Source organism: Ostrinia nubilalis, chromosome 3 (genome assembly GCF_963855985.1).
Source record: "Ostrinia nubilalis chromosome 3, ilOstNubi1.1, whole genome shotgun sequence".
In the NCBI taxonomy this organism is placed as follows: domain Eukaryota; kingdom Metazoa; phylum Arthropoda; class Insecta; order Lepidoptera; family Crambidae; genus Ostrinia; species Ostrinia nubilalis.
This window is the reverse complement of record NC_087090.1, coordinates 10240598-10362493: the sequence shown is the minus strand read 5'-3', so window position 1 is coordinate 10362493 and position 121896 is coordinate 10240598. Positions and strand designations below refer to the sequence as shown.

General features: G+C 36.4%; 5 protein-coding genes across 9 annotated transcripts; 2 read left to right on the top strand and 3 right to left on the bottom strand.

The window, feature by feature from the left end:
* Positions 1-373: 373 nt before the first annotated feature.
* On the bottom strand, positions 374-7911 carry LOC135087889 (uncharacterized). 2 transcript variants are annotated; one of them, XM_063982731.1, is made up of 5 exons: positions 7145-7911; positions 6910-7025; positions 6319-6831; positions 3242-3501; positions 3075-3165 (listed from the first exon to the last, which is right to left on the bottom strand). In XM_063982731.1, exons 1-4 carry the CDS (start codon positions 7470-7472, stop codon positions 3262-3264), a joined length of 1197 nt encoding a protein of 398 aa, XP_063838801.1. In that variant the 5' UTR covers positions 7473-7911; the 3' UTR covers positions 3075-3165; positions 3242-3261. The 2 variants fall into 2 exon arrangements, with proteins under 2 accessions (XP_063838802.1, XP_063838801.1); XM_063982732.1 differs by lacking the exon at positions 3242-3501 and having other exon boundaries at positions 374-3165; positions 7145-7909.
* Positions 7912-21711: 13800 nt separating this feature from the next.
* Positions 21712-26810, top strand: LOC135087888 (suppressor APC domain-containing protein 2). 2 transcript variants are annotated; one of them, XR_010260927.1, is made up of 4 exons: positions 21712-23066; positions 24744-24959; positions 25718-26537; positions 26622-26648. XR_010260927.1 is itself a non-coding variant. In XM_063982730.1 (3 exons), exons 1-3 carry the CDS (start codon positions 22089-22091, stop codon positions 25829-25831), a joined length of 1308 nt encoding a protein of 435 aa, XP_063838800.1. In that variant the 5' UTR covers positions 21712-22088; the 3' UTR covers positions 25832-26810. The 2 variants fall into 2 exon arrangements, 1 of the variants encoding a protein (XP_063838800.1); XM_063982730.1 differs by having other exon boundaries at positions 25718-26810.
* A 2548-nt stretch (positions 26811-29358) lies between these two features.
* On the top strand, positions 29359-93079 carry LOC135087887 (centrosomin). 3 transcript variants are annotated; one of them, XM_063982728.1, is made up of 13 exons: positions 67811-68039; positions 76851-76952; positions 80940-80992; positions 81085-81224; positions 81340-81459; positions 81546-81626; positions 81883-81941; positions 90447-90483; positions 90571-90678; positions 90854-91008; positions 91231-91302; positions 91387-92462; positions 92645-93079. In XM_063982728.1, exons 1-13 carry the CDS (start codon positions 68014-68016, stop codon positions 92854-92856), a joined length of 2241 nt encoding a protein of 746 aa, XP_063838798.1. In that variant the 5' UTR covers positions 67811-68013; the 3' UTR covers positions 92857-93079. The 3 variants fall into 3 exon arrangements, with proteins under 3 accessions (XP_063838796.1, XP_063838798.1, XP_063838799.1); XM_063982726.1 differs by lacking the exons at positions 67811-68039; positions 76851-76952 and adding an exon at positions 29359-29596; XM_063982729.1 differs by lacking the exon at positions 76851-76952 and having other exon boundaries at positions 67812-68039.
* Positions 49292-50354, bottom strand: LOC135087886 (small ribosomal subunit protein mS40). The gene is made up of 2 exons (XM_063982725.1): positions 49752-50354; positions 49292-49524 (listed from the first exon to the last, which is right to left on the bottom strand). Exons 1-2 carry the CDS (start codon positions 50172-50174, stop codon positions 49369-49371), a joined length of 579 nt encoding a protein of 192 aa, XP_063838795.1. The 5' UTR covers positions 50175-50354; the 3' UTR covers positions 49292-49368.
* Positions 93080-118337: 25258 nt separating the features above from the next.
* Positions 118338-120970, bottom strand: LOC135087876 (uncharacterized). Its single transcript, XM_063982713.1, has 4 exons — positions 120744-120970; positions 120235-120432; positions 120000-120121; positions 118338-119917 (listed from the first exon to the last, which is right to left on the bottom strand). Exons 1-4 carry the CDS (start codon positions 120931-120933, stop codon positions 119750-119752), a joined length of 678 nt encoding a protein of 225 aa, XP_063838783.1. The 5' UTR covers positions 120934-120970; the 3' UTR covers positions 118338-119749.
* Positions 120971-121896: the final 926 nt, after the last annotated feature.

Here is a 121896-nt window from a genome sequence, read left to right as displayed (position 1 = left end):
AATTAATTAATATTGTGCTTTGGTTTAAAATTTTAATAACAACATTAAATATGGACAATTTAATTTGACTAGTTACATAACACTGATTTATTTTGTTATAGTCATAGGTTGTACCCGTCAAAAAAAAACCAAAAAAATTAATGAGTTAATAAAACATCTTAAGGAAAGTTATTTTACAGACATGAGTTCAGTATAGAGCGTAAAAAATACTAAAACCACAAAAAGTGTAAATGATGCGACTGTTCTTAATTAAATGCCTTAATTAAAATATGTACCATCGGCAACAGTGTTAACTATCCATTGCCTGTCATGTCGTCTCGTTCTATCGCAAAGAATCACCATTTGATGAGAGCGAGAGCAAAAACGGAAATGGATAGTTAATAGTGTGTCCGTGTGTACACAATACACATACAATTTAATGTTTCATGATAATAAAATGAGTGCGTTTTCTGCCTATGAATGTTAAAAAAAGCAATTTCAAGTAGATACTATATGGAAATTATTTCCTTGCATAATGATACCAACTATAAATACTGGATTACTTTCAATAATATTAAAGTAAGTGTGAAAGTGTAATATCTCTAGAAGATCTAAAATTCACAAGGCACATTTTTTCGAGCTAATTCATTTCATTGCATGTTTTGTATTGTACAGACATTAATATTCGGATTCCCTTTATTAGTATGGCCGTCTTAAGGCCATATACAGATACAACTGCATATAAACTAACGTAGATACAGGGTGTAAAAACAGCCAGATTATATTTCTCTAAAATATTTAAAAATCTGTAAAATGCACTTCACCAATTTTCCTCATATACTTTCTGATATAATTGCGAACGTACATAGCATGTAGAACATATAAAGTTTGCTTGAAACAAGTTGAGGTATCTACCTTTTCCCAGAGTTGTAAAAACATATAAAGAGTTTCATTATTAGTACTCAAATAATAGCTGTATACATAATTGAGAATAAGATGAACGTAAAAGGATTTCATAAAATGATTCATTAATGATGTCTTATCCTAATTATACATTTCCTTACAAAGTATTGTGTATCTATCAAGAGATCGAATAGGTTTAATTTCACTTTGCCAATAAAAAAAATTTGGTGATATAATAATAATATGATAGCATCTATTTAATAGCATATTAAAAGTGTTGAATTCATAAAATATACAGACTTAAATATTAGTAGAAATAAAACATTGTAAATGCCAAGTGAAAATAAACCTACTTCAATTGTTTGACAGAATTTCGTTATATTATTATGTACCAACCATAAAATATGTTCTTAAATCAAATAATAATATGTATGCTTGTACAGAAAATAAATTAATATAAAACATTTCAATAAACATTAATTAAGTCTAGTCATACCATAAATATGGCCACTTTCATCATATAAATATGAAACTACTTATAAGTTTTAATCTATTATATCTACTATTGCAATAATTAATAACTCTCAAAACATGCAATAAATAAAATCTTTGTTTTTTTAAAAGTCTTTTAAGTACTAAGTACACGGTTAATTTTACTACACCCATGTAAAATTATGAGCAAATATTTCACACATGACATGTAGGTAAGCACGTTAGCTATATTGTGTACATCGAAGTCAGCCAGTGCTTCCAAAGGATAATTAATTAGGTAGAGTTTATGTTTCCAATTAATTTCCTAATAGGTAGTCTAGTTACATACAATTATTAAGGAAATATTGTGTGATTCTCTAATAATGGCGTCATGCCTTCTGTCTTCTCTTACAAATCAATTCAGTAAAAAAACAATTTTATTAGTAAGGAATATCAGTCAGTACATAATAGTAATTGCCATAATTGATAAATAATTGAATGAGAACTTCGCACTTTGCTAGCACTGGCGTTTCGACGGGATATAATTTATTTTTATTTTCAACACAATTTAAGTATTAGTCCGCGCCAATAGATTTTAGTAATTTTGCAACTAAACTATACACGATGTCCCAAAAGTAGCAGAGGGCCTAAAAAGCATTGAACAAATCTTTAAGTCCATTTTAAAAAATCGCTAAAATTTCAAAATATCAAAGTTTTCACAGCACAGCACAGATTACCTAATAGTTACTACGTAAATATTAGGCTTGATTTCCATTTAGGCTGACGTCGTGAGTGACCGACGTTGGCGGCGCGTTGAATATTAATTAGTTCAATGAAGCAACGCTGTCGTTAGTTACATAGTAGTTACTGGTGTATGTTCGTACGCGCCGCAGACATGTCGGTCACCGACGTCAGCTTACGAGAAAATCAAGACTTTAGTCTTGTGTACGATGCGTCTTAGGCCCAGCTACCTCCGGTGTCAGTGTAATCAATGACACCGGAGGTAGCTGGGCCTAAGACGCTAACTTAAGGACCACCTGTATACATTGTATAAAATGTATAAAACTGAGACTGATCTGTCACAGTGATGACACGATTGTACCTCAACAAAAATAGATTATATTGCAATACTAAGGCTAAGCAGGTTTCGTGTCAACGTCGTTAATCGTACGTCCGTATTTAATGCAATATTACTAAAATCTATAGGGTAGACTAATTGCGACATTTTTAACAGCAGTTTCATAATAAATATGTTAAAATAAATATATGTTAAATCAATACTTACATTCATAGTTGAATTCTTATAATGGAAATTTTATAGTCTTATTCTAAATTCATTCATAATGTAAGTTTTTATGGACGGAATTATACAATTCATTTTATACATACTATGTACAAATGTAACTGGTAAATATTCTTAACAGCTAACAACTACTGAATACTTTGACTGGCTGAAAATAGTTTAATTTCAGCTAGTTACTTCAGTTTGATAATTTAAAATATTTTTTAAAAAATCTCTAAAATACTAAATATTGGACGGATATACAAAATTGTTTTATTATAATACATAATATGTATATGTAAAATATCTTCACAACTTTAATACAACTGAATACTTTGATTGGGGAGAGAAAAGAATTTTGCAATACCGGCTGGTGGTTTAGTTTGCAGATGTTCTTCTATAAATTGGCACGGACATACGTACTTTTCGCCGTGACGCCCTGGAACAGTGCTGCTGAGATTCAACCTGTTTTTGACGGCGTACGCACCCCATCGACCGATGTACCGAAAATATAGAAGCTCACCCCGTTCCTGCGGAAAGAAAGATTAGGTTACGAAAGTAGTTATGATACGTTTAGTTTATGTAAGAAAAAAGATTGAGACTTGCCAAACTTTGGGTCGGTTTGGTCAGTCGAGACCGCGCCGCCTGAGCCAGTCGTTGCAGAGCGGGCAACAGGCGCGGGTGTCTTTCGGCTCTTTGTTCCGTAATATCTCCTCAATGTACTGACAAGGGCAGAGCGCCTGTGTTAGGTGGCGCGGCGCCGCGGGGTTGCCGCCCTCCTCGTCTAGCGTCCAGTCGAGGCGGCGCCGCAAGTAGTCTTTGCCCCACCGCTGCAGGTACCGGAGGTACACTTGCTCTGCCATACCCTGCACATTCATATGCCTCGCTTACCCACTAAAACTACTCACACCGTTATTTCCTTAAATAAGGGTTAGTTAAGATTAAAGATTTATCATGCAATGCAAGCAATAAAATATATTATTATTTTTCTAGAAAAAAAAGAGGCTGACGAGATTCTTGCGCTGTGCTTCTTCTTAGCACTGGCCCATTTATTGTCCTGAAGCAGTGGTAGGGTTAATACTGGGACGTGTAAAAGTGCTTCTTAAAAGCCTACTTGCATAAATAAATGAGTTTTTCAGTTTCTTTTTGTAAAGTTAGAGATAGAAGTAGAGAGCAGATATAATAAGCAAATACATATTTGTTGTGACGTGCGTCTGCCTCCACTCCTCTCTCTCTACATAATTTGCCATATCCATATTTTTTACTAAAACCTATAAATTACTTGGTGCATTAATAGTAAAAATAAAATTGTTGCTCCAAAATGATTCAAAAGAAACAGAATTTACACAGAACTCGCGTAATTACACAGGGTGACTTGAACCGCCATCGCGCCATGCGCCATAGCAAATTCTCATGCCATGAAAAAAATACATTACTTATGTATCTCCTAAACTACAACTGTTTAGCTAGGTAAGGTCTAATAGTTTGCAAACAACTACCTCCTCTTGCATGGGAATTTGCTATGGCGGTTTGCAGTCACCCTATATTATGAGTATAAAATAAAATACCCTATATCTGATACCTTATGGAATCATAGGGTATTAATGAAATTAATCAAATTAATGAACTTAGTTTCAAATCTTCTAATTTCCTTTAAACCGCCTCTGTGGTCTAGTGGTTAGACCACCTGCTTCAGACGCAGAGGTCCCGGGTTCGATTCCCAGTGGGAGCAGATTTTTCTGTTCGGTTTGGTTGGTGGTAGGGCTTGTTCTAAGTCCGCCTGGCTAGCTACCACCATCTTACCTAAGTCTGTCGCCATAACAACAATGTTAACAGCATTGTTGTGTTCCGGCAGTTAGAGGTAAGATAGCCAGTTCCTCCGTGGTTGAGGATTCCGGGTGAAGCTCGCTTCCACCTTCGGCCTGATCGTCACTTACCATCAGGTGAGATACAGGCCAAGAGCTTCCTCGTTGTGGATAAAAAAAAAAAAAAAAAAAAAAACATACATGAAATTAATTAAACGGCCGTCCGTTTGGTGTTGTGGTTCGTAACGGACTACAATAATAGCGAGGTCGCGGGTTCGATCCCCGCACAGTACAAATATCTATCTAAATAATATGTACGTATTTAAAAAAATATTTAAGTATGTTTGGGACTAAAGGCGCAGTTTAAAATGTCCAAAGATATTTATTTATTCATTATTTTATTTACCCAAAATAACTAGATTTTTTATAATATACTTACAGGGTGTTTGGCGGAAGGTTAGACAAACTTCGTAGGTGTTTAGGTAAGGTCATTTTAAGAATAAAAGTTCGCCCATTTCACCCTGAGTGAGCTACTTTTTTTATTGATATTTTTGTTTTAATTTATTTTTTTCCGAAATTTGACCTAAAAACTGCTTCAATTTTTTTTCTCGCGTGTTTTCAACCGCTTTTTTTATTTGTATTAATATCGAATATGTCTTAAATCAAATGAAATAAATTTCAGACCCAGATAATGATTGGATAGCTAGTTACGAGCCGCCAAAGTTTAACAAAAGTAAAAACCACGATAAAAAATTCAACATAGAATTTGATTAAAAAAAAAAAAAAGTTGATAATGGATTGCCAAAGATCTTAAAAACATCTCTAGCTTCTCTTCTTTCTAATGATACATCACATGTAGTAATTAGATACTGAAATTTGACAAAAATTCAAAGTTTAGGGAAGAAAATGGAATAATAATACAAAAATAATCCAATCATCATCTGGACCTTAAATTTATTTTATTTGATTAAAGATATATTCGATATTAATATCAAATAAAAAAAGCGGTTGAAAACACGCGAGAAAAAAAATTGAAACAGTTTTCAAGTCAACAGAAAAATTTAATAAAAACAAAAATATCAATTAAAAAAAAGTAGCTTACTTAGGGTCAAATGGGCGAACTCGTATTCTTAAAATAACCTTACCTATACACCCACGAAGTTTGTCTAACCTTCTGCCAAACACCCTGTATTTATTTACTTAAACACTTAAAGGTGAATTTTATTTTTGCCAAAGTACCTAACGTTTTTGTGTTAATTTTTTTATTCCCAGTCACAGAAGTGGAATTACACATAAAATCATGCATACAAACAAATCCAGTCACCTAGTTTAACACTTCTGGCACACAACTGGCAAAATTACAGCTATTCCATACTATTTGAACGTCAGCACATTGCGTCTGACAATATCAAAACATTATGACACTCTCATGACTCCCTGACTCATGCCAGTTGTGTGTCAAGCATCGGTTTAAGGTAAGTATAATGTGGTATTATGATAATAATGATTGTGATGAATTTAATTCCCAAGAAAACCATGACATATTTATATTGTGTCAATAGATTAGTGTTCCAATGGTTAGGTTTTATGAAAATGTACATTATTTGTGTCAGTAGATATTAGCATGAGAATGTAAAGGATATGGCAAACATATTATTTTCTATCATTTTTACTGAGTTAAGCGGCAGTTCTATTTCAATGGAGTCCTAGTATACCGACAGATTTAATTCAATAATGCCTACTTAAGACTAAATTATTAAAATAAAATAATGAATGAGAAAACTTTTGTGTATCATCAATAACTTAATAAGTAAGTTTTGGTGAAACTTAACAAAGAAACCTATAAAAAGGTAAATTAAATTTTGTGTGAATACATACCTGTCTTCTTGATAGCCTTGTGGATTGACTTCCTTGTATAACTATATCATTAGCAGAAACATCAAGCCTTTGCTCCCAGCCTTGCATTATAGTCTTACCCTCTTCACTCTCAATAAATTGCTGTATATGAGCAATACAAGGCCCAGAATCAAAATATATAAAGCAAAGATTAACTTTGTGACATGATATTTTACCTCTATCATCCAAAGTAAGAATAAGTTTGTGTTTGTTGAGCAACTTATTAACACTTGATAAACATTGTTCTAGGCCCTTTGAAAGTCGTAACTTGATCCACATACATAAAAATATGGCAGCTGCATTAAGTATTAACCATAATACTCCAAGGGAAAATAAAGTTAAACCTGTTAGACCTGAGAACAATAGAGCTAAGAGTACAAGAAATGCAAGGCTGATCCAACACATAAGGACTCGCTTGTAGCATATATTGTATAGGGTAAAACGGGCATCATTCACTAGTAACTCCATAGCATGGACATATTCTTCTACGGTTAGCTGAAATAAAAGATATGCTTATAATACTTACATCAACCAAACACAGGATTATATTAGGTAAAGAAAAATAAAACTTACAGTGAGCCCTTGAGCCATCAATTCTTCAGGTACCAACTCAGGACGGAAATGGGCAGCAGTTATCCAGGGCCATTTTGAGTTAACAGGTAAAAGTGTTACTATTATGTCACCATTGGCTATAATGATATGAAAACCATCAATCAACAAAAGACAATGTAATAGTATTTGTCTTAGAGTATTTTTTGTAAATTTGTGATAAGTAGGTATATCACGATGAAAATAATTTAATACTTACTAAAACCATGACGTATGTTAACGAACTCTACGTTTTTCGACAAAGTACCCTGCGTTGCAGTTTCCGTGTTTCTGTCTCCACGTTCTAAGTTTACGTGCACAGTCTCTGTGGTCAAGACTGCTGGAGGTTGGGTAGCACATTTAGTGGAAGTGGTAGCTGCGACATCGGTTTCTTCTACATCAACTTGTGTTTCACCTCCTAGGGGATTGCTTGTTTGCCCCGTTTCCTCGTCAAATTTCACCCAACCATGTCGTGTCTTGTCACGATTTACATTACCATTGGCTTCATTTGCTTCTGGCAATTTACTATGTGCATCTATTTCACTCATTTTCAAATAACAACTAATTAATATTTAATTTCTCGCTCAACTTTCCAATCAGAATTTTTCGTCCGTGTGAGTGATTAATCACAGACAATTTTTTTAATTTATGTCACATTGTGTCACATGTCAACAGTGTCAGTTGGAACCAAAGATACTTCTTCTTCTTCTTTTTTGATGTTGGCAATACATGTGGAGGCCAACTTGATTTGTGCCATTTTCAAATTTCAAGTCAAGTGAGACGAGTTACAAAATGGGACAAGTGGGATGGGACTTCATACATATGGACTACTTGAGAGAATCCGAAGAATCATACTGCCCAGGGCCTCGATTGCGCTAATTTTTAACGTCTCCAATTCATTGGTGCTTCTTCTCCAGTTGCGCTCCGTTTTTCATTCCAGCTGAGGTGCAAATTCGGTATCGCGGTCGGTAAAGTTCACGCGCAAATGCGCAAACAAAGACGAAACAACGGATTTAATACTTTCCAATAAAAGTCCGAACACCTTGTTTTTTCACTAAAACACAGCAAATGTTAGTGAAGGCGTTTGACTCGAGTTTGAGGAAAAGTAACTTTCTTCTTTCTTTCAGCTTTTACACAAAGATGCAGTTACGTTTTGTTTTCGTTTTATCTAGCTGTCAAAGCGACACCGCGATACGAATTTGTGATTTTCGTTCGTCGTCTCAAGCAGCGGTTCCCGAATGGTGGTCCGCGGAACCCTGGGGTTCCGTGGAAAGGCCCCAAGGGTTCCGTAAAAAATATTATCCCACGTTTCGTGACCGACGTTGTTCGCTCGCACCGACTTGTTTACGCACAAGGGAGGGGCAGGGCGTGCGGGCGGAGTAGTACGGGGGTTCCGCTAGGAAAAGTATAATCAATTAGGGTTCCTTGGCAAAATAAAATTGGGAAACCCTGGTCTAAAGCCTGGTCCGTGAGCACGTAGAATCCCGTCCAATGACCCCAAGCTACCCATCCCTATCGCTCGCGCGTAATTATGTTGCTGTCGCGACTGTGCGACGGGCGCCAGCAGTGAGTGTGCGAGCGATAGGGATGGGTAGCTTGGGGTCATTGGACGGGATTCTACGTGCTCACGGACCAGGCTTTAGTCACGTTGTAGTTGAAAATATTTAGCGCAATCGGGGCACTGTTTCATTTGCCCACACTCATTCATGTTTACGAACACTTGTTAATAATCCTCCATTATTACACATTAATAGTCGTCAAACGTGTAGGGTGGGTAGTCGAACAGTGAACCAACCAGATACGCTGAACCACCGCCATATTTCAAAAAGTATGACGTTGCCAGTTCCACCGAACGAGTCACTACGTGTCTCGTGGATGCCCTTCCCCTCTCCCGTAGGGCGCCGGCGACTGTGGCTAAGGTGTGACGTGTGGCTGCGAATTCTTTGTTTCTCGACGACAAAAGATAGTTTTTTTAGTTATGCTTTACGATTTTTGTATATTTTGCTATTTATATTAAGTACGAAATCTATTTGGTATCAAAATTATTGTAGTTTTATCTGTATAATGAGCACATTCCGTGATGACCATTCCGCGTACTTCTTATTGTTTGTGAACTCATAAGTTGAATAGTGTATGTTTTGAACAGTGAACCAGGTTTTCAAAGTACACAGTGAACCGGTTGACTGTTTTTTTATTTAACCACCAAACGGTTGATTAATTACCTAAAGCCTTTCAGAGGCAATTTTCAGTTATTTTTGTTTAAAGAAGGATTTTTCTTTTCAATTGTGTCTTGTGTTATTTTTGTTTTCTGTGATTTTTTAAATGAAGACTGTTTGTTTACCACCAAAAAGGTTGATTATTGATTACTTGAAGGCTTTATTAGACAATGTTTAGTTATTTTTGTTAAAAGAAGCATTTTTCTTTTCATTTGGGTTTTTTGTGAGTTTCGTTGTTATTTTTGGATTCTGTGATTTTTTATGAAGACTGTTTGTTGAAATAATCATTTTTATTTCCATTTGATTTTTGTGTTGTAAAAATAAAAGCTGATTATCTAAAATTATGTTGTTTATTTTCCAAAATCATAATTTTTACTCGTAATTAACTTTATGGTTCACTGTTGAAATATGGGTGGTTCAGTGAAAACTACCCGTAGTACACAGTGAGCCAAATTTCATTTTTTTTTAAAACCTAATTTAAGTTACCTTTTTATTGCTGAGGCTAATTTTAAGCCTAAAAATTAGAAACCTTATTAAATTACCTGACTGATAAGACCATAATGACATTTCTAGCTTCATTTTCCAGCTAATTAGAGCATTTAGAAAAAAGGCCGGTTCACTGTTCAACGATGCACCCTACCTATTATTTTTTCCTTTAGATTCTTACGTAATAAATATTAAACAAGGGGGAGGGGGCAATGACATATACTATAAAAACATCTTAGGGAGGGGCAGTGGCGGCGTAGCATGGGTTGGCACATGGTTGGCACCCGGGGCGATCTGATTTCATTGAACATGCAATAAAATGTATATCGTTAAAAATAGAAATAAAATAACAATTCATACCTACATACTCGTATGATGAAAACTGCCTAGGTTGGTGGGCACTTACAGCTCTCGTTCATAGTCAAGCTTGTAGTAATAGTAGTAGGTACTTGATCTAAAACAAAACCAGTGGATAAATAAGATAAGTGGGAAAAAAAACAGTGGATAGATCTTGAACAAGGGACGACTAGAAAAGAGGACCATCCCAACAGAACAGCCTAATCATTTACCAACTGTCAAACCACACATGTAATGCAATAAATGATTTGATTTGATTTAATCTGAGGTGGAATTGTGTAAAGCAATCGTTATAATTTGACAGTTCATAACGTACGATTATTCTGTCAAACGCTTTGTATAACTGACTTTATCGTACGTTATGAACTGTCAAATGATTACGATTGCTTTACACAATTCCACCTCTGGTTTACTGACAGCTCCAAGATGGCCTTGGGAACGGGAGCGGGCGTCTACTGTAAACACTTCGAACACAGTGAACGCTTAAGGAGGTTTGCTACAGTGTTTCAAGCTGAATTCTATGCTATTATTATGTGTGCATTAAAGAACGGGTGTAAAAAACGCAATATTTACATCCTGAGCCACAGCCAGGCAGCACTCAAACAAAGCGAACGAATGGACGAACAAACTCGGAAGGCATGTCAAAGTTTCCCTGATGTGGGATACCTGGGCATGCAGGGATCGAATGCAATGAAAGAGCCGACAGTCTAGCGAGACAAGGGTCAGAGACGATACCTATTGGGTCAGAACTGATAGGTACCTTTATCTAAAAGCATAATATGGCCATATATTATGCAAGAAGCACAGGGCTGAATGGGAAAGCTTCAACGATATGAGCCTCACCAAATCATTCCTAAAGGGAAATAGAGGGTCATGGAGAAAACTCATTAAGCGGAAATAAAAGGTAAGCCCAAGCAATTACGGGTACGCAAACTGGGCATTATGGAACGAACCACATGTCCCACAAAATGGGCCTGACAACAGAAGACAGCTCTCGAGCATGTGGAATACATGTGGGGTCCATGAAACACTTATACCTACTGTAAGGATGGGTCTAGTCTACTTGGTTCAGCATATCCGGCATCAGAAGACTATTAGGTGGTTTTCACTCAGACGCTTAATTCACTTAACTAGGATAGGATTTTGAGGATAGGATAGGATTTTTTTGGATGATAGGGAATAAAAAAGGGAGCATAAAAATCCTAATGGGTCGCTGTGAACTACGCTTAGGTATGGTCCAGTGGGTAGACACTTCTCATACAAAGACTAGTCTCTATATGTAGCAATTGATATACAACCTTATCCCTTAGCAATAAAGTGCATTTTGGATTGATTTCACTATAGCAGGGGAACCCGCGGATCAATACCACCATACTAAAAATAATTGTTTAGTGTCCTTATGTTGGTAGTATTGTTAGTTTGACAAATGAAAAAAAATGTCTGTCAATTGAGTTTGAGTTTTTAAAACCGGCGAATTGATTCGTGTGAAGTTATTTTCTCAGATTTGGTGCAATATTACTGTAAATAAACTTTTCTGTCGTTTACGTTGAGTTGATTAAGTTCCTCCGTATCGGGCGTGATAAAGTTTGCTGTTCAGTGTTATGTTTTTTGTGAGATAGAGACTCTTTTAAATAAGCTGTGTTTCAACTTCTACAGAAGTTTAAACTCTTATTTACTTTTCTGTTTAATGGGTATGTTATCTACTTACTTGACATATTAGATCTATTACAAATCTATTTTTCATTAAAAACAACCCTATGTGATGAAAATGTAAATGTACTTTCAAAACTGGTAAATGCATGAACCAGGGCATTGACACTGGTTGGAGAGAAATTATAGGCTTTGTTTAATTAATACCTATTTCATTTTAGGCTTCTACTGATAATGGAGAGTAGAAACAACAAGAAGTGCGTTATTTGTAATAAGAGGCGAAGTCGTGGTGGATCACCCTTACTTTTGAGTAGGTTTCCTCTGGATTCTGACCGGTAAGTTTCTAATAACACTCATTTATTACAAGATAATTTTACTGATTGTGTAAACTTAAAGGCTGGGATTAATATTTTTAATCATACAGTAAATAACCATAACCAATTTTTAATTTCAGTATTTTGTTTCGTACTCTGTAAATGAATTGCATAACAATACTAAAAGAAATTAGTTGATGAATAAATTTCAGTTTGTTATTCTTTTTCTTTTCTAATAGGTATTTCTTATTTCAGTTGTCGAAGGTGGGTTAAAAATGCTGGCATAGAAGACTTAGCATATGTACCTATTGAAAAGTTACACCAACTTAAGTTTGTTTGTGGTGGGCACTTCACTCCTGAATCCTTCAATGCCAAAGGAACTCGGCTGAAGAACTCAGCTATTCCAACACTGGAATTGAGCAATCCCATCTTGCCAGATGAAGTTTTGACAGAGTTTCCTCTTCATGTAAAAGACTCCAATAAAGAAAACCTCAAGACAGGTATGATGATGACTTCAATTATTTTTTTTAAATTTAATTTACTATCTATCAATTTTTCTGAATTATTTAGATGTCTTAATTAATTTTCTTTGGTTTCCAAAACAAACCAACCGAATGCAATTTAACAAGGTTCTTTCTTTGTAACCACAAACATGTGTTGTATGCTAACACTGTGTAGGTTTGTTGTCGACACGAAAAGAAGAAGAAAAATAATATATAATTTCAATTATTAATTATATCTATACTTTGTTACAGTTCTTTATGATCATTCATATTGCATTCCAAAGAAGTCAAATCCAGTTGAACGAGGTATGTTTATCTAAAATTATACTAATAATATAAAAAGGAAATATTTAATTGTTTGTTTGTATTTGATCGGCTCCGTAACTCGAAGCCAAGATAGCCTAAAGTGCGGGTTAGAACCCCACAGCTTGAATATTGTAGTAAACCCACTCGTAACACAATTTAGCTTAGAATGAGGTGTTGAGTTAGAGGGACTTTAGTAATTTGTGTAATACAAATTCTTCAAAAAAAGTACCGGACCAATTTGAAAAATTTTAGGCAATCTACATTAATTAGCCAGGTCAGCTAGTTTAATAATATTTATAAGCTAGTAATTTTTAATGTGAGCAAGACATGTACCTAGACTGATTGTACCCTAAAGTTGGGTAAGAACATGACATTTTATTACCCAATTCACATTTCATTATCTGCTTTCAGTTCCCCTTACAACTACAACCAAACAACTAAATTCAACATGTTTGGGAGCTGTGGATATACCAGATTCTGGTATTTCTGCGAAAACAACTTTTGAACCTCTTCCTTCTACTTCCAATGCACCAGAACATAATATGACCTATAAACCCATTGCTCATGGTAAGTGTACAAACTAATTATTTACCTTCTAAAATATGCCTTCCCTCAAACTAAAGAATGCCACCCTGGATGCGTTCTGCAGTCTGCAGTCAGGTCAAAATGAACTTATATGTACAACATTCTAGGTTTCTGTACATTTTATATTAATGCGATTTGACCGTGCGGATACGAACAAAGAACGCAAAGCACACGTGACTGATTGCCTTATCACGACCACTTACAGATTGTCTTGACATACCCGCAGAACGCATCCAGAATGCAGAACATTAAAACCTCTAAATGCCTTTAATTTAATATTATGTCATTGTTATTGAAGGTGGGCCCACGCTTCATATTTTATGAGAAGAGCTATCATTATCCTGTCTTTGCATTTTTTTAAAACTTGATAATGATTGATTGATTTGGAAATAATATGTTTCATAAAACAACTAATTTGCATATTTATAATATTTCAGATGATAAAAACATTTGCCATCAAGATGCACAGGCAGAAATATTAGTCCACAGTTATAAAAGACCTAAGAAAAACATTGAAATGAAAGGTAAGATAAAACATACCTAATTTAAAAAACTAAGTAAAATTGCTGATTAATTAACCAATATTCAATTCAATTTGCTTTAATGTTGTTTTTTTACTAATGGAAATGTTTTTATTATTATTACAGACACTTCATCAACATTTACAATTAAAGAGAAGAGGCTTTGGCGACAGTTACAAAATGCAAAAAAAACAATAAGGAATATAGCGAAGTCAAGAGTGAATTTAGACAAGTTAGATTCGGAAGTGCTGACATCGTTAGTAAAGGATGTAGTGCAGAATAACAAAAAAAAGTCACAAGGAAAAAGGTGGACTTTAGCCAACAAAATATATGCTTTGGCTATATTTAAACGGTCCCCTAAAGCATACCGCTATATGCAAAAGCTGTTTACGCTACCAAGCACTAAAACGCTCCAAAGGATTTTAAAAAATATACCAATGGAGCCTGGTATAAATAAAAATATAATTGATATGTTAGAGGCAAAAGCATCAAGTATGCCAAAGGAAAATAAATATTGCTCGTTAATATTTGACGAGATGGCGTTAAAGAAACGGATAATTTATAACGAAATTGCTGATAAAGTGGATGGCTACGTGGATTATGGAGAGGGCGAGAACATGGGACGAGAAAAGAAAATTGCAGACCATGCGTTAGTGTTTATGATACAGGGTGCTAAACATAAATACAAACAATATATTGCGCACTATTTTGTGGAAGGCACAATATCAACAGCAAAACTGGCAAAAATTATATCGGACATCATCAAAAAATTAAAAGAAATCGGATTTGTGGTTCTAACAACAGTTTGTGATCAGGGATCTACAAATATAGGAGCTCTTAACATGTTAAAAAGAAACTGTGGACAAGGCATAGATAGCAACTTTTTCTCTGTAAATAATGACAAAATTTTTATAATCTATGACATCCCTCACTTGTTCAAATCATTACGAAACAATTTCTTTAAAAGTGGAAATATGTCTTTCGATGGAAAAATTGCACAATGGAGGCATTTGGTAGTTGCAGAAGAACACAACAGAAATTTTTTAAATTTTAAAAAACTGAATAGTACCATTGTAAATCCAACATTCAAAACTAAGATGAGGGTGAAGTATGCTGCGCATGCTCTGAGTAATACCGTGGCAGCTATTTTAAAAATGATGGCATGGAAAGAAGTTTCTGATTGCAATGATACAGCATTTGTGATTGAACAGTTAGATAAACTATTTGATTGTACAAATGGTCCATCATCTTTAAATGACGTAAAGAAAGGGATCCGGGAAAATGTTTCCACATCAAGTAATCACATTGAGTCTTGGACCTTTTATACTGATAAGTTAAAAACCATAAAATTTATAACAGCAGAAAACACGATACTAAAAAATGTTAAATGCGTAAAGGGATATCAAATATCTATCAAATCCTTAAACGATATTTGGGAAAAGTTAAAGAATGAAGGGTTTAAATATATGAACCTTAGACAGTTTAACCAAGACTCTCTGGAAAACTTATTTGGAATCATTAGGCAACACAGTGTAACCAATAGAAATCCCACTATCACGCACTTTACTGCAGCGCTTAAAACAAGCATGGTTACTGGGCTGAAAGTGCCTCATAGCAGAAGTGCTAATTGTGAAGCAGACAACAATAAACATATGCTGGAATATAAAGACATTTTAAAAACTAATTTAAAAACAACAGAAATAAAAATTAATGTTCAAGATTCCACAGACACTGAATTTTATCCTGTGTTGTCTATCCCGGACCCTGAAAACTTAGAACAGCCCATTGAAAATTTGTGTAGCCTTGAAAACCAACCAGTAGTATATGTAAGCGGGTATTTAGCTGCCAAACTATTACAGAACAGTTCTTGTTTAATTTGTGAAGAGTGTTTGAGCGTGAAAACTCCTGTTGACAATGATTTGTATGCATATATATCTCTTCGCGAATGGTGGCATGATAAAAAAAGTCTCGTTTATCCAACAATTCAATTATGTACCACCGTAAATGAAGCTAAACAATTTTATCATGACCATATTGCCGACCAGATATATATGGAAAATGTTGGAAAATTCATTTTCTTAATGTTGAGTACAAATTGTAATTTTAGTTGGTTTAAATGTCAACAACATAATAAAGAAATTTATGATAAGATGTTTAAAATATTAAGTTACCTTTTTCTAAGAAAAAGTTGTAAAATCATTAATGACAGCTTCATAAAAAGTGAAAACAATTTTGCTGACAAAAGTAAAAAAGCACAGCAACAAAGCATTGAAAAGTAATCTTGAGGCTGAGGTTCGATCAGCTGATAAGAAAATTAAAGATGTTTATAAATAAAAATCCTATTTTTTCTTAGAAAAAGTTGTGAAAATAAAAGTTTACAAAATTATCATTTCTGTACTTTGTTATAATATTCAATAATTCCTCATGCCTACAACTGCTATGTCATGTTCAATACTTATTGTAATATACCTATTTTATTTCGAAATAAATAATTTACGTTACAAAACTTCGTTTTACTTACACATAGTATAAAATAAAAATAGTAATCATTAAAATATTGAAGGTTCCTATACTAGATATCGATATGCAATTACAACCCTAGCAAAGTATCGATAATCGATAAGTTATTACGAACGTCACTAATACTGTCAGAAAATAAGGCATTATGTTGGTAGCTCCGCCTGCAGTTTGTGCGGTTGGTAAAGATTTGCGGGTCGTTCTCTAAAATGCATATGTGTGCGTGAGCTCAAAAAATATCTATGGAGTGCCGTCTCTTACTCTTTTATGCTCTTTGGTATGGTCCTACATAAGAAACCCAGACAGCTTTGTATCAGCATTGGCTACTAGCAGTATATCAAGGGGTTCGCGTATGTATAGGATGCAAGCAACAGACTCAGTCTTCTCTTTACCCGACTGGTTGGGGGTGGACCAGAGTCGATAACAACATGGAGCCTAGATGGACCGATTTGCACGTAGCTGCCGAATGTTGACTGGAAATGGTGAGATGCTTAGGTTTTATTAATCTAAGGTGAGATGTAAGTGCAAGAAGTAGTGCAGAAGCTGGTGCTGTCTGAAAAAACAACTAAAAATTGCTAAAATGGTCACAGGCCACAGCCGTAGCCATTGTGCTAAAAATATCTCCCGTATTATGATTATCAATCCTCACTTTCATCACACTTACCTTTCCGTTAAATCAATCACTAGTAATAGTATGTAGAAATAAGTGTTAGTTAAAAAAAAAAAAAAAAAAAAAAACATACGGGTCGAATTGAGAACCTCCTCCTTTTTTGAAGTCGGTTGAAAAATAATAATAATCATTAGACGTTTAGACAAATTCAAGTTCTTTATTTAGTGCTTTCCACTTATGATATTTTCAATATTAAAATGTATTTAAGCTATTTTCAACCTTAAATGTCACACATAGAGTTCAAAATTAATTGAAGAAAAAATACAAATCATGGTATATTGATGAGCCAGCAACTCTCTTAGGCTCGTTGCTTAAATTTTGAGGTTGAGAGCCATCTGCGCTCACCTATTGTCCGGTGAAGCTGAAAAAGCCGCTCACGGCTATCAGCATAGTCCGTCCGGAAAAAAAAAATCTAAATAAATTCTAAAATAATGATCCGTACTTGCTTATGAACCAAATACATAGTATGAATTCATGGATAAATTTTTTTCCCGATACGCAGTAAAATTCGCGCGCTGCGTCCTGAAGAAAAATTTTTTTTTCACCTACTTTTTGCGAAAAAAAAAACCATACTACGGGATATATTTATAATTCTGATAAATGTAGCTTTCAGGACATATTTTTTTTATTAGAATATATCCAGTGGTTTAATAGTAAACGACGTTTATTTAAAAAAATACATTTTGGATTTTGTGAATTTTGCTCAATATTTCTATTTTTTTGTATGAAAAGGCAAAAAGTTTATTCTAGAAATAAATTTGCCATCCTTTAATTATCCAAAAATGATACCACACTTGCCCTAATACCCATAGTTTTGAAGATATGGGCTTTAAAGTGAACCAAGGCAGAAGGAAACTTGCCCCCCTCCCCCTGCTACCACCGGGGGGGCTCCCGATGTCTACCGACGCGACGGAAATCTACTCAGGAGCACCCAAAGAACCACTGTTGCAAAAATGAGCCTTCTATACCAAAGTGGAGGGGTTCTTGCACTAAATTCCCTACTATACATTGTCATTGCTGCTGTCTACATTCTCATCACCATTCTCATTGCTTTCACTATTTTGAAATATTGCCTATAGACATGCAAGTCCAGTTTGGAAAAATAATAACTATTTGGATGTGATAGATTCGACCCTTAGATCTTCCCTTGAAAAAATTCTAAATTTGCAATTCCTGGTTACAAGCCACACTCCCTATTCGGCTTGGTCTCAGATCATAGAACAATAAAATTCCTTTTTATGATCTGAGGGCTTGGTGGTATCGGCATACGCAAAATTTCTAGTGTTGCTCTTGCCTTTCTTTCGTCCGCTTGCAGTACTCTTCCCCTCGTAAAAACATTTTTTAACAGTACTTTTTTAGATGAAATCTGTACCTAAGGCGGAAGAATCTTGGAAAAGTCTCTGTCCTAGTGAGGACGTCACAATGGAATGTCATCATCAAAAACTCTGGGACGCTCCACTAGCGAAAGAGACTTTTAAGCATGTTTTTCAAAATTCTATCAGTAACACTAACAAAGCTAGGATCCTAGCAGTTTCTTGTCTCCGGTCACTGGCTGAATGCACTTTCCTCCAAAAATCTCGGCACCTTTTTCGACAACGATTCTTTCCGGGTGTGTGTGGGTGGGCTTACGCCTCGGAGCACCAATCTGTGTACCCCATACGTGCCCCTGTGGCAAAGAGGTGGACCAATTCGGTCACCACGGTCTCTGTTGCCAGCAAAGTGCTGGTCGTCTTGCCCGACATGCTGCTCTCAACGACGCCACCAGGAGAGCCCTTGCCAGCATCAACGTTCCTTCCACGTTAGAACCACGTGGATTGGTCCATGATGATGGCAAGAGACCTGACGGTCTCACTCTGGTTCCCTGGGAACGGGGACGGGCTTTAGTTTGGGACGTAACATCGATACATTAGCCCCTTCCCACCTTAGGGAATCAGTTGCTTAAGCTGAGGCTGCAGCGGAGTCGGCTGAATTAGCCAAACAGCGCAAATATGAGTCACTTTCTAATGATTACATATTTGCGCCTTTTGGTGTCGAGACCTTCAGACCCTGGGGACCGCCGAATGCTAAATTACTGTTTCGGACCATTTCCCCTAAATTAAAATTTCGGAAAATTTAAATGCTGGCTCTTTCCTTGCACAAAGGCTTAGTATTGCTATCCAGCAAGGAAATGCAGCCACCATCCTCGCCTCTTTGCCTCACGGACACACTTTTTATTTTTGAGTAGTAAATAAGTTTATTTTTTTTTGTTAAGAGTTAATTTTCCGTTAGTTTTAAAAATTTCTGTTTATTGTGAACTAACTTTTGCCCGCGGCTTCACCTGCGTGAAATTTAGATTGCCATAGATCGTTTATTATAGCCTAATTATGTTATTCTGGGTTATTACAGCTGTTGGGCTTGGGTCTGCCTCGGTATTGCAGTGCGTCGAAGATGTTTGCACAAGCCCGTACCACAGAATGTATCACGGTAAAACCATAAAGTTAATATTCCTTCGGAATATTAACTTTATGGGTAAAACGCGCTAACAAAGTCAAAGACGAAACAAGATATTATACAGGGTGTTTGGCGCATCGTGTGCCAAAATGATTTGGCGGATAGAATGGGTCATTTCCTATATTTTCAGCCCCCATAACACGTTCCATGCCAGGCGGCTACTTTTAAATTAATTTTTTTAGTAATTTCACCAAAATACCCAAATCGCATCATTTAATTTCGATTAAAAAAAAACTACTAGGCGCAGCCCTAAAGTAAATATTTTGTTTTGACGTGCATTAATGTAGGGTTGCATCAAATCTAAATTTACTGGCAAATATCATCTAGTTTTTTTAAAATTCAGCTTTGAAGTTTTCAGAAAAGTTAAAAACGGACTGAACATTTAAGTTTACATGGGTATAATTTTCTTTTTTAAAAGAGATAGCGATCTTCGGATTTTATCAAAACTTCTTTAGTCTATCCTCATTCAAACGGTATACTAATCTTGTTTAAATAATAACAACAACTTCACAAATTACTTAAATTAGTGCATTGACTCTACTCGGACTGATTTGCGAAATTTGTGTTTATAGCCCCTTTATGTGTGAATAGCACGTTTAACACCTACAGGTAAAAATTATTTATCTTATGCAATGTAAAAACCTTTTCCCAATCGTTTTTCAATGTGGATTTCTTGAATTTAAAGACGAAAATAATTATTTTGATCGTTTATTAATTACTACAAATTTTGTTCAAAATGGCCTCGGCAACGTATACACTCACGACATCCACATTGAAAAACGATAGTGAAAAGGTTTTTACATTGCATAAGATAAATAATTTTTACCTGTTAGGTGGTCTACGTGCTATTCACACAAAAAGGAGCTATAAACACAAATTTCGCAAATCAGTCCGAGTAGAGTCAATGCACTAATTTAAGGAATTTGTGAAGTTGTTGTTATTATTTAAACAAGATTAGTATACCGTTGGAATGAGGATAGACTAGAGAAGTTTTGATAAAATCCGAAGATCGCTATCTCTTTTAAAAAAAAAATTATGCCCTTGTAAACTTAAATGTTCAGTCCATTTTTAACTTTTCGGAAAACTTCAAAGCTGAATTTTAAAAAAACTAGATGATATTTGCCAATAAATTTAGATTTGATGCAACCCTACATTAATGCACGTCAAAACAAAATATTTACTTTAGGGCTGCGCCTAGTAGTTTTTTTTGAAATCGAAATTAAATGATGCGATTTGGGTATTTTGGTGAAATTACTAAAAAAATTAATTTAAAAGTAGCCGCCTGGTATGGAACGTGTTATGGGGGCTGAAAATACAGGAAATGACCCATTCTATCCGCCAAATCATTTTGGCACACGATGCGCCAAACACCCTGTATAATATGCATTTTTTATTTGTAAATATTTAGTCTATTTGGTTCATTATTTGTATTATTCACACTTAAAAAAATATGCATAAGTCCAAACACCTTGTTTTTGAAACTAAAATGACTAAAACACAGTAAATGTTCGTGAAGCGGTCTTACTGTTAATAATTTATTGTTTCGTCTTTATCAGCATTTAAGCAACCAATTCAGCTTGCTAAATCAGTCGGTCTTGTAGGTAAGAGTGCGTGAATCGAACCCGCGACCTCGGCATAGTAGTCCGTACCAACCACTAGGTACACTAAAGGGCCGACTTATTGTATCTACTATCTACATAAACAACTATTTCTTTTTCTTATAATATTAAGTAAAATAAACACTTAATAATCAGTAAACACATTTTTTTTCGGAAGGACATAGCGTAGGTAGGTTTAGTATTACAGGACAATAATTAAAATAATAGATTACTGGCCACAGTACTTGTGAAGCATATTACATAATTGCCGCCGTTTCCAGTAGGTATTGTTTTTGTAGGTCTCGTTCACTACTGTAACTTGGATTACTCCGTGATAATAACGTTCGAGGATCCTTAGCAAGCGTCTAAGTTAAAATTAGGAAATTAATATACAAATCGTGTAAAATTATAATTTCGCACTGCCAGTCTACGTGATATGCGGCCTCGGCAAGCGCGACGAGGGCTTTGCCAAGCTACCTGCCGCACGCCGAAATGCGGTTTGACCGGTTCTCCCGCTCACACTTATGGGTCATTTTATTTATCGCAGATTCCCTCCCACTAGCCGGTTAGCTCGCCCACCAACACGTACCGTTTACCAAACAGTCAGATTTTTGTCCTCATGTGGAAGTTGTCACACACAACACAACAAACACTGTTAAAGTTTATTGTATGCGCAAGCACAATCCTTGCGCGCTCAATTAAATTTATTTGATGTCAATTGCATGTTGTGTGTGTTTTAAATTTATATAAAAAAAGTTTGATAATAGTGATAATAGTGTTTTTATGAGAGTACTTATTTAGTGGTTAGTGATAAAGTGAACAACATCTCTCAGCTGTAGGCTGTAGCAGCATCTTGCAAAGTAAATGTTCGGGTTTAAGTGTTATAGGTGCTGATATCTTAAGCAATATCATGGACAACTGCTGCTTTTTGTGGAAAAGTGACGAGAAAATATGACAACACAGGCGTCATCAATAAACATGGAATCTTTGCCCCAGCAATTTGTAGCCGCGATGCGAACATTGTTTGATATTATGGACGATAAACACACCGGCTATGTAAAATTGACAGATATTGAGAACCGATGGCGCGATGATCGTACAAAAGGTTTACCGAGAGGTGTTATAGAGAGCTTGCAAAAAGTTGCGTCCCATGATGGGTTGTTAAGTTTCGAAAGATTTTGCACAGGGCTCAAGATTTGTCTTCTCCGCAACCAAGTGGAATGTGCTTCTAGCAAAGTCGAACGACTTAATAGCGATGTGGAAAACGCGGTATTACACTCACAAATGAGTGCGCAAACACATCGCCCACCATCCGCTCCATTATTGGATGCTAATGAACCACAGAACGTTGAAATTCATTGGAATTTATTGAAAAAATCGGAAAATATTACACAACATAGGACTCTAAGTATGCCTCAGTTAATATCGCGAAAGGAACAACCCATTCAAGAACTGCGGCATAGCGCAACGAGTGCACTATCCAAGCATGATCAGCAAAGAGCTTATGGCCCACCAAAACCACCAAGATTGGAAAAGAATGTTAGCGATAGAAAAGAATCTTCGAGACCAAGCTACAAATCAGAAGAAGAATTGCATTTTGATAGTGAAGAAGTGAATGATAATAAATTAGATTTCGAAGCAATATCTAGATCTGTTGAAGAACAAAGTAGGGGCCTTGGTGATGGTCGTTCGGCAAACGAGACACAGACACATGTTAGGAAAACACCTCGCCGACGAGAACCTCGTAGACATACACTGCATAACGGTGTGGATTATAACTTATTAAAACGTATGAAACAAATCGAACAAGAAAAAGATGTCCTGTTACAAGGCTTAACAGCAGTAGAGGAAGCACGAGAATGGTATTTAAAGCAACTTACTGAAGTACAAGAGAAGATGCGCTATGCTGGGCGAATGGGCGCGTATGTGGTAATCTTTCAATTTTTTTTATTACTAACGCCTGCTTACGGATTATATGTATTTTTTATGATAGGTAAGTAGGTACTTAGTTGGTACCAAAACCAAAGAAACAACCGGCAAATCCCGCAGAATTGCTAAACTCAAGCACAGAATAAGTAATAGTACAGGTCTCAAGGCAGGGCGGGGCATAGCTCGTCGAGAAAAGTTTTCGAATGGCGGCCATCACTCACGGGCTGGAAGAGTAATGTGCAAAATAATGGGCATGCCTCCCACTAGGTGGACTGACGATCTAATCGGTGAAGGTCGTAGGAAGTTGGTACCTGGATGCGGGAAGCGCAGGACCAGGTGTTGTGGAAATCCTTGAGTGGCCTTTGTCCAGCAGTGGACGCATTTGGCTGAAACGAACGGACGAACTCGTCTAATTAGCTACTCGTAGATTTCTTGTCAAATGGCGAAACTTTATACGCCATTTTGAAAACAAACGTTATACCGTGGTTATATAGTAACGTAGTTATAATTTACTCTAAATACGATATTGTTCCCTTAACACTTAGGTAAGTACTTAGAATGTCACAATAATTTATAACGATCATGATCTTTTAGTCGCAGTAAAATACACAAAATATTTGTTTGTTTATTGTTACAGTATGGTTACAGTCAAAACTCATAATTTCTGTCAAGACTGAAAAAATCAGTCAAAAGTGTTTTTTTGACTGATGTCCTTGATCAATTAAATCACTCTTGACTGATTTATCCAGTCAAAAGTGGTTTTGACTAGAGATGAAACGGATAGTTGTTTGGCCGGATACCGGATATCCGGCGAGCTGCTAGGCCGGATAGCCGGATACCCGGCGGCCGGATAGTTGGCCCATTGTCTCGTTGCATGTCGTGACGAGTTTAACGCCGCACAGCAGACTGATGCTTCGAACGCGATCAGTGGGTCTAGTAGACTAGACCAGTCGAAAATCGAATCCGTCCGAATAGAATGTTAGATTTTGCCACTTGTCTAGGGGGCAGATCAATTCGGGCGATTTCGGTTGCCATCGTGAGTGTGTGATTGAATAGCGAAAATTAAATTATTTTACTTGCTGCGTAATCTGAATCTGACTGAACTGCATCATGTTATCAGACCATCAGTGAAAAAAAGATCGCCTATTTGGCAATATTTCGACATTAAGAGATATTTTCTATTTATGTATTCGTCATTATAGTAGTCATTATGTAATAGCCCAGAAAAAGAAATGAAAGGCCTTAATATGGCTTTTTTTGTAACTTTTTGGACTATAAATGAAAGCCGTCATTATTATAAGCCATTTTATTGATATTTACCTCAAAGATTAATGTTTTTCATTTTATTATAGGAAATTGTCATAGTTTTTTAATATCCGGTATCCGGCCGGATAGTGAGTTACTATCCGGTATCCGGCCGGATATCCGGCCTACCGGATAGTTACCGGATATCCGTTTCATCTCTAGTTTTGACCAAGGGCGTTAGTCAAAACCACTTTTGAGTGCAAAAAAAATATTTAACCGAACCGAACAAATTATTAAATCTATTTAATTTTATCTTTTACCTGACCTACCTAAGTACTTACCTTAAATACAAGAAGAATCAAAAAAAGTTTATTTAAATGATTTAATTAAGTAGTTATTGTACTATTTATAAACTTTTCTGTTTATTTAAAGGAGCCGTGGAGTGAAGCACATCAAGAGAGGTTGGAGTTATTGCGAGCTCGTGTGCTAGAGTTGAATCGACAGCTCGGAGCCCTAGCCGCTGGCTGGCGACACGGTCAACTTTCCCTCCACATGAACCTCGCTCTGCCCACTATGACACTTACAACGACCACAGCAACGCCTAATAACGCTGCAGTTCTAAGGTCTCAAAATCGAATGCTAGCCGAGGTTTGTTTTAATTTAATTTAAATTAAGCCTATTTTAGTAACTTTTTATTCTTTGTTTTATAATAATCTAACAAAGGTGCAAACTATTATTTTTTAGTACATGTTTTTTAGCAATTTGTACTAATGATCCCGTTAACTACCTAACTAATCAAACCAAACCACGGGTTTCGTCAACCCGTCATTTTTTATTTATTTTTTTATTAGTAAGTAAGTAATTATTCCGTCCGATCGGACGACTGACTCCGCGAGCCGTTTATTCTGCAGAAGAATGAAACATCAAGTCATAAGAAGTATTAGGTAATAATAAGTAACTCTGTCTATTTTAATTAAAATGGAAAGCGAAAGTTTAAAATCTTCTACGAAAGCCAAAATGCTTGTGTTTCGAATGGGTTCACCGCAATAGTCTAGGGGCGGCTGGGATCGAACCCGCGTTCCTCGGATCACGCACGAGTCGGCCAGTCCCAACCTTTACCGTTCGGCTATTGGCGCAATTTAAAACATTATCGGACTAGAGTTACAGCATTTTCGTGATAGTGAGTGGTTACTTTTACCTATAATAGCAATATACTCATTTTCTTACTAGGGCTATAGCACCGATAAATACATTATAGTATTATTAATACTAGTCTATAGTAACTCCTCGTGTTTCAAACTAATCGTGCATGCATTCTTGAATAGCAATCTGTAGGAAACTACTAACTTAATCAAGTTCAATTTGACCGTACTTAGGTACATTTAATATCTGTTTTTTCATTACAGGAAGTCAATAGAAAAAATGAGAGAATTTCTGTGCTGGAACGAGAAAAATCTGCTCTTATAAGGGAATTACTACTGCAAAGAAATAGATCAAAAATTGCTGATAATTTTGCTTAATCATAGGTAATTGAATTGTAAGTAAGCAGAGATAATATTATTAAAATAGGTCCTTAAAATATGTAGGTACCTGCTTAGTGATTTTTTTCTTTTCTTACATTTAAAAAGAGAAGTAAGTAAACAATGTTATGTACCTATACCTACCTAAGTAGGTACTCGTTCAAAATTGTCATAGCACACATCCTTATCTGCATATTATAATACTTAATTATTATCTACCTAGTTTACCTAGCAAAATTAACATTAACTGTTTGATCTGGTTTGCACGAATAACTTGCGTAAAGGTAATAGTATCGTTAACGTAAATAATTTGTATGAGAATCTGAGAGCGCCTCTATCGGACGTAAAACAAACTAAATTTGGCAGCACAAATGCCTATTGCATAGTAACGTAATCGTACGGTAAATGTATCGTATGATGTTTATACTAACTTTGCGATCACGAACCTTTTTTTGACGTATAGAATAGTAAGGGGCGATAGCTGGCTAACGTAATCTTACGAATGTTTTGTCACTGTAAATTTTTCAGTGTTAAAACTTGCGTCGGAAGTAAAAAGTGTTTTATAAATACATTTCAGTGGGTTTTAATACATAAATTTACGTAAAATGCAAGGAGCGCGTAGAGTTGAACGTAGTGCATTGTATTATTATCTTGCAACAAGATTACTTGAGATTGAGGGAGGTAACAATGAACAAAGAGAAACTAGGTAAGTACGTGATAAGTTTTTCTATTAAAAAAAGCTTATTTTTCAGATAAATGATTTCATTTTTATTTTAATGCCCTGTTACAGAGAAATAAGTCGTAGATGTAAGCAGAGAAAAAAAAAAAATTTATTAGATCTAAACGAAACCGAATTTAAGAATAGGTTTCGTCTTAGTAAAGAAGCTTTTATATTCTTATGCGATAAATTACGTCGACATACTTCTTTGAAGTCAACCAAACGAATTAGCTTGGAACTTAAGGTGAGATAAGCAAACATTCTCAAAATATAGATTAATGAGTTACTGATGAATTTACTATTTCTAATTTCGTTTACACAGGTTCTTTGTGCATTGTCTTTTTACGCCACTGGATCGTACCAAAGACTAGTTGGAATGGCAAAACATTTAGGGCAAACTACAGTCAGCAAGTACGTACGAGAAGTGACCGATGCACTTGTTAGTCCGCCAATATTGAATTTTTATATTAAATTTCCGACAACAAGATAGCAAAGAGATGCGATAAAAAATCAGTAAGATGTTTGTTTATTAAATTATAGCATTTACAATTTACATTACCTTCATAAACATACATACATTAATATTATACTTTGAAAGATTTGGTCAAAACATGTAAAAAATGGAAAAAAACGACTTTTGGTCCAAAATTTGGATGACGCCTCCTGCAAATAGGTCAAACTAATGACATTTGACTATTTTTATCTCGATTACCTGGCAACACTGGCAGTTACGGGGCCACAACATTTTGGGACTTGGGTGGTTTTAAGGAATTGTTTCACGGGGTTGGTTTAAGTTAGAAAAAAAGTAAAAATGGGTTTCGGCGCGGAAAATGGTCTAGATTAAGCGAAAAATGCAATAAGTATGGCAACACTGGAAAATGTTGTTTTTCCAAACGATACTCCTCAGCAAACTACGTAATCGCTCTATACAACTCGACTTTCCCAAATGTTGCCAACTGCCCAAAAAATGCATTTGAAAAATCAGAAATCTGAAACTTTTTACAAAATGGCCGCTCACTCGGTCGCCATCTTGATTTTCTGAATTTTCGGATTTTTCCCATAATTTGGGTCGTTTATCCGACCAAACCCCATTTTTGGATTTTTTCTGCCATATCTCCTTCTGTCCGTCCTTAACTTTAAAGACACCCATGTCGAAAAAAATGCTTTTCCCCGTAGCTGCCAGTGTTGCCAGGTGATCGAGATGAAAATGGTCAAATGTCATTTGTACGACCCTTTTGCAGGAGGCGTCATCCAAATTTTTGACCGGAAGTCGTTATTTCCACTTTCGACATTTTTTAACCAAATCTCCCAAAGCATGGCAACACTGGAGAAATTTCTTCACCCAAGCGACACCTCTTGACAAGACACACAAACGCCTCATACAACTCGTCTTTCCCAAATGTTGCCAACTAGTCGAAAAATGTCACCTTTCAGTTTTAATTTCACTTTACAAAATTCGACAACCGTCATTCAGGACTGATTTTTCGCAGGCAACCCTATACCACCGTGTTCATAATGAAATAATCTTTATTTTCATTTAAATTTGATTAAATTATCAGACCGGTGTGCAAAATGCTCTATCAATTTACCTGTTTATACCTGGCAACCCGAGAGGTCATTAGAGCAACAAAGAATGAGCAAGCGAGATGTCACTATCTGCAACCCATAAAGTTAATATTCCTTCGGAATAGAGCAACAATCACGAGCTGTCAAACGAAACCAAAAATGAGATGTCATTTGTGTGTGTAAAAATAAATATGTGTGCATATCAGTGATGTATGTCGTTACTTTTCACATGAATATCGATATCGATTAAATATTAATTAACACCTAACAAGTAATAATATTAATAGAACTAAAATAAGATGGAATGGGATTGTATATGGGAATTGGGAGAGTGGCCTAAGAAAAAAAAAACTCAGAAGATTAAAATTATTCAACTTATTTATTTGAAAGAGTGAAAGAGTTACAAACATCAAGACATCCATACAAACTTTCGCATTTACAATATTAGTAGGAGTAAAACAATAATTAAAAAATGATAATTCTGACGATAACGTAAAAAAATAGGATTCTAACGATGTAATAATCGTTGTTGGCCGTGTAGTGTAGTGGTTCGAAACGGACTATTATTCCGGAGGTAGCGGGTTCGATTCCCGCACAGTACAAACATCTGTGTGCATGAACATATTTATTATTATGTTTAGTATGTAATATTTAGTTTAGTTTATTAACTAACAGGTAATTACAAAATAATACTTTTCTATATTCATATACAAACGCCATTTATGTACCTACATAATCAGCAGTGACTGTGATAAACAGCGCAGAAAATATATTTATCGATTGTGGTACAACCCTAGTGTAAAACGAAAATTATTTCTTTACACAAAATATTCATAAATTCTGGATTATGAGCATGAAATCTTTGCTTACAACTTAAATTAATGTTTAAAGAACATAATTATCACACTTAGTGCTTAAAATTCTAAGCGCATTCACAAAAATAAAGCTAAAGTTTGGAGGTGTCGATTTCAATAAATTTACCTGTGAAATGAATATTTTGCAGGATTATTCCTTTGGTGTACATCACAATCAAGGACGGAACAGGTCACCATTATATTAGAAAACAAATTTTCCAAAAATAAACAGGATTTTACGATATTTTTATAAAAAACTATGAATTGAAATTTTCTTTGTGCCTCTTAGTGGCACTGTCTGTCAAATCTTTTGCAAAAATGGTTCTATTGACGTGACGATGACAGCATCACACATCTCTTTTTATCACACAGGGTTGCAGATAGTGACATCTCGCTCGCTCATTCTTTGTTGCTCTATTCCGAAGGAATATATTAACTTTATGCTGCAACCCTGTGTGATAAAAAGAGATGTGATCAGATGTGTGATGCTGTCATAGTTTTTTATAAAAATATCGTAGTATCCTGTTTATTTTTGGAAAATTTGTTTTCTAATATAATGGTGACCTGTTCCGTCCTTGATTGTGATGTACACCAAAGGAATAATCCTGCAAAATATTCATTTCACAGGTAAATTTATTGAAATCGACACCTCCAAACTTTAGCTTTATTTTTGTGAATGCGCTTAGAATTTTAAGCACTAAGTGTGATAATTATGTTCTTTAAACATTAATTTAAGTTGTAAGCAAAGATTTCATGCTCATAATCCAGAATGAATATTTTGTGTATAAAGAAATAATTTTCGTTTTACACTAGGGTTGTACCACAATCGATAATAATATATTTTCTGTGCTGTTTATCACAGTCACTGCTGATTATGTAGGTTAATAAACTAAACTAAATATTACATACTAAACATAATAATAAATAATTCATGCACACAGACGTTTGTACTGTGCGGGAATCGAACCCGCTACCTCCGGAATAGTAGCACAGAATACATAATAGTAGCAACAGAAATTGCACTCCTTTGTGTAGGATCAGATGCCGACATTTTAACGGTAATAATAATAATGCAAAATATCCAACGCACATGGTGCATTCGAAATCGCACCTTACTACTACGCTCACAAGAGCGAAATTTTTTTGTGTTCAGAATTGATCTACCTCACAGCTCAAGCGTCAGGGTTGTATAAGCAAAATAAAAACTTAATTTTAAGAAGCATTTATTGTATTTACGATTGGTAAACTTTTATCTAGTGGTGTTTGTATAATCGTACCATCTCTAAAGTACCTATTAATAAACTTCAGTGTTACGATAATTCGAAATTGGACAAACAGTTTTAAAAAGTGAAGTGTCGGAAAATAGACAGGGAAGTAAAGTTAATGTTTATATTAGCTAAAATATTTTTTTTGCTACAGTTTTTTGTCATAAGTATTTCAAAATTATTTAAAAAGTGTAGTTTTTTTAATTATTTAAATTACTACAGTTAATTATTATTCCTAAATATTACGATTTTCCATTAAAGAAGGATAACAGTGCTGTTGGAACAATAAACCTTGATTGTGACGATGATCGACCGAGCGTGTATAGAAATACGCGTGTGCTGACAGGCGCGTGGCGGCCCCGACTGATTTGCAACTTGAAGTTGTCGCGCAACTTGAACTGTGTGCGCTGTAGGTAATTATCTCGGCCGGCATAGGCGAGTGACGGAGGCCTGATAGTAGTCCGTTTTGAACCACTACACTATACGGCCAACAAAGATTATTACATCGTTAGAATCCTATTTTTTACGTTATCGTCAGAATTATCATTTTTTAATTATTGTTTTACTCCTACTAATATTATAAATGCGAAAGTTTGTATGGATGTCTTGATGTTTGTAACTCTTTCACTCTTTCAAATAAATAAGTTGAATAATTTTAATCTTCTGAGTTTTTTTTTTCTTAGGCCACTCTCAATTTCCATATACAATCCCATTCCATCCTATTTTAGTTCTATTAATATTATAATATAGATTACTGTTAGGTGTTAATTAATATTTAATCGATATCGATATTCATGTGAAAAGTAACGACATACATCACTGACATGCACACATATTTATTTTTACACACACAAATCGACGGTCCCTACGTACAATTCAGTATCTACCAGTTCCGTGATTTGCCGTTTTTGTTTGCAAAACCTTCAGAGCACCCAAAAGTTACGGCTCAGTTCAAAAAACATACAGTTTTTATTCAAATTGAACCTTAAAACGTCAAAAAACAAATCCCGCAACTACAAAATTAGAACGATTTCCGCAGTAAAATTGCATTAGTGGGAGTTACGAAATTTTACGTTGGACCGCACGCTTAACCCCGCGCGCCCAACCCCGCAACTGCCACTTTCATTCGCGCAGGTCGAGTGAATTGATACGTATTTTATGAAGGAAATAGGTATTATTATGGTTTCTGACCTAATTTATTTCACTCAACATTATACCAACGGCAAATTAATCATTTAACTGTAGGAATCTGGTAGTTGCGTTGTTTCACTAGGGAAAATTAAAGTTACTATTGTAAGTAGGTGGCACTTACCTATTTTTACGTCGGAAAATTAAAGTATCTTCTAGCCGTAACTGCCGCTATAAATGTTTTACTTTGGAAAAGTTTGTTTTATGTCTATAAGTTAGTGCCAGTAACGGTGTTTTACGCTGAGAAATTGTATTTTAGGAATATCTGGTGGAGATAAAAGTGAAGACAAAACAATATAAAATATGATATACAACACGATTGAAGTATCTAGGGTCATTTATTAGACTTAACGCAACCAAGTTCTTCTCCTATGCTACTTTTTATAAGATACAAGTTTGTAAAAATATCGTAAAAAAATATTTTATTTATTTATCAAGCATATTATTATTATGGAATTCAGAAATAAATATAAGCAGGCAACACTTACAAACAAAAGTTTCAATTAACTCAGAAGCTACTATTACATGCTTACATGATATTGCATACATACCCGTCATAAGGATGAGGTATACCCACTAAAATACCCTGATGCACCCGTCACTCGCTATAAGTGCTAACTGTGAGATTCCGAACAAAGACCTCCCGCCTACACGGCGACAGTTGGGACGAGAGCAGCTGGAAGTACACAGCTTTCCCGCACACACACTCACCGTCAGCAGACGGTGGTGGTGGCTTATGCAATGCCTCCCGTACTGCCTCACGACCCCGTTACGCTGGCCATTACTGAGGAAGGAAGATAGGAGGCAATCATACTGTCACCTTCCCTGGAGTGAAATCAAATGCACCCTCACTTGGTTCGTAGTCGCGCTATCGTACCGCAGCTTCTTTCGGCACCTTGTCTTCTCAGATAGAGGTGATTCATTACCACCCAGGTTTTGTTACCGTCCTCATAGCTTTGACTATGCTATCCCGCAAGAATATGGTGTGCCGTATGCTCCTAGCCACCGCAATACAGGCAGGGCTCGAAGGATCCGTGCCCAGTCATGGTGAAATCGCTCGAGCAACCTTAAACTTCTGCACGATTGTGAATAAGGTTCGGTGACCCAACTTAGCTACGGCTAGGTAGTTTATCAACTACTAGACTACAGCACAGGCTAGCGAGTCTCACGTCAAACGGCCTCTCTGTCCTCCTAAGGCGGAGCTTTCACCTCGTTCTTCACGCTGCGTTAAAGCCTACGATGTAGCCCTGTAGACTTTCTGGGCCTGTTAAGGTCTTAGAAGATGGGTAGCGTTACCCTTCCCTACGAGGGTGATGCCTTAGATGGGAGTCCTGTACAGAATTATGCTTTTGAGGGTGCCAGTATAGAGCTCCTGGCTTTTCTCCATAGCCTTCCGACATAGAGTTTTCGGACTTCCAAATTAGGGAAGCAGCTACGACGAAGCAAGCTGTCTTCCATACGCAGGGCGACGAATTGGAAAAAGTGCAAGCTGCCACTGATTATATACAATTAAGGTCACCGTAGTCCCTAAGTCGCCTCTTACGACACCCGCGGGAAGAGTAGGGGTTGGTGACAAATGTATTCTACTCGTCGTAAGAGGCGACTTAGGGACTACATATCAAACAGAGAACGGGCAGCAGCGCTCTCTGATAAACATCAATCTTTCAAATTGCGATCTCCAACCCGCCTGCCAAGCGTGGAGATTATGGCAAAACCCTCCACTATAGTGGAGGAGGCTCATAGTCTAGCAGTGGACTGTAAAGGGCTGTTGATGGAGGTCACCGTATTTGCGCTCACTACTTGGCGCCACTGGTGATTAACAGGAACTTACTCTTAGATATTTGATCTGTGCCTTAGCTTTGACAGTGATGTGGGCGTCAGGTGAAGGTATCAGGGATGCTTTTAAATATATGTGGTCCCTGGCCTAGGGCGAGCATAATGCCATCTGTGGCGCCCAGGCAAGCCGCCTCGCTGTTGGAGGGGAGGCTCTGAAAGTTATCAGGATATTCTTGTAATGATGAAACTATCTGCATGGCAGATGATACCTTGACATTTCAAGGTATCATGCCCTTGAAAAGGGTTCCATTTAGTACCCAGTCGTATCCAATGTTCCACAAGATCGAACTCAAAAAAGACCCATGTGGATCTTCGGGCTCGATGCCATGGTGTCAAACCTGGCCGGCACTATTGAAAAAGAAAATTTACCGGTTCTACAGGAATTCTTCAGTCAAAAGACCGTGAACGTCAGAATGGCGGGTGTATGGTCACAGAAATGAATAATATAAATATGAATTTTTAATACCTGAGGTGTACCTTTATGTACCTTTAGTTATTAATTTTGTACTTCCCTAAAACGGGAACAATTTAAATTACAAAATGAGCCGCCAACCTGATATCAGGTTGGCGGGTGTATGCTGAAATTGGACGAAACAGGTAAGTTATGGTTTTCTTATATTTACCATTATTTAGTACCTCAAATGTACCTCACAAATATATTATTATAAACCAAATGCGACGAATAATTAACGAGAAAATCGATACGAAAAATTTGATGTCCACTATTTTTTTGATGACCACCATTTCTTTTAACAAGTTAAAAAGTTGATACTGACACAGATAATACATACCGTAGTATTTTTAAGTGTGTTTTTTATGGCACGCACAATAATTGCGCATTTTCCAATGCCATTAATTTGCTAAAATCAAAAAGTATTGATTGATAGTAGTGCCAAGAGTGCTCTGCTGTACCTATAGGTCTACCAGAATCTCATGGCAAACAAAAATATTGGAAATGTGTGGCTTTCATAAGGAAATTGTCTAGGGCTTTATTGTCACCTGTCAAAACAAATTATAGATGACCCACGTTGAACTGTCCCACCAAACTCAATGACAGGGGGGCGCTAAAATCGATCAATTAAATAAATAAATAAATATCCTTGGACATTTTACACTGCGCCGCTAGCCCCAAACTAAGCAAAGCTTGTACTATGGGTACTAGACAACGGATATAAACATACTTGAATACTTTTTTTTTTTGTAAATACATAAATATTATACATATTAACACCCAGACCCGTCACAGAAATTAAAATTCATCATTTCAATTTCTGCTCGGCCGGGAATCGAACCCGGGACCTCTCGGCATAGTAGTCCGTTCTGAACCACTACACCAAACGACCGACATGGTTGACCGAAATGGTTTCCAACATGGCAAAAATCGGAACCAGCGATCCAGTATTGACGGTGGCGCCTCATTGTCAATGTCATGGATAGGACAGTTCAGAATTTTGGAACTATACGAGATTTGTCAACCACTGCAAAAGTTTTGTGAATCTTCATGATTATTTGTTATTTTTGTGAAAATATCGAAAAAAACTCAAGCGAGTTATTAATAATAATAATAAATCGTTGGACAATTTCACACAGCGCCAGCTAGCCCCAAAGTAAGCAACTTAATGCTTGTGTTATGGGTGCTAGCTTAACGGATATACTACTTATATACTTTTTTTTTAGATACATACATATTATACATAGTAACACCCTGACCCGTCACAGAAATTAAAATTCATCATTTAAATTTCTGTCCGGCCGGGAATCGAACCCGGGACCTCTCGGCATAGTAGTCCGTTCTGAACCACTACACCAAACGGCCGACTAAATTATTATGAGTTATGTTTTCAATGTGTATTGTAAAATATGGCGTAATTTAAACTCAATCTTTGATTTTAAAGCACATTTAGTTTATTACCCGACTGCGTCAGAAATAGGGTTATGTTTATTTTTAAGTATTTTTCTTACTTAGTAGCTGCTTTATTGGGGTTTACAGGTGAATTTCACAAATTGGTGCAGAGGAATGGTGAAAATGTGAGAATGTAAAGAAAGTTGAAAAGATTTCATCAAGCAAAATCATTATTATTCATCAAGCAAGATTGAATAATAAAATTGAAATGCTGGAAGAGCGATTTATAATAAATACCTTATCTTGATCAGCTGTTGAAGAATTCAGGACAATAAATGGGTCAGCACTGGCCCATTTATTGTCCTGAAGCAGTGGTAGGGTTAATACTGGGACGTGTAAAAGTGCTTTTTTAAAGCCTACTTACAGAAATAAATGAGTTTTACTGAGTTTTTACAGAGTTTTTTTAATAAGAAATAATAAATAAATAATAATCCTTGGACATTCTACACTGCGCTTCTAGTCCCAAACTAAGCAAAGCTTGTACTATAGGTACTAGACAACGGATATAAACATACTTAAATACTTTTCTTTGTCATCATCATCATCATCATCATTTCAGCCATAGGACGCCCACTGCTGAACATAGGCCTCCCCCAATGCTTTCCATGTTGATCGGTTGGTAGCGGCCTGCGTCCCTGCGCTTCTCTGCTACCTTTACGATGTCGTCGGTCCACCTTGTAGGTGGACGTCCCACGCTGCGTTTTCCGGTACGCGGCCTCCATTCCAGAACCTTTCTGCCCCATCGGCCGTCAGTTCTGCGTACTATGTGCCCTGCCCATTGCCACTTCAGCTTGCTAATCCGTCGGGCCTTGTCCTTTTCTTTGTAAATCATACATATTATACATAGAAATCACCCAGTCCAATACAAAGAAATATGTTTAGGCATACAAATGTTTGTACTGTGCGATAATCGAAACCGCAACCTCCGGAATAGTAGTCCGTTTCGAAACACTACACCAAACGGCCGACTAAAATGCAAGTGGAGTTCTTAGAATCGTTTTCTAGTTTTTTTTATCCACAACGAGGAAGCTCTGAATGAAGTGATAAGTTATAAGTATGATACATAATAAAATTAGATTTTCTGTTTTTGCTTTTTTTTTCGTCTTATTTCTTCTTGTTATTTTTTTTCTTTCATCTTCTCATGTTTTATTTCTTTTTATCCTTTTTTTGTCTTATTCTTCATTCATTTATTCTTTCTTCGTATTTCATCTTCTTTTTATTATTTTTATTCTTCTTATCTTTCTTCTTATCATCCCAACTAATATTATAAATGCGAAAGTAACTCTGTCTGTCTGTCTGTCTGTCTGTCTGTCTGTCTGTTACGCTTTCCCGCTTAAACCTCGCAACCGATTTTGATGAAATTTGGCATAGAGATAGTTTGAGTCCCGGGAAAGAACATAGGATAGTTTTTATCCCGGTTTTTGAAACAGGGACGCGCGCGATAAAGTTTTTCTGTGACAGACAAAATTCCACGCGGGCGAAGCCGCGGGCGGAAAGCTAGTAAAGATATATATCAAGAAGAAGAAACAAGAAATAAATAAAAAAACGAAAAAAAAAGAAAATAATAATATACAGAAGATAAAAAAAAGAAATAAGACAAAAAAAACAAGAAATGAAGACAGAAGAAGATAATAATAATAATGAGAAGAACCATGGGAAAAATAATAAGAATAGAAGACGAGGGAGAAGAGACAATAAAATTAGAAGAAGAAGACGAAGACGTCACGAATAATAGTTCCAATAGGCTAAATGACGAAAGGACATCATCCACGTTTCATATATTTTTGGTCCAAAATCAAAAGTGCCGGCCAACAAAAAAAAGTGCTGTATTCTGACAGAATACGTCTGCCTTAGCATTTGTTACTATGGCACCAAAGCCGTAGCTCCACTGTGCGTCGAGTATTTGAGATCTAAAAGTCATCGACTATTCATACATTTTTTGTTCAAAATCAAAAGTGTCGGCCAATAAAAAAAAAAGTGCTGTATTCTGACAGAATACGTCCGCCTTAGTATTTGTTACTATGGCACCAAAGCTGTAGCACCACTGTGCGTCGAGAATTTGAGATCTAAAATTCATCGATGATTCATACATTTTTTGTTCAAAATCAAAAATGTCGGCCAATAAAAAAAACAGTGCTGTATTCTGACAGAATACAGCACTTTTATTTTTTGGCCGGCACTTTTGATTTTGGACCAAAATGGATGATGTCCTTTCAATTATTTGTCCGTCAGACAGATATCGATACCTCTGGGCTCAAAGGTCGTAAAGGACAAAGTACGACTTTTCAGGAGAAGCAAAAAACGATTTTTTATTTTTTATTTCGACAATAACTTTTTTGTTTTTTGAGCTATTAAAATATGACTTAAGAAGAAAGTGCTTAGAATTCACAGCATTTTCCGAGGAAGTATTGAAAAACTGGACTAGGGCAGTATTTACTGAGATAGATTTCCTTTACGCCCTCAAAATTACAATAAAAAGACCTTTACGCCCCTCAAATATTCGTCCTAGGCAAGTTACTCAGGGCGTAAGTCTATTTTTATTTTACAAAACTACAAAATTAAGGTAATAAAGGACAATTTACAGAGTTTTATAGGTTTTCATAGGTCGTAACGGAACACCCAGGTAAGGTATTATGCAAGGGCAAATTGATAATTTAGCTTAAATATTTAATGTTTTATGGTATTTGATATGTAATATACCATTTCTTCACATATTTTTAATGAATTATAGTATTTTAAATGAAATAAAATGATTTTGCGTGGCTTCAAAATTTAATGCACACAATTTACGTAACTATTATTTAAGCAAGCAGAAGTTTTGATATCTTCGAACTAGAAGATACCATTTCCGATATCAGAGCGATTTTAGAAAATAAATATTATGACGTTTTTAAATAAAACTTCATGATCATGCCTACTTTACACAAAAAGCCAAAACCAATTTAATTTAATTTATTTATTTAATCATTATTATTGTTTCGAAAAACTACAAATGGCGGACTTAATTCTATAGGGCAGTCTGTCAACCAGTTTACCTTATGATACTGCAGATAGGATAGAATTATTAAGGACAAACGAAAACCAAACTATGATTATTCTAAATTATAAATAGATTAAAACATTGTTATTCATAAAAGCTTGAAATTATGTCATTGTACTTGGTACAAAAGTAGAAATATTAGGTAAGTAAGATTACAAGTAGGAAGTTTTTCATTCCAGTTAAGTACATCCACTTACTTAATAACTCTTACATAATACAGTTTTTAAAAGCCAATTATTTTTAATATAAAAATATAACTTCGAAAAAAGTGCATTCACGCTTTTTAGTACATTAAGTCTCAACTGACACTTAGTACATATTTTCTCATGTTAAGCGTAAATAAATATTTTTCTGCTGGCATCCGCAGAATACCAGTGGTCGTGATGCGCTCTCTGCCGTCACGGCGTATACTGAGCTGATGCCATTTTGGTGCTTGTAGACGTTCTGTTGTCTAGTTTTAGTTATTATCTTGCTGTGTACCTACTTGCATCGAATAAATATTTTTCTTTCTTTCTTTCTTTCTTTCCTACTAGTTATACTTTATTAGCTGATCCAAATAACTTTGAAAACTATACTTATTTATTTATAATGTATAATTGTTACAGTCAAAACTCAAAAGAACGTTAGTCAAAATTACTAGGAAATCATTAAAAACAATTGTAAAGCGAAGCATTTGTGTGATTTATGCATACAAAACATACATACACTCGAAAAAACATAACCCTCCTTCTGCAGTCGTGTAATAATGACATCTTATGGTACTACAGTAAGGTGACTTCTTTTTCTCATCTAGCTTTTTCATTTTTCAAATTTGTATGATGACTATCCTAACTTAATTAGGTAATACGTTATTTTATAGCATGTTTTCATTGTGTTAAATCATCTTTTAATTATCTTTTACCTGACAAATACCTAATTTCGTCAAATATGAGAAATAATAAAAAGCATCATTACTTTACCCGATGTGGATAGATGTCATAATTTTTTAATGTACAAATCACATAATCGTTACACTCCAAAATAGTTTTATTACATATTTTTAATGATTTTTTTGTTCTTTCGTTTGTTCTAAACGCACATACTTAAATACAACAAGAAACGTCTATAAAATTTACCTGCTCAGTTGTTTTAATATCCTCTCTTTGTAGATTTTTAAAATATTTGTTTAGATAATCTAAGGGCGTAAAGGACAAATTATTTAGACTTTGGTATGAAAATTTGGGTTGTATAGGACAATAGATTATACTACATGTACATTATACGCCCAAAAATTTGTGTTTACTTGTTCTTTACTACCATGCTAACTGTACTAAAAAATCAAATGGTATTTACATCCCAATTTTCACGATGAATTCTGTTTAGCTTATCAAATATGATGGGTCGTAAAGGCACTTTTTTTGAGAATTTCGACAAACTAAATATACAGATCGATAGAGAATTAAATTCTGAGTACAACTGTATAAAAAACTCATATTCGGTATTTTGTCCTTTACGACCTTTGAGCCCAGAGGTATCGATATTAGAAAATATTAGACTCATATTTTTTATTTTCTTTCATAATTAAATAATAACAGTCCTACATCAAGTTGAAAAGGCGCGTTATGTCACGCTTGAGTAGATTTTTTTACTCAAAAGTGACGTCACGCGACATTTCAACTCAATATAATACTGTAATTATTAGATTATGAAAAATAAATGTTTCTAAAATATTTTTATTATCTGTCTGACGGACTAATTTAATTTCGATTTCATTACCCAGTCAACATCCCTATTGTTGCCACGTTGGACAACCTTATGACATTTACAGCAGGGCGCTACCACAGAAAAAAAAAGTACTACGGCGCTACTATCAATACTTTTTGATTTTAGCAAATTAATGGCATTGGAAAATGCACAATTATTGTGCGTGCCATAAAAACACACTTAAAAATACTACGGTATGTATTATATTATCTGTCAGTATCAACTTTTTAACTTGTTAAAAGAAATGGTGGTCATCAAAAAAATAGTGGACATCAAATTTTTCGTATCGATTTTCTCGATAATTATTCGTCGCATTTGGTTTATAATAAATATTTGTGAGGTACATTTGAGGTACTAAATAATGGTAAATATAAGAAAACCATAACTTACCTGTTTCGTCCAATTTCAGCATACACCCGCCAACCTGATATCAGGTTGGCGGCTCATTTTGTAATTTAAATTGTTCCCGTTTTAGGGAAGTACAAAATTAATAACTAAAGGTACATAAAGGTACACCTCAGGTATTAAAAATTCATATTTATATTATTCATTTCTGTGACCATACACCCGCCATTCTGACGTTCACAAAAGACCCCTTAGATAAGGAAGAATCTTAAGGTATTTAAGTGCCTCCAATATGCAACTATCTGGGAAACGAGGCGGGACGCTGTTAAGCCTCGTCGAGGAGGACTATGGGCCTAGAATGAGAGTTACGGTCAGTAGTAGCTGAACTTTGTTCCCATGTACAATTACTTATGTGGCAGTTAATGATTTAAACAAATCTATTAATCCAACGTAAAAGTCAGTAAGTACCACTTACGTCATTTGTAATTAGAAACTTTCCGTTGTATAAGTGAGTAAATGACAAATAATACACTAATTGTGATTATTTTTTGATAATTCTTCATGATTTATAAAATATACCTCATATAAAACTATTATACCAAATTTCATCAATGTATGATAAATAGAACGCGAGCTACACATGTTTAAACCTTCAAACCGCTCTCCTGTAAAATTGGCCGTTTTCAGATACGTTATTATACGTAGGGACCGTCGAAATGACATCTCATTTTTGGTTTCGTTTGACAGCTCGTGATTGTTGCTCTATTCCGAATTATGACTGGAAAAGAATAGGCAACCTAACGTTTGCATATTTATTCTATGGGCTTCATACTTTCGATTGGTATGGAGTTTGTTTAATAGTCAAACCGATGAAATATTTAAAAAAAAAATCTTTTTTTAATGATTAATTAATCATATCCTGGACTGAAATTTATTAGGCAACCCTTAAGCAATATAATTATTGACATGTTAAATTAAATATAAAATATGTTTCATCAAATTAATAAGCATCTCGGTGAAGGTCGTTGTATAGCGGGATCTTAGACTAATGACGACTTGGGTGTTTTCTGATGCGTAAAATAGGTATCTTTTTTTTCATTTAATAATTAATCATACATTATACATATGGGTCATTCCGTACAAATCTGTATATTTTCGACGTCATTTTGTCCTAAACTTTTTTAAGATGCTTTTGAATACTTTATTAGTGTAAATTATAGTTTATTTATTAATTATGTTATGTCTAAAAGGGCCAGTCACTTTATGCTTTATTTTAGGAGAAATTAAAATTTTAAATTTTTTCATACTACATTACTCCTATATAAGCAAAATATACGTACCTACTGCTATTATTGTAAAAAGTTAATATAATAGTACAAGTTTTACAAAACAATAAAACTTGTATTATTGAGCAGAGACGATGCACAGCATCTGGTGAGAGATATGCGTCTACTTCCGGTGTAGTTTTTTACCATTATTTTTATACCTTAAATGACGTCATTTCCGCAATTATTTAATAGGAATTGATTTGACTTACTTCCGTTTGCCGCCATTTTAGTCACCTGGGGGCGAGCTTGCTCGGAGTTCTTCATAGAGAGCTCACCAGGAGGCCTTCTTGGGATGCTGTGCATCGTCTCTGCTCAATAATACAAGTTTTATTGTTTTGTAAAACTTGTACTATTATTCGGCATGTGACGATGCACAGCATCTGGTGAGAGACTTGTTTATTAGCTCCTGGTGACTACTTACCAATGGCGCTATGTGATGAAAGTTTTCGAGTTTCTGTAACAGAACTAGATTAGAACATGATTAATTTCAGGGTATTAACATGTTTTGTTCTAAATGCCCAGTGAGAGCAGCACTAATATCACAAAGTAGGAAGGTTTGTACTTTTGTATGTTTGAAATGAATAAACTGGAAAGCTACTGAACTGAATTCAGAAATTCTTTCCTCATTAAAATGCAGATTGAGTGTATATTGATATAATTTGCCCGCATGGCAGCAAGATTCATGCGAGTCATCAACATAAGTTTATAATACAGGCGTACGATGTTATTGAAGAGTATCCAACATGCTTTAGATCTGTTGATTGAAAGTTATTAATTAAATAATAATATGTTATTTGGTGTATCGGTCGTAGATCAGTTAATAAAAGTGTCTGCCTTATAATATTGTTATTTTTGTTCTGCCTACGCCAATATCTCGTCAATAATTATTCATCTATGGCTAAATATCAGCCCAAATTAAAGATGCCACAACGAAGTCAACAATACCAGGAGAGGTTTTAAATCCAACAACCTTTATACTGTTTTTATCCATGTATATTCCTAGTATTACTTGGTGTTGAAAAAATAAATAAATAATGTGTTATTATATTCCGCTGTTCGCCTCTGCTCGCCTGATTCTAGTAACTTACGCAACCGTAGCAAGGGCATACATATGTTGTTTTTTGGGATTTGCTGTCATTTTCCCAGTTGTTTGTATGATGTCGTAACAGTGCCGAACTTACTCGTAGGTCAAGGTTTATTAACTTAATCTTGAAATTATTCAGGTGAGACTATGTTTTGTCATGTCAGCAGCTGATGTAGATGGTAGGAGAAAAATATACATAAGCTAGTCTACAAGAAGCCTCGTAAAGGTCACATTTTAGATACCTACTGTTGGGTTTAAGGCCTTTATCAGGAAGTGAAATTGGTTAAGCTTTTATGCTTAGTAAGAAAATTAAAGTTATCTTTAATATAGTTTTAGATTAGTAATACCAGCCCCCATAGACAAGTAGCACTTTTTGATCGAATCGAAAATTGGATACGTTATAACTTCATATAGAAAAAAGAAGGCTAATCGACCATCCTTCGACTGGTTTGTGATTTTAAAGTGAATTTTGTCTAGACCCACAGGGCATAAAGGTAGTAGAAGAGTAGATAAACGATTTAGTCTAGCAAATTTATAAATCTTGTTGTCGAGCTTCAAGAGGTAAGTATATAGCTACGACTGTTTTCCTTAGGCCATTAGTTTAACCACCAAGGCCAGGTTATTTTATAAGTTTTTAAAGTGGATTTTTGCCAGGTATGTTTCAGGAACGATACCTTTTCCCCCCCAACTCAACATACTAAAAAATTACATGTTACCTGATCCTGACGTGGAGGTCACCATGTGGTAAGAACATGGTGGAGATTCTGTATTTTGAGGGTCGGCCTCGAGCCCTGCTAAGAAAAGCCAGAAAGGTCACTTCGAGGTGCTAAGCAGGTACCTTTTGCTGTGGTGAGAAACGGGACAGCAAAGATTTAGCCTAGTTTACCACCATAGCCACCCTGGTTGAAGTCGTTGCAAAGGCTGCTGGTGAATCTCTGTGGGGTCTCTGGATATCCAGTTTCCCGAACTTTTGGAATATATACCTTTGGATTTGAACCCAGGAGATGCCACTAAGTAGGTTGTTTTCCCCGTAAATCGACCTAGATCGTCAGATAAATTTGATTGAATCGACCTGGGAGATAATATTTTGCGCTGTCAGAGCTATTTTTACCCGACTGAACCGAAAGGAGGTGATGTTTTTCAAGTTGAAAAGTTAGAGAGACAGTTCCAATAGAGGCTCTGAACTCTGGGCTCTGGACTCTGGGCTCTGTGCCCCTTCCTCCCTTAGTTTCGAGTATAGGCTATGCTTTGATTGTCCGCAGTGCCGTAACTAGGGCGGTGCCAGCGGTGCCCAGGCACAGGGCGCAGACCCTGGAGGGGCGCAGAAATGACCCGACCAGTATCTAGTTTTGTTTCATGCATGGTAGTTAGTAGGTACATTTTGTTTTATTGTGAATATGGTGTAGACGCGCCCTCTGTACTATCTATATCTATATGGCATTTTTCAAGCGATCTTGAAACAACAACACTTGTAAAGGTGGTTTTATATTTGTTTGATGTGTCGTGACGTGACGACGCGTCAGAACGGTATCGGTTTCATACATTTAGTACTAGCTGGTGCCCGCGACTTCGTCTGCGCAGGATTAGTATTTCGAACAATATGTTTATAAATTGTAGCCTATGTGTTATTCTGATGTATACCTAATAAAACGCAGAGAGTAGCTTTCCACAGACTGACAGATATCAGATTCGTAGTCAAACTTGGAACGCAAAGTATGTCCTTTATCACGATCTCATGTTCGCAATCGTCGGTTTTTGTCGTAATTCTTGCATCGCCCGAACACAAAACTGGCACCTTTTCATTGTTTGCAACAATAATTTCCTTCTGTTGTTCGTATTTAGCATTCATAACACAATTTTCATTTGGTGTCAAATGGACGCTTGCGCCGGAATCAATATACCACTCGTTTTTATTGAAATTTATTATTGTAAAGTTTCATTAAAATCCATTCAGTAATTTTTGCGTGAAAGAGTAACAAACATCCATCCATCATCCATACAAACTTTCGCGTTTATAATATTAGTAGGATGGTAACGTTCACACTAGTTCGTAACGTGTTGTGTTGTGATGGCTTATGTATGGAACCGATACAGTTCTGACGCGTCACGTCACGACACATCAGACAAATATAAATCCACCTTGTCTTGCTCGCAATATTACATACACAAACAAAAGTACCTATACCGTAACTATGAGACAATTTCTGTCTATATTCATTTGGAGGGCGCCACTTCTATAGATGACCCAAGCTGAACTGTCCCACCAAACTCAATGACAGGGGGGCGCTACCATCTTTCAACTATATGGTTTCCAACATGGCAAAAATCAGAACCAGCGATCCGGTATTGAAGGTGGCGCACCACTGTCAATGTCATCGATAGGACAGTTCACTATTTTGGAACTATAACTTAGAAGTTCTAAGCAAATCTGTCAATCTAGCAGTAGGAGATGTACATATAGTTCACGTTACGCTGTCATTGCTGTCAGCCACATTCATTGGTCCTCCCTTTATCTTTGATTTTATTCATTAACTACGTGCGGCGTTACTGACGCACTAGCGTGCGAGAGATAGATAGAAAATTTATCGTTCGACAAGAGTGAAAAGGATGACTTACAAAACTAAACGATTCACAAACGTTCCATTCTGCCGCGCCGTCCCACCCAATGTTCGGGGATTCCCCGATACATCGAGAATCACGCATTCAGATAGCCGCAGTGTTGCCAGAAGGTTACTTTTGTAACCTTTTAGGTTACTTTTGAACTGCATTGGTTACTTTTAGGTTACACTAATGAAAAGGTTACTTTTAGGTGATTTTTCAGAAATTGTAGAATTAACTTTTACAGGTTATTCAGTAAAAAATATTAATAGTGACAATTTAAAAATTATGTCATAAACTGCATTTAAACATGAATTTGATTTATTATTTGTTATAAAAAATGAGTTTTAGCCAATGTTTTTCGATAGTGAAACGCAAATCCATGAAACGTTTTTATACGACTGGTCACTTTTCGGTCTTCATGGAATGGTCAAAATTTCGAATTTAGGTAAATGATTGATGATCAATTGTATTAATTTTCCATCCATGAACAACCTTACACAATCGCTCCGCACGCACGCAACCCCCCCCCCCGTAAGTAGTTTGTGATTGTATCAGCACCGGCTTGGAGGTGAATGGCAGACGCATCCCTGGAACCATTGTCAGGTAACAGGTTGACCTCCGCAGTCTGATGACGCCTGCCACTGCCCAAGATACGCTCAAAGGCAGCCTCCGTAGAATTTGCTGAGTGGAAAGTCACTTGACTTTGCTATTCTTATTTGGTCAGCGCTAGACAGTCAAGAGTGTTAAGACGCTGAATAAAGCACGGCGTTGCAGGTGCAGGGGCAAGCACCGGCTTGGAGGTGAATGGCAGACGCATCCCTGGAACCATTGTCAGGTAACAGGTTGACCTCCGCAGTCTGATGACGCCTACCACTGCCTAAGATACGCTCAAAGGCAGCCTCCGTAGAATTTGCCGAGTGGAAAGTCACTTGACTTTGCTATTCTTATTTGGTCAGCGCTAGACAGTCAAGAGTGTTAAGACGCTGAATAAAGCACGGCGTTGCAGGTGCAGGGGCAAGCACCGGCTTGGAGGTGAATGGCAGACGCATCCCTGGAACCATTGTCAGGTAAAAGGTTGACCTCCACAGAATGATGACGCCTGCCAGTGCCCAAGATAGGTATCATTTGACTTATTGGTCGTCAAGGGGACCTGAAGGGACTGATTTGGAATCCTTGGCTTTTTGTTTTATCAGTATTTGACGATTTGTAAGAACTAATTTAATCAGTCTAAGCAAATAAAGATATTATTATGTTTTGATTTTGCTCGAAGTGACCGGCTAGAGAACCAAGGTCGGATTATTTTTTAGATATCACCAATACGAGCACAGGGTGATTTTGCCGAACAAAAATCCAGCACTGGGAGGGTGCTCCTCGCACAATGCTTATTAGGAATTTTAGCCAGGATACGTTCGTGACATGTTCAAATTCAAATTCAAAAACGTTTATTGCATGTCACATTACAATAAAATTTATATGTTGTTGCAAAATAGAAGTATACATGTTCGATGCACTTAGCACATTTTGTCATACTTATTAAGCTTCTTGATTTGCAAAAAACATTAGAATTTAATAATTCAAGCTGTAAGCTGGCTCAGTGTTGGGGGTGGCCACCCAGTCTACTAATAGTTGTAGTTTAAAGTGCTTTGTTGATGTGGTAAAGCATTTGTAGGTGCTTTATTTTATGAGCACAATGAGCCTTTTTAAATGGGTATTTATTAAGAAACTCGTACCAGAAAGAGTTATCGTTCGATTGTGGTGATGCTAACAACGTATTTTGATTGGTAATGTTTGCGATTGGGGTTGACGGGGCCGCCGTTAAAATTGTATAAGATGGTTGTGGGTACGTTATTCAATCTATTTATACAATAAAGAGATTCGCGAGAATGCTCATTTGATCGAAAAGAGTGTTAAAGCTATCAGAATCCCACGTACCTCGTTTCATCCGTTTTGAATCTCGCCGGGGTCCGAGTTTCTCCGGTATCCGACGCTCTGGGTCCACCTGCTCGTCGTCCGGAAGACACTCGTCCCCTTTGGCGCCAACCACCATCACGTACATGTCGTTCGCGGTCACACACGCGCGGTCAATTGCACTTTTTAATTTTAAACTTAGTATAAGAACGTTGAGAAATAAATTATTTCAGTAAAAATCTGAGCAGAGTTTCTGCTTACGATGTTGCTAGTTTGGAAGTTAAAGACGCTATGAAGAACTCCGAGCAAGCTCGCCCCCAGGTGACTAAAATGGCGGCAAAAGGAAGTAAGTCAAATCAATTCCTATTAAATAATTGCGGAAGTGACGTCATTTAAGGTATAAAATGGTAAAAAACTACACCGGAAGTAGACACATCTCTCTCACCAGATGCTGTGCATCGTCACATGCCGAATAATCAGAAGTTTTACTTAGATATAAATTTTTTTCTAAATCAAATTGTACTAATTATTAAATTTGCATTGTAGAAGCAGTGATATTAGTTTAACTTTATTTTAATTTTTATTTGGTATTAAATATAATTATTATGTATAATTTATTCATACAAGATTGTTTATGTTTAGCATAAAAATAAATATTCCCAAACAAAGTTATGATAACTTCCTGATGTTATGGTATGAGAATACTGTCCCGAAATTCAATGATAAGCCAGCACCGTAGAGTGGACGGGGTGGACACAGTCCACGACTAGATTAGGAAAAATAAGAAAAAAATCTTTTTTTTTCTTACTTTTCCTAAGGTTTAGGAAAACTTATTAGTTACACTTAAGGAAAAATAAATCTATACAGGGTGGAAACGATAAGTGATCACAGTGACACTTATCGTTTCCACCCTGTATGTCTGTCTGTCTGTCCGAGGTTTTGCTTGGAAACTATTGGCACTAGGGAGCTATATTTTGTGGAGGTATGCATATTTAATCACGCCGACAAAACGATAGAATAAAATTTTGAAAAAAATGTTTTTTTATGGTAGGTAGTCCCCTACATGTAAAGTGGGGATGCTTTTTTTTCATCTTCTACTCCATCGTGTGGGGTAACATTGGATAGCTCTTTAAAAATGGCTTAGGGGTTTCTAAAACAAAAAATGGACCTGGTTTTTCTTGTGTTGGAAAATAACTGAAAAAAAAGAAGTGAAAAATGTTATGTTTTTTTTTCTAATTAAATCCATTCTTACTCCCTTACAATGTATGAAACTTGTGTCTGTTTTCCACTTCTACTAATAATAGATAATTTTATTGGCTATCGCATGATATAAAATATTTGCTTATTAATATTAAGTTACCCACGCTTTTACTTTTTTTTTAACGAAGAGGTGGAAACTAAAAATTAAAAAGTTAAATCCTTGTAATTTTGCGAGAAATGGGTCAAGCCCCGAAGTATTATCATCGATAAAATTGTCCATAGATTACGCCCTTAAAGTTTGATCACTACATGCCCAGACACATTGTATAGTGATGCAACAAATACTACTTTTACGAATACGAATATTGAATCTACTATTCGGCGAATGCGAATATCGCTACATAGTCATAAAATACTCATAAATATAAGTCTTTTTATTGTTTTAGTAATTAAAATTTACAAATGGCTTTTTTTTGTTATTGTATCACTTTACTTTGTAACTATGTAATCACAAAACAAAATAATACTTGCACAATCAACCTGCTATGAGAAATTACTTACTACTTTACGTTTCGCTACTTACTGACTAGGGTTTTCCCGTCGTGTCGTTGTGGCTATAGTGTTTGGAGACACACATGTGCGTGACAAAATTTAAAAAAAGCAGGTATTAGTATTCGTAATTATGATTTTACCGAATACAAATATTCGGTAAATGTCTACTATTTGGCGAATACGAATATTCGTATTCGTTGCATCAGTACTTTTATTGTGGACTAGTCTCACATGCAGATATCTAAAAATAACTTTGTAATGTAACATAATAGTATTTCATGGCAAATGTTAAAGGCACATAATAATATAGTTAGATTTAAAAATCATAATTACTTTAGTAATCAATCTTTATTGTTATAATAGTTTTGGCTGCTGCTAACAAACTGCTATAATTACTAGTTGCTACCTACTGTGACACGCCACTTTTGTTGTACAAAGAGTAATCATATTCTCTGAATGGTACATCATAGGTTAGGTATCCTTGATCCCAGGCTCTTTCAATAGCAACTAACAGTTCTTTATGTTTCTTCTGACATAATCCAGTATTGAAAGCATCCAAAATCTGAAATATAGCAAGCTTAGTATTACATACAGAAATGTCGTTGACTGAATAAAACTGCACCCTCTTATTCTTCAATTTATGTAATAATTTATCATTCTCATTAAAAGGATAAATATTTTTTTTTCTCGATATTTATAAACTCTGTAAGAATGGTATAAAATGTAAGTAAATAAAAATATGATATTGCTAAAATACACCTGAGTAGTTTTACTTTTGAAGTATCATACCTGTCCAGTATATTCTGATATAAACTGCTGCAGTAACTTAGTATTTTTATGGTCTAGAACCAAGTATTCATCGCGACATATCGGGCAAGGGTTACCAGTAGATATTACTCCATTTCTAACGCAAGACTTTCGCGTTTTCCTTGGTGCAAAACCACCTTTGTGATTTCGGCGATAAAGGGTCCAAACTGGTTTGTCACCATACGTCTGCTTGTATGCCGAACTTTGTAAATATTTCATACTTATTTCAACTGGAATTATCTTAGTTCTGTCTTTAGATGGATCGACAGTTTTTTCACTGTCATCTTCAGCTGATGTTTCTTCAGGTTTATCAGAATATAATTTAAAACTTGTTATTCTTGAATCAGCTAGAACGACTTTGTTAATTAATGTGCGAATATTGATTCGAAGTGCCATAATATTCATTCAAGTTATAATAATGTAAATAAAATATCTTTTCTCGATCGAAGGTAATAAAATCCTCCACTTTTGAGGTTATTTAGATATTAACCACAGATAGCACTGTGCTGTGCTGTCATGCTGTCATCTGTCATCATCACAGATGATAGAATCCACTTTAAATTTCATGGACTTGGCGTAACTTTAAAATAAACGTGCCAGGTACATACAAGATTCAAGAAAACAACATAGCCGCAATATTATAGGCATGACAAGGAACTTGAAGCTATGGAGGTGGGTAGATCCGCCGATTTTATTCCGCGGGATTTATTTTACGTTTTTTGAAAAACTTAACAGGGATGCGTGCAAACTAGCTTAAACTGAAAGGTTAAGCAATAAGCTTTTTAGATCAGTGTGAGGCCCTTAGATTCAATCGTGATTTTAGAAGTAACAAGCGTCCAAATATTTTTTCACAAAATGGTAATGACGTTTTCCTAATGGTAATGATTTTATTAAAATGGTAATGATCTTATGTTAATGGTGATGACGAAATATATTTTATAGTAATACATTAAATTAAAATTACTTAAAAACTAAAATTTAAATATAATTGTTTAGCTAAACACCAATTTTATCTATGTTATTTTCCTAGCTAAGCACGTACCTATTAAAGAATGGGTTGGAAATAAAAATAAATGTATTCAATATTTTAATGAATTTATTGAATTTGGAACAATACGGACATTAGTTAAATTTTTTTTACGTTCCTAATATTATTCAGAATCAGAAAAAATATATATTTACACCAATGAGGATTTTGATTGAAAAATATGCCTAGGTACTCTTACATAGACTTACACAATAGTCAACATACAAGAAATGAATAAAAAAACGTCTTTTCGTAAACTAATAAAAAACCTTCTCATTTAAAAACAAAGCTTAAAGAACAATGGGACAAAACGTCCCCAGAACTGTAGCACTAGTAACTTTAATACCTACCTTGTATGATAGACCATGCTAATACCCGACCGATCTCTCTAGCTACAATCACGGCAAAGGTCCTTGACAGTGTGCTTGACTCTCTACTAGATAAATATTTAAAATCACATAATGCTCAATTCGGGTTTAAGCCTGGACTGTCGACCGAGAGCGCCATCCTTAGTCTTAAGCACACTGTCAGGTACTACACGGATCAGGGGACTTCCATTTACGCATGCTTCCTCGACCTCTCCAAGGCGTTCGATCTTGTGTCTTATGACATCCTTTGGGATAAGATGAGGAGGCAGGGCGTCCCGTCAGAAGTATCACAAATATTCCATTATTAGTATGCTAACCAGATTAACAGCGTAAGATGGGCTAACGTTTTTTCTGAGGAGTATGGGTTGCAGTGCGGGGTGAGACAGGGTGGGCTGACGTCTCCCAGGCTTTTCAACCTATACGTAAATGACCTCATTGTTGCCCTTAGCAGTATGCGTATTGGATGCTGGGTAGATGGTGTTTGTATCAACAACATAAGCTACGCTGATGATATGGTACTGCTGGCGCCAACAATGGGGGCTCTCAGAAAGATGGTGGGTGTGTGTGAAGCGTATGCTAAATGCCATGGCTTATTTGTATAATGTGAAGAAGAGCGAATACATGGTATTTAAGGCCGCCAGTAAATGTCCAAACGTGGTACCCGACCTCTTGCTGAATGGGGTAAAGTTAAACAGAGTCACTAAATTTATCTCGGACACTACGTTACTGATGACCTTAAAGATCATGTTGATATCGAGAGGGAACGAAGGGCGCTGGCAGTAAGGTGTAATATGTTGGCTCGCAGGTTTGCCCGATGTAATGACCATGTCAAGATCACTCTGTTTAAAGCATACTGTCAGAGTCTATACACGGGAAACCTATGGACCACGTACTCGCAGAAATCGCTTGGCGTCCTTCGGGTCCAATATAACAACGGTTTCAGGGTGCTGTTGGGCTTGCCTCGCTTCTGCAGTGCTTCGGAAATGTTTGCTCAGTCGCATACTGACGGCTTCTTTGCTGTCCTATGCAAGAAGACTGCCTCGTTGCTCAGTAGGATACGGGCGAGCCCCAACAGTATCCTGAAGACCGTGGCGGAGAGGTACGACTCTCCTATTATCCGACATTTCCTTCGGCTACTTCTTACCGAACGGGTTGGATAATTAGTGGTATGTTATAATAAGTAAATTACTAACATAGTTGTATAAGGCACCCATTTAGGTACCCCTACTAACCATGTGGATCATTGTTATCTTTAAATGAATAAATTGAATTGAATACTATAATTTTATTATATGACAGCTCAAGTGTGACATGTCTCAGAAAAGTTATATCAAAAATAAAAATTCATAAGCAACCCTGAAAAAATACATACAAAATCACTTTTGACCAACTTCAAAGGGCACGACAGCTTGACCCCGGGACAATTCGACCCCTGTGACAACTCGACCCCTGCTACAACTCAAACCCTGCGACAACTTGATTTTTTTCAACACTCAACACTTTTAACTTACTTCAAAATAATGGTTTCACGACTGCTGGACAGTGGCGGCGTAGCATGGGTTGGCACCCGGGGCATAGCACAGCACAGCATCCCCCGTCATAAGTCCTTAATGTAAGTAAGTTGGGTATACATATAGTGGGGAGGTAAGACACCCCAAAATGGTCTGGTGCACCCCCTCTTTTGGGTTACCGATTGAATGAATGAAAGGTGTTAGTTCGAATGAGCTATATGATACTAATCGCAACACCCCCCCCCCCCCCCCAATCATGGCATATCCTCGTTATACTAGCGCCAGTGAGTACTAATCTGCGTGACTTTTGTCACCCCCTGATGAGTACCCCCCCCCCCTTACGCCGCTAGTGGCTGGACCCTACGACTGCTTAACCCTACGACCACTCGAACCCTCCGACAACTTGTACTTGTGACCCTGTGACAAGTCGAACACTGTGACACGTCAACCCCTGCGACTACTCTGAGCATTTATTGTAGATACAGTTCAGGCATTGATTGATGGAGCTAAATGGTTTACAATAAGTATCATAGTTGAATATTTTGGACTTGTCGTAGGGGTCGAGTTGTCCGGGTCAAGTTTTTGTAGGGTCGAGCTTCGTTTAAAGTAGGTTAAAATTAATTTAATCTTGTTATCGCAGGGGTCGAGTTGTCACAGGGGTCCAGTTGTCAAACTGTCGTAGGGAACCTACGACAGTTCGACCCCGATGACAACTATGATACTTATTGTAAACCATTTAGCTCCATCAATCAATGCCTGAACAGAATCTAGAATAAATGCTCAGAGTAGTCGCAGGGGTTGACGTGTCGCAGTGTTCGACTTGTCACAGGGGTCGAGTTGTAATAGAGATCGACTTGTCGCAAGGATCGAGGTGTCCAGGTCGAGTTTTCTTAACGCTCAAGCAGTCGTGATACCGTTTGAAGTAGGTCAAAAGTAATTTAATCGAGTTGTCGCAGGGGTCAAGTTGTCGGAGGGTTCGAGTGGTCGTAGGGTTCAGCTGTCGTATGGTCCAGCAGTCGTGAAACCATTTGAAGTAAGTCAAAAGTGTTGAGTGTTGAAAAAAAACAAGTTGTCGCAGGGTTTGAGTTGTCGCAGGGGTCGAGTTGTCACAGGAGTCGAATTGTCCCGGGGTCAAGCTGTCGTGATACCCATTGAAGTCGGTCAAAAGTGATTTTGTATGTATTTTTTCAGGGTTGCTTATGGATTCTTATTTTAGATATAACTTTTTTCTGAGACATGCATGTCACACTTGAGCTGTCATATTATAATAAAATTATAGTATTATCATGTACTATCATATTATAAGGTAGGTATTAAAGTGCTACAGTTCTGGGGACGTTTTGTCCCATTGTTCTTTTAGGAAACCATTCATAGTCATCATTACCATATACAAAGTGTCATCACCATAAGCCTAAATGATATGGTAATGATGTTAATGGTAATGACGAAAACGATTTTAAAATTATATAAAAATAATTGTCACCACTATTGGGACACCTCAATATCGCCATTTTTTTATTGTAATCACATGCTACAAAGTGCTAATTATTAGAAAAATATCGATATATAAAACTTACCAAATCGCACAAAATGGGAATGACGCGAGCCGATGACAAACTGCGAGTGTCTCTCGTTTTCGGAGTTTAAAAAGTCTCGGAGCTGCGTAAATTTTACGTGCATTCTGTTCTGTTACGAGCAACGAATTGAAGAGTGGGACGCGCGGACACAAGCGGGGATAAGTCGCGTCGCGGCCACATTAAAGAACCTTTGATGCTGCCGCGATGGCTATGACGATTTCTCGTGACAATATTTCAATTCATGATTCCATTTTATTGGCTAATACGATTTCAATATAATTTTGTTATTTTGTCACGGTAAATATGTACATTTTAAATTTATAATCAAAATCTGGTCTGTGTATAGGTAAAGTAAAAAAAATTAAAAGACAACGGCAAAGGTCAGTATTTTTACTGTGATGGTAATGACGTTTAGTGCGTGTTTTCTTGATTATCGAAATAACTTGAAGTATTTAATCAATATGGATCATGGCGCCTTATGTGGAAACTTGTATGAATCGTTATTCAGAAGTTTAATTTACCAGAACTACAACAGTTTTTTTTTTATCGATCGGAACATAAGTTTTTTACTGTTTCGCGGATTTACCCAGGTACACTTCGAATACCTACTTGAAGCACAACCTATGTATCACTATCTCGCTCTCTGTGGGCAGACTCTCTTTCTAAATAAACAAAAAATATAAATTTGCTCAAAGTTGAGAAATCAAAGACCGTAGTGTATTCGTATCGCGTTTAATATAAGACTAAACTGTCAACGGCGCTGCACACATATTTATATAGTGGTGTTAAGTCTACCCTCTTTATTCTATACATTACACCTCCCTCCTTAATAAACGTTTACAGTAAAACTACAAAATCACAAATTATTTGCAGTAAGATATGATTTTTAAACAGTATATAAGAAAACTATAAAATATTATCACAACAAGTAACTTACAACTAAGTATACAATTTTATTATTACATTTCATTATGAGTAGCCGTATCTATTAGGTGGTTTCCTCTCCCTTAAGGGGTAACGGCGTTCACCGGTGGACGGTACAACACTGTTTGTGTCTGTACTATGAGTACCACTGCCCTCCACCCCGCCGCCCAGCTCAGAGCCAATCGACCCGCTCACCGAGTCCGAAGACGACCCCCCAGTCTCCGACTCCACTGGCAACTGTGGCCACCCTACTAAGCCTTGCTTACTTGTACCGTTTGAATGAGTTGTTGTGCCTTTTGGTAAACTTGGTTCATGGTGTTTTGACTTAAGTTTTATTTGATCAATGTGTCGATGTACCACTGTGCCGTCTAAGGAAATAATATTGTAATCCGTACTGCCTAGTCTTTCATCGATTGCACCTTCTAGCCACTTAGTTGGTCCCCGGTACGTGCGATACCACACGGCGTCGCCCGGCTGCAGCTCGCAGTGCCCCCCGCCGGCCGCCCGCAGCTGGCGCTCCTGGGCCCGCTGCACTCGCTGCTCCCGGGAGGGCTTCAGTCGGTCCAACCTAGTACGCAGTGACCGCCCCAGCAACATCAAAGCTGGGCTTTCCCCGGTTGTGCTATGTTCAGTATTACGGTACATCAGTAAATACCGCTGTAAAGCCACTTCTGTATTATACTTACTGCCATGTAAACTAGAAAATAAATCCTCAATTTTAGGCACAGGGTACTTATCGACTTGTAACGCGCGGTTCAAAGTTACTTTATAATCGGCACAAATACGCAAGGCCCCATCGGGTTTGTGTACAATTACCAGTGGGGTCGCCCAGTCGGAGCAGTCCACGGGCTCGATGACGCCGGCGCGCAGCATGGCGTCCAGCTCGGCGTCCACGCGCTGGCGCAGGGCGTAGGGCAGCGGGCGCGCGCGGCAGAACACCGGCTGGGCCTCCGGCCGCAGGCGCAGCGTCGCCCGTCCACCGTTGAAACACCCCAGTTGACCATCAAACAGCTCCTTAAATCTAGAAAAAATGCCATTTATAACTTCTGTTTTCTGATCATTTATGATATTGTAATTATGACAAGTTGACAAAATAGGTACGGTCATTTCTAACTCCGCTAGCCATTGCCGTCCTAATAAAGTTGTCATACCGTTTTTAAAAACATATAAGTCCAATATTTTTCTCCTATTCTTGTAATTTACATCGACCTCTAAGTAGCCTAATGGCTTAACTTTGGAACCGTTATAAAATTTAACAGATAAATTACATTTTTGTAACGGAACATTTTTAAAATATTTATTGTAATCTACAAGAGAAATGCACGATAGTGGTGAGCCTGTATCAATTTCCATTTGTAAATTAACGTTATTTACATTTAAAATTATGCTCACCGGTTTGTAACTACTCAATGACATCTGGTACATTGGCTCCTCCTCTTCTTCATCCCGTTCTGCCGTCTCCCGAGCGTCCTCCAGGTAATGGGCTCGGGTGGATGCCGGGGTTCTGGATCCTCTGCTCTGTGCAGCGCCGCGATTGCCTCGGTGGGCAACTCGGCTCCCCTCATTCTTCCCGCCAAAACGTGCTGCCGCCGTTTTAGAGTTTTCTGGACACATTCGACGTAAATGTCCCACTTTCTTGCACCTACTACACTCGTATTCTTTGAATTTGCACTCGTTCCGCCTATGTCTGTAGTCCCCGCATGCAAAGCAACCGCCAATTTGTAGGTTGTTGATGGCATCTTCACCGCCGACTGAAGAAGGCCGTCCCGCTGACAGCCGTGAGCGGGACCCCGAGAACGCGTCTGTGGAGTACGCGCCCGCGGCCGCCCGGCCGCCCGCGCTGGCTCCGTCCGCCGCCGCCTCCACGACTGCCGCGTCCCTCACCGCCGACTCGAATGAAACCGCTATTGCCACCGATTCCTTGAATGTTATTTGGTTTTTTGCAAATAACTGTTGACGAATTCCATCATCACGTATGCCACATATAAACTGGTCTCTGAGATTCTCTTCCAAATTCGCTCGAAATTCACAGTTTTTAGATAGTTTTTTGAGTACCGCCACATACCCCAAAATATTTTCATCCGCCTTTTGTTTCCTTTGCCGGAACACAAAACGTTCTGCCAAAAACGATGGTTTGGGGTTCAAATGTTGTTGTAATATTTCACTCACTTCCTTGAAAGTCATGTCGGCCGGTTTCCGTGGGCTCGCCAAGTTCGTCAATAGTTCGTATGCGCGGTCTCCCATTGTAGTGATTAGTGTTGGTAATTTCATTTCTTCACTAATGCCGTTCACTTTAAAATACATTTCCAGCCTTTCCGCGTACAACTGCCAGTTTCCGCAATCCAAATCAAATTCCGTTATCTTGCCGACCGCCATATTTAAACTTAAAATCCTGTCGCCACTGAGAAATCAAAGACCGTAGTGTATTCGTATCGCGTTTAATATAAGACTAAACTGTCAACGGCGCTGCACACATATTTATATAGTGGTGTTAAGTCTACCCTCTTTATTCTATACATTACAAAAGTCAATGAAACTCAATATAAAATCTTTATTTCTTGACATAGGTATAATTAAATAATAAGTGTAAATACTGGTAAAACGTTTTAGGAAGAAATTACAGTGAAAAATGTTTACAATGATCCAATGTCGAAAATCACGAAATAAACACTTACGCGTGGAATCTTAAGTCATCGTTATTTTATTATCGTTACAGTGGACGTCCTATGATTGAAATGATGATGATGATGATGATGATGACTATTTTATCAATACTGGGTTGTTGATTTTTTAATAGCTTTGCCCATTTTTCACCACTTGACGTTGCAAAATCGTGGGACTTTGCTTATTTAGGTACAAAAAGTTTATGTGGTTGTGGTTACGTTCAGAAACGCCACAAAAATTTAAGCAGTTTGAAACAAGTTCATTACTTGTGTAACAAAATACAATTTTATTTTACCTTGCTTTTTCTTATTACGGTTTAAGACATTTATTTCTCAAAACCATATTTTATACAGGGTGGAATTTTGTAATGCCACCTAGAGGGAAAGTACTCTTAAGGTGATGCCTTGCGAATATTGGGCGTTTTAAAGAAGCGCAGAATTAGTTTTAATCGTACTTTTCTTATTACTTATGTTCTTATTTTGAAATAAGTGTCTGGTCGAAGCCGAAACATGAATGGAAACAATTTTCTCGATAGAAAAAAATCCAAAGATGGCCCTTCTATTACTCGGTTTTTTGTTTTATAAGCAGATAGGTTAATATTTCAATACCAAATTTTGTATATTGGTAAGGTAATAACATATTCTAAGTACTGGTCGAGTTATTTTCTTTAAATAGTGTTTGGTTTTTCAATAAATACATGATTTCCGATTTTTGTCGCTTACGTTATTTTATTCCGCGCCGCGCGCGCTATTGCTGTCCCTTTCCTCGCACTGAGAAATCATATTTCTATCCCTCTGTGTGCGAGGCATTCAGTCGGCCGAAAACTTTTACGAGGTAGCGCCTTAATACTGTAGAAAGAAAATTTTACTTAAAGAAAACATTCCTTTATTTTGGAAAAGAAAGAGAACTGCATTCAAAGATTTTCGAAAATTCGCTACCATACAATTTTCTGTAACATTATTAAAATAATTTAAGATTTCATGGTTTTCCTTTTATTTGATTTATCAAGTTTGTTAGAGATATTTCATCCTTATGCTTAACCCTAACGATCGATGTAATAAAAAAACAGATTTTAGTTGGTTCGATTCCCGGGTGTGGCAGGCAAATTTTTGGAATTCTTTGAATGCAGTTCTATTGATTATCCTACTTCCTACTTATATTATAAAGGCGAAAGTTTGGATGTCTGGATGTCATGATGTCTGGATGTCTGGATGTTTGTTACTCTTTCACGCAAAAAGTACTGAACGGATTTTGTTAAAACTTTACAGTCTTATTTTTTATAACCCAGATTAACATATAGGCTAACTTGTGACGAAATGTGACAAATAAATTTCAATAAATAAATAAGACGTGTCTAAAAAGCGCCATCTACCTATCGTCATTGGTTAAAATCTACAGCGCTGGACAAACTACTGTATGACGTTCATAAATTTCATTCGGGGGAAGCCGTGAAACGCCAATTCTATCAACATGATATCTAACGGGGGTATAAAACGAGGTCCACGCGAACGAAGTCGCGGGCGGCCGCTAGTCAAATATAAAGGAATGTTTTCTTTGAGAATTTTTTCTATCTGCAATATTAAAAAAAAGTACTTTCCCTCCCGGTGGCATTTCAAAATCCACCCTGTATAATCTCACTTACATTGAGAAACACTGGTTAGTAAATTATTCATCATGGAGCGGATAATTATGTTGCAGCTTATAACAATATTAGATTAATCGCACACTTATTCACAAAATATAGGTTATTATTCAATAAGTACACAAATCAGCCGGCTCCTAGTCTAAAATTGTTATAACCGAAATTAAAACAATCTAAACTACAAACAAAAATTATTCAAACAGTACTAGTACTAATTTTTGAGGTATAATACATTATCGTAGCATAAATATTTACGAAGATACAGATGTGTCAGCTGGGGACACGTGTCCTCAGCTTACACACAAAAAACAACTCATGGTTATGAAGTTCTAATGGCTCTAAATGAATGACTGAGAGGTTTGATGACTCTAATAATTAGGCTTTTATTGATGGTATACTTGGAATTGCTCTAGGGCCAATGAGGAAGCTGTTGACATTTACATGTTTCTTTGTATTTTCACAGTAATTTCTTCCTAAAACGTTTTACCAGTATTTACACTTATTATTTAATTATACCTATGTCAAGAAATAACGATTTTACATTGAGTTTCATTGACTTTGAGCAAATTTATATTTTTTGTTTATTTAGAAAGAGAGTCTGCCCACAGAGAGCGAGATAGTGATACATAGGTTGTGCTTCAAGTAGGTATTCGAAGTGTGGCCTCCATTTTATCTTTAGCTTCATGTGTTTCATACTCTCATAGTCTGCTCATAGGTTGCATACTTAGGTAATCTGTGATACTCTCTAATCTGTGGCACAGTAGATGTGGCCCTTTCGGCGAGTTATATACCTGGGTAAATCCGCGAAACAGTAAAAAACTTATGTTCCGATCGATAAAAAAAAAACTGTTGTAGTTCTGGTAAATTAAACTTCTGAATAACGATTCATACAAGTTTCCACATAAGGCGCCATGATCCATATTGATTAAATACTTCAAGTTATTTCGATAATCAAGAAAACACGCACTAAACGTCATTACCATCACAGTAAAAATACTGACCTTTGCCGTTGTCTTTTAATTTTTTTTACTTTACCTATACACAGACCAGATTTTGATTATAAATTTAAAATGTACATATTTACCGTGACAAAATAACAAAATTATATTGAAATCGTATTAGCCAATAAAATGGAATCATGAATTGAAATATTGTCACGAGAAATCGTCATAGCCATCGCGGCAGCATCAAAGGTTCTTTAATGTGGCCGCGACGCGACTTATCCCCGCTTGTGTCCGCGCGTCCCACTCTTCAATTCGTTGCTCGTAACAGAACAGAATGCACGTAAAATTTACGCAGCTCCGAGACTTTTTAAACTCCGAAAACGAGAGACACTCGCAGTTTGTCATCGGCTCGCGTCATTCCCATTTTGTGCGATTTGGTAAGTTTTATATATCGATATTTTTCTAATAATTAGCACTTTGTAGCATGTGATTACAATAAAAAAATGGCGATATTGAGGTGTCCCAATAGTGGTGACAATTATTTTTATATAATTTTAAAATCGTTTTCGTCATTACCATTAACATCATTACCATATCATTTAGGCTTATGGTGATGACACTTTGTATATGGTAATGATGACTATGAATGGTTTCCTAAAAGAACAATGGGACAAAACGTCCCCAGAACTGTAGCACTTTAATACCTACCTTATAATATGATAGTACATGATAATACTATAATTTTATTATAATATGACAGCTCAAGTGTGACATGCATGTCTCAGAAAAAAGTTATATCTAAAATAAGAATCCATAAGCAACCCTGAAAAAATACATACAAAATCACTTTTGACCGACTTCAATGGGTATCACGACAGCTTGACCCCGGGACAATTCGACTCCTGTGACAACTCGACCCCTGCGACAACTCAAACCCTGCGACAACTTGTTTTTTTTCAACACTCAACACTTTTGACTTACTTCAAATGGTTTCACGACTGCTGGACCATACGACAGCTGAACCCTACGACCACTCGAACCCTCCGACAACTTGACCCCTGCGACAACTCGATTAAATTACTTTTGACCTACTTCAAACGGTATCACGACTGCTTGAGCGTTAAGAAAACTCGACCTGGACACCTCGATCCTTGCGACAAGTCGATCTCTATTACAACTCGACCCCTGTGACAAGTCGAACACTGCGACACGTCAACCCCTGCGACTACTCTGAGCATTTATTCTAGATTCTGTTCAGGCATTGATTGATGGAGCTAAATGGTTTACAATAAGTATCATAGTTGTCATCGGGGTCGAACTGTCGTAGGTTCCCTACGACAGTTTGACAACTGGACCCCTGTGACAACTCGACCCCTGCGATAACAAGATTAAATTAATTTTAACCTACTTTAAACGAAGCTCGACCCTACAAAAACTTGACCCGGACAACTCGACCCCTACGACAAGTCCAAAATATTCAACTATGATACTTATTGTAAACCATTTAGCTCCATCAATCAATGCCTGAACTGTATCTACAATAAATGCTCAGAGTAGTCGCAGGGGTTGACGTGTCACAGTGTTCGACTTGTCACAGGGTCACAAGTACAAGTTGTCGGAGGGTTCGAGTGGTCGTAGGGTTAAGCAGTCGTAGGGTCCAGCCACTAGCGGCGTAAGGGGGGGGGGGTACTCATCAGGGGGTGACAAAAGTCACGCAGATTAGTACTCACTGGCGCTAATATAACGAGGATATGCCATGATTGGGGGGGGGGGGGGGGTGTTGCGATTAGTATCATATAGCTCATTCGAACTAACACCTTTCATTCATTCAATCGGTAACCCAAAAGAGGGGGTGCACCAGACCATTTTGGGGTGTCTTACCTCCCCACTATATGTATACCCAACTTACTTACATTAAGGACTTATGACGGGGGATGCTGTGCTGTGCTATGCCCCGGGTGCCAACCCATGCTACGCCGCCACTGTCCAGCAGTCGTGAAACCATTATTTTGAAGTAAGTTAAAAGTGTTGAGTGTTGAAAAAAATCAAGTTGTCGCAGGGTTTGAGTTGTAGCAGGGGTCGAGTTGTCACAGGGGTCGAATTGTCCCGGGGTCAAGCTGTCGTGCCCTTTGAAGTTGGTCAAAAGTGATTTTGTATGTATTTTTTCAGGGTTGCTTATGAATTTTTATTTTTGATATAACTTTTCTGAGACATGTCACACTTGAGCTGTCATATAATAAAATTATAGTATTCAATTCAATTTATTCATTTAAAGATAACAATGATCCACATGGTTAGTAGGGGTACCTAAATGGGTGCCTTATACAACTATGTTAGTAATTTACTTATTATAACATACCACTAATTATCCAACCCGTTCGGTAAGAAGTAGCCGAAGGAAATGTCGGATAATAGGAGAGTCGTACCTCTCCGCCACGGTCTTCAGGATACTGTTGGGGCTCGCCCGTATCCTACTGAGCAACGAGGCAGTCTTCTTGCATAGGACAGCAAAGAAGCCGTCAGTATGCGACTGAGCAAACATTTCCGAAGCACTGCAGAAGCGAGGCAAGCCCAACAGCACCCTGAAACCGTTGTTATATTGGACCCGAAGGACGCCAAGCGATTTCTGCGAGTACGTGGTCCATAGGTTTCCCGTGTATAGACTCTGACAGTATGCTTTAAACAGAGTGATCTTGACATGGTCATTACATCGGGCAAACCTGCGAGCCAACATATTACACCTTACTGCCAGCGCCCTTCGTTCCCTCTCGATATCAACATGATCTTTAAGGTCATCAGTAACGTAGTGTCCGAGATAAAGGATGATGGGCACAAATGTATGGAAAGTGGTACCCGCTCCAATAGCCATAACCAATATATATTTTAAAAGGCCTTTAGATGTAGGAAAATCTCTGCTATGGGGCCAGTTCTAATTCACGTTTTGAAAGCAGTAATTCCACTAAGTATTATAATGAAAGTATAACACAATCATCCATGTATACGAGTATGTATTATGATTACAATCTATTAATATAACTAAAAGAAGCATTGAAAAGGAAAGGATTATACCTACGATGAACTACCCAAGCTATTAGCCCTTTATTCGCTTTCATCATGATCATCATGATCATTTTAGCCATAGGATGTCCAGTTGAACATAGGCCTCCCCCAATGATTTCCACAATGGCCGGTTGGTGGCGGCCTGCATCCAGCGCCTTCCCGCTACCTTTATGAGGTCGTCGGTCCATCTTGTGGGTGGACTTATTGGGTCTTGTGGGTTTATTCGCTTTAGCAACCCATAATAAAACCCTTAAGAAGTAATAAAACTTTAACCCCTTTATTAATAAAAGTTACACCCTAGTTGAACTCTGGCTTAAATTGTCATTTAATATGGAAATGTCATTTTAATCCAAGTTTTTTCCTATGTGTAACTTTTTATTAATAAGGGGGTTGTACTTCTTTAAATAAAAACATTTATTTCACAATTATCCCCATCAATAATTATAGAGTTAAGGAAGGATGCTAGAGCAGTAAACCCTTCCTGCCTCGCATAACCTAAGTACCTTACGATGGACACGTATGATACTTCTTCTTCTTCTTCCTCGGTCCCTCACTGATGAGGATCGCGACCACAGATAGTGTTCATAAGCTGTGTGGACCGCACGATGCAAACTCCCGCCCACCGTCTTCCTCACCGCGTCCGACCATCTCGTCGGTGCCCTGCCCCGAGCGCGTCCCCCTTCATACTGTATGATACTTAGGTTACACAAAAAGTATCTTTATCTTCGAACGCAACCGGATCTGAGGTTGGTGGCCATAGTAAATGTTGTTCGTCTTGGTAAGACCTTTTAAATGACACTACAAACATAACTATTGGAGCCGGGTACCATTCTGCAAAAAAGTATGTATATCTTCGTACACAACCAGATTTGAGGCTGGTGGTCATAGTAAAAGTTGTTCATCTTGGTAAGACCTTTCAAACGATACTAGACACATATCTATTGGAGCCGGGTACCATTTTGCCCATTGTCCTTTAGTGACTCTGTTTAACTTTACCCCATTCAGCAAGAGGTCGGGTACCACGTTTGGACATTTACTGGCGGCCTTAAATACCATGTATTCGCTCTTCTTCACATTATACAAATAAGCCATGGCATTTAGCATACGCTTCACACACACCCACCATCTTTCTGAGAGCCCCCATTGTTGGCGCCAGCAGTACCATATCATCAGCGTAGCTTATGTTGTTGATACAAACACCATCTACCCAGCATCCAATACGCATACTGCTAAGGGCAACAATGAGGTCATTTACGTATAGGTTGAAAAGCCTGGGAGACGTCAGCCCACCCTGTCTCACCCCGCACTGCAACCCATACTCCTCAGAAAAAACGTTAGCCCATCTTACGCTGTTAATCTGGTTAGCATACTAATAATGGAATATTTGTGATACTTCTGACGGGACGCCCTGCCTCCTCATCTTATCCCAAAGGATGTCATAAGACACAAGATCGAACGCCTTGGAGAGGTCGAGGAAGCATGCGTAAATGGAAGTCCCCTGATCCGTGTAGTACCTGACAGTGTGCTTAAGACTAAGGATGGCGCTCTCGGTCGACAGTCCAGGCTTAAACCCGAATTGAGCATTATGTGATTTTAAATATTTATCTAGTAGAGAGTCAAGCACACTGTCAAGGACCTTTGCCGTGATTGTAGCTAGAGAGATCGGTCGGGTATTAGCATGGTCTATCATACAAGGTAGGTATTAAAGTTACTAGTGCTACAGTTCTGGGGACGTTTTGTCCCATTGTTCTTTAAGCTTTGTTTTTAAATGAGAAGGTTTTTTATTAGTTTACGAAAAGACGTTTTTTTATTCATTTCTTGTATGTTGACTATTGTGTAAGTCTAAGTAAGAGTACCTAGGCATATTTTTCAATCAAAATCCTCATTGGTGTAAATATATATTTTTTCTGATTCTGAATAATATTAGGAACGTAAAAAAAATTTAACTAATGTCCGTATTGTTCCAAATTCAATAAATTCATTAAAATATTGAATACATTTATTTTTATTTCCAACCCATTCTTTAATAGGTACGTGCTTAGCTAGGAAAATAACATAGATAAAATTGGTGTTTAGCTAAACAATTATATTTAAATTTTAGTTTTTAAGTAATTTTAATTTAATGTATTACTATAAAATATATTTCGTCATCACCATTAACATAAGATCATTACCATTTTAATAAAATCATTACCATTAGGAAAACGTCATTACCATTTTGTGAAAAAATATTTGGACGCTTGTTACTTCTAAAATCACGATTGAATCTAAGGGCCTCACACTGATCTAAAAAGCTTATTGCTTAACCTTTCAGTTTAAGCTAGTTTGCACGCATCCCTGTTAAGTTTTTCAAAAAACGTAAAATAAATCCCGCGGAATAAAATCGGCGGATCTACCCGGCCTACACTTCAACTGAGTGTTAGGGTTGGCTTGGCACTCTTAATCTTTATAAAATTAATAAGGTTCTGACTTACTTATTTATTAAAACGTTTATTTAGGTTTTTTAATTATCAAATACCTAATGGAATAAATTAATTGAAGAAGATATTCTATTCTCATAAATAAAATACCGGATACTTACTTTCACATAGCTATTGCCTCATTTTAAATACAGTTCATCACTTAGTACAAAAGCGCGCGGAGATTGGCGCGGAGCAAATTACTTTATCAAATAGAACACATAAATTGTTTTAAAAAGCGTAATTACGTAATTTAAAAAGAACTATTACAAAATCAGATGTAAGCAGTTTATTTAAAAAGTAATATTTAATCATTTTTACAATTCAGAATTATTACGAAGTTTAAAACTTAGATTAATAAAACTGTACGATAAACATGTCAGTCAATTTGACAACCTTTGTCGGAAACATTATTCAATGAAAATATTGTCCGAACCCTTAGTATTTCTCTTCGACAAATATTTTAACACATTGTGAACCACTTTTCTTTCACGACTATAAAAAGATTTTAGCAATTTAATTCACAAAATCAATTGCGCTCATTTAAAATAAAGTTTGTTTACACTTTGACAACAATAGACTGACATGCAAGGTGACCGGCTGAACCATTTAAGAACCTTTAAGAACCTAGTAAGGGACACTTTTGCAGATTTTCGTTTTTTGTCATAAATCACCTTAGAATTAAGGTCTCCACAGGATGTGAAGACAGAAATCGCTCTATTGTACTTAAAAGCGGAAAAACGCGTTGATAAAAACCTAGTAAGTCGAATTCAAATTTGAAAAAACCATTATCAAAACCTAGCAAGTTACAATGACCATTTTAAAACCTAGTAAGTGCATGGACTTACTAGGTTTTAAAATGGTCAATGTGACTTACTAGAGGTAAAATGCTACTATAATTTAAATATTATTTCGAATTCTGTTGGCTAATACTCTATAATATTATCAAAATCTGAGAACTACATGAGTACTGATTCATATTAGATTTTGATTTTGGTTTTAAGAGGTAACTTTTGTCAATAAATTAATTTTTAGTGTTAGTAAGGGGCATAAAACTTGCAATTTTTAACTAAATATATTTATTTATTCCATAAAGTATACTTCAGTTACTAATCTTCAATATAAACATCAGAAGTTATCCAAATCTTTAAGCATCTTAGCAAGGCAAATGAAAATGCGTTTTTTCGCTCTCCTGTAAAATTTACTCCGCTGCACTTACTAGGTTCTTAAATGGTTCAGCCGTGACATGTCAATGAAGTTTTCAGTTACTGTTGCCATTAAAAGAAATTAGTACCATTAATTTTCCGCAACATGGCGAGGGTTTTTATGTTCCTGAGCCCCGATTACGGTAACTTTTAACGTCTACAATCCAGACGCGTTTCTGATTCTGCGATACGATTGGTCAAAACAGCTGACGTACGCTGTTGAACGACCAATCGTATCGCAGAATCGAGAAGCGTGTCTGGATTGTTGACGGTAAAAAATACCGTAATCGGGGCTCTGAGCCCCGATTACGGTAACTTTTAACGTCTACAATCCAGACACGCTTCATCGATTCTGCGATACGATTGGTCAAAACAGCTGACGTACGCTGTTGAACGACCAATCGTATCGCAGAATCGAGAAGCGTGTCTGGATTGTAGACGTTAAAAATTACCGTAATCGGGGCTCTGGTCAGGCTATAAAAACACAACGCGCGCGACACTCGCGACGGATGGACTGCGAGGTTCGCTTAGAGCTCGTGTAAAGCGTGTGTCTGTGTGCGTGAGTCTGATTTCGAGCGTTTGTATGAAGCTTCCGTACTGTTTGATTTATCTACTGTGTCTGTGGTCTTTGGTCTTGTCTTGTTGTCATTGTCATTCATTTTGTTGGAGTTGGATCCATATCTGTGGAGTTGGATTTCAAATTGAAATCGTTGGATTTCAAATTGAAATCTTCAATCTGTCTCATCTGTGTCTTCAATCAACAATTTTTCCAAAGTAACTACTTTACAATTTAATGAAAACTACGTTGTGAACAATTTTGGGGTACATTTGATAATCTTATAACCTGTTCAAACTTACAAAATATGACTGACTCAACGATGGATGTAGTGTAAGTTAATTTCTTTTATTAATCTAAGTTTTTAAATTACTGCTTTGTGTTTCTTACCGGTAACCGTCATTACCAAGGCACCACATAGAGCCAAAGTTGACTACATTTGGGCATTTTGGAATGAGAGATAATACTAGTGTTGTTAGGTACAATTTATCATAATAAATTGTAATAGTATCATGATACTAGCTTTGCCCGCGACTTCGTAGCTCGTAGTCACAGTTTGAATCTAATCTAAGGTTTGAATAATTTTTCCCGTTTAGGTAAAATTTTTTTTAATGCTTCGTCCCTATTGTTTTTTTAATAGCCTAGTCTTCCTTGATAAATGGGCTATTCAATGCTGCTTTTACACTGCGCGGAAATTAGCCAAGTCTTGGCTAATTTCCGCATAGTGTAAATCCGCGACAATACAAAAATAACCAGCAGTTCAAGTAAACAAACAAACTATTTGGCTTTCTAATATTATACAGTGTGAGTCTTGATAAAGTGCACACATGAAAATAGGTGAAAGTAGACCCATTTTTATCGACAGAAAAAGGGTCAAAAAATATTTGAGATTTTTATAAATTTTTTATTTTAGATTTTTTTTTCTTTCAATTAGGTACTTACTGTAAAGAAAACGTAATAACTTTTAAACTAAGAGGCAATGATATTATATAAAAACAAAAGAATATCATTGCTAAGAGGTATATCCTGATAAAATAAAAACAGAAATAATGCTAAATAACAGGCAATACTAAAACAATACACAAAATACCCAGAAAATGGCAAAAAATAATAAAAAATGTTACATTTTGAGAAAAATCGGCATTTTAAATCGTGTTTTTTTTTGGTTATTTGAAAAATTTCTTTAATAAATGCCCCTATAACAGGTGGTTTTATTACTTTGTGTTACTTACTATCGTATTACCTTTGTAATATAAAAAATCTCATATCTCTATCCCTATCACAACGTTTGCAATAAATATTACACATTTAAACATTATACTTTAAAATTGTTTGATTGTGATTTTATCAAAAGTGATTTTGACTAAAAGCTCTTGGTCAAAACCACTTTTGACTGGAAAAATCAGTCAAAAGTAATATTGACCAAGATCATCTAAATTATTATTACAAGCTTTATATTCACTTCACTTGTTAGTATGTGTGCGACAAATGTTGCAACTGTATTTAAGACCAGTTTTCCTCAACCGATTAAGCTGAAATTTGGTATACTTATGTAACAAGTACAATGACAATACAATGTTATGGTACCATTGAGCTGGACTGATGATGGAGTCAGGAGTTGGCCATAGGAACTCCTAAACGAAACAGCAAAATCGCATCGAATTTGGATTCATTGGATTTGTCTTTTCGAGCAGTTTATTGCTAGATAATGTCCAGGGTCCTGATGATGGGAGTCAGGAGGTGGTCATAGGAACTCCCTAAACGAAACGGCGGAAACTTATCATGTTTGGGTTCGTTGGATGTGACTTCCTGAGCACTTTGGTGCTTAATGATGACCAGGGCCCAGAGATTTAGATACAACTAAAAAGTGTAAAATAAAATCCCGCATGGAATTTATATTTTTGCGCTACAAGCTTTCAAAATTATTTGAACCTTGCATAGAATTATATTTGTCGTTTTAGTACAAATGCATTTTTTTTCCTTTTTGTATCTGCAATCGACTTGGGTCATAATCAGATGTTTTGTCTTGCTTTTTTGTTTGTGTTCATGAGGAGGGGTATTTCAGTAAATTCTCTCCCTTGGTCTTCACTCATTCACGTAGCAATCTAGTCCAGCCACAGAGTCCAGCCTTCCAATATTCAGTCCAAGCCACTAGCATTTTGGTCCAACTGTAATATTTGCCATCTTTTCAGTCTTGTGGTGGTCTTGTGGGTTTGTTCCACTATTTCTCTAGCGAGTTGGTGTGTGTACAACTGCATTTCAGAATAAAAGCTTGTTTTTAAAAAAGTTATTTTTTATTATAATTTTATTTATAGGTATGCTTAGATTAATAAAGCCTAGACAGATAGTCAGTGCAGTGTGAAAGGGTGTCTAAATACATCAGAAAAACGAAAGAAAGTGACCAGTGTTACATTTCATAAGTAAGTCTACAATTCGACGCGTATTTTGCTTGAATTTGGCTTTCAAAAATTAAATACGGGAATGATACCAGTAACAAGAAAATTTATTTCCCAATTGTTCGCCATACAAATACACTTCCTTTTTTATGAAATCGAGACTTTTAAGTCGATTTATCTTATTGTAATTAGGTAGGTACTTTGAATTCAATAAATAAGTAAGTAGGTACATGATGCGTTTTGTTTTTAGGGTTCCGTAGCCAAATGGCAAAAAACGGAACCCTTATAGATTCGTCATGTCTGTCTGTCTGTCCGTCCGTCCGTCCGTCTGTCCGTCCGTATGTCACAGCCATTTTTTTCCGAAACTACAGTGTGAGTCACGTTAAAGTGTACATATGAAAATAGATGAAACTAGACCTATTTTTATCGACAAAAAAGAGGTCAAAATTTTTTTTAGATTTTTTTTTATTTTTTTATAGAATTTTTTTTCTTCCAATTACTTATTGTAAAGAAAACGTAATAACTTTTAAACTAAGAGGTATATCCTGATAAAATAAAAACAGTAATAATGCTAAATAACAGGCGATACTAAAAAAATACATAAAATACACAAAAAGGCCAACAAATAATAAAAAATGATACTTTTTAAAAAAAATCTGCTTTTAAATTCGTGTTTTTTTGGTTATTTGATAAAAGACAATGCCGGAAATTGGCGTCTTTTTTTTTCGCGCGGCCATCGACCAAACTTTGTTTTTTGATTACAAAATAGTGTAATAAACCAAACTTACTATGACATGTATACCTCTAAACTCAGTCTGGACTGAGTTACGAGCATTAGAAGTTTGATGATTTTCATACTAGATTTGCTTTTTGCGCGCAAAGTTTTGTAAGAAATTGCAACAAAATAGTGAGATTGTATGTGTAAACAAACAATATCATCCATTAAAGGCTCCAGACATCAGTATGGAGCAGAATCAGCGCAATAAAAAATAGCGCAATATTTTGTTGCAATTTCTTACAAAACTTGCGCACAAAAAGCAAATCTAGTATAATCAAAATCAAAATCAAAATCAAAATCAAAATCAAAAATATTTATTCAGTTTAGACCACAAGTGGCACTTATGAACGTCAATAGAAAATAATAAAAAAAGAAAAAGGTAGCCCTTATGGGGCACTTTACATGTCTCCTTATCTTTTGGGCCCTACCAGCGCTTCGAGACAAACATATGGCAAGTGCTGAGAAGAAACGCCGGAACAAACTCAGTCACCACTTATTGCCAGGAATTATCTAACGGTAAGAATAGTCAAATTTAAGTACATCAAATATGTGCAGACTGAACTGACCACGCATCCTTGTCATCAATATAGTCTCGAACCTTGTAGTACCCTTTGGACATAAGGGTATTTTTTATATGTATCTTAAATTTGTTTATTGGCAATTCGACAAGGTTGTGTGGTATTTTGTTAAATATGGTAATACATTTCCCCAAGAATGAATTACCTATCTTATGCAACCTAAATGATGGAACAGCAAGTTTATTCTTATGTCTCGTGTTAAATGAGTGGACGTCACTTTTCTTAGTAAATAAATGTATATGTTTACGGACATACATAATGTTATCAAATATGTATTGCGAAGCCACAGTCAATATATTGATTTCTTTAAAAACTTCTCTAAGCGAGTCACGTGGTAAGTGGTGGTCAAACTTCTAATGCTCGTAACTCAGTTCAGACTGAGTTTAGAGGTATACATGCCATAGTAAGTTTGGTTTATTACACTATTTTGTAATCAAAAAACAAAGTTTGGTCGATGGCCGCGCGAAAAAAAAAAGACGCCACTTTCCATACAAAATCTGGCATTGCCATTTCTCCAAAAAATGCCCCTATAACAGGTGGTTTTTATTACTTTGTATTATTCTCTATCGTATTATCTTTGTAAAACCAAAAATCGCAAGTCTCTATCCCTATCACAACATTTGCTATGATCGTTTGAATAAAGGCCTGCCACAACATTATTCTCCGCTACAGGTAGAGACAATTTTAATTTTAACTAAAATGCTTATTTTACTTCGAAATCTTTTGTTTTTATTTGAAATCTAACTTGTCTTTATCAAAATTACAAATCTAGAGCCATTTTCAGTTTCGTTGTTAACGAAGCGTTGAATGGCGCACCCGGAGAGGCTTAGTTCAAACGATCATTGCAAACGTGATAGGGATAGAGACGTGCGATTTTTGGTTTTACGAAGGTAATACGATAGAGAATAATACAAAGTAATAAAAACCACCGGTTATAGGGGCATTTTTTGGGGAAATTGTTTAAATAACCAAAAAAACACGAATTTAAAAGCAATTTTTTTTCAAAAAGTGTCATTTTTTATTATTTGTTGGTCTTTTTTGTGTATTTTATGTATTTTTTTAGGATCACCTGTTATTTAGCATTATTACTGTTTTTATTTTATCAGGATATACCTCTTAGTTTAAAAGTTATTACGTTTTCTTTACAATAAGTAATTGGAAGAAAAAAAATTCTATAAAAAATTTAAAAAAAAATCTCAAAAATTTTTTGACTTCTTTTTTGTCGATAAAAATAGGTCTAGTTTCATCTATTTTCATATGTACACTTTAACGTGACTCACACTGTATAAGAGCTATACTGTTGAAACTTGGTAAGTAGGTGTATTCTGTGGATTTTGGTGCAAAAAAAAAATATAATAAATATTGAACTTAGAACTGATGAACCCCATACTTAGAACTGAAACTCAAAAATTTTTTTTTCGTCAAACACCATAGGTACATGTGGGGTATCTATGGATAGGTCTTCAAAAATGATATCGAGGTTTCTAAAATACTTTTTTTCTAAACCGAATAGTTTGCGTGACATATGTAGGTACATCATTTATGTTTTTTTTTAGATTTTTCATTTTCTTATTTTAGAAGTTAGAGGGGGGGGGGACCAACTTTTTTGGAAGCGTCTGTCGAATACGGGTCGAATTGAGAACCTCCTCCTTTTTTGAAGTTGGTTGAAAACTAAAAAGCCGGTGAAGTTATTTTTGAAATCCATCAAGAAATGGCTGAGAAATTAATTATTTAAATTACCTCCATATTTTCGCGTGGTACATAAACATAGGCGGTGCCGTGACGTCAGGCCATCTGTCCAAGTTTCAATCACAATGTTCCAAAATACTGAACTGTCCTATGCATGACATTGACAGTGGGGCGCCACCGTCAATACCGGATCGCTAGTTCCGATTTTTGCCATGTTGGAAACCATATAGTTGAACGATGGTAGCGCCCCCCTGTCATTGAGTTTGGTGGGACAGTTCAGTGGGTCTAGACAAAGTGCACTTTTTGATCGAATCGAAAATCGAATCAGTCAAAACTCCATACAAAAAAAGGCTTTTCGACTGGTTTGCGATTAAAATGTGCACTTTGTCTAGACCCACAGCGTGGGTCATCTACCTAACGCATTGTCGAGAATGACACTATAATGTCAAAGTCTTCTTTTTCTTTTTAAATATGGTTAGGTCTTGGATATGTCAAAAAAGGTTACACAATTTTACTAAGAAAGAATCTTGAGTGACCCTGGGTGAAAAATTAAAAACTACTAGATTTAAAAAAAAAAACGGATCTGTCAACAGCACTGGACCAGTGGGTCTAAAAATGCCAACGCAAACCAATAGGAAGCTTTCGCTAATGTCAGTCGCCGCGTCACCAGTAATGAGGGCTATCGTTTTTATACTTAACAGTTGGCACTCCTGGCGATTGACAGGACCTTACTCTACAGTGGCGCCATCTTGATGAGTGCAAATGCGATAGTCCTCCTACCACTTTAGCGCTCACCAGTCGGTGCCACTGTCTTCGCTACTAGCAAGTGACAGGACCTTACTCTACAGTGGCGCCAACTGGTGAGCGCTAAAACGATAGCCCTCATTCGATTCGATCGTAAAATGGCAGCCAAAATGCACATTTAACCACCAACGACGCGGCGATATAGAAGTTCATTCAAAATCGAATAAAAGTTAAAAAATGTCTATGACTTTGCGATTGTTTTTACTTTTTTTTAGCTTTTTTTTTAATTAGTTTCTTCCTTCTTTCTGTGGATCTAGTCAAAATGCACTTTAAAATCGCAAACAAATAAACAAATCGCAAAAGTGGTCGATAACAAAAAAGGCTTAGCCAAACGGCTAAAAATCGAATCGCAAAGCCCTACCTATCGATAATCGAAAGACTGCATTGAAATTTTACATACAAAGGCTTAGCCAACATGCATTTAAGAGTCAATCAAAATCGAATCGAAACACCCGCCATTTTCATTGCGATTACCAAAACCCCGTTGATAAGCTTCGATTCGATCGAAAACCAATAGGGTGAGTTGCACCACCTAACTTTGACCGTAACTATGACGATAACCGGTGTTTTTTGTATGGAGTTTGACCGATTTTAGACGTTTGTCAAAGTTAAACTATGATGGTGCAACCCACCCTAAGGCTGTTTTGACAAATCCGTATCGCGATGTCGTTTTGACAGCGAAGCATAGACGTAAACAGAGAGCAGAAAGAAGGAAGAAACTAATTAAAAAAAAGCTAAAAAAAAGTAAGAACAATCGCAGTCATAGACATTTTTTAACTTTTATTCGATTTTGAATGAACTTTTATATCGCCGCGTCGTTGGTGGTTCAATGTGCATTTTGGCTGCCATTTTACGATCGAATCGAATTACTGGTGACGCGGCGACTGACATTAGCGAAAACTTCCTATTGCAGGGATGGCGAACCAATGGCACGCGTGCCAATGATGGCACTCGCCACAATATTGATGGCACGCCACCAATCACAAAATTTACTATAAAATAAAATAGATTTTGGGCTATCGTATTTGCCCTCATCAATTAGTGCCACTGTAGAGTAAGGTCCTGTCACTTGTGCGATACTACACCTCATTGATAACATCAGGTGTTATTTTGAAGGCACGTCTATGACTACATCAAAAAATATTTAGAAAGGTGGCACGTTGATACATAAAGGTTCGCCATCCCTGTCCTATTGGTTTGCGATGGCATTTTGACTAAACCCACAGCTCTCTGTTTACTTCTATGCTTTGCTGTCAAACTAGCTGTCAAAACGACATCGCGATACGGATTTGTCAAAATAGCCTTAGGGTGGGTTGCACCATCTTAGTTTAACTTTGACAAACGTCTAAAATCGGTCAAACTCCTTTTTTGTATGGAGTTTTGACGGATTCGATTTTCGATTCGATCAAAAAGTGCGTTTTGTCTAGGGGGGCTGGTCGGGCTATATTAGTTTTACTTATATTTTCAAGATTTTTTAAAAGAAAAAAATTTGAAACTTGTCCATTATGTATGTATGTATTTACAAAAAAAAAGTATTTAAGTACTTATGTTTATATCCGTCATCTAGTACCCATAGTAAAAGCTTTGCTTAGTTTGGCACTAGAGGCGCACAGTGTAAAATGTCCAAGGATATTTATTCTTATTTTATTTATTTTAATTAAAATTGTGTCTACCTGAGGCGGAGAATAATGTGGACTAATGTGGTGGCAGGACTTTGTTCAAACGATCATAGCAAATGTTGTGATAGAGATAGAGACATGAGATTTTAGATTTTACAAAGCTGCAAAGGTAATACGATAGAGAATAACACAAAGTAATAAAAATCACTTGTTATGGGGGAATTATTAGGGAAATTTATCAAATAACCAAAAAAACACAAATTAAAGTGCAGATTTTTCTCAATTTTTTTTTATTACTCGTTGCCTATTTTTTGGGTAGGTATTTTACGTATTTATTTAGTATCGCCTGTTATTTAGCATTATTACAGTTTTTTATTTAATCACGATATACCTTCCTACCTCTTAGTTTAAAAGTTATTACGTTTTCTTTACAATAAGTAGGTAGTTAATTGAAAGAAAAAAAATCTATAATTTAAAAAAAAATCTCAGATATTTTTTTACCTTTTTTGTCGATAAAAATAGGTCTAGTTTTACCTATTTTCATATGTGCACTTTATCAAGACACACTGACACAAGACACATCTACCTAAACATAGTTACGAGATATACCACTTTACCAATTAAACCAATTCTGTATTATTATGGTATTAATTGTCACAAAATTATCTATCGTATTAATTATTTGTAACACAGCAAATGCAGGAAGTAACGCATAAATCGAAAATTTGGAACAACGAGCTCCTAATGGCACTGCCTCTAATTCTATTTCTGTGTGTTGTACACGAGCAGCATCCGTCTGATCTCTATGTTTCTCTTTCTAACCAGCTATTTTTCTCTGTCATCGATCCCTATTTCTCGTCACGACAAGACAAGCAAAAACCACCGTTGTGTCCTTACATTAAGAACTCTTACAAAAACTCCCGATATCAGAAAGATGTTTGTTCCAAATCCCCCAGTCAGTCCCAGTGTGACTCGTGAATAACAACACGGGATAATAAACTTGCATTTAAAACTTGCTTTCCAAATTATGTTGTTTGTTTTGATTAGCAATGTGTGTGTCTCATTTATCCAAGTAGCCCTAATTAGCTTAAAAGCATTATTACAATAATTATAACGAAATAAAGGGCATAGATTATTCACGTTCATTAAAATTATGCTAAATAGTGGGAATAGTGACGTATTACTCATTAAAGTGTGTTTGTTTACAAGATAGATAAGTTACTATAGTTCAAATACTTCTCATAAAGTTAGTATTTCAACTGCGTTGTTGTACTGTGCAGTCCAGTCGTGTTGGTTGATGTGATCATAGAGTTCAAAATGGCAACTCTGCCGCGAGTGCATAGTTCAAAGCATGCAGCCTGTGGTGTACCGTCACCGTTTAGGTAAGAAAGAATCCGTGTATTAATTTTATTTAATTAAAAGAAATAATTGTGAACAAAGGGTAACAAAATGACAAAAATTCGATAAGTAAAATGTAGGTAACTATTTAAGTTTGTCGTATTAGTCATCCAAAAGCACTCTTCTCGTGGGTGTCGTACATTGGCGTATCTAGGGTAATTTTTCAGGGGGGGCCTAGTTTTTTTGGGCGACTTTTCTCAGATTTCTTTTTTTTTGACAGATTCGTTATTAATTGCAGATGTCTGAAAAAAATAATCACCTTCCTATCTTTGATGCAAGAAACAAAATTTTTGCTAGAAACATAAAAAATATGCTTTTAGCAGAACACTATCAAATTTTCAACTTAAAAGTTTAAATAAAAAAAACCGCCAAGTGCGTGTCGGATTCACGCACAAAGGGTTCAAATTTGTGAAATTAAAATTATTATTTTTTTAATTTAAGTTATTTGTATGAAAGATTACGCGGTAATAAGCGGTTAACGATTTACGAGGTATTAAAAAAAACTACTTACTAGATCTCGTTCAAATCAATTTTCGTTGGTAGTTTTTATAGTAATGTACATCATTTATGTTTTTTTTAGATTTTTAATTTTCTTATTTTAGAAGTTAGAGGGGGGGGGGGTACCAACTTTTTCCCACTTTGGAAGCGTCTGTCACGCAAACTATTCGGTTTAGAAAAAAATATTTTAGAAACCTCGATATCATTTTTGAAGACCTACCATAGATACCCCACACGTGTGTGTTTGATGAAAAAAACATTTTTGAGTTTCAGAGCCCCCAATATTTTTTTATTTTTGCATCAAAATCTTAATGCGGTTCACAGAATATATCTACCTACCAAGTTTCAACAGTATAGCTCTTATAGTTTCGGAAAAAAATGACTGTGACATACGGACAGACAGACAGACAGACATGACGAATCTATAAGGGTTCCGTTTTTTGCCATTTGGCTACGTAACCCTAAAAAGAACTTCCATAGGTCCAAAATCATTTTAAAAACTGCGCCGTTTCCTGAACATTCATAATAATACAAAAAAACATGTACTTAATGGGCCACTATTTCCTGTAATCGATCTGTCATAGTCAAAGGTCGATATGCAGTCTCTTCGCGGAATGACTGGTCTATCCTAGGTTTGACCAAGGCCTTCAGGCAAACCCCGAAGTAAATTCTTATTTCGGCCTTTGACTAAGTCAAACCTAGAAGTGCCTAAACGGTTCAGTCAAACGTCGAAACTAAAATAATCTGTTTCGGGCTTTGCCTAGTCAATCCTAGAAACGACTGACAGACTCGGTCAAAAGTAGACGGCAAATAGAAAACCAGCCATGTGTGAGTCGGATTCGCTCACGAAGGGTTCCGTGCGACTCTTTTTGTGTATTCCCCCTTAAATATTGATTTTATTTTAATTTTATGATTTATTTTTAAAATGCAACTAAAATTATGTGAATATTTCAAGGGTTCACCTGTTTACGTTTTAATTAATATCAATTAAAAAACTGCAACAAGTCACGTTTGCTGTATGAGAGCCCCCCTTAAATATTTAAGTATGTTATTGAATTATTTATTTATAAAGTGAATGATTCATGAGATACGAGCCTGGTGACAGACAACATTTAGCGAAGTCATAATAATATGGTCTAAACTCTTTATCCTTTAAGGTAACAGAACCCTATAAATTAGTAATTAATCAAGATCGATCTAGAAACACTGACAACCAACCTCAGTATTGTACAAGTTTAGTTACTCGTACCTACCGTCGTACTCGTAACGCCTATGCAATAAGTTCGAGATCAGAATTAAGTATAGTTTAGTTTAAAGTCTTAATTGAGGTTTGATTAGTCAAACCCCGATTTCATTAAATTGAGTTTCGACCTTTGCCTGACCAAATTAGTTACTCCTAGGTTTGACTAACATTATTTAGTCAAAGGCCGAAATGTTTGGGCTTTGACTAAGACTTCTAGTCAGACCTGAGGATTGACTAGTCAAACCTAGGAGTGCCGGAACTTCGAGGTTTGACTATAACAGATCCACTAAAGTGGTAAGTCGGAGATTCCGTTACATGTTTTTGACTTTCTTAAGCCTGCTGTACATGTTGGCCGAGCCTTGACGAGTGTACGCCAATACCAACGTCTAGACAGTAAAAGACAATGCCGGAAATTGGCGTCTTTTTTTTTTCGCGCGGCCATCGACCAAACCTTGTTTTTTGATTACAAAATAGTGTAATAAACCAAACTTACTATGACATGTATACCTCTAAACTCAGTCTGAAGTGAGTTACGAGCATTAGAAGTTTGATGATTTTCATACTAGATTTGCTTTTTGCGCGCAAGTTTTGTAAGAAATTGCAACAAAATAGTGACATTGTATGTGTAAACAAACAATACCATCCATTAAAGGCTCCAGACATCAGTATGCAGCAGAATCAGCGCAATAAAAAAATTGCGCAATATTTTGTTGCAATTTCTTACAAAACTTGCGCGCAAAAAGCAAATCTAGTATGAAAATCATCAAACTTCTAATGCTCGTAACTCAGTTCAGACTGAGTTTAGAGGTATACATGCAATAATAGGTTTGGTTTATTACACTATTTTGTAATCAAAAAATAAAGTTTGGTCGATGGCCGCGCGAAAAAAAAAAGACGCCACCTTCCATACAAAATCTGGCATTGCCATTTGCGTTGCCTTGCCATTGCTCGGCGGCGCTCGCCTAGTTGGTCGAAGGGAGGCAAGCACCAACGTGTATACGACGCATTTGCCATCGCTTGCCACGACTCGCTGTCACTCGTGATCACTTGCTGCACTTCGGAACGTTGTCGGTTTTTCGTCACAAATCAAAGGCGCTCGCGCGCACTCGGCCAATAGCGTCCACATGTTTGTCCGTGTTTATTACGCGGTTGGCGTCCGTTGTAGCTATACGAAGAAATTAATGTCGCTCTCAACAAACGACGATATATTCAAATTTTTGGAGTTTTACCAGAATGAAGCGGTTATTCACCACCTTCTATTTTGTCACATCCACCACCTTCTTTTTTGTCTTTACTTTTTCACTACCTTCGTGCGGTACACACTGACATAATAATTATAAGCACACTATAGCAGCAGCTGAAATAGCTTCTACGTCGTCGTCCATATTCTTTCAATTCACAATACAAGACAATAACTGGACAGAACATGTTTTTATTCTCAATGAGGAAGTTCTTGCCCTTCATCACACCTGGTGGAAACTGATGATTAGGCAGTAGGTGGAAGGGAACTTCAACTACAAAGGAACTATGGCTTCCTACCGCCAAATGCCGGAATACAGTAATGCTGTTAACATTATTGTTATAGTGACAGACTAAGGAAGATAGAGTTGCTAGCCAGGCAGACTTGGATCAACTTAGATTTTAAGTTGAAAATTTGATAGTGTTCTGCTAAAAGCATATTTTTTATGTTAGTTACTAGCAAAAAATTTGTAACTTGCATCAAAGATAGAAAAGTGATTGCAATTAATAACGTATCTATAAAAAAAAAGAAATCTGAGAAAAGTCAACCCAGAAAAAAGATAAAAAAATTTAAAGCCTACTAGGTCATAGAATTTTAAAATATTACAAAATTAACTACATATTATCTCCTAAACTAAGCAGTTCCTCGGCTATTATCTTCAAATCGCTGGCATTCATTGCTGTGAATGAATAGATATTATTATCCACGAATGAAGTTCGTACTTTTACGTTTATTAAAGTTACTGGTTTTGTTGTTTAATGATTATGGTCCACTTGTGAATTTTTAAAAAGACAAATACAAGAATTATTGCTATAAATAAACTTTAATATTGCCTAATAAATCGCGTACCTACTTTACAAGTGTAAATGTTGTTCATGCGGAGCTTGATGCAGAGCTCAAGGAACGCGCCTTTGAGCGGACTGTAACCGCGAAGCAAGATGAGTTCTCATTTAATATTTTGATAATATTTGACTTTATTTTTCTCCACAGCACCAGTCCACGGAAACTTCAAGAAATGTCGCTACCAGCACCCGAAGGGCATGGTTTGTAAAACAAAACATTAATATTTTTACCGAAAAAATATTAAAATACTTAAAATTAAAAATGAAAAATATTTTTATAATTACTGTTGCAGATTTGACTAATGCAAGTGGTATAAGTATGAAGCAGTACGAAGAACAGCTTAACGGTTTGCGCAAAGAAAACTTCCATTTAAAGTTAAGAATCTACTTCCTAGAAGAAAAGTTGGGTAGTGGATCACCTCCGGCAGTGCAGGTAAGTAAAAATATATTATTCAACACATGCTAATGATACATTATTCACTACATTAATAAAAATTGATAGTTTTTTTTATCTTTTATGAAACATCATCATCATTATTTTGCTACAGGGCTTATTGGAGCATAATGTAAGACTACAAGTAGAAGTGGAAGAACTCAGAAGGCAACTATCAGATAAGCAGGAGCTCCTTGCGGCCGCTGCGGAAGCTATTGATGTCTTAGAGCAACAGGTACTTTAGATCATTTTATCACCTACTGTTAAAAATAAACATGGTGCGTTACTTTGGTAATTAATAGATATGCCAACACATTTCAGGGTTCGATTTCTACGGATAATGTGGACGTATCAATAAATAATAATGCTGCAATCAATAGAGATGTCTCAGTTGCACAACAGGTATGGCGGTCGATTATTGAAGTGGAGTTTTTGAGATACATTACATATGTTATGTACCTATGTTTAAAAAAAATACCAACCGAATCCAGAACCTCCTCGTTTGTTGAAGTCGGTTAAAAATAGGTAGACCTCCAATAGTTGCATTTTATGACTTGCTAAATAACCTCATCCGCGGCCCTTGTAGATAGACACCTGTTATATTAGGCACTTCATGTACCTACATTAGGCATCTGAATACAATTAGCTTAAATTACAGGACTTGGGGAGAAAAGAAGAAACTGTTGACGACACATGTCTGGAATCAGAAACAGCTGGGTATGTACATACTATGTTATCGTTTTCTTTCACTTTTTCATTTTATTTATGAGTATAAGGCTAATTAATTAGTACTGTATCTTAGGTATTTTGTATTTGTATCTTCTACTCGTACCTATTAATGTAATGTTTTTATTTTTGTTTGTTCGTTCAGCCAAATGACGTGCACTGTTGGACAATGGCCTCCCCCAAGAATTTCCATAACGACCGGTCCCGTGCTACCAGCATTAAGGCTCTTCCCGCGACCTTCACCAGATCGTCGGTCTACCTAGTGGGGGGCCTGGCCACGCTATGTCCTATTTACTACTAAAGTCTTATGTACACTCGCGAGCAAAAGTATGGAATCACTTACATGAAGTTGTTTCCACGCGAACTTGTGTACTAACGAATTTGTTAGTAACAAAAAAAGTGACACCATTTTAAAGATTAAACGTTTAACTTCAAATTGATACCAAATTCATTTAAATCACACCAAAATTTAAAAATATATCCCGGCTGATGTGAAGAAGTAAGGAAAAAGACATCTGTTTGATACGTCGCGAGTTGCGGCCTATTTACCCCCTATAAAAGCACGTGTTTTCGAAGTTTTGCTTTCACACGTTGATCCATACACATCTCCGCTTCTTTTGACACTTTACCTGGGATTCTACACCTTCAGAAGCAGCACAAATCGTTGCACTATTGCAAGAAGGGCTCAGCCAGCGGGCTGTCGCACGTCAGCTCCACATAAGACAGTCCTGGGTTTCGAAAGTTTTAAGACGCTTTCGGGAGACTGGTGGCTTTATCCCGAGACCAAGTTCTGAACAGCGCCGGTGCCAATCGCAGTGGGATGACCGTTTCTTCATGTCAACCTCTATGAAATCTTCATTTGACTGGTATCGACGTCCAGCAAGAGCTCAGAAATGTTCGTAGGATAGCTGTTAGCGAGTGGACAGTTCGTCTAAGATATAAGCAATAGAATTTGACTCCAAAAAGCAGTAGCATGGGTTGGTACCCGGGACGGTCACCCCTTCCCCCCGTCATAAGTCGTAAGGCACCCCCTGGTACCCCCCAGGATTTTGGGGTTACCTACCGATTCGAAGATTAAAAGACCCCCCCCCCCCACGTATCATGACAGAGACCGCAGACTTGCCATGCAGGCAGGTCACCGACAAGCACGCTTTCAATTAGCTCACAATTATTTTGATGGGAAGGCGAGTAATGGAGGCGAGTTTTGTTCTCCAATGAATGCAGACTGTGTTTGCAGTGCAGCAGTCGAAGAGGTCGGGTCTATAGGCGGCCTGGGGAGCGATTTGTGCAGTGCTGGTTCGCTGAAACAGTGGCTTATGGGGGTGGCTTGCTCGACTTCCCATCTAGATGTGTACGAGCAAATTGAAAGCGTTCTTATCGGTGACCTGCCGTCAGTTTCGATCCTGTGGCAGGCCTTTTTGGAGTCAAATTCTATCCCATCAAAAACAATACTTGTCAAAAAAACCAAGTCTCGCAACTCAGTTGTTCTACGGTAAAAAGTTGTGAGATCCATGTAATACCAAGTCCAGGCCAGGAAATCTTTAACGTTTTACATAAATATATTGACTTGGCCATCGCACTAAATAATTTAATTTACACGTGTTTTCATGCGATGGCCAAGTCAATATATTTATGTAAAACGTTAAAGATTTCCTGGCCTGGACTTGGTATTACATGGATCTCACAACTTTTTACCGTAGAACAACTGAGTTGCGAGACTTGGTTTTTTTGACAAGTATTGTTTTTGATGGGATCTCATTTCTTTTTGTATTTTGTAGACAGCAGTTATGTATCTAGAAAACTGGACCGAAATTGAAAAATTTTACTCGACTTGGCGGTTGCACTACCGTGCCCCCAAATCTCATTTCTTTTTGTATTTTGTAAACAGCAGTTATGTATCTAGAAAACTGGACCGAAATTGAAAAATTTTACTCGACTTGGCGGTTGCACTACCGTGCCCCCAAATATTTTAGTTTTTCCTTGATTCATACACCAAACACTACTTATATTCCAAATTTGAAGCTTCTAGGTCTGCTAGAAGTGCCTTAGAATTTTGATGATCGGTGAGACAGTCAGTGAGTCAGTGAGTGACAAAATTAAGTAACTTTGACCCGTTATAATTCTTAAACTACTGGTTCAAATTGAATGAAATTTTAAATATACCGTGTCTTTACAATGCCTGCATAGCTAATGAAAATTCAGCCTTCTAGTTTTATCCACAACGAAGTTACAGGCGGTCGAAAATGGCCTGAATTGCTTCGAGAAAAGGATGGTACGGCCGTGCCGCTTTTTTGCTCGACTTGGTGGGGGCACTGCCGTGCCCCCAGATTGCTTATATCTAAGACAAACTGTCCACTTGCTAACAGCTATCCTACGAACATTTCTGAGCTGTTGCTGGACGTCGATACCAGTCAAGTGACGATTTCATAGAGAGGTTGACATGAAAAAACGGTCATCCCTCTGCGATGTGCACCGGCGCTGTTCAGATCTTGGTCTCGGGATAAAGCCACCAGTCTCCCGAAAGCGTCTTAAAACTTTCGAAACCCAGGACTGGCTTATGTGGAACTAACGTGCGACAGTCCGCTGGCTGAGCCCTTCTTGCAATAGTGCAACGATTTGTGCTGCTTCTGAAGGTGTAGAATCTCAGGTAAAGTGTCAAAAGAAGCGGAGATGTGTATGGATCAACGTGTGAAAGCAAAAATCCGAAAACACGTGCTTTTATAGGGGGTAAATAGGCCGCAACTCGCGACGTATCAAACAGTTGATACATGTCTTTTTCCTTACTTCTTCACATCAGCCGGGATATCTTTTTAAATACTGGTGTGATTTGAATGAATTAAAAGTTAAAAGTTTAATCTTTAAAATGATGTAACTTTTTTGTTACTAACAAATTCGTTAGTACACAAGATCGCGTGGAAACAACTTCATGTAAGTGATTCCATACTTTTGCTCGCGAGTGTATTTTAACTATGTAACACACCGCATTTTATGAATACATTTCCATAAGATTCAAGAGATGGATTATAACTTGGCTGTGACGTCACTCAACCCTCTTTCTACTCGGACTTCGAAACCCACACTACAACTACTATTTCTGATCTAGTAACTTTATCTTACTAATATAATTATAATGCGAAAGTTTGGATGTCTGGATGTTTGTTACTCTCTCATGCAAAAACTACTGAACGGATTTTGATGAAACTTTACAGTATTATTGTTTATATATTAGGGATGGTATTAGTACGCGACAAATAAAACCCCCACACTCAGACTCGGTTGAGCAAATGTGGCTAAGCATCACATTGGGGGGACTCAAACTGGCTATAGGAACAGCTTATCGCCCTCCGTGGCTTGGTGTGGACATTTTTATTGACGCTCTTACTCAGTCAGTTGGCGCTCTCTCAATGTTCGATCACATTATTCTTGTAGGGGATTTCAATATTAATATGCTTGCTATCAATGATACTAACACAAAAAAGCTCACGGATTTCTTTCGGTCCTTAAATTTGGAACAATATGTAACTCTACCAACTCATTTCACAGATCATTCCGAGACACTTATAGATATTGTCTGTAGTACCATCAAAATACCGAAAATTAACGTTGATTATATCCCTGATTTAAGCAGTCATGCCTTTATCTCGTTTAGAATACGCCTTAACAAACCTAAAACGCCTTCGAAATTTATATGTTACAGGCCTCTCAAGGATATCAATCTAGACGAGTTTGATGCGTTTGTGAATTGTATTCAATGGGAAAAAATGATTGGCGAGGATATTAATGTATCCATACTGTGTTTTAATGCCTATATACTGCACGTATTTGATGTATATGCTCCCGTAGGCCGAGCATATATTAAGAGGCCAAGCTTCCCTTGGATAACGCCAACCATAAAGCAAATGATGAGTTTGAGGGATAAAGCTCACGTCAAGTGCCGTCGTACTGGTAAAGATGCTGATATCAAATATTATAAAGAGTTGAAATCAATTGTAAATAAGGCCATGTACAGCGAAAAGGCAGGATTTTTCCGCAAAAATATTAACCAGCACACTAAGGATCCCAAGTTGCTTTGGAATAATATTAAAAGAAATATTGTGGACTTTAAAAGTAAACAATCTGTAATACCTTCTCACATTAGCGACACAGATATTATCAATAGGCATTTTCTCCTGGTACCTGGTAATGATAACGCCACCATTTCGGATCTTACATATTTTGAATACCATCGGTTTGGTTCCTCTTCATTCAGCCTTCACACAGTTGATGAATCATACATATTAAAAATAGTCACTAGTATATCAACTAATGCAATGGGTGTCGACGGGATCTCCCGCGATATGATCATCTTAACGATGCCAAGGACACTCAAAGTAATCACTACAATGATCAATATGTCTATTCAACTGGCATTTTTCCTGATATCTGGAAGGAGGCTCTTGTCAAGCCTATACCAAAAACCACCACCCCAAGCGAACTAAAAGACCTTAGACCGATCAGTATCCTCCCTTTTTTGTCCAAAATAATTGAGAAAGTAGTCTGTCAGCAGTTAACTGATTATTTGAATGCAAACAACATCTTGCCCTCTAAACAGTCTGGATTTCGTGCCGGTCGAAGCACAGCCACGGCCTTATTGGATGTAGTAGATGATATTTTAGCAGGACAGGATATAGGACACGGATCTATACTAACCCTTCTTGATTTTTCGCGGGCGTTTGACACTATAAACCACAATCTTTTACTGTCTAAATTGTCATTTTATGGGTTTGACAGTGGGTCACTTAGATGGTTTGCCAGCTATCTTGATGGACGATCGCAGAGGGTGGAGGTGGTTGGTGTGGATGGTACTAGCTCTTGTTCGAAGCCATCCCCAATAAGTCGTGGAGTACCGCAGGGATCCATATTGGGCCCAATTTTATTTATTTTATATAGCACTGATTTGATTGGTTCTATCAAAGACTGTAATTATCATTTGTATGCAGATGATTTGCAAATTTATCTCCAATTCAAGCCTAGTGAAACCTTAACTGCTGTCAATAAGATCAATGAAGATTTAGAGCGGATTGACAAATGGGCAAATAGAAATGGTTTAGTTCTGAACCCGCTTAAATCTAAGTTTCTCGTGCTGGGTTCTGCGACTCAGATTAGCAGCATAGAAAAGTTAAATCCTGCAATTAAGATAGGAGACACAGATGTCGAGAAAGTAACTGAAGCCCGCAACTTAGGAGTTCTCATGGATAATAGGCTACGGTTTCATAACCATGTCTTGGAAATAGTAAGAAATTGTTACTACAGGCTTAGCGTGCTATATAAGATTAGAATGTTCTTGGATGTTAATATAAGAATTAAGCTTTGTGAAGCGCTTATATTATCAAAACTGAATTATGCTGATACTGTTATGGGCGAGTGCCTCTTTGGTTATACCAAAAAGTTAATACAGAGAGTTCAAAATTCGTGTGCACGATTTTGTTTTACCATTCCTCCCAGGTCTCATATTACTCCGTTTCTAAATCACAATAATTTAATTAATATGCAATCTCGACGTTCACTGCATTATGCATGTCTTTTATTTGGTGTAATTCAAAATAAATCGCCCTCATATTTATATGACAAATTGTTATTTTCTAATCGTATCAGAACTGCTTCTCTTCTATGTTGTCCTAGCCACAGTACAGCTGCATTTCGTGGAAGTTTTCGATACTCAGCCACGAAATGTTGGAACAACATCCCTCCACCCCTTAAAAAATGTTTCTCATTGTTTTCTTTTAAATATAAATACAAAGGTTTCCTTTTAAATTTGCAAAAAGACTCATTATAGGACAGCAAACTGAAATTAATGTAAATTAAAATACACTCACTTCAAGTTCCACGTTTCATCAGTAACATGTATTGCTATGGTTGTTATGGTAACTGTGTGCTAACTTTCTTATAATTATGTAAAGAGTTATACAGGGTGTTTCTTGTAAGGTGTCAAGCCGAAGGCAGGTGATAGGTGAGGACTAGACCTATCGATTTCACCCCCATGTATGTTCTACGATTTTTCGTAGTTTAGAAGTTATCGTTAATTTTGTGATTTTTTCAAATTTCATGACCTAGTGGCTTAATTTTTTTTTTTATCTTTTTTTTGGGTTGACTTTTCTCAGATTTCTTTTTTTTTACAGATTCCCTATTAGTTGCAGATATTTGAAAAAAATAATCACCTTCCTATCTTTGATGCAAGATACAAAATTTTTGCTAGAAACATAAAAAATATGCTTTTAGCAGAACATTCTAAAATTTTCAACTGAAATGTATGAGAAAAAAAAAGAATTTCCATAGGTCCAAAATAATTTTAAAAACTGCGCAGTTTTCTAAACTTTCATAATAACACAAAAAAACATGTACTTAATAGGCCATTATTTTCTGTAATCGCTCTACTAAAGTAGTAAGTCGGAGATTCCGTTACATGTTTTTGACTTTCTTAGGACTAACTAATGTTTGCAATCCACTAAGTGTACGTTACGTAGAACACGTTTAGAGACAATAACTGAACAGAACATTTTTTATCCACAACGAGGAAGCTCTTGCCCTTCATCTGACCTGATGGAAAGTTGGAAACTGCTGGATGATCAGCGAGCTTCACCCGGAATCCTAAACCACAGAGGAATTGGCTGTCCTAAATAGGTAGTCTTACCACTAGACCACAGTGGTGATTGTTACTTTACGATTAAATTTGATATACCTACCTGTTAGAGTGTGAAAGGAAAGAGAAAGAGTGTGTGTGTGTGTGTGTGCGCGCGCGCGCGTGTGTTTGCGTGTGTGTGTGTGTGTGTCTGTGTGAGAGAGAGAGAGAGAGAGAGAGCAAAAAAGGGTATAATGATTTAATTTAAAGTGAATGTTCAAAATGTCCGTCGCTGACCTGAATGCACATTCGACAACGACGCAAAACAATTATTCGTAAATTTACAAAAGCTTCTTGCATTCTAATGTGGTTTATCATCAAAATTTTCATATTCCCTTTTGTATACCACATGAAGAGCAAGAGCTTCCACGTTGTGGATAAAAAAAATCTTTTCAGTTACTGTCTCTAAATGTGTTCTACATAACGTAAACTTAGGGGATTGCAAATATTACTTAGTCCTAAGAAAGTCAAAAACATGTAACGGAATCTCCGACTTACCACTTTAGTGGAGCGATTACAGAAAATAATGGCCTATTAAGTACATGTTTTTTTGTGTTATTATGAAAGTTTAGAAAACTGCGCAGTTTTTAAAATTATTTTGGACCTATGGAAATTCTTTTTTTTTCTCATACATTTCAATTGAAAATTTTAGAATGTTCTGCTAAAAGCATATTTTTTATGTTTCTAGCAAAAATTTTGTATCTTGCATCAAAGATAGGAAGGTGATTATTTTTTTCAAATATCTGCACTTAATAGGGAATCTGTCAAAAAAAAGAAATCTGAGAAAAGTCAACCCAAAAAAAAGATAAAAAAAAAATTAAGCCACTAGGTCCTGAAATTTGAAAAAATCACAAAATTAACGATAACTTCTAAACTACGAAAAATCGTAGAACATACATGGGGGTGAAATCGATAGGTCTAGTCCTCACCTATCACCTGCCTTCGGCTTGACACCTTACAAGAAACACCCTGTATATAAGGTGTACAATATGTAACGTATTTATGAGGTATTTATATTATTATGTATCATGATTCATAAGCAATTGTTGTGCTCAGTAGTGCTCTCCCTGTTTGGGTGTCCACGGAAGACCAGCGTCGTGGCATTATCTACTGAGATGCTACGACACCATGCTGAGTGGATACCTTTTCAGTATCATTGTAATTACCTTCTCATTAAATAATGTTAAGTATTGCAAGTGTATTGTCGATGATACTGAATAAACATTTTTTCTTTCTTTCTTTCTTTCTATAACCCAGAATAACATATAGGCTATAATTCATGATGATCTGTGACAAACTAAATTTCACGCGGGTGAAACTGCGGGCAGAAGCTAGTTTTACAATAAATGCTTATTACGCCGCAGTCACCAGTACCACTATTGCGGTAGTAATAAATAAATAAAACAAAATAATAAATATAATACAGGGTGTTGATTTCAATACTCGCCATATTTAGGGAGTTCATTATTAGCTTATTCTGATAACGAATCAGTAAAAAATTGACTTCGAAAATAAAATTAAAACGAACTTTAACTTTAGTTTGTCAAAGAAAAATACCTATTTACACTACCTACTTTACATGGCTTCCTTCAGTAGGCTATCCGACATGATAAGCGAGCGATCCGCGTAGCTCGATGGTGCCGCAGTATAAACTGTTGCAGTATTGCGAGCCACAGAACAAATTGATTTCGCACGGAAAATATTCGCTATAAAATCCACTTTCGTTTGTAATTTTGTTTTGGTGCTAAATGCGTATAAGTCATAATAGATCACCTAAATAAATATGGTGAGTATTGAAATCACCACCCTGTATGTAATAATATGATATATTGTTTCAGTGATTACTTGGCTGTAACCGTAAATAATGATGATTTGGTAAGCTTTTTGACATAATGTGCGTTTTGCTTGGTGGAAATATTGGGTTATTTAACGTATTCCTTAAATTTAATTATATGCCAACAGGACGAACTTATCAAACTTAGAAGAGAAAATCGGAAGGCGTTACAAATGATTAAAGGTTGCATGAAAAAAATACAGCAACAAGATAAAGAAATAAAGAAATTGAAATTGGTTGGTATTACAATATCTCCATAATAAATATTATACCATTATTCTAAACATTAATTTAAAAAATAAATATTATTTACCGAAAGAATGCGGTTGAAGAAAGTTGCTAGTAAAAGTAATATTATAAAGTTTTCGTATTTTTGTACACATTAATACTAACATTATTATTATGTTATAGAACAAAGAACTGGCATACGCACACGTAAGTGACTCCCAAATGGAAAAATATGAAGAAATATTGAAATGCAAAGATGAACACATTAAGGATTTGGAAAATAAAGTGAGAGAGCTTCAAAAAAATGTCGATAATATCAATAACGAAGACAATACAGGGTAACGTATCACAAAATTATCTAAATTTAAAAAAGTACCCTACTAGTTATTGCCTGTGCCAGAGTAGTTATCTTATTTCCCATTGCATTGCATGTGTTTATTTTTTATGTTAAAATAAGTTTACGTTCACTTCGAAGTCGATTACACGATTACTTACTATTTTTACAAACAGAAGTTCAGTTACATGGGATATTTAATAATAAAATAATTGTTTCATTTTAGAAACCTTCAACAATTGTTGACTCGTCGTTTACAAGGCTTGGCTTATTTTCTGGACAAACTTTTATCACACAAGTAAGTGTCATGATAAATAGATGTAATTAATGAATTAATTTTACATTACTTTGAATAAATATTGTATTTTTTTTTATTCAACAGGTGTGTTTTGGGTGAGGACAAACAAAAATTGGCCGAAAGTATCTTAGAACAGAGCTTAGCACTTCCGGTAGGATTAAAATTAGACGAGTCTATGGCACCAGAAGACTTCACGATGGATGAAAGTAACCTAGATGTATCAAACGCACTAAGAATTGAAGATCTAACTATGATGTTTGGACATCACGGTATCTGTGCGGAAGAAATGAGTAAATTCTCATTGAAGAGATCAAAGCCTTTCCCACAAGCAGATGTTATGTCTGAGTCAGAGTGCTGGTCAGAGCCTGATAGAAACGTGTCTTTAGCTCGAGTTGGTCTATGCGACACTGGAGTGGTTGCTAGAGAATCCACTTCGGATGTCAATAAATATCGGTCAAGAAGGTCACGTGTTTCTTTAGGCTCTCGGTCCGAAGACAACAAGAACGTCAATGAACATCTTTCAGTTGAAGAAATGAATCAACTGGTTAAACGAAATGATCTTATTGAAGACGATAACAACGATCTCAAGAGCAAATTGGAGTTTGCTATGCAACAAATAAATGAACTCATAGTGGAAAGGGATGAATTAAAAAATAATCTAGCTTCTGAACGTGCCAATCATGCGGAATTAAAGAAGAATGCAGATTTCATGTGTGAAAATATAAAACGCTTGGAGATTAAGATTGCGGAGGTTGAAAAACAATTAGCCGAAGCCGTTAGCTTTAATGAAAAGTTGCGAGTTGAAAGACAAGAAATGGAAACGATGCACATGGAAACCGAACGATCTTTGCGACGGGCTGCAGACGAGGCAACAGTGCAAGCTTCCCAGGCCGCTTTAGAGCGAGCACGGGCTCAACATGACCGATTAAGAATTGAAAGAGAACTAGAAGAAGCCCGCGAAAAATTAGCGTCTGCATTAGACATGAACGCTCAACTAGAAATCGAAGTAACTCGTAAAGTGGCTATGGACGCCAATATGAAAGTAGCATACGTTAATGAAGGCCAATCAGAAGAAGAAAGGCCAACGTCTCCAGACCAGGGTATTGATAGTGACAGGCTGTCAAGCCTGGAACAAAATGAAGCTGTTACATTGTCACCTCGTAAGTTTATACAGTACTTTTTACGCTCAAAAAATAAATTTATGTAATATTCTTATGACTGCTCCTATTGTCTAATAATATTTTTAATTATTTTAATATACATTATATAGTATACTTATTGTATTAGCAGCTTAAATACATAATTGTGAGATCCAAGCATACTTAATGCATTATTTTTTCAGGTTCACTATATGAAGAAAATTTAACTCTTAAGCAGAAACTTGCCAGAACTAAAACAACGTTGGCAGAAACTTTGGCACAGTTAAATGCTGCTAATATGAGAAAAAGAAGTGTACAGCGTGCAATCTGCCGAGAAATTCATAAAACTCAAGGAGTCCTACGAAAAGCTCGTGATCAACTTGAAAATCAGACCAACCCACAAGGGTTATTGTAATAAGTTAAAAATTCAAAAGACTTCAGCCAGTGGAAAGGCGTGATAAGTAAATAATGTTTTTTTTATTAACATAGATATCCCTGACTTTCTGTGTGGTGTTGATGTAGGTATTTTTAATATAATTAATATTCTCTATTGTAACAAATGAACCGTATCAATTTAAACAACTAGGTACCGATGTTTGTGCTGTTTTATAAATTGTCAATAAATGATTATATTTTTATTTATTTTGTTACTTTACCTTCTTTTTTCTCTCTTGATGTTTGTTAGTTCAGATAACTGAACTAAGAAAGTATTGTACTAACATTTGTGTAGGTACAATACCTACCTACTTACTAAAATTTTTTAGTTGCAATAAAAGCTAGAATTTATTTAGTGAGCAAACTACATCTAAAACTCGACTATTGGCTCTGTGCACGATTACAGCGCCAACTAGCGTCCACAACTTTGTGGGCTCTGTCACATTGACATTTAGGTCGTATATTTGTGAAAAAATATCGAAATGAAAAATTAACAAATATTTTCGACTAATAAATTGTTGTGATACCACGATTTGGGTGGAAAAAAGGTTTTGAAATCATTTTGGTCATTCAAATCAAATGAGGTATAGCCTGACCAGGAACATAAAAACCCTCGCCATGTTGCGGAAAACTAATGGTACTAATTTCTTTTAATGGCAACCACAGATATGGATAGATGCAGCATGTGTCAAAAATTGTATGAGGCCGAGCGTGCCACTTTTTAAACGTCATTAGTGTCATTTTAGCGAATTTTAGTGATTGCCGCAACGTAAAAGTAATCGTATCATCGTACTGCATTCGCAAAGTCATCGAAAGATATCGTGTGATTCGATTCGAAAATTAATTAATTCCGATAAAACTGATATTTTGTTAAAGTTATAGCTAGTCTGACTGTGGATTAAAATAATTTGCGCGGTAAACGTTATTCTACATTATTAATTTTCTTATTAATTTGCAAATAATATTTTTGTTGTGCCTAATGTTTATGAAAGTAATGATCGTTATTGCATTATGTTAAATAGTACTACTAGTAATTCATACTTAATTCCATACTTTTAAATATCCTAGTAAGTACCTGACCTAGTTTCATAAAATAAAGACTATTAACTCAAGCTTTTTATTTTTAATAAATAAATGTAAAAATGCGTAGTTTTGCCAATACGTTTTGTTTCATAGAGCTAAGACAGTCAGGTAGGTACCTAGTTTTGAAGATATTTCTAAACGACAAAATTCAGTGTGGTAAAAAACGTTCGAAGTAAAATTAAACACAAAACATTTTTCTTCATAATTATATTATAAGTGCAATGAATAGTATTGTGCTTTAGACGAGCCCTATAAAATAATCAAAACAAATCAAAAAGTTTGAATAAAATTGTTCTTCCGCCGTCATTTATAAAAAAGATAATGGCAAAATTATAGAACTTCCATAGGCAGATGCCTCTACTCTGCCTATTTGAAAAAGTCTGGCACTAGGGGTTTCCCGGGGGCCCGATACAAAACCAAAAACATCTTTATTTTCCTCTTTAAATAAATTAATTCTTACAAATCGTCAAATCTCATTATTTTTTTCACCCTAACAGCGTTTCAATACAAAAACTTGTCTAGTGTATGAATACACGGATCAGTGTGTGTCATAATGTTATGAGTAAGTACGGTTCCTTGGGATAGGTATGAGTGCACCACATACAGGGACCATGGTTTTACTCTTAATAGTACATCGCAGGATATGTATTAAAAACAATGCTACTTTATACTTCTTCTACTGCTACTTTATTCTAATTAATTATTTGTTACTTGTGCTGTTAATTACAATTCTCAATCCGTAAATAATTTCTTCTTTCTACCGTGTTCGTACTACTGTCCTCGTATAATCATCGTAACCGATTGCTGTAATCGGATTACATGAACATCACTCGACCATGTATGTCCATTTGGACATATCGGAATGGCACGCTTTGACGAGCAACTTGCTGCATCTACTCTAATCCATATCTGTGATGGCAACAGTAACTGAAAACTTCATTGACATGTCACCTTGCATGTCAGTCTATTGCTGTCAAAGTGTAAACAAACTTTATTTTAAATGTGCGCAATTGATTTTGTGGATTAAATTGCTAAAATCTTTTTATAGTCGTGAAAGAAAAGTGGTTCACAATGTGTTAAAGTATTTGTCGAAGAGAAATACTAAGGGTTCGGACAATATTTTCATTGAATAATGTTTCAGACAAAGGTTGTCAAATTGACTGACATGTTTATCGTATAGTACAGTCCACTATGAAAATTAGCTGTGGTTTGTTTCAACTACCTATTTAAAAAAAAATTGTCACTTTCTAATTGTTGAATTTTATGGAATTGGAAAAGAAGTACCGAGTTTGAAGCGTTCATGAGCAGACATTGCAGTTGAATATTCAAGTTCTGAATTTGATTATTGATGAATAATAAAATAAATCCTACTAGCTCGATTGATGGTTTCATTTAATTTATTTAAACCAGGTTACCTATAATAATAGTTTTCCGTTAATTTATGAAAATATCAAATTAGCCCGTAATCCTGAATCCTGATACATAAAGTTAGCCTATTAATTTAACACAGATACGACTGTACTCAGTGTTGCACTATCAAATGCAATTGACGCGCCTCTATGCCAGGGTTTTTATGTTCCTGGTCAGGCTATAAGTCCAAAAAGTGTGTTTAATTTTGATTGTGATTCTGGTCTGTGAGCACGTAGATTTTGTCCAATGACCCCAAGCTACCCATCCTTATCGCTCGCGCTTAATTATATTGCTGTCGCGCTCGCACACTCACTGCAGGCGCCTGTCGCACAGTCGCGACGCGACTAGCAATAGGCTAAAAACCTATAAAGATTTTTCGTCCTTTAGGCTAGGTCTATTTTATTTATTTGTAAACACCTAATTGTACAACAGGATGCAATAAATGAATATGAATATTTATTTTTAACCGACTTCAAAAAAGAATGAGGTTAATGTTCGACTGTATGTTGTATTTTTTTTTTCTATGTATGTTCACCGATTACTCCGTCAAATTGTGGAACGATTTTCAAAATTGTTTTTTTGTTCGATAGGGTACACTTCTGAGGTGGTCCCATTGTCACCAAGTCAGGATCTGATGATGGGATCCTAGAAATATATGATAATAATAATGTATAACAATTAGGTACTTAATAATTTCCAATTTCAAATAATATTCGTTTTTATTTAATTTTAAAATAAATGCGATACAAAAATACTTGTTTAATTCATACTAAGCCATAACCTGAATAATGGCTATAGCCTTATAATAAGCCTACTACTCGAAAAAGACTTCAGTCGGAAATAAAGCCTAAAAGGCTATTTATTTAGGCCTATAGGTTTTTTTTTAAACCTATAGGCTTTTTATAATGAGTAGCCTTTTAAAAGCCTAGTAGTCTATCATGGCCAAAAAAAGAACTAAATAGGCTTAATTTTAAGCCTAAAAGCCTATAGGCCCCGGGAACACTAGTCGCGACAGCAATATAATTCGCGCGAGCGATAAGGAGAAGCTTGGGGTCATTGGACAAAATTCTACGTGCTCACAGACCGGGCTTTAGAAGAAAATGTTTACTTAGTCGTTTGTTCTATTTTGACTGACGAGTAGCCGAGTAGCACCCCCCACCACGGGTTCCTGCTCACTTGGTCCTCGGCTAAACGTGTTTTAGTCGAGTTTATACAAAAACCACTAATTACTTGTAAACTGTACTTTAATGAACAAAGTGTGAACGGTTTTGATCAGTAGCGAGTAGTTACTACTTACTGAAGGCGAGTTTACTAAATTATTTGATTAATGTGAACAAGACTTAACTCCGTCACCGTGTGTCCGAAACAAAATCTAAAAATTGGTCAAGTGCGTGTCGTGCCACGCGCAGTGTAGGGTTCCGTTGTTGTCCGTCGTTATCACAATATATTTCAGAAGAAGCAATTACTTCATCTAAAGTCACTTAATATTTTCTTCTAAGGAATTTCTAATAGTATGAAATTTTATAATACATGAGTAAAACAACTATTCTTCAGGAACATTCTTCAGGAAGCCAAAACAGCGAAAGTGGACATGGCTGCATCCCAATGGCGCTATAAAAAATGAGATCGACTTCATCTTGTCGACGAAGAAGCATATATTCAATGATGTCTCTGTGATCAACTCGGTCAAAACAGGAAGCGATCACCGAATGGTAAGAGGCACATTGAATATCAGACCCAAGCTCGAGAGGCGTCGACTGATGAAGTCTACGCTCCGCCCAGCGCCCATCCAACTCCAAAACCCCGAAAGCTTTCAGCTCGAGTTGCAAAATCGTTTCGAATGCCTAGGAGACTGCGAAAATGTGGACGAATACAATGACAGGTTCGTGGAAATTGTCCAAACGACTGGGTCTAAGTTCTTTAAAACCCGTCGTCCAAAAGGAACCAAAAAGATCTCTGACCTCACCAATAAACTTATGGAAGAGAGACGAAACTTGGTTCTGCAGTCCTCTGAAGATGCTGCTCAGTATCGGCGTCTTAACAGACAGATCTCCAAGTCTTTGACTCGCGATCTACGCCAATTTAATACAGATCGTATTAAAGAGGCGATTGAGCGTAACAAAGGCTCTAAAGTGTTCGCTAGGGATCTGTCTGTTGGCCAAAGTCAACTGACCAAGCTGAAGACCGAGGATGGCAGAGACATCTCGTCGGGGCCTGAGTTATTGGAAGAGGTTGAGAAGTTCTACGGACAATTATACACGAGTGTACGTACACCTGTCACAAATCTAGCCGAAGACCCAAGAGCTAGACTGACCCGACACTACACCGAAGATATCCCGGACGTCAGCCTGTACGAGATTAGAATGGCTCTCAAACAGCTGAAAAACAACAAGGCACCGGGTGATGATGGAATCACGGCTGAGCTTCTGAAAGCAGGCGGAACGCCGGTACTAAAGGCTCTTCAGAGGCTGTTCGATTCCGTCATACTTGAGGGAAAAACGCCTACGGCATGGCACAGAAGTGTGGTGATACTTTTTTTCAAAAAAGGCGACAAAACCTTGTTGAAAAATTATAGACCCATCTCACTTCTGAGCCATGTCTACAAGCTGTTTTCGAGAGTCATCACGAATCGTCTCGCACGCAGGCTCGACGACTTCCAGCCTCCCGAACAAGCCGGTTTCCGAAAAGGCTTTAGTACCATAGACCACATACATACGCTACGGCAGATTATACAGAAGACCGAGGAGTATAATCAGCCACTTTGTCTGGCGTTTGTGGACTATGAAAAAGCCTTCGACTCGATCGAGACCTGGGCAGTGCTACAGTCTCTCCAACGGTGCCAAATTGACTATAGATACATCGAAGCGCTGAAGGGCTTGTACGAAAACGCCACAATGTCGGTCCGCCTCCAGGATCAGAACTCGAAACCTATCCAGTTGCAGCGAGGGGTGAGACAGGGAGATGTCATATCTCCGAAACTGTTCACCACCGCCCTGGAAGATGTTTTCAAGCTTCTGGACTGGAGCGGATTCGGCATAAATATCAACGGCGAGTATATCACACACCTTCGTTTCGCGGACGATATCGTAGTCATGGCTGAGACCGTGGAGGACCTAAACACAATGCTCGATGGCCTCAGTAGAGCCTCTCAACAAGTGGGTCTTAAAATGAACATGGACAAGACAAAAATTATGTCAAATGCCCGTGTTGTACCCACTCCTCTGAAGGTTGGAGACACTACACTCGAACTTGTTGACAATTATGTATACCTGGGACAAACAGTCCAATTAGGTAGGTCCAACTTCGAGAAAGAGGTTAATCGTCGAATCCAACTCGGCTGGGCAGCGTTCGGGAAGCTTCGCGAAATTCTCACGTCCGAAATACCGCAGTGTCTCAAGACAAAAGTATTTGACCAGTGTGTGTTGCCAGTGATGGTGTATGGCTCTGAGACGTGGTCGCTTACTATGGGCCTCATAAGAAGGCTCAAGGTCACCCAAAGAGCGATGGAGCGTGCTATGCTCGGAGTTTCCCTGCGTGATCGAATCAGAAATGAGGAGATCCGTAGGAGAACCAGAGTGACTGACATAGCCCGCAGAATCGCTAAAATCAAGTGGCAGTGGGCGGGGCACATAGCTCGAAGAGCTGATGGCCGCTGGGGCAGGAAAGTTCTTGAGTGGCGACCACGAGCTGGAAGACGTAGCGTGGGCAGGCCTCCCACTAGGTGGACCGACGATCTGGTAAAGGTCGCGGGAAGTACCTGGATGCAAGCGGCGCAGGACCGGTCTTTGTGGAAATCCTTGGGGGAGGCCTTTGTCCAGCAGTGGACGTCTTTCGGCTGAAACGAACGAACGAACGAAAACAACTATTACTCTTGAACTAACTGATCTATCTTAACCGCTATAGTTTTCCTTGAAAGTTCATAAAAAGCACTATTCTCATGAATTTTTCCAGATTTTTCAAGCCAACAGTTTAGTTTTTAGTGGGGGGGACGCCCTACTCGGACAAAAATTGGCACTTTAAACCACAGATTAGAGATTATGTCTTTAAACTCTAACATTTTGCAAACAGATCCCTAAATCCAATAATGGTCTAAGAAACCCCTAAGCCATTTTAAAAGAGCTATCCAACCAACGATACCCCACAGGATGGGGTAGAAGATGAAAAAAAAATTGGGGATGATTTTTTTTACGTCACATGTAGGGGAGCAACCCAAAAAAAAATTTTTCCAAAATTTTATTCTACCGTTTTGTTGGTGTGATTAGTATACATACATACCTCTACAAAATTACCTTCTCAGGACTACGGAACCCTAAAAATGCTATAATTAACCGATTTCAAAAAAGGAGGAGGTTATTTAATTAAATAAATAAAAATTGTGGCTTTCGTTAAAAAAATGACTAGGCAGCATGGTCCCTGACCTTAGCCTGTATGTGTAACACCGAATAAAAAAAAATAAAATTGGCGCTCAATTTTTTTTTGCTATGCTCACAGGCTATGCTAGAAAAATAATTTCACTTGTAAAAACAATTTATTAGATCTCGAATACATTCAAAATGGAATACGAATTTGTAATCAAATGCCCTAACTTTGAAAACGTTGGTTATATTCAAGCGGGGGCAATATTAAATGATAAACATGATCGGTCAGCGCCTTCTGATTATCACTGGAAAATTCTTAAATGCAGGTATGCGCAGGGATAATGTTAAAATTGTACTTGTAGATTATTTTAAATCTAGGTAGATGACCTACCTAAAGGTATACCTAACTGTAATTAGGCTTTAAAGTTTTTACAATATGTGCAATAAAATTAATGTACTTACGTAAGTACTTAATTGAAATCAAAATACTTGGTATTTATATCAGAGGCTCGCGTGGAGGTAGTAAGGCTTGAGTTCAACAAGATCCTAAAGAATACAATAACCTCGGATACATTTCCCTCAGTTTTAAAGACTAATAAAACTAAATTATGTACTTACATTATTGTTATAAAACCAATAAAGTAGTTATTATTCATTAATTATTATACTTTACCTATTTCACGAAGGATGATTTTATTCTCTAATTCGTCCATAATGGCGTGCCCGGATAAATACGATTTGAAGAAAATTCACATCATATTCAACAAAATTGGCGATGATTATGATCAACTCAACAGTCTATTTCAGAAATTTTCATTAAATCAGGTAAATAGCCAGTTTTTTCAATTTTTATTTGTTTTCGAGCTTACTCGTGTAGAATTTTCATTTAGCCATTCTGCATTCTCGGCCTTGCGCAACTTTTTATCTACATATTTTAGGAGGGTTCTATAAACCCGGTTACACCAGAGTTGTATGAAATGTGTTTTCAATATACCATGACTGCAAAACTTGCACCAATATGGAATTTGGTTGGAAACGAATATTTTGTCAACAATCGGGATTTCTTGATAGCAAAAGGACCACAAGAAGGTGTTCGATACCATATATCGATAAGAGGTAATTAATTAGAAACACCTAAATAGAAATAAACACGTAATTAGGCAATCAATACAGTGTGAGTCACGTTAAAGTGTACATATGAAAATAGATGAAACTAGAACTATTTTTATCGACAAAAAAGAGGTCAAATTTTTTTTGAGATTTTTATGTTATTTTTTATATTATTTTTTATCTTCCAATTACTTATTATAAAGAAAACGTAATAACTTTTAAACTAAGCGGTATATCCTGATAAAATAAAAACAATAATAATGCTAAATAACAGGCGATACAAAAAGAATACAAAAAATACACAAAAAAGGCCAACAAATAATAAAAAATGATACTTTTTGAAAAAAAATTGCTTTTAAATTCGTGTTTTTTTGGTTATTTGATAAAGGACATCATCCACGTTTCATATATTTTTGGTCCAAAATCAAAAGTGCCGGCCAACAAAAAAAAGTGCTGTATTCTGACAGAATACGTCTGCCTTAGCATTTGTTACTATGGCACCAAAGCCGTAGCTCCACTGTGCGTCGAGTATTTGAGATCTAAAAGTCATCGACTATTCATACATTTTTTGTTCAAAATCAAAAGTGTCGGCCAATAAAAAAAAAAGTGCTGTATTCTGACAGAATACGTCCGCCTCAGCATTTGTTACTATGGCACCAAAGCTGTAGCACCACTATGCGTTAAATATTTGAGATCTAAAATTCATCGACGATTCATACATTTTTTGTTCAAAATCAAAAGTGTCGGCCAATAAAAAAAAGTGCTGTCTTCTGACAGAATACGTCCGCCTTAGCATTTGTTACTATGGCACCAAAGCTGTAGTACCACTATGCGTCGAGTATTTGAGATCTAAAATTCATCGACGATTCATACATTTTTTGTTCAAAATCAAAAATGTCGGCCAATAAAAAAAAAAGTGCTGTATTCTTACAGAATACGTCCGCCTTAGCATTTGTTACTATGACACCAAAGCTGTAGCACCACTGTGCGTCGTAGTATTTGAGATCAAAGTCAGTCGTTTCATATATTTTTAGAACTCAAATACTACGATGCACAGTGGTGCTACAGCTTTGATGCCATAGTAATAAATGCTAAGGCGGACGTATTCTATCAGAATACAGCACTTTTATTTTTTGGCCGGCACTTTTGACTTTGGACCAAAATGGATGATGTCCTTTTTCCAAAAAATGCCCCTATAACCGGTGGTTTTTATTACTTTGTATTATTTTCTATCGTATTACCTTCGTAAAACCAAAAATCGCATGTCTCTATCCCTATCACAACGTTTGTAATGATCGATTGAACTAAGCCTCTCCGGGCGCGCCATTCAACGCTTCGTTAACAACGAAACTGAAAATGGCTCTAGATTTGTAATTTTGATAAAGACAAGTTAGATTTCAAATAAAAACAAAAGATTTCGAAGTAAAATAAGAATTTTAGTTAAAATTAAAATTGTCTCTACCTGAAGCGGAGAATAATGTTGTGGCAGGCCTTTGTTCAAACGATCATAGCAAATGTTGTGATAGGGATAGAGACATGCGATTTTTGGTTTTACAAAGATAATACGATAGAGAATAATACAAAGTAATAAAAACCACCGGTTATAGGGGCATTTTTTGGAGAAATTTATCAAATAACCAAAAAAACACGAATTTAAAAGCAATTTTTTTTCAAAAAGTATCATTTTTTATTATTTTTTGGCCTTTATTGTGTGTTTTTTGTATTTTTTTAGTATTGCCTGTTATTTAGCATTATTACTGTTTTTATTTTATCAGGATATACCGCTTAGTTTAAAAGTTATTACGTTTTCTTTACAATAAGTAATTGGAAGAAAAAAATATCTATAAAAAATTTAAAAAAAATCTCCAAAAATTTTTGACCTCTTTTTTGTCGATAAAAATAGGTCTAGTTTCATCTATTTTCATATGTACACTTTAACGTGACTCACACTGTATAAATGATCGGTGCTTCTTCATCAGAGGCCAATGCACATGAGCTTCTTGTTTTTTATTTACAGACAACGAAACTATTTTAAAACTAAAGCCTGTAAAAATACATTTTATTAAATCAGATAATGATTTTATGCCAGGCGAATGGATCAGAATATTACCAAGGTAAGAATAATGTAGGTATTATTATTATTAGCTTTCAAGAGGAAAGCGTATCTTCACCTTAAAGGCCGACAACGCACGGTAACGCACCTGTAACGCCCCTGGGTCTGCGGGTGTCTATGGGCGACGGTAATCACTTACCATCAGGTGATCCGTCTGCTCGTTTGCCTCCTGTCACATAAAAAAAAAATATCGAAATGTAAATTTAATTTAGAGTATCTTTTTATTATGTACCTACTAGCGGCCGCCCGCGACTTCATACGCGTGGATTCCGTTTTACCCCCTTGGGGTGGAGTTTCGTAAAATCCTTTCTTAGCGGATGCCTATGTTATAATATCTACCTGCATGCCAAATTTCAGCCCGATCCGTCCAGTGGTTTGGGCTGTGCGTTGATAGATCACTATGTCAGTCAGTCAGTCACCTTTGAGTTATTGAGCCTGTGCGTGCGCGATGGCGATGGGCGATGCATGGCGATCGCCATCATCGCCATCACCATCGTGGACGCCGGCAGCACACGTACAGCCATTTCTACTCTTATTTTATTTGACAACTCTCGTCACTTATAACACTTATTATCAAAGCTACGAGCAGTTTTTTGACCCGTAGTTATAAAAGTAAAACCACCTGGTTAAATTTATCAGCAAAGTGTGCTTTGGTTAGCTTAATTTTTGGTAAAGTACCTACATAATATTAGTTAACAGTTTTTCATTAATGTAGTGTAATTTACTTGTCATAAAATTTTATAATTGGTTGTTTACGGATCAAAAAATAGGTAGGTAGGTATTTAACTAAATAAACAACTTGTTTTTCTTCTAATATACCTAATTTTGTCAATTATTACTAGTCTCAACAAAGCTGTCGTAGAAGAATGCCTCGATGATTTGCCCAAGTCTGGACTTTTTAAGTCCTATAAGGATATTCGGCGTCACTGGAAAAATATTGTAAGTACCTTACAATAACGATATCATGTGTACTGTACCTACTTACTAAAAATATAGTTTCTTAAATTTTATTCGTCCTATACAACGTGCTCTTTTTGATTTCCTGGAACTCTAGGGTATTAATAAGACCACTTCAAAGAATGGAATGGCATTACACTTTTTGTTAAATTAAAAAAAAATCGACTTATTTTTTCATACGAAATTATTTAAAAACTTAATTTTTCACTGAAATAATTCATAATTTACATACACTTATCAATATAAAGTCTGCACAAAAAGAGGTGACAATTTTGAAAAAAAAAAACTAGATTGATGATACTATAATCTAAATCAACTATGTACCTATCTTCTAAATCTAGAATCCACAATAATATCTTCAAAAATATGCTTTTAGAAACACATATTCCTCAGACTCTTTAACTCAGATCTTTAACTAGTTTTTATTTATAGAATAATATAACTACCCCTAAAATTTCCGGAAAACAAAAGGAGCACGTTGTATAGAGTATAATATTTTAATTCATTAATATTATTATTGTGGGATGTGAAAGAGCAGGTACAGCCTATAATAAGTACCCCTACTACTTCTAAGGCTGCTTTTAGTGTCACGCGGACTGTCAGTGCGGACGTGCGGATCGCTCCGCACAGCCGTTTTGTATGAACTGCTAGGGAGCGGAGCGGTTCCTCCGGACCCAAAGTTTACTCTATGTCCGGACCGCATTACTCAGACGCTCCCTAGAAGTTCATACCAGTGTTGGCACTAATCAATTAATTTTTTAATCAATTAATTAATTTGATTAATTTTAATCATGATTAAATTAATCCTGATTAAAATAATCATGATTAAAAAAGTAATCATAATCATGATTAATTTGTTAATCATTAATCAATAATCATTAATTTGATTAACTTGATTAACTTCTTAAATGTTCTATCGAAAACAATGTTAAAACATTGAATTCTAATATTAGATAATATGTTTGGTTTTAGGCTACAATTCTATGACAGGTCATTACCTAGATAAATATAAGGTAACCTAGACTGCCCCCCGCCCCCTCCCTCGCTGAAACTTCCGGTACAGTCTTCCGACCTCCCGTAGGAGGATATCAGTCCACTTCCCCTACCGTTCCAGCACTTAATTGCAACCCCACACTCCCACCACCTGCCCTCCACCCCTAGCCTCCCCTGAAACTTCTGGTACGAAGTCTCCTGCACCTCCCCAACACGCAAAACCTCCTAGTTTAGCAACCCCACCCTTTTATTGAATTGCCCACGCTTGCCCCTCCCCCTAAAACTTCTGGTACGAAGTCTCCTGCACCTCCCCAACACGCAAAACCTCCTAGCTTAGCAACCCCACCCTTCTATTGAATTGCCCACGCGTGGCCCTCCCCCCGAAACTTCTGGTACGAAGTCTCCTGCACCTCCCCAACACGCAAAACCTCATAGTTTAGCAACCCCACCCTTCTATTGAATTTCCCACGCGTGGCCCTCCCCCCGAAACTTCTGGTACGAAGTCTCCTGCACCTCCCCAACACGCAAAACCTCCTAGCTTAGCAAACCCACCCTTCTATTGAATTGCCCACGCGTGGCCCTCCCCCCGAAACTTCTGGTACGAACTCTCCAGCACCTCCCCAACACCCAAAACCTCCTAGCATAGCAACCCCACCCTTCTATTGAATTGCCCACGCTTGCCCCTACCTTGGGGGGGGGGGGACTTCTTCAGCCAGCCCGCTTAACTTCTTTCCTGACCCAATTTTGCTGGAGGATACCGGAAGAATAGAAGGAATTGTGAGAAACAAAACTAATGCGACAAGTGTTTTGAGTAGTGAAAATTGACGCAGTTTTTTGGGAAAACGACAGTACAAGTCCAGATCCCCCCTTTGCTAGACATTTTATAAGTCGCGGGTACCTTTTCATACACCCCCAACCCTTTTCTTATGAAAATAGTAGATAGTTAATCAAATTAACGATTAGGGTATTTCTCATCGCCACGGTTCTCATCGTCACCTTCGTGGCAAATTTTATTTCTAACTTATTTCAACTTTTTGTAAACAAAAATTGTAGCGCTTGTTGTGAAGAGTGTATTCTCAGTAAATCAGTCAAATAGTGAGTCTCGTTTGGAAGCTTTAACGTTTTGAATTTTTTGATGCCACGAAAGTGATTCTGTACTTCACAGCAATATTTTTTTCAAACTTTACTACTGTAAATGTCTCTTAAGTGTTTATAAAACATATATTTTGTCTTATTTTCATAGATAAATTGCAATAACATAATATAAATTGGTACCTACTTAAATACAAGATAAAATTTTACCGATATCGTCACCTACTAAGTTACAAGATTCTACGCAATTGGTTTTAAGATGATACTGGTGGCATTCTGAAATGCTAAAGAAGCAAAAAAAGGATTATCAGTACCTCAGTAAAAAAGACCTCTAACTGATTTATCAGTCCCTCAACAAAAATATATTTTTTATTGAGGCCAGCCAGAGGGCCTCGTATTTTTGTTGTACAACTTTAAACTCAAACTTCAGATTAAATTTATCTTACAAACAGATACACAGTCACATATACCTACAGACATACATACAGTCATACAGACAGACAGACAACAAAAACACGAGGCACTTATTTTTTTATTGATGTACTGAACTCTACTTACCACGTATAATTTATTAGTTTTTAAAATATTGTAAAAACATAAACACCAGTTACTATATTTTTATTTATTTATTTCACTATGTAAAGATATGACCGATACTATATTCACTATGTAGTTTAATTTGGTGAAAAAAATAAATAAAATTTTAAAATAAACCAAAGCAAGAAATCACTTTCGTGGCCTAAAATCACCTTCGTGTAATAAAGCACCACGAAGGTGATGCCACGAAGGTGACGAAAATTTTAGTTTTTTATGCATTATCCTTAAATTTGAATTTAACGGTTCAAGTCGAATACTACACCAAAAAGCTAACATGTTAAGTTTTCAATGGCCTAAGTTTCAATTAAATTCTTTAAATTTTAGAGGTAGAAAATATTGTTCAAGCAAGCGACGCCGCGACGGTATGTCTATGATGGATACCTAATCACAAAAAGTTACGTATTTTTTTTGCGGAGCGACGATCGGCCTATCTTACCTCCCAAATGGCCGGAGCGCGACTGACGTTAACGGAATAGAATGCTGTGATTGGTTGCTGGTGTTCGGTTTAACGGCAATCTTGTATTACTTATTACTCAAAATTTTAGGTACCTAAAATCGTGTGACCAACGTATTTCGCTTTCTCAATTCGAAATAATTATAAGAAGATATTTTTTTGACTATTGTGTGGAAAGTATATTTAATTACGATGATTTTAGTATGTGCTACACACAAATTGAATCCCATCAAAAACAATACTTGTCAAAAAAACCAAGTCTCGCAACTCAGTTGTTCTACGGTAAAAAGTTGTGAGATCCATGTAATACCAAGTCCAGGCCAGGAAATCTTTAACGTTTTACATAAATTATTGACTTGGCCATCGCACTAAATAATTTAATTTACACGTGTTTTCATGCGATGGCCAAGTCAATATATTTATGTAAAACGTTAAAGATTTCCTGGCCTGGACTTGGTATTACATGGATCTCACAACTTTTTACCGTAGAACAACTGAGTTGCGAGACTTGGTTTTTTTGACAAGTATTGTTTTTGATGGGATCTCATTTCTTTTTGTATTTTGTAGACAGCAGTTATGTATCTAGAAAACTGGACCGAAATTGAAAAAATTTACTCGACTTGGCGGTTGCACTACCGTGCCCCCAAATCTCATTTCTTTTTGTATTTTGTAGACAGCAGTTATGTATCTAGAAAACTGGACCGAAATTGAAAAATTTTACTCGACTTGGCGGTTGCACTACCGTGCCCCCAAATATTTTAGTTTTTCCTTGATTCATACACCAAACACTACTTATATTCCAAATTTGAAGCTTCTAGGTCTGCTAGAAGTGCCTTAGAATTTTGATGATCGGTGAGTCAGTCAGTGAGTCAGTCAGTGAGTGACAAAATTAAGTAACTTTGACCCGTTATAATTCTTAAACTACTGGTTCAAATTGAATGAAATTTTAAATATACCGTGTCTTTACAATGCCTGCATAGCTAATGAAAATTCAGCCTTTTAGTTTTATCCACAACGAAGTTACAGGCGGTCGAAAATGGCCTGAATTGCTTCGAGAAAAGGATGGTACGGCCGTGCCGCTTTTTTGCTCGACTTGGTGGGGGCACTGCCGTGCCCCCAGATGAAAATTGTGAATGCAGTAACCAAATGTTTCAGCGTAGGTAACCGAAGGTGTGACACGATGAGAACGCGAAAAATGACCCCGTTTTGCTTCTATTACGATAAAATTTATTTTGTCTGTAGCTAAATAGATATTTTATCATCTGATTTCAAAGTTATTGTTCTAACTTATACCGTTTATAAACTATTATTGTGTGACCATCAAAAGATGATGGGCACAAATGTATGGAAAGTGGTACCCGCTCCAATAGCCATAACCAATATACAGTGTGTCCGGGCATGTAGTGATCAAACTTTAAGGGCATAATCTATGGATAATTTTATCGGTGAAAATACTTTAAATTTGGGGCTTGACCCATTTCTCGCATATTTACAAGGATTTAAGTTTTTAAATTTAAGTTTTCACCTCTTCCTTCAAAAACAAGTGATAGCGTGGGTAGTTTAACATTAATAAGCAAAAATTTTATATCATGCGATAGCCAATAAAATTATCTATTAGTAGAAGTAGAAAACAGATACAAGTTTCATACATTTTAAGGGTGTAAGAATGGATTTAATTAGAAATAAACATGATTTTTTTAACGACCTGGTTTTTCTTGTGTTGGGAAATAACTGAAAAACATGTGAAAAAAATCATGTTTATTTCTAATTAAATCCATTCTTACACCCTTAAAATGTATGTAGTATATAAAGTATTTTCACCGATAAAATTGTCTATAGATTATGCCCTTAAAGTTTGATCACTACATGCCCGGACACACTGTATATTTTAAAAGGCCTTTAGATGTAGGAAAATGTCTGCTATGGGGCCAGTTCTAATTCACGTTTTGAAAGCAGTAATTCCACTAAGTATTATAATGAAAGTATAACACAATCATCCATGTATACGAGTATGTATTATGACTACAATCTATTAATATAACTAAAAGAAGCTTTGAAAAGGAAAGGATTATACCTACGATGAACTACCCAAGCTATTAGCCCTTTATTCGCTTTCATCATCATCATCATGATCATTTTAGCCATAGGACGTCCAGTTGAACATAGGCCTCCCCCAATGATTTCCACAATGTTCGGTTGGTGGCGGCCTGCATCCAGCGCCTTCCCGCTACCTTTATGAGGTCGTCGGTCCATCTTGTGGGTGGACTTATTTGGTCTTGTGGGTTTATTCGCTTTAGCAACTCATAATAAAACCCTTAAGAAGTAATAAAACTTTAACCCCTTTATTAATAAAAGTTACACCCTAGTTGAACTCTGGCTTAAATTGTCATTTGGTATGGAAATGTCATTTTAATCCAAGGTTCTTCCTAGGTGTAACTTTTTATTAATAAGGGGGTAGTAGCTAGTAGTACTTCTTTAAATAAAAATATTTATTTCACAATTATCCCCATCAATAATTATAGAGTTAAGGAAGGATGCTGGAGCAGTAAACCCTTCCTGCCTCGCATAACCTAAGTACCATACGATGGACACGTATGATACTTCTTCTTCCTCGGTCCCTCACTGATGAGGATCGCGACCACAGATAGTAACGTGTTCCTCCACAGACTGCGGTCATAAGCTGTGTGGACCGCACGATGCAAGCTCCCGCCCACCGTCTTCCTTACCGCGTCCGACCATCTCGTCGGTGCCCTGCCCCGAGCGCGTCCCCCTTCATACTGTATGATACTTAGGTTACACAAAAAGTATCTTTATCTTCGAACGCAACCAGATCTGAGGCTGGTGGCCATAGTAAATGTTGTTCGTCTTGGTAAGACCTTTCAAATGACACTACAAACATAACTATTGGAGCCGGGTACCATTCTGCAAAAAAGTATGTATATCTTCGTACACAACCAGATCTGAGGCTGGTGGTAATAGTAAAAGTTGTTCATCTTGGTAAGACCTTTCAAACGATACTAGACACATATCTATTGGAGCCGGGTACCATTTTGCCCATTGTCCTTTGAGTGTAAATGAAGAGTACCCATTAATGATTATGATTAATTAATTTTAATCAAAATTTTTGATTAATGATTAATTAATCATAATCAAAAAAATTGATTATGATTTTAATCATTAATTTTTAATCATTAATCAGAACAACTTTTTGCCAACACTGGTTCATACAGATTGGCCGTGCGGAGCGGGTCCGCACCGGACGGTCCGCGTGACACTAAAACCAGCCTAAACAAAAAAAAAACTGTTATAACATCTTGTCAATTAATAACTAACATTTGATTTAATGAAGCATGGATATAGATTACCAGAAGAAGACTGCTCATCTTATTACTTAAGAGCCATTTTACATTTTCGTGCGAATTTCTAAGATTTTGGAAGCATGAATTACTATCTTAAGCAACACCCAGAGATTATTTAATAACTGCGAAAGATAGGTCAATCCTTGGTGTTGACCATTAATGAAACGGATTTACTAAAACTCTTTTGCTTAATTCACAGTGCCCCATCTCGCACAACCATTTTACGGAAAAATTGCCGCAGACTCATTTTCAAAGTCCTGTATCTATTATTTATACTCATATAATAAGCTTAAAAATATATAGTAATCATCGGACATATATTCTTGTAGTCCATTAATGAAATAGATTCTTGAATTTCATTACCATTATTGAGTAAAATCTAAAAATAATTTGGCAAATTTGAAGATTAACGTCACATTTTGATCGTGGTTTTTGGTTTAAAAACACAGCAATAACTGCAATAAAAGTATCCCAAAATAAAGAATATTCATTGTAGAATTGATTTCTACAGTTATTGTTTAAATATTAGTAACCACTTTGTCAAAATATTGATGTGAATATCAGTATAAATTACAATGCGCAAGCCGACATCGATTAGTATGGCGCGAGCGCCCGTCAAGGCAGGACCTGTGTCATTTTTCCCGCCGTGACGTTTACGTGCGTTCGTGTCGTAAAGCGGTGATTTGTACGGCGACCAAATACATTTGATACTATGCCGAGAGGCTGTTTCGAGTCGGCCGGCCGAGCAGAAATTGAAATGATGAATTTTAATTTCTTTGACGGATCTGGGTGTAACTATGTATAATATGTAGGTACCATGTATTTAATTTAATAAATAAATTATAAAAAAGTATATCCATTATGCTAGCACCCTTAACACAAGCATATTGGTTGCCTACTTTTGGACTAGATGGCGCTGTGAAATTGCCCAAAGATTTGTTTATTTATTTATCCGCTTTGAGTTTTGTTTCGTGAAGAAGAAAAAGAAGCGTTTTGTTTCGAGAGGGAAGCTTTGTTGTTAAATCTATACTAATAAAAGAGGAAAGATTTAATTGTTTGTTTGGAGGCAATAGGCTCCGAAAAAAAATTCTTTCACGATTTAGAATCCTAATTGTTTTCTATGTAGGCTATAAAATATTTTCAAAAACTTTAGTCCAAAATCTTTGATAAAATTCGACGTTTAATAAATAAATTAGATAACATATTAATACATTTTTTTTCAGTGCGATTTTAGTACTTGTTTTTCAGAAATTCTACGATTTAACTAAACTTCTAAAGTGTTTATATTTTATGCATAATTTATTAACTTCTAAAATACAGGGTGGCCAAAACAGTGAGGTCTAAAAGAAAAATTTAGATTCCTTATATCAAGGTGTACCTAAATCACCCCCATGTAGGGTAACGGCACCAGTGGTCAGCCTCATAACAGCTTTTTGAAGTTTTGACAATTGCCATTTCTACAACAATCGTCGAATAAAAAAACGTACAACATGTATGGATTTATTGTTTATTGTAGTTTCGAATCAACGTTTATCAAAAACAATAATTCTTTTAGTAAAATATATAATTAATTTTAAACAAAAAATGGCCCAGTGTCCCAGTGAACAGCCTCTAAAAACCAATAAACAGCCTTGTTGAACCCAGTGTTCAGCCTATAGTAAGTATAACTAATAATGAGATCAAAATAAACAATGTTATATCAAAATCAACGATATTAATCACATTTTTATAGCAACGATTCACTTAGCACACAAAAATGTATATCGCACATTATACAGGGTGGCCCAGAAGAAAATTCACTTTTGAAAATTCAAGGAAACGAAAACTGTAAATTTTCGTAGAACTTTAACTATTGCAATTTAAAGGAAATTTTGTGCAATTTTTTTTTAAATATACTTTCTTTTATAAATTTTATTGTACATGTGATTCCCTTGACGTTTACAACATTCGGTCAACATACATAAAAATTTTGGAAAACTTTTGTTAGAGTTGCCTCGAAATGGATTCAGGATGAATGAATACTGCAGAGTTTTTGGATTATGAGAGTACACTCTGCTCATAAGGTAACCCCACAAAGAGAAGTCTACTGGAATGAGATTAGCGCTTCTTAAAGGCAGTGAGATTTCACCCCTGCATAATTGGTTTGTTGCATTGAAAGGATGATTAATTTTTGAGAGCGCTATACTGGTAGGCTGAAAAGCTTTTTGAGATCAAAGCTGCAAGATTCGCAAGGCTATGACCGAAGCACTTAGTTTCATCAAGATAGGACTACGTGTCACACTTCAAATGAGAGCATTTAGATGGTAAGAGACATGTTCCCACAAAAAAAAAATTCAGGCAGGGTTGACATCTCCTGGCCACCAGGAAGCCCTGATCTCACTCCAGAAAATTCTTTTTTGTGGTGTTACATAAAGAATAGAGTATACTTTTATAATCCAACAACCACGCAACAACTAAAGCTGAGCATTCGGCAAAAAATTGAAAATAGGTTTCGAGGTAATTCTAACGAACGCATTTCAAGATTTTGATGTATGTTGATCAAATGTTGTAAGCGTCAAGGAAATCTCCTGGGCGATGTAATTTAACAAAGGTAAATTTAAAAATAAATTGCATTAAATTTCCTTTGAATTGCAATAGTTAAAGTTCTATAAAAACGTACAGTTTTCGTTTCCTTGAATTTTCAAAAGTTAACTTTCTTCTGGGCCACCCTGTACAAATATTATTTTAAACATACTATTACAATCTCTTTGTATCTTCTTATTTTCTAGGAACTTCTTATTACTTATCATAAAAACAGCAATATTTCTTTTAAAAAAAATCAACGATATTAGTATATAATATGTTCGCATTTATACTTAAAATATTATTTCAATAACATCGTGGCTGAATACTGGATCATTGAGACCCAGTGGTCAGCCGCTTGAAAAAATATTTTGAAATGCGGCTGACCACTGGGTTTTCTAACAATTAGGAAATACTTGTCTCACTAAATATGTAAATATAAATTTAACGGTTTTAATGGGTCGTTTTGCTTTTACTGTTAAAATAAATTAGAAAAACCCAGTAATCAGCCCCGGGGGCTGTCCATTGGATCTTTCATAAAAAATCAGTATCCAATGGTCAGCCCCTCAAATTTTTAAGTAAAAAAACAATATTTTTTATCAAATTTCATAAAATTAAATGCACTAAGTAATGTATAAAGTTATTATCTATAAAACACAATCACATTTCATACTAAAATATGTTATTTCTCACATTTCAAAAGAGCACCACGTGAAACAAAAAATATGGCGGACATGACACTTCTGCTCTTGTCGGCGGACAGCACCTGTATGAACGTGTTTACTTCTCTCCCCTGACCCCCTGCCGCTCCTATCGCGTGATGCATGAACCAATAAGGAAACAGAGCTTCTATTTAAGTGCACGTGATTTGGTTATTTTGATTACAGCGATATTTATGGCCAATAAACAACGCAATAGGCTGATCACTGGTTCCTGGCTGACCACTGGTGCCGTTACCCTATATAATACGATTGTGCTTAGTTTAGGAGATAGAGTTAATTTTGTGATATTTTCAAATTTTGTGACCTAGTAGGCTTTAAACATTTTTATCTTTTTTTTGGGTTGACTTTTTTCAGATTTCTTTTTTCTGCAGATTTGTTATTTATTGCAGATGTTTGAAAAAAATAATCACCTTCCTATCTTTGATTCAAGATACAAAAGTTTTGCTAGAAACATTAAAATTATGCTTTTATCAGAACACTATGAAATTTTCAACTTAAAAGTTTAAGTAAAAAAAAGAACTTCCATAGGTCCAAAACCATTTTAAAAACTGCGCCGTTTCCTGAACATTTATAACAATACAAAAAAACATGTACTTAATGGGCCACTATTTCCTGTAATCGGTCCACTAAAGTGGTAAGTCGGAGATTCCGTTACATGTTTTTGACTTTCTTAGAGTGAATTAATATTGGGAATCCTCTAAGTTTACATTACGTAGAACAGATTTAGAGCAGTTTTTGGACAGAACATGTTTTTATTCTCAACGAGGAAGCTCTTGCCCTTCATCACACCTGGTGGAAACTGATGATTAGGCTGAAGGTGGAAGGGAACTTCAACTACTAAGGAACCATGGCTTCCTACCTCCAAATTCCGGAATACAGTAATGCTATTAACATTATTGTTATAGTGACAGACTTAAGAAAATAGAGCTGCTAGCCAGGCAGACTTAGATCAAACCCTACCGCCAACCAAACCGAGCAGAAAATTTCACCTCCACTGGGAATCAAAGCCGGGACCTCTGAAACTTACCTGTTACCACTTGAAGACAGAGTCAGTTGTTACATTTTACTATTACCCTTGAAATACCTACTACAGTGAGAAGAAGAAGGAGGGATATTTGGTTTATACTCATTAAAACTTACTTAAAATAACAATGTGTTCCAGAATTTGGAGGTAGGAAGCCATAGTTCCTCTGTAGTTGAAGTTCCCTTCCACCTTCAGCCTAATCATCAGTTTCCACCAGGTGTGATGAAGGGCAAGACCTTCCTTGTTGAGTATAAAAACATGTTCTATCCAGTTACTGCTCTAAATCTGTTCTACGTAATGTAAACTTAGAGGATTCCCAATATTAATTCACTCTAAGAAAGTCAAAAACATGTAACAGAATCTCCGACTTACCACTTTAGTGGACCGATTACAGGAAATAGTGGCCCATTAAGTACATGTTTTTTTGTATTATTATGAATGTTCAAGAAACGGCGCAGTTTTTAAAATGGTTTTGGACCTATGGAAGTTCTTTTTTTTACTTAAACTTTTAAGTTGAAAATTTGATAGTGTTCTGATAAAAGCATAATTTTAATGTTTCTAGCAAAACTTTTGTATCTTGAATCAAAGATAGGAAGGTGATTATTTTTTTCAAACATCTGCAATTAATGACAAATCTGTCGAAAAAAAGAAATCTGAGAAAAATCACCCCAAAAAAAAGATAAAAATGTTTAAAGCCTACTAGGTCACAAAATTTTAAAATATCACAAAATTAACTCTATCTCCTAAACTAAGCACAATCGTATTACATACATGGGGGTGATTTAGGTACACCTTGATGTAAGGAATCTAAATTTTTCTTTTAGACCTCACTGTTTTGGCCACCCTGTATACATATATCCTATTGATAGATGACGTGCTTCGTATTTTATTAAAATTATTACCTGACTAGGTTAAAAAGGTGTGGAATGTTATTTTGGAGATAACTTGGTTCCATAAAAATATAGAGAGATGCTAAGTAATGCGCTGAGTTCGAAACTCAGTGTCGTATTAGAAATTCACACACACAAAGAAATCAAATCATGTGCTCATTATCCACTGCGATATCAGTATTCAACGTTCGAATAATCTTTAGTACTATGCAAGCAATATAAACTGTTTACATAATGACGTCACTACTGTCATCATTGCTTTCACAAGCAATATGTTCCAATTTGTCCCTTGTCACATTTCCCTTTAGTTTCTGTGATCTGCGCTTGTTTCTAAGTTGATATCAATGAAATATTCCTTAGTACTTTTGATTTTTTTTTTATTTTGACACGTGTTTGAAAAATCAAGGTCAGATTACAATAAAATAACAAGTGAAAACGTAACATTGCATTGCAACTCGCAATTTCGCAATATTGATGAGGAGATTCCGTTGGAAAGTATGTATTCATTCGTAGGATTCCCCTAACACCATCAAATTCAAGAGAATTCAAGAGAGTGCAGTTTCCCATCTCATGCTTAGGGACCACGGTTTAAAATAGTGTGGTTGCATAGAGCCTGCAACGGGCAACCGTGTGCGCAGCTGCTCATACTGATTTTCGATACAAAAGCAAGTGTTGGCGCCCTCACGAGTTTTAGCGGAGTTCCATATGGTAGCGGGAGTAGACTTAATGGAAATCTATGCTTCTCTAACGACCAGTTGTATGTGGAATACTCCAGAGTATGCGCACACAATAGCCTGGTGATTTTAGCACCTGAAGGAAAAACAAAAAAACATTGTTTACAAAGAAATTTGCGGCAGGTGTAGTGTTTTAATTTTGTTTTAGAAAGATCTCATAATTTTGTAAGTATTCAAATATTTAAACATAATAATTTGTAGATTTTATATCAAAAAATATAATCATTTAACAAAATTAATTTTCTTAGAATATTTTAATTCTATTAGAACCATTTTCCACTTCATCGCAGAAGAAGTCGCGGGCAAAAAGCTAGTATGAAATATGTAGTATTGCCGCGGCTTCACCCGCTTGAAATTTAGTTAGTCACAGATCGTCAAAAATTATAGCCTATACATTGTTATTCCGGTCGACGCCAGGGATGGATGAGTGTCGCTGTCGCTGGCGACAGGGTCTTCTGGTTCAGGGTTCATGGCGTAGGTCTCAGGCAAAATGAAATCCACTAGTAGAAATTAATAAACTCAGTGTATTCACGAAAATAATTACACACAGCACTAGAGTCGTATCCGAACTGAGTGAACCAAAGTCTTGCGATAGGAACGTCCGACCCAAGTGATAGTTGAACACAGACTGCCTAGTACTGCTGTACTGTACTGTAAAGTTTCATCAAAATCTGTTCAGTAGTTTTTGCGTGAAAGTGTAACAAACATCCAGACATCCACACAAACTTTCGTATTAATAATATTAGTAAGACTAGTAAGAAGTAAGATGAATTATTTTAGTTATTTGTTTACTTATAATAATATTTATTTGTTTATTTCTTAGCTCTGTCTGATAAGGGGTCATCCATAAAGTACGTCACACGTAAAGAGGGGGGGAGGGGGTTGACAAAGTGTGACATAGTGTGACAAGGGGTGGGAGGGGTCCTAAGTTTCGTGACATCACATTTCAATTGTTTCAAATATTTGATATAATGTTGATTTCATAAAAAAGTACTTAATTTAAATGGAAATAAAACTAATATTTCGGAACTACTGTTAATTTAATAATTTTTCGATGTGAAATTGCAAAACATGTGACGTCACACTAGGGAGGGGGGTGTCTCAGAAATGTGACCAGCTGTGACAAGGACGGAGGGGGGGTCAAAAAATCATGAAATTCGTGTGACGTACTTTATGGATGGCCCCTAATGGATCTGGAGGAGATGCAATGGCCACCTCCGTAACAAAACAATAGAACCCTATGGAGTTTGGGCTTGTGTGATTCGCCTTGACGAATATTTCGTATCCAGGGTCCGATGATGGAGCTGTAAGGGGGCAGATTTTTTTTCACTATGTGACTGTCTTTATTTTGTACTTAATATATATTTTACATATTATACCTATTCGTGTTTCATTATGAATCGAAATATAAAAGACTTAATAAACTCTATTAAAAATTTAAATTAATTTATCAAGTTTGAATACCTCATTCTACCTTAAAATTAATAACTTAAATCAAGTCTTAATACGGTCACGGCTCAAGATTTTTTTGTCCATTTCAGCGTTCTTTTTACTCTTTTGACGTTGCGTTGACAGCTTTTACCTAAATTCGCGCGGAATATTTTTGTGAAATGGCTCTTAATACGGTTCTGGCGCGGAGATCCATTAAGCTACCCGAAACATTGTGTGATTAGAAATTTTCCAATAGTTACACCGATGCAAAGATCAGATGAGGTATGCTATGTTTAATGTATAATATTCCTATTTTTTTATTGATGCCTACGACTAAATAAAATAAAAATGTAAGTAGGTATACTACATAGGTAATCTGCCACATAACTTTTTGCTAAATTGTACTTATTTGCTCCTGCAACTAAATTTGCATTAACTTGTTTACAGAAATCAGTGTTAATGAGATTTCAATCTTCTTTGAAAAATAAAATTCCCCGATTTCTTGGAATTCCTCTTACACTACAATTCAGTGGCTCTTTGGGACAGGTGAGTGTCAAAATGAGGATAATAAATCCCTTTGATATTAATATTTGTATTGAAGTATCAATATTAATTATTGTGTACAAGATTATTAAGTAATACATAATTAGGCCCCTGAAGCTGAACTTATAATCGTTAATAATATTACAATCAAGCATATTAATAAGTTATCGTCCCATGGTCTTTTCATGGTGCGTTTGCAGTCGAGACGGCAGACCACAATCGCAGGCGGCTACAGTCTTTCCAACAGGTTATCCGGACTGACAGAGTCAATATTGTGTTCAAGTCAATTGTAATTTAGCAGGTACTTAATTAGCCATCTGCGGTTGGGGTGTGAAATCTTCCGATTTATACTTCTGACCAAATACTTACGAACCCAAACTTGATTTTCAAATCAATTATTTCTTTCAGATGACAAGTGAAAAAATTACAGAAACTCAAGAGCTTAGCCTTTGTACGCCGACCCAAAAATATAAATAACTTAATATGTTAACAAAATAATTAAGTTTTCTGAGTAGATACTGAAATAGTTAGTTTTCATACACTTACATTACATTTACAGAAGTTAAATATTACCTTTATTATAACGCCATAACTCAAGTTGAGAGTACATAGGTCGATGTTAGTTCTTCACCTGGATTTTAATTCGATTTATTTAATACATTTTCTGTCAATCACCTTTTAATTATTCCTGGTCTTAAGTATGTACAAGTAGATTGTTTGTAGATCCCTACCTAATATCGAATAAAAGTTTTACCAGGCATGTTCATCTCCGCGAGTTTACATCGAAAACAAAACACGCACGATGGCCCACCTACAGGATACTATTCGACAAGGCCTCACATATATACGAGCGAACATTGACTCACGCACGCGTATTCTTGTGTATGATGGAAGAAAATAAAGAAAATGGTGTAATAAATACTGTGCAGTATTTAACTGCCTAAATAATAATAAAAACACAGAATGTACTTTTTTAAGTTGCCTCAAGACACTGAGGGGTAAATAAGTAGTTAATATTATTCATGATCATTCATGCTAAATCATGTATTTCCTTCGCCATTTTCCGCAGTTTGGCACATCATTTTACCGAAGTCAGCCCTATAGCTTCGGCGCAGTGCCGATCACTGACGTTTGTCAACAAAATGGTGCTTGACTCTTGAGACAGGCTAAATTACACCATATTGTTAATGACATTGAGCATTCATTTTTTTAAAAACCTTCGCGAAGTAAAACTTCTGTACGTAGTACTTATTATTATTCTGTGGTTTTACTATTAAAATCCGAGCCCAGTTAACTTATTGTGTGTCAAAGGCGTAAAAAGCCTGTGATCGTTTGAATCTGGTAAAATTAAACCATTTTTGTCATCATTTGTTATTAATAGCGGGAAAAGCGGTTTTCTAAACCACCTTACTTATTAATATGTCCAATACTTAAATACATTTTAAGTCGAAATGCGTTCATTTGTTGGTGATAATAACACTGCTATTGGTGAATTTCTGGGTGATATTAGAGCAGTTTGACTTGTGGTTTGATTAAAAAATTGGGCCACTGACGGAGACAAGTTTCTTTGCATATGTTGTTGTCTTGGTGTAAGTAAATTTCGTGATTCCTAGAAAAGAAAATAATAGTTGTTTATATTTCCTACCTTACAAAAAAATAAAAATTATCTATTACTGACTTGAACTACTGACCGTTCGACGATGTGAATTGACTCCACCAGGTGAATTGGTTGGAGTCACATTTCGCGAATCACTTGATGGATTTAGGAAATGATTTAACTTGTAGCCCTTAGCAAGCTGTTCCACGGTTTTACCTTGAAAAAAAAAGTATAACAACAACAGAAAGGAGAGCCTCGTCTTTTTACATAGGTACATTATCATAAATGTAATGCGGTTAAAGGTTAACAGTTATAAATAGGTTACTTACCTGTTAATGAGGTAGGAATGTTAGTATTACATCGACCAGTCTCTAGTATCTTTTCTAAAGCTGTGGTATTATGAAAAATTATGGCAACCGCTGCACCATCAGCTAGCTGTGAAGAATCACAGCAAGAAAGTATAAAATTCCAATCATCGCCAATCCAATGTTTTTTTGAATACACAGCTAATTGTAGAGTAGATGCGCCTGCAAATAATATTAAAATCTTGTAAAATATACTTGTACCTAATTCCATCACGTAGGTACCACCTATGTAGGTAATTGCCCTTGTATTTTCAATTGATTTTTACAAAAGTTCCTTCTTATGCAGAATATAACATTTTTTTATTAATAATAGATAAACAGATTATTAGCATTAGGGGAAAAATTAAGCAAGGAAACAGGTATTATTTTCCAAATTGCCGCAATCGATTTTTGGCTTGGTATTTTTAAATAACTTCTTATAAAAGTTCCTTCATAAAATAATGTGCCTTTATATTATTAATAAAGTCACTTACCAGATTCACTTAATAGATGTGGATTAGCACCGTAATGCACTAAGACTTTCACAATCAAAAATGAGCCTTGTCTGGCTGCTACTCGGATAGGCCATCCACCTTGAAAATTAGGATCTAGGCCGGAATTCAGTAATTCAATAAAACCTTTGTCATCGTTGTTAATAATACAACACATAATTTTACGGTCCATTTTCAACACTGTCAATCAGGCAATAAAATAAATTGACTGTTTGTATAAAACATCATGTGCAGGTAGACAGACATGTTAGAAATAAAAACTACTAGGTACCTACCTACCTACTCACAATTAATTTATCTGAAAATAAGTACCTATCTTATGGTCACAAACATTTTATTTGAGCATTTTCATTATTTGGTTACACCTCGTATTTTATTTATCAAAGAAATTAAAAACTAGTAGGTAGTCCTAGCTATGCAGCTATGCGATTAACATTTATTACCACATTATTACCTACATAAGTACCATACATTTTTAGAAAGGTCAGTCCAATCTGCATCCGGGTTTCCCGCGCGCGATGTATGTGGTGTACCTAATGATGGTAGTTGAATAAAATGGGTGACCATACATTTATTTTCAACTGCGCAGTAGTATAGATTAGGGATGTTGCGAATATTCGCATCCGCATCCGCATATGCGGAACATTCGCATTGATTTTGACATTCGCATCCGCATCCGCATCCGCATAAATCGACGAGGATCTGATGCGGATGCGGATTTGTAGCAGGTCGCGACAAGAAAGAAAGGGGCAGTCCCGGCGAGTGGCGCGCGTCAACCGAATGTGTTGATTGACCAATAGGAAAGCAATGATTTTTGTTTTTGGACCTCAGTGAATCGGTGACGGTGGCGCGTCTTGCTATTGTTTTGTTGTAATTACTAGTGAGTAGTTGTGACAAGTGACAAGAACTGAAGCGTACGTTTGATTTTATTGTGGTTTTTGTTAAGAACTGAACTAACTGTATTGTTTAACGTAATACGTAATACCTTCATTCGTATTACGAACCTTAAGTAAAGTTTTATTTACTATTTGGATAAGTGAACTATGCCAACACCTACGCAAAGTGAAATTTGGACGTATTTCAAACCTGTGGACAACGAACGGGAGAAATCGCAATGTAAAATATGTAACAAAAC

Bases quoted from the DNA above. Each gene is read 5' to 3' on its own strand.
- LOC135087889 (XM_063982731.1), bottom strand. From the start codon at position 7,472: ATGAGTGAAATAGATGCACATAGTAAATTGCCAGAAGCAAATGAAGCC. The intron at 7,026-7,144 runs GTAAGTATTAAA...ATATCATTATAG, and splicing joins TAACATACGTCATGGTTTTA to CCAATGGTGACATAATAGTA. The intron at 6,832-6,909 runs GTAAGTTTTATT...CTTTTATTTCAG, and splicing joins TGATGGCTCAAGGGCTCACT to CTAACCGTAGAAGAATATGT.
- LOC135087888 (XM_063982730.1), top strand. From the start codon at position 22,089: ATGACAACACAGGCGTCATCAATAAACATGGAATCTTTGCCCCAGCAA. The intron at 23,067-24,743 runs GTAATCTTTCAA...GTTTATTTAAAG, and splicing joins GGCGAATGGGCGCGTATGTG to GAGCCGTGGAGTGAAGCACA. The intron at 24,960-25,717 runs GTTTGTTTTAAT...TTTTCATTACAG, and splicing joins AAAATCGAATGCTAGCCGAG to GAAGTCAATAGAAAAAATGA.
- LOC135087887 (XM_063982726.1), top strand. From the start codon at position 29,448: ATGTGTGATGCTGTCATAGTTTTTTATAAAAATATCGTAGTATCCTGT. The intron at 81,460-81,545 runs GTACTTTAGATC...AACACATTTCAG, and splicing joins TTGATGTCTTAGAGCAACAG to GGTTCGATTTCTACGGATAA. The intron at 91,009-91,230 runs GTAACGTATCAC...GTTTCATTTTAG, and splicing joins AATAACGAAGACAATACAGG to AAACCTTCAACAATTGTTGA.
- LOC135087886 (XM_063982725.1), bottom strand. From the start codon at position 50,174: ATGAATATTATGGCACTTCGAATCAATATTCGCACATTAATTAACAAA. The intron at 49,525-49,751 runs GTATGATACTTC...GCTATATTTCAG, and splicing joins TATCAGAATATACTGGACAG to ATTTTGGATGCTTTCAATAC.
- LOC135087876 (XM_063982713.1), bottom strand. From the start codon at position 120,933: ATGGACCGTAAAATTATGTGTTGTATTATTAACAACGATGACAAAGGT. The intron at 120,433-120,743 runs GTAAGTGACTTT...TATTATTTGCAG, and splicing joins ACATCTATTAAGTGAATCTG to GCGCATCTACTCTACAATTA. The intron at 119,918-119,999 runs GTCAGTAGTTCA...TTTCTTTTCTAG, and splicing joins TCAATTCACATCGTCGAACG to GAATCACGAAATTTACTTAC.